This window comes from Lissotriton vulgaris, chromosome 5 (assembly GCF_964263255.1).
Source record: "Lissotriton vulgaris chromosome 5, aLisVul1.2, whole genome shotgun sequence".
NCBI classification, from domain to species: domain Eukaryota; kingdom Metazoa; phylum Chordata; class Amphibia; order Caudata; family Salamandridae; genus Lissotriton; species Lissotriton vulgaris.
Window position 1 is genome coordinate 1,268,400,641 of NC_141693.1, and position 144,179 is coordinate 1,268,544,819.

A 144,179-nucleotide genomic window follows, 5' to 3' on the forward strand; every position below is an offset into this window, starting at 1 on the left:
CAATCCAGTTTCGTACCCTTTGCCCCTTAAAATTGGGCCTCGTGAGCTCGAAGCTCCATTGATTTTGACCACTGGTTGTGGCGAAAATCTTTTGGGTCTGGATTTGCTTAAACGTTTGTATGCAACTTTGTATTGTTCTCCTGCGGGTGTAAAGCTTACGTTCGGAGAGAGAGTAGTCTCTCCCATGTATTTGTCTCTCGATAAGCTTCCACCGGAATTGGATTCTCTTCCTGCGTCTTTGTGGGCGACGGGTCCAAATGATGTGGGCCTACTTGATATCTCCCCTTATGTTGTTCAGTTGAAATCGAATGTGCGATTGCCACGTATTCCCCAATACCGTATCTCCCTTGATGGTGAACGAGCTTTGTTAGCGATCATCTATGATTTGATCGAGAAAGATGTCATTGAGGAGACTCGGGGAAACGTGTGCAATAGCCCTGTACTGCCCATTCTTAAACGTACTGATCCTACCAAACCGCCTGTTTATCGTTTTGTTATCGATTTACGGGAGGTGAATAAAATTGTGGTTCCTCAATTCCCTGTTGTGCCTGACATCACGGCGCTACTGACTCTGATTCCAGCTACTGCATCATGGTTTTCGGTGATTGATTTGAAAAATGCATTTTTCAGCATCCCGATTGCCGAAGAGAGCAGGGACCTTTTCGGTTTCTCTCTTGGTGGACGTAGCTTCCGGTTCAAACGCGCTCCTCAGGGCTACTGTGAAAGTCCATCGATTTACAGTCAAGCTTTGAAGGGTCAACTAGATGCGTTTAGGTTGCCGGTTGGTGCGGCTTTAATCCAATACGTCGACGACTTATTGGTGGCTGCTGATACTCAGGACATTTGCAAAATTGCTACGGTGTCGTTGCTGCAACATCTCTGTGAGTTGAATCACAAGGTGTCACCTTCTAAACTCCAATATTGTTGTCAAGAAGTAACCTATCTAGGTCACTTATTGTCAAAGGAGGGAAGGAGATTGACCCCAGAGAGAATTGCAGCGATTGCGCGCATGGCTGTGCCACAAACCCAAAGAGATGTGCGTGCCTTTCTAGGTATCACGTCGTACTGCAGGCAGTGGATTCCAAATTTTTCATTGCTAGCGAAACCATTGGTGGCTCTTACGTGTAAGGATGTTTCAACTCCTTTACCATGGACGGAAGAATGTCAGAAAAGTTTTTCTGCATTACGTGATTCATTGTGTTCGGCTCCTGTGTTAGGTACCCCTGATTACAGTAAGCCGTTCACTTTATATGTTCACGAGAGGGAAGGTTGTGCTTTAAGCGTCTTAACGCAACCTTTTGGTGGTAAGCAACGTCCATGTGCATATTTTTCCTCGACCTTAGACCCAGTAGCTAGAGCATTGCCGAGTTGTTTGAGAGCAACTGCGGCAGCTGCGGTCTCTATCCGACAATCAGCAGGATTGGTCATGGATAATATGCTTACGGTGATGGTTCCGCATGCAGTCGATACTCTGTTGAATCGTACGAAAACTCAGCACTTGACGAGTGCGAGGTTGTCTGGGTACGAATTGACGCTCTTGGCAAGCCATATTCAGATAAAACGTTGTAATGTCCTAAATCCGGCAACTTTGTTACCAATTAGTGCAGAGTCAGATGCAGTAACAGAACATGACTGTTACTTGCGGACAGAGGAGGAAACAAAAGGTCGAGTGGACCTTAAAAACACCCCATTGGAAGACCCGGATGGCATCCTGTATGTGGATGGGTCATGTTTTAAGTTACCGAATGGCGATGTGACTACTGCTTATGCTGTGGTGACATTGAATACTGTTGTTGAGACTGCGAGATTGAATCAGAATTCTGCCCAAGCTGCAGAGCTGATTGCTCTCACTAGAGCATGTGTATTAGCAAAAGGTAAACGTGTGAATGTGTACACCGATAGTCAGTATGCTTTCGGTGTAGCGCATAGTTTTGGACGATTGTGGCGAGAACGTGGTTTCTTGACGTCACATGGCACGAAAATACAGCATGGCCAGCTTGTGAACGATCTTTTGGATGCATTGACTTTGCCTGCACAGGTTGCAATTGTTAAGTGTAGTGCGCATCGTAAAGTGACGGATGATGTTGGTCGTGGTAATGCGTTTGCAGATGAGATTGCTAAGGAGACTGCCCGGAACCTTAGCACTCGAATGTATGTGACGAGTTCAGTTAGGTGGCCTGCAGAATCAAGTATGTGTGAAAATACCATAGAGAGCGTGAAAGCGATTCAGAATGAGGCCACCGACACTGAAAAAATGAAGTGGAAAGAAAGTACGGGAAGGTTGGATGTGAATGGTTGCTGGATTGATTTGTCAGATCAGAAAAGATGGATGTTGCCTGATGCGTATGTACTGGCCGTTGTGCAAATGGCACATGGGTTAGCACATATTAGCGCGAAAGGTATTTGCAAGTTGCTGGCTGATGTGTGGAAGAATGATGGCATTACGAAGTGCGCTGAACGTTTGGTGAAGAATTGTATGGTGTGTATAATGTACAATCCTGGCAAAGGAACCCCAACTCCTCCTGGCAGTTTTGCTCCTCCTTCGTATCCCTTTGAGGTGATCCAATTGGACTTCATCCATATGGAGCGATGCAATAACCTGAAATACGTTTTGGTTGTGGTTTGCGCATTCTCCCGATGGATCGAGGCCTATCCCCTCAAAGACAATACTGCTTTGTCTACTGCGAAAATCCTACTGAAGGAATACTTTCCTCGGTATGGAATGCCTAGAGTCGTGTGGTCAGATAACGGAAGTGAGTTTGTTGGAAGTGTGATGAAGAGTGTGTGTAAGGGCCTTGGAATTAATCAGAAATTCCATAGCGCCAATCATCCCCAGTCAGCTGGATTGGTTGAAGGGTACAATGGCACCCTTAAACTGAAGCTAGCGAAGATTCAAGCTACGACTGGACTTTCGTGGCCTGATGCTTTGCCTTTAGCATTACTGTCAACTAGGGCGACTGTACACTCCCGAATAGGGCTTAGTCCCTATGAAATAGTGTTCGGCCGTCCTGCGAATGTGTGGGGGGTTCCTAGGCCAGGTGTATTCTCTGATCTTGAGTTTCCGATGTTGATTGACTACTTACATGACTTGACTGCTAAACTGAGGTTAATTCATCAACAGGTTTACGACGCCTTGCCGACGCAGACGGAGGGTCCAGGCCACCAGCTCCAGCCCGGAGATTGGGTAGTTACCCGTGATTTTTCACGCAAGAAGAATCTGGACCCCCGTTTTACCGGACCTTACCAGGTGCTCCTGGCCACGAGGACTGCCGTTCGTCTTGAGGGGCGGAAGAATTGGGTATATGCTACCCATTGTAAGCGAGTCCCTATTTCTTTGTCGGCAGACCCGTGGGTGAGGAAAGGCATTGCGTCAACAGAAACAGAAACATTGCCGGCGTTTGTACCTTTTAGCGACGCACAGCTTGTTGAAGAACCCTCAGCGCAGCAGAAAGCCACTGTTGAACACTTGTCAGCAAACGACTCAAGACCAAATCAACGAACTGATCAGCAGGACGCTGTCTCTTCAACGGATCCTTTGTTTGAAGAGCAGACACGTCCCGGGAAACATCGATATTCTTTGCGTTCTCACACTAAGGACAAATAAAATTTCCTTGCTTTGCTGAAATTGATAACTGCAATATCCTCGTTTCCCATGATCAATTTTGAACACTCGTATCATTGAATTGTTTTGTATATATATCAAGCTTTTTCTTTGTATCTTTTTCCTTCCACAGCTGAGAAATATTGTGCTAATAAATACATATTGTGTATTGAGGGCCGTAGGGCCGCGCGCGTACTTCCTTCTGGACAGTAGGTCTTGACGCTAGGTTAAAGGCCGTCGGTTCCTAGGAACTCCTGGGGATTGACCATTGCTGCACAGAACGAAGTGCGTCAAGAAACGTTGCGGACGGTCGTAGGGAAATGGCATTTTTGAAGCTAAATGATTTGGAAGGAACTCAGGCGTATAGAGTCCAGCTGCAGAAACTTAGTCGTACTAAATGTTTTGTATTCCAATTGTTTGTGTTGTTTTTAACTGCTTCTGCATTTTTGGCGGGTGGGGTGTATTACGCTATGTCTTACCTTTTCCTTACTACTCCTACTCCTACTCCTTACCCTAACCTTACTTCTACTGCTTCTCCCCATTCCTTTCACATGTTACCGGAACACGAACAGGCTAGACGTGTAGAATTCCGCAATAATTCCTTTGTTCAGCTCCTCCATCAGCATCAGTTAGTGGTTAACACTACTAATTGTTGGGTGTGTGGGTTGATGCCACATACTACGGGTAAGGGAATTCCATATCTGGTGTTACCGTATAGTTCCCAAGGGTCAGCTCGAGCATTCCAAACAATGCTTCGAAGCGCACTGGGTTTCCACCCCACTCCAGAACAACGTTCCCCCAACTCTGGTCCTATCTCGTATCAGTGGGTGCTATCGATGGCAATAGAGGAGATGGAAGATGAGATCCATGATCCTTTTCTTATCCCTAAAGAAGAGGTACAAGCCTATAGGGTCCTAAGTAGAGGGGAATATAGTATGTTCAGTAATGAAAAGCTGCTTAAAAGCTCGCCTCCAATATGGGTCGTACCCCACACTGGTAATCTTTGTCTTGTGGGTCGTGGTTCGCAAGCCTCACTTGGAGCAAGTGCTTGCACTGAAAGTTACGTTCTGCCAATGTCCCCGACCCCTGTGTTTCTGGCTGCCAAGGGTACATACTTTATCTGTCATGATCGTGCATACACATGGTTGCCCGCAGACTTCATGGGCTCATGTTTCGTTGCAAATCTGTTGCCTCCGACGTTCACTGTAGATGCCGATTATCATAAGACTAGAGTAGTACGAGGCGTAATTAGCGAAGAGGATACTGCCGGTCAAGAGGCAGGAGACTTTTTCAAGGGTTTCCTCCCGTTTTGGGGACCTATGGTTAATAGTAGGAACCTGAGACATTTGACTCGAGTGGTAGAATCGACAGCTAACATTACTGCCAGTGCCCTTGGTAATATCACCACAGAACTTCAGGCGGAGAGACTTATGACATTACAAAACCGTATGGTTTTAGATGTTGTCTTAGCAGATCGCGGTGGGGTATGTAAGGTGATCCATTCGAGCTGCTGCATTTTCATCCCAGATAATGCTCCTACTGTCTATCAAGCCATTTCGAAGTTGCACAAGATCTCCGAATCCATACACGTGGATGTAGGGGATTGGACACTACTTGGATGGTTTTGGGGCCTGGTATCGACTTGGGGTTGGAAGATTCTGACGATCATCGGGGTTGTGGTAGTGTTCCTGTTCACGTGTTGCCTTTGTGTGCAGTGTGGTCCTGCCTTATGTGGCCTCTGTGCTACAACGTGTATGAGACAACCATCTGTTACCAAGGGGACTCGATCGGACAGAGCTATGCTGCAACGACATCTTGATGGTCTGATGAATATCGAATATGATTCCGACTAGTGCTTGCCTACATGAGGGCAAAAGGAGCGTCTGAGGTTCCGTGACAATTGTAAGTGGTGTTTTCGACTCGCACGAATATGGTCGAGTCTAGTATCTATGAACCGCAAATGACGAGTTTAGTAAGTGTGCGCAGTTTCGCTGTGCTGACTTAAACCGTTCGTTTGTTATGTGGGTTTTTCATCTGTACCCACGGGTTCCATCTTAGATACGGCATCCATTTTGTCTCTTGCCCTCAAGTAGCCAGCGAACGGACGCTGTCCGCTTCGCGACCCTGGGACTCCCAAGATATTTGCGGAAGAACACATGTCCTTTGTAAGTGTCTTTATGACGAGGGGGATGCTACTGTAAGGCAGATGGCGCCGCTCGAGGCACATCTTGCCGCACGGGCTTATTGTCTCAGCCGTGCATCTCATTAAGCACGTCCCTTTGATGCCTGTATCTCGTGCTTCTCGACACTCCCCTTTTTACACCCTTTCCGATTTCCCTACTGTCTCCGTCTTCCTCTGCACCTGTCTTCGTTCCTATTTCGATCTACTTTACTGCTGATTGGAATTTGCTAATGGTGGGAAGATGGGTTTTTACAGTTGGGAACCGCCAAATGTTTCCGCACTTATGTTCCAAACCTTGTGTGTTTCAAAGTGACCAAAGCGACCCCTCTGAGAGCGACTTGTGGGAACCAGGTTGTAAACTATTGTGTAACATGTTATCTTATGGGTAAAAACTGTATAAAAGGAGCGATCCACAAATACAATTTGAAGCAGTCTCCCCGAACTACACTCGATGTACTTCCTGTGACTTCTGTGTTCCCTGCAGTAAATAAACCTTGACTCTTTGACGCCGAAGGAAGTGTCCCGTGTCTCTGTGACTTGTACGCCGGAGCAGGTTACCCACGAAGGTTTCAGGTGTTGTGCCCTGGCACCGCTGGGTTCAAAAGAACCCAGTCCTTCAGATGGACAATGTCTGCAGGCTCGAATGTGAGAACTGGAGGGTGAGATGGTGCATCAACAAAATGCTCCTTAAATTTTTTCTTCTTTGGAGGAGGAGGAGCGGGTTCAGAAGACGAAGAGGACTGCTGATCATCACTTTTGTCATCCTCCACAATAGTAGAAGGCTTGGCGGAAGACAGAGACTGCGCCAACTTTCTGAAATCCGAAGCATGGGGATTACTTGGAGAAGAAGAAGAGGACTTTTTGGCCACAGGCACCCAACCCTGTTGTTGGGCATATTTGGTCAAATGCCGCTTCAAAGGCGTAATAGCGCGGACTAGCGCCTTATTCATGGAGTGTTGCACTCCTCTGTCAAGAGCTTCCACAAGATCCTGCTCCAGGGATTCAGGAGCCTCTTCCTCAAACTCACCTTCCTCCTCATAATAGTAATCACTCATAATGCACGGTAAACGTGAAATATGCCCACAGTATGAGGAAGGAGAATAATTGCCAAAGGCTAAAGTCACAGGGGAGTGAAAAACCCTCAAAGCAAGCCAAAGCAGTAGAAAAAATACTGACAAAGTTCAATAAAGAGTGGAGGGAGGGCTCGCTGCCACACAAAAAACGTCACTCTAGGCAAAGCCTATGCTTATTATTACAGCCGGGGACTTTTAGCCAGACTCCGGCGTCAAAGGGGTTGATTTCTGAGGCTGTGGGCGTTAACGCCGCAAGGACGTCCTTCAGAAGAGCTCCGGTGAAGAGAAAACACACGGAGCGCCGGAAATGAATGAGCGCGCATGCGGGAACACCGGCTGCCTTCCAGGAAATCGGACAGCTCGCGCAAGCAGCACGAGGCTGTCGAAAACCCCAAACTCCACTCCACAAAAGAGATAAGGGCACAGGCACAATGCGTCCAGCCCCCAGGAGGAGAACACTCGCTCCCAACCGCGTTACGCTGCCCGTGGAAAAGCAGAACCGGGAAAATGAAACGCAGCGAAAAGCGCAAGCAGAGCGCGAAATACAAGGCAATAAACAATGCGTCAGTAAAGCAAATCAAGCAATATAAAGAACAACAGTTAGGTAAGAGAAGTAGCACTTAACTGGCTGCGGAGCAGCAAAGAAAGAGGAAGTGGAATTGTCTACATAGCTATTTATAGTGCAGACTCTATGGTTATGACCCAAGTGTTTCTGGGTAATGTAGTTTTTTACATGGCTGCTGGGCATTTCTAAATAAAGAAATGAGACTAGCATAATCGGAGCCTCCTGTCCTGAAATAGAATTGCACTTACAACAACTAGACTGTGTCTGCTAGGACACAACAGGTGTCACAGATTATTTAGAGTAATATTAGTGAGCTGCTGCTGTTATAACAATATTGAAAACACAGCAATATCAAGGATTATTAGATGTTAACACTTAGAATTTGGACGAGTGTGCCTGTGCGTTGTCAGTGAACTGGTTTAAGAAGGCATGAAAGAGCTTAATCTGGATCGTAAATTGAAAGCTGTTCCGAACAGGGGCCCCACAAATCTTTAGAATGTCCCTGCCGCCTTAGTCAAAAACTTGATAAGACAGCAGACCGCTACTCTAAAATGTTGACATTATGAAGCCACGTTCTTTCTACCTGGAAATTCTATTGCAGGACAGGAGGCTCCGATTACGCTAGTCTCATTTCTTTATTGAAATGCCCAGCAGCCAAGTAAAAAACCACATTACCCAGAAACACTTGGGTGACAACCATAGAGTCTTGTAGTATAAATAAGCGTGTAGACAATCCCACTTCCTCTTTCTTTGCTGCTCCGCAGCCAGTTAAGTGCTCTTACCTTATTGTTGTTGTATTTGCGCTTTCTTGTGCTTTTCATGCTGCATTGTTTATGCCTTGTATGCGCTTTGCTTGCGCTCTTGGCTGCGTTGTATTTTGTTGCTCTGTTTTGAATTTCGGCGTCGCGCGGCTGGAAGCGAGAGTTCTCCTTCCTGGGACCGGGCGCTTTGTGCCTGTGCTCTCGTTTGTTATTGTGGAGTGGCTTTAAGGGTCCCTGGTGGCCTCGCGCTGCTCGCGCGAGCTGTCCTCTTTACTGGAAGGCAGCCGGTTTTCGCGCATGCGCGCATTGGCATTTCCGGCGCTCCGTGTTTACTTCTCACCGGAGCTTGTCTGACTGGCGTCTTTCACAACGTTCTCGCCCACAGCCTTCGCAATTGACCCTTTGGACGCCGGAGTCTGGCAAAAGTCTCCGGCTGAAATAATTTGCATAGGCTTTGCCTAGAGTGACTTTATTTTTGTGACAGTGAGCCATCCCTCCACTCTTTAGTTGTATTTTGTCTGTAGTTTTTTCTACAGTTTGGCTTACTGTGAGGGTTTTTTCACTCCCCTTTGAATTGGCCTTTGGCTTATATTTATTTTCCTTCCTCCTTTGTGGGCATAATTTTCACGAACCTCGTGACCATGAGTGAATACTATTATGAGGAGGAAGAGGAGTTTGATGAAGAGGCTCCTGACACCATGGAGCAACATCTTGTAGAGGCTTTGGACCGGGGAGTTCAGCACTCCATGAATAAGGCTCTTGTCCGTGCTATCACGCCGCTAAAGCGGCACTTGACTAAATATGCCCGACAGCAGGGTTGGGTCCCTGCGGCCAAGAAGGCTTCTGCCTCTTCACCTGCAAATCCACATGCTTCAGACTTCAAAAAGTTGGCACAATCCTTGTCCTCTGCCAAGCCAACCACTATTGTGGAGGACGACGAGAGTGATGACTTGCAGTCCTCTTCGTCCTCGGACTCTGCTCCTCCCCCTCCCAAAAAGAAGAACTGTAAAGAACATTTTGTCGATGCATCGGCACATCCCCCTGTGCTTACTTTTGAGCCGGCGGACATTGTCCATCCTCAGTCCACGGCTTGGCTTCCTTTCCCGGCTGTGACGGAGTACGTCCAGCAACACATACGTCAGCCCTTTGAAAAGGAAGTACGTGCCCGCCTCCGTTCTGAATGCCCACGACCGGATTTGGCTGACCACCTGGCGGAGACCCCTGAGGTGGATCCCACCATGACGACGTACCTGCGCAAATTTGCGAAAGATCCCAAAAAGGGTCTTGACAGGTCTTGGCGGGCTTGCCAAGACAAAGTTTTAGATCTCTTGGGGCCCCTCACCAAGATGTTGGACCTTGGCTTTCTGGCGAAGAGTACGAATAGGATGGTTGATCCTGATGAGCTCATTCAGTGGGCTCAACGCGCCATTTGCCAGTTGGGTAATGCCAACTGTACGCTCTCTAGCGAGGGGCGCCGTTCCATCTTACTTAAATTAGACCCTAAGCTGGCAGAATTGGCGACTTCAGAGTCGGGCCCTGCGGCTCAGGGTCTGCTTTTCGGACATCCATTTTTAAAAGAACTGACCAACTTCGTAAATACCTTCAGTGGCCTGGATAAGGCACAGGCATCTCTGCGCCGGACCTTTCGTCCGGTTTTCAACAGGGCCGGAAAAAGTAGGGGACGTTTCTCCGGCCGTGGTCAACAACAGCCCTCCGAGAAGGGGTACCAGTCCCAGCGAGGAGGCCAGCAGGATTCAGGATATACCCAGCGCTCAAACTCTATCCCTCAAGAAAAGGCTGTGGCCAGTTTAAAAAAGGACGAGCTGGTGGCTCCTCCGGCGGCTATCACGATTCCGCCACTTCAGGTGAGAATTCTTCCTGCATGCAGTGTTGTTCTGGGGGGCAGGATTCGCCTTTTCCTAGAGAACTGGCGATCAATCTCCAGCGATGCATGGGTGCTGGAGACAGTTCAGGGCTTCAAACTAGAGTTTTATCAGCCTGTTTGTCAGTCCCATCCTCCCTTTCCTCTCCATTTCTCAAAGCAAAGTCAAGAGTTCATCACAGAGGAACTCAAATCTCTGGAGCAGAAAGGGGCGATTGTGCCGACAGTGCGCCATCCTCGGGGCTTTGCCAGCTCAATCTTCCTGGTGGAAAAGAAGGGAGGGGGATCGAGGTTGGTCCTCAATCTGAAGGAGTTCAATGCGGGAGTGGTTTACCGCCACTTCAAGATGGAGGGCATCCATCTATTGAGGGATCTCCTGAGGGAACGAGATTGGATGGTCCGTCTGGACCTCAAGGATGCATACCTCTCTGTTCCGATTTTTCCGCCCCATTGCCGCTTTCTTCAGTTCCAGTGGCAGGGGATTTGGTATCAATATCAGGTTCTACCCTTCGGCCTTTCGTCAGCACCGTGGTGCTTCACGAAACTGTTGCGTCCGGTTGTGGAGTCTCTCCGCAGTCAAGGAATTCGCTTGATCATCTATTTGGACGACATCCTCCTGCTGGCGGACTGTCCAGTCAAGCTTATGACTCATCTGACGTGGACCGTCGACCTTCTCCAGTCTCTGGGATTTTTAGTGAACGTTCCCAAATCTGTACTTCATCCTACTCAGGTGATAGATTTCTTGGGGTTCCAAATCAATTCCCTCTCTTGTCAACTTCTGCTACCTCGTCAGAAGATTCGATACATCAAGCGGGAATTGAAGTCCGTTGTCTCGAGTCCGACAGTGTCATTGAGATCATTAGCACGAGTTGTCGGTCTTCTAGCGTCTTCTCTGCAAGCAATATTTCCGGCTCCACTGCATTACCGAGCGTTGCAGCGCCTGAAGATTCAACCTCTTCAGAGGGGCCTTCGCTATTCCGACCACATTCCTCTGTCGGAAGAGGCGAAGTCGGAAATGACGTGGTGGTTGAATCACATGGAGGCCTGGAATGGCAGAGCCCTCTTCGGATCTTCTCCGGAGATTGTGATCGAGTCGGATGCCAGTCAGTGGGGCTGGGGAGCCCGCTGCGGCTCGGTCACGACGGGGGGACGGTGGTCCCCCCAGGAACTTTCTCTCCACATCAATTGTTTGGAGTTACTGGCGGGATCGTTCGCGATCAAATGTCTGTCTCCGCTTCAGTCCCGCTGCTGTATACTTCTCCGGATGGACAATGTATCGGCAGTCCGTTATATCAACAAGCTCGGGGGGACTCGTTCGAGGTTGTTGGCGGAGATCGCCAAGGAGTTTTGGCATTACTGTCTGCACAACAAGATCACAGTTATTGCGGAATACCTTCCGGGTTGTCGCAATGTTGTGGTGGATTGGAACTCCAGGTACCTGAGGGATTTCAGCGACTGGAGACTCCATCCGCGGGTGTTTCGACAACTTCTACGGACTTGGGGCCCTTGTCAGATCGACCTCTTTGCGTCCCGGCTCAACGCCCAACTTCCCCGGTTCTTCAGTTGGAGGCCGGATCCGGAGGCTCTGGAAACGGATGCTTTCCTTCAACCATGGCCGACCTCCCTATGTTATGCGTTTCCCCCATTTATGATGATCCCCAGGGTTCTGGCCTATGTGACACGTTTCCAGGCGGAGCTGATTCTGATCACTCCTCTGTGGCGGGCTCAACCGTGGTTCCCTGTTCTCCTGGAAATGGCTTGCGCATTGCCATTTCTTCTGCCTCAGAAGCGGAATCTCCTGTTAGATCCGCTTCAGAATCCGCATCCCCTAGTTCAGTCAGGCTCTCTCCTTCTCGGGGAACGTTGGGCAGTGTCAGGCCTATCGACGGACGCTACCAGACTCCTCAGCAACGCCTGGGCCCCGGCTACTCACAAACGTTACAGAGGTTCCTGGAAACGTTGGAGTGATTGGTGTGCTCAACGGCAAGTTGATCGACATCAGCTGATGTCTCTTTAATTGTCAATTTTTTAGCTTCCCTGTATTCGGCTTCTGGTTTGGCGTACCGTACTATCAACAATTTCCGCTCTGCTATTTCAGCGGGCCATCTTCCTATTGATGGAAAACCTGTGGGGGAGCATCCTCTGGTGTCCAAAATCCTTAAAGGTGTTCGTATGGCTGTTCCTCCGCGTCCCAAATATGTTGCTTTATGGGACGTTTCGGTTGTTTTACGTTTTTTGGAAGCCTGGCCGATCAATTCCTTGCTATCACGCAAACAACTTTCGGCCAAGCTTACCATGTTACTATGTTTGCTTTCTTGCAAACAGATTTCGGATGTTCAGGCATTGGATCTTGCTGGACGGAGTTTTACTCCTGAAGGGGTTACATTTCGCCTTTCCAGGCGCACTACAACTAATACTGAGATTATCTCTTACCCTTCTTTTCCGGCTCGTCCCAACCTTTGTGTGGTCCAATGCCTTAAAGCTTATGAGGTGAGTACTTTGCTTCTTCATTCTGATATGCAAGGTCAGTTGTTGATTGCATTGCTGAAGCCTTTCCGCCCCGTTACTCCTGCTACATTGGCTCGCTGGGTATGGTGGCTTATGGGAGAGGCAGGAATTGATGTTTCTGTTTTTGGTGCTCATTCTGCTCGTGGGGCCATGGCCTCTAAGGCCTTTTCATTGGGAGTCACCTTGGGAGACATTATGAAAGCTGCTGATTGGTCGACAGATTCTGTGTTTAAGACTTTTTACTTTAAACCTGTACCTACGGTTGCTTCTGTGGTGTTGGATGAGCTTGGAACAAGCATAATCAGAGCCTCCTGTCCTGCAATAGAATTCAAAATTTGCAAACATTCGTGCCAAGAATTTTCAATTCTATTAAGGACTAGGAGGCGAGGATTATCCCACCCATGGATTGTACTTTGTGAAAACTGACAATTGTTTATGCATTATTCTGTTACAACAGTATCTATTGCTTTGTCTTCTTTCCCACCCTTATTTCGACATGTTCCTGTTTCTACTGGATGTGTATTACGGCTTTGTGTCTCTTTTCAGGCTCTGATCCCAAGTGATGTGTCTCCGGTTCGACGTAGGAGTGCCGGTTTTCTTCTCTGAAGATAGTTCCTGTTTTCTGCCTTCGGCTGTTTGGGTTATGCACCTTCCGTCATCTTCCATGGACTGAACTTTGCTGTTGCATTGACTGTTTTGAACTGTTTGCTGTTTCCTGGATTCTCCTCACCGAAGAAAGAGGAAGTGGGATTGTCTACACGCTTATTTATACTACAAGACTCTATGGTTATCACCCAAGTGTTTCTGGGTAATGTGGTTTTTTACTTGGCTGCTGGGCATTTCAATAAAGAAATGAGACTAGCATAATCCTCGCCTCCTAGTCCTTAATAGAATTGAAAATTCTTGTCACGAATGTTTGCAAATTTTGAATTGTATTGCTGTTTGAATCAACAACTGTGCTCGTCAAACACAAAGAGTACGAGTTAATCACTTGTCTTTACCACCTACTTCTTTGGAGAACTTTTCTAAGGGGCATGTGAAAAGCTGACCTCAAACATTGAGCCCTGTGCTTTGAAAGCAAAGGTCTTACTTAACCTGAGCCTATGACAGGCGCGCAACACCCATTGGGCTCACCGGGCTTCAGCCCCCCCCCCCCCGTCGCCTCCTCTGCCCGGGCTAAGATTACACGCACTGAAATGGTGCAAGAAGGCTGCGCATCCGATCGGAGAATGTGATTTTTTAAATGCTTTCTGAGAGGCAGCAGCCCGAGCCACAGCCAGCCTCTGAACAGTTTCAGCGAGTGAACCCCCCCTGCCCCCACCTCTTGTTTTCCTTTAGGGTGGCGCAGAGGCGAAATCCTTGCCTGAAGGCAGGGATTTCACCTAAGCACTTGATGGGTTGTGAGCATGGGGTGTGAAGATGTGCACAGCAGGGGGAAGGCATGGTCAGTTAAGGTGATGCTTTTCCTTTGTAAAGGAATTTGCTGGCATCTTAGCCCGGGGTGTGCTGTCTGTGCACTTGTATAGATGTGTATTCCATACAAGTGAACAGACAGCAAACCCTATGACACCAGCAGGAATTAATTTACAAAGGAAAAGCTTCACCTGCACTGGCCTTCCCTTTCCCCCTGCTGTCTGTGCATTTGACCCACATTGATCTACACAGTGAGACCTTCGGGAGGGGCTGGATGCCAGGACACAGTGCTGCTGATCAGCCATACTCCACAGTATAGTATCAGAAGAGCAGGCAGCAGTTTTTTGTGTAAGTTCCAGTAACTTTAATGCATTTTTCAGCACAGCATTACCTACTGCCTGCATATCTAGGTTACTGTGAATGTTGTTCTTGACTTACATACATAGAAACGCCAAAGAGGACAGTCCCCTCCAAATATGCAAATGTAGTGTAAGTTTGTAGTGTTCATTTTTTTTGGGGTGCTAGTGGGTAATTTTAGAGTTCAGGGTGGGTGTGGGTTTTATGGTGCCAGTGAGTAATTTTATGGTTCAGGGTGGGTTACGGGTGGGTTACGGATTGGGGTGCCAGGGGGTAATTTTAGGGTTCTGAGCGGGTATGGGTTTTGAGGTTCCAGGGGGCAATTTTAGGGTTCAGGGTAGGTATGGGTTTTCGGGTGCCAGGGGAGATTTTAGGGTTCAGCGTGGGTATGTGTTTTGGTGTGCCAGGGATAATTTTAGGGTTCAGGGCAGGTGTGGGTTTTGGGGTGTCAGGGGGCAATTTTAGGGTTCAGGGTGGTTATGGGTTATGGAGTGCCAGGGGGGAATTTATGGTTCAGGGTGGGTATGGGTTATGGGGTGCCGGGGGGAATTTATGGTTCAGCATGGGTATGGTTTTTGGGGTGCCAGGGGTAATTTTAGGGTTTAGGGCAGGTGTGGGTTTTGGGATGTCAGGGGGCTATTTTAGGGTTCAGGGTGGGTATGGGGTGCCAGGGGACATTTTCGGGTTCAGCGTGGGTATGTGTTTTGGTGTGCCAGGGGTAATTTTAGGGTTCAGGGCAGGTGTGGGTTTTGGGGTGTCAGGGGGCAATTTTAGGGTTCAGGGTGGGTATTGGGTGCCAGCGGGAAATTTATGATTCAGGGTGGGTATGGGTTATGGGGTGCCGGGGGGGAATTTATGGTTCAGCATGGGTATGCGGTTTGGGGTGCCAGGGGTAATTTGAAGGTACAGGGTGGGTGTGGGTTTTGGGGTGCCATGGGATTAATTTTAGGGTTCAGAATGGGTTTGTGTTTTATAGTGCCAGGGGTAATTTTAGGGTTTAGAGCAGGTGTGGGTTTTGGGATGTCAGGGGGCTACTTTAGGGTTCAGGGTGGGTATGGGTTATAGGGTGCCAGGGGACATTTTAGGGTTCAGCGTGGGTATGTGTTTTGGTGTGCCAGGGGTAATTTTAGGGTTCAGGGCAGGTGTGGGTTTTGGGGTGTCAGGGGGCAATTTTAGGGTTCAGGGTGGGTATGGGTTATGGGGTGCCAGTGGGGAATTTATGGTTCAGGGAGGGTGTGGGTTATGGGTTGCCGGGGGGGCATTTAAGGTTCAGCATGGGTATGGGGTTTGGGGTGCCAGGGGTAATTTTAAGGTTCAGGGTTGGTGTGGGTTTTGAGGTGCCATGGGGTTAATTTTAGGGTTCAGCGTGGGTATGTGTTTTATAGTGCCAGGGGTAATTTTAGGGTTTAGGGCAGGTGTGGGTTTGGGATGTCAGGGGGCTATTTTAGAGTTCATGGTGGGTATGGGTTATGGGATGCCAGATGGGAATTTATGGTTCAGCATGGGTATGGGTTTTGGGGTGCCTGGGGTAATTTTAAGGTTCAGGGTGGGTTTGGATTTTGGGGGGCAAGGGGGAATTTATGGTTCAGCATGGGTATGGTTTCTGGGGTGCCAGGAGTAATTTAAGGTTCAGGGCGGGTATAGGTTTTGGGGCTCCAGGGGGGTGATTTTAGGGTTCAGGGTGGTATTGGGTTTTGGGGTGCCAGGGGGTAATTTTAGAGTGTGGGGTGGGTATGGGTTTTGGGGTGCCAGGGAGGGATAATTTTAGGGATAGGGTGGGTATGGGTTTTGGGGTGCCAGGGGTAATTATAGATTTCAGGGCGGGTATGGGTTTTAGGGTGTGAGGGGGTTAATTTTAGGGTTCAGCGTGGGTATGTGTTTTGGTGTGCCAGGGGTAATTTTAAGATTCAGGGTGAGTATGGGTTTTGGGGGGCAATGCATCAAACTAACAAAAATGTGTGCTTTAATTGTTGTCCAGTTTCAAATGCAGAATTCACCACATTTTTTTTCTCAGCTTGACCTGAGCATTAACCGATCCTGATTATCTGCCATTTTAGCTCCGCCCCATTGATTTACATTAGCCACGCCCCTTCATCTGCCATGTTAGCCCCCCCCCCCCCCCCCCCGAAATTAAGACCTAGTTGCGCCCCTGGCCTATGATACTGGCAACAAATTATCCGTGGAGCCAGACCTCAGAAGTCCTTTACATTGCTTATAACCGAGCGAATACGATCCTGTATGTTTGACCTAGCCACGAAGTTCTAAAATACTTTCTTTGACAATTATTTGTTTTTGACTGCTACTGCTAAATTTAAAAATGTGTTATCGTTATTTAGCCTGACGGTGACACGAAACAAATGATACATGTGTTTTCGTTAACCTCCGTTAGACTGAAATTGCTTAGCAATGATCAATGTTTAGCGTGACGTCTAAGTTCAGATTCCTAGAGTTCAACGCACGAGCTGGCATTCCACCGGGCAACTTAATAGCAAGGTTGTGTGTCTCGCACATACAATTTTTACTTAAAAATGCGACCGCTTCTCTACCGCAGCATACATACAACCACTGCACTCAACACCCATTAAACTATTAATCATCAGTCCTTCCTCCCGTTCGAGCTTTTATGATAGCAGCCTTGCTAATAATCCCGCCTTGATTTAGATAGTAGCCAATCACAAAAGAACATGAACACGTGCTCCCTCCGCCTTGTAGCGGTGTCCGTTCTAGTGTAGAATCAACCATGCTCCGCCCCTGCCACCGACTCCTCCCTTTACTCAGTTTCTTTTCTTTACGTCACCTGTCCTGGTCGTTGCAAGATGGAGGAATACGCACGTGAACCCTGGTAGGTGATACAGAATTGCTAATTTTCAAAGGGCATTTTAACAGAGGGCGCGACGCATAAGGTCTGTTAGTGTTCGAGCAAGGACGTTCTTTCTCTACAGCGTAATGTCATATGCGCGACTCATGCTTCCTGTCTATGAGAACCAGAAACCCAGCGCCTGTATATACTAGTAATGAATTGACGAGGCTGGGGTGACCTTGTCACTGCCCAATCTTTTCGTTATCCCGGAGGGTGGCGCCGGTGCAGTCATAGCGAATAGTTTAGCTTCTTAAACCAGGTTATTTTCACGTTTACGCTGTAGAATAAACATGATCATGTCAGAATTGTACGATTGGTGTTTTTCTTGTGGTTCGCCATGAAGCTGCAAGACCCACAGTGCTTCTAAAACACTCGGAGTTGGGCTAAATACATTATTTGGGTCGTACCGATCTTGGGTGAGGGTCCTGGGAATAGTCGAATGTCTGTCTGTAAAGAAAGAAGGGGCGGGGTGGGGGCAGAGACCTGAGTGGAAATACATGAGACTGTTTGTGGTCAAGTGTTGTGTTTCCTTAGAAAAATGTCTACATTGTACCTTTTATTGAAAGGATAATTTAAAAAAATATCAAACCAGTGTTTTTGTTCAACATATATTTCACCCTTTAGTAGGGCAATTAATAAACACCAAATGATACGTTTGCTAGACGTGCTCAGATCAGTTGCCTGTAGAGGTAGTCGAGCCAAGGGTCTGGCTCGGGTCTTAGAGCCTGTGCACGAGCCGAGCCCTGAAAATGCTTGCAATGTTAATCATGCCTTACACATCATATACAATTTGATAAAGTTGGTCCAGAATTCCAAATTATGTTTCTATAACGTGTAGCTTTCACATTATTATGTTACATAACACTGCACTGAGAAGTACTTACTAAAAGAAATAGTTTTTAAACATAAACGATTAGGGCACTAAAAGTCAAGACAATTGTCATGTAAACACTACAGGACTATTATTATAGTACAACATTATAGTCTATTAAAGCACAAACTATTTTTGTACAACAGGTATTCTGTACGTGCATATTTAAAAGTATTTTTATAGACGATAATTAAGACACGTATTGGTGAAATGAAATATTTGCTCAAGAGCACACAGTTTAAGTGGTGAATCTGCTGTTTATCCTGTGTTTTTGATTGGAAATGAACACAGGGCTCTCCCGGAGGAGGGGGCGGGAAGCTATGATTTTATGGAGCGCTCAGAAGCAGCGCCTTTCATATTCATGTGCACTTTGACAACCGCAAGATCTGAGGAATCCCTTCGAGGGGGCTTCAGAGGGACTTTTGCAACCTTCTCAAAGCGGGCTGGGGCTGATCTCTGGAGGGGCTTGGCACAATAGTAACGTTTCCAAATTACCATCATGACTCTGGGCAATAGCTTGCTTAATCTTCCCGACGCCCCCCAGCGCCTAGAGACCCTTACAGGTGATTGTGCCACTTTACAAATGTGGATTATCATGTCATATGCTAGGATTCCCATATAACTGTTATAACTAATCAAAGGCCGGCTTAATATCCCACCCGCATTTTGCTAGCCCCGCACAGCTGGTCAGGGGGCATCCTCCGCAGAGGGGTCTGGACTGCTTCTGCCCTCACACTGCACTACAGCTAGTGCATACAGCGCCTCTCAAGAGACAACCGCGTGGGAGCTATGCAAATGTTCATAAGTTTGAATGCGGTGGCACTGGTGCCTCTCTGGTGCCTATTAGACTCACAAGTCCTTGGGGAAAAAAAAATGTGGTGTTTTGTAATCATTTTGGTGTATTTAAGACAGAGCTGCACGAAACTTCATCTTAAAAGGATGCCCTGCCACAGTCTAAGGTAGCTCTGTGCCACCATGGCTCACTGCTTTTCTCTGCCCGGCCACAGGCTCTGGTGACTTGAGAAATCTGTGGCTCACAGGGATCGGGTGGCTTCCTGACACTGTGGAACTGTTCCTTCTATGTTATCTCAGGGATACCCGTCTCTGTCGGAATCTGGCCTTCCCCTGGCACGGCTAGCATTGGGATGCTGTGGCTCACAGTACTCTGCGCCGGCACAGACGGGGACTCACTAGAGTCAAATCTGTAGTTGCACAGTTCATTAAAACAAGCATTTGCAATGAAGTAGGTCTTGCATTTGCGAGAGTTTGAGCTATTGGCATTGTAAATGGCAATGCCTTTTATTAAAAGTGTTTGAAAATGTGCAAGCTGTGCGTAAACAAGCACTTTATTATTGTAGTCCTTGCTTATGAGAAGCAAAGCTGGCAGTCTCTTTTACTGACAGCCTTGCTTCTCGTAAGCAAGGACTATACGTACAAAGTGCATGTTTATGCATGGCTTGTAGGTTTTCAAAACAAAAGAATACAAGGCATTGTCATTTACAATGCCAATAGCTCCAACTACTGCAAATGCGAGACCTATCTGAAAAGTACACTACATCATCATACTGTTTGTCACATGAATTCTTTACCTCCTATGTGCATTATATACTGACTCTTTTGCAACATTGTCAGCGAGACAGGCTTTTATGTTATAAATACCGTTTGTGCCTGCATCGCTTCTAAAAGACTTTTGTGCTTGAATGCATTGGCAGATTAACGGCAAAGCTATTGACTTTGCAAATTAATGTTTATTTTCTGATCTTGTGGTTTATATGGTGTTTCTGTTGTAAATGTGTGTATGTGTTCTGTTTAGCTTACTATAGAAGGAAACTGCACAATGTATGTCAAAAGGATTTACGATCCACCACCTGCATAGCAGCTGTTGATTCGCAGTGGCTAGTCACAACCCTACTTGGCTTGGCAGGACTTGCCTGCACTGTTTTTTTCATCCTAAAGACACACAATTGATGGACGGAAGGCAGAACAAATCAAAACATTCACCCCCAGTCAAGAGATCTGGAGTAAATCCACCATTCTTTTGCTCACTATGCCATTCCAGTTTGAACCCAGCCATATGCAAATCGGCCTTGACCCTGTGCCCCATTGGAACAGTCATGTCCGAACTGCTAAGCCAGGGCCTCCCTGCACTGAAAACAAGCATCCTAGGTCCGGGTTCGGGCTTGCACCCTGGGCTCACTGAGCTCAATGTGCCACTGGAATCAAGCTATCCTGGCTTTTGAGGGCTGAAAGCCCGAAACCGGTCCTAGGATGCTTGTTTCCACTCCAGTCCCAGGGAGGACCTGGCTTGGCAGTTCGAAATAGACTGTTCCCTTGGGGCACACGGTCAAGACTGATTTGCATATGGCTGGGTTCAAACTGAAATGGCATGGGGAGCACAAGCATTTGCAATGCAATAGGTCTCGCATATGAGAGAGTTTAAGCTATTGGCATTGTAAATGCCAATGCCTTTTATTTATCTGTTTTGATAATTAACCTATAAATAAAAGGCATTGCCATTTACAATGCCAAAAGCTCAAACTCTTGTAAATACGAGACAGCGGCCACCATTGTCGCGGGCTGCTTGGAAAGTGAAAGCATGCAAGGCACGCTGAAAGTTGCAGGGAAGTATGTCGTGCCTGTAGTAGGAAAAATGCATTGAAGAAAATAGTGCTTACAGACTAAATAAGACATACCGTGTAACAGCTGAAGTAACAGGGACAGTCCTCATGGAAGGTTACAAATGAAGACAAGGCGGTACTAAAGAGGGATTAACCCTTTCAATGCTGATGACGAGCACTGCTCGTCATCACCCACGGGTGGCGTGTGCTGATGACGAGCTGAGCTCGTCATGTAATGCGGTTATTTTAAAAAAGCCGCACAGCGCAAAAATCGCCGCAGCAGCGATGCGGTTAACAAGCCTGTTAAGGAATTCTAGCGAGATCACTGCTGCGATTCCCCCCTGTCCAGAGTCCATTCAAATTCTTCCTCCGCCTCCAGCAGAGCAGATTCGGTGCTATACTGAGGGCCAAAATTACACCGAGGCAGGAAGGCTATGAGACTGTACATAAGAGGAGAGGTAAAAACTGATGTGCTTTTAAAAATAGTGAGAATAAGTGTATTTATGTCAGTCCAGTGAGATTTACATACATATCGATGCCGATATGACATAAGGATTAAAAAGCGAGAAGACTTTTTGTTGCTGTTTAAATACACTTTTTAGGTCGAGCCTGGGAACACGCATCCGAAGGATGCGGTCCAGGTGGAGAACTATAGCGAGCTGACACGGGGGAATGACGGACAAGAAACTGTCACGCGCTTCTCCCCGGCTGGATTCAGCTGCTTGCACGCGCACCAACATTCACGCATGCGCACATCACAGCCACACGCATACACAGCACTCACGCATGCGCACATACACACGCATACACAGGCACACACCCCGTCGCCGCCGCCGCACCTACACGCATACACAGAGACCCCTCCACACACACCAGCCCCTCTCCTCCCGGCTCCACTCACCGGTGTCTGGCGGGCGCTCCCCGGTTCTCCAGGCTCTTTCCCTTCCTCTGCAGCTGCAGGCTCTCCCCACATCACGGGGGCCCGCTGCTGGACAGAAGGCTTCTCTGTGGCCGGGCGGTGGTAGCGCTCGGCGGGGCTCTCTCTCCACATGGGAGCCCCGCCTCCTCAGTGCGCCCGCTTCGCCCCGCGGGTCTTCACCCGGTCCCCCATCTCGGGACCGGGACTTTAAGGGAAACAGTATCCAGGGCTCCTTCCTGGTCACGGGAGCCCCGCGGCCGCAATGCTCACGCCACTTCCTGCTGCCGGCTCCTCTTCCTGGTTGCACGTCAGGTCCTGGGCCAGCAGCCAATCAGAGCGCGGCCCGGGAATGACGTCACAGAGGTGTCCCGCAGTACCGCCCCCGGCCTGCCTGACTTCCTGGTTGCAGGAGAATTCTACTGCTGAACTGGGTGTTATAACGCAGTCTCCACATGTAACTGTCTGCAAAGGTAATGCAACAGTTTTCAGTTCTCAATTACTTTATTCAGGTTATTTTTTTATTTTAACTAACTTTGGCCAAAGCTCTTGTCAGTGTAGGCGCCCACGCCTGCTGACTTTCACCTTCTGAATAGTTAAGGTTCCGCCCGACGCCTCTCACGGGTTCCCCGGAGATGAGTTACGGCAGGCCGCCGCCTGACGTAGAAGGCATGACGTCCTTGAAGGTGGACAAACTTACCTACAGGACGTCGCCCGAAACACTTCGAAGAGTTTTCGAGAAGTATGGACGAGTAGGCGACGCCTATATCCCCCGCGACCGATACACGAAGGAGAGCCGCGGTTTTGCCTTCGTAAGATTCCATGACAAACGTGATGCCGAGGATGCGATGGACGCCATGGACGGAGCCGTACTGGATGGGCGCGAACTTCGGGTGCAGATGGCTCGTTATGGAAGGCCACCAGACTCACACCATAGCCGCAGGGGACCACCACCCCGAAGATATGGAGGCAGTGGAGGAAGTTATGGACGCCGGAGTCGCAGTCCCAGGAGGCGTCGTCGGTCGAGGTCCCGCAGTCGGAGTCGCTCCAGATCCCGCAGCAGGAGCCGCTACAGCCGATCCAAGTCAAGATCCCGCACACGATCAAGGTCTCGTTCCACATCGAAGTCCCGCTCCGTCCGAAGATGCACGTAGGCCACTGGTATGAATCTCAGCATAGCCGATTCAACCATTCCCCCTTGTGAGGTTGATAAAAGTAGTATCATTCAGTTGAATAGTAATCACAGTGTAATTGTGAGAGAAAAGTATACTTGCACTCTGTAAGAATGATCAGGTCATCAAAATGTTAAGTAGCGTTCTATTTCCTGAGGAGGGTATTGGGGAGGTTTGTGTTGCTGAAGAGTTTCTACTTTTGCGATTGTTGGTTTGCGTTTGTCCCCTTCTGTGAGTGCAGAGTGACAGTGAGTGCAGAGTGCGTGCAGAGTGACAGTAAGTGCAGAGTGCGTGCAGAGTGACAGTGAGTGCAGAGTGCGTGCAGAGTGACAGTGAGTGCAGAGTGAGTGCAGAGTGACAGTGAGTGCGGAGTGACAGTGAGTGCGGAGTGACAGTGAGTGCGGAGTGACAGTGAGTGCGGAGTGACAGTGAGTGCAGAGTGAATGCAGAGTGACAGTGAGTGCAGAGTGACAGTGAGTGCAGAGTGACAGTGAGTGCAGAGTGACAGTGAGTGCAGAGTGCGTGCAGAGTGACAGTGAGTGCAGAGTGACAGTGAGTGCAGAGTGACAGTGAGTGCAGAGTGACAGTGAGTGCAGAGTGACAGTGAGTGCAGAGTGACAGTGAGTGCAGGGTGCGTGCAGAGTGACAGTGAGTGCAGGGTGAGTGCAGAGTGACAGTGAGTGCAGAGTGACAGTGAGTGCAGAGTGAGTGCAGTGACAGTGAGTGCAGAGTGAGTGCAGTGACAGTGAGTGCAGAGTGAGTGCAGAGTGACAGTGAGTGCAGAGTGACAGTGAGTGCAGAGTGACAGTGAGTGCAGAGTGACAGTGAGTGCAGAGTGACAGTGAGTGCAGAGTGACAGTGAGTGCAGAGTGACAGTGAGTGCAGAGTGACAGTGAGTGCAGAGTGACAGTGAGTGCAGAGTGACAGTGAGTGCAGAGTGCGTGCAGAGTGTCAGTGCACGCAGAGTGTCAGTGAGTGCAGAGTGACAGTGAGTGCAGAGTGCGTGCAGAGTGACAGTGAGTGCAGAGTGACAGTGAGTGCAGAGTGACAGTGAGTGCAGAGTGACAGTGAGTGCAGAGTGACAGTGAGTGCAGAGTGACAGTGAGTGCAGAGTGACAGTGAGTGCAGAGTGCGTGCAGAGTGACAGTGAGTGCAGAGTGCGTGCAGAGTGACAGTGAGTGCAGAGTGCATGCAGAGTGACAGTGAGTGCAGAGTGCGTGCAGAGTGACAGTGCGTGCAGAGTGACAGTGCGTGCAGAGTGACAGTGCGTGCAGAGTGACAGTGCGTGCAGAGTGACAGTGCGTGCAGAGTGACAGTGCGTGCAGAGTGACAGTGCGTGCAGAGTGACAGTGAGTGCAGAGTGACAGTGAGTACAGTCACTCAGCACCACCACATTATCACTCAGAACCACCACAGCATCACTCAGAACCACCACAGCACCACTCAGCACCACCACAGCATCACTCAGCATCACTCAGCACCACCACAGCACCACCACAGCACCACCATAGCACCACTCAGCACCACCACAGCATCACTCAGCATCACCCCAGCCCCATTCAGCACCACCACAGCATCACTCAGCACCACCACAGCACAAATATGTTCTCTCAATGTTTCAAGCTTTATTACAAATGTCACAAAAAGATGTTAATATTTCACTTCTGTTCTTGGATTTCGTTACAATAAAATACACTGAACATAATCTTCACAAAAGTTATTTACAAAAGTTTAAGCTATTGCCATTATAAATTACAATCACTTTTATTAAGTATTAAAAAAATTAAAAGCCATTGTTATTTGTAATATCAATACATCTAAGTCACGTAAATACAAATGTTGCATTACAAATGCTATAGGTGTCACATTTGCGAAAGTTATAACTATTGGCATTGTAAATGACAAAGCTATTAATTTAGCTATTTTCAAAACCAACACATAAATGAACATTTGGTGAATTACCATTAAAATATTTGACTTTTTTACTAAGATATTATTGTACTCTTTTATGCAAACAAAATTTAGATACTGCATAAATAACTTTAATAAAACATATTTTATATGTAGCTTTTTATGTAAAAAAATAACTATAGCACAAAGCAAAAAACAATTGCCATTTACAATGCTAATAGCTCAAACTTAAATAATGCGAGACCTATTGCATTGCAAATGCTTGTTTTCTCATGTATACACGAGGCACAAAGTGGACATTTTTAGTCAGAGACAACTATGTAAACAAAGTTGTTTTGGGACAAACGGCACACACGTTATGCAGCAGAGATTCCTTCAAATTAGACAGTCCATTATTTGGCTAGATTTTATAATTTTTTATTTGGAAATGTAATTCTAGCCACACCAATTGTGATTGCTTTGGAAAAGCCTTGCTTTCAGTTGGGTACAGAAGACAGGAGGCTGATTAAACCTAGTCATAGGCAGTAAATTATTACTGATAATGGTTGACTTTTTTTTATTTTTGCAAGTGAACTATAATATCAGAACTCACTTGTGAAGAGCAGATACTTCTTGTACCCTGGCACACAAGACTGAATTAAACTTTACTTTAGCTATATCGGATGGTTCACTAGTGTTCAGAGAAGGTAAGAGAGGAAACAAAAGAAACAAAAGAGCAAAACGATATGAATAGTAAATAGTTGTGTGGAACAAACACATCACAGTAAAAGTTGGAAAGGTCGGTGTGCAACTAACACTGGGGATCATCAGATTCACCACTGAATGCTGAGGTATCCCTTGCCTCAGAAATGTACTTAAATCGAAAGGTACCAAAGAGATCACACAGCAGCTCCAATGGCTGGTGGAACTCCAGTTGTAGACTGTTACACGGATCCTTGTCTAAAAATGCATCAAAATGTAATTTATACTAGGCAAACTATGCAAAGTTATTTTACTACCTACCCCATTCTATGGTACAAAATTCTATTGATGGACAGCCAGGTTTACATTATATCAATGCTGATACATAAGTGATTGTTCTGATAACAATTTAAAATCTTAGAGAATTTTGTTTATCTAGTGTATCACTACAAATCATGTTAATATAGTGCTAATGCCCTAGAGTACTCCTGTCACATGACCTCCTGTGGTTGCTGTGTGGTCCTCGACGTCAGTCACTGGTGACATGTTTGTTGAGAGAGGGCCTAAGATGTTAACCTCTTTCCATGTGAATTTGGTTCTGTTCACCAGCCATGGCCATGGCAAGCTTGGTCAAGAGGAGAGAAAGGCTCGGCCAGTTCTCCTGCCTCCATGTCATGACCAGGTGAAATTCTCTGATGTAAATCACCTCTTTCAGTGCATCTCCACTGATGATTGGGAAGTAGTTGGTATCACACATGTCGACCGGTATTTTCTACGCCAAGCAGCAGGAATGGAAAATGATGCTGAACAGAAATGGGAGGGCAGAAACCAGATGAGGCTCCTGATTTCAATAGTGAAGGTGTGGTGATAGCATGATCCAGGCATATGTGGGTACACACCCTGTTGAAAAGTAACAAAACCACCCACTCGACAAAACTAATAACCATATTGTGGTCCATGTAGGGCCAAGAGCTGAGCCACAGCAGCATTGAGCACCTAATGCCTGGTGCACACAGGTAAGCCAACATTGGAGCTAAACACTGTTACAAATCCCTGTAAACTCACAACTACTTCGGCACAGATAAATTGATATAATAATCATACCTTTGTGTATACGGTGCACATTCCACACTTTTGCCACTCTTAAGTGTTCTAAATTAATCCTAAACATCTCATTCAGTCTTATAGTAGCATATTCCTGGATCAGAGAAGGATGAAATGCTGACATGGTCTTGCTAGGATTCAAACCTAGTGACTGCATCTCACATCAGAAGACTTGACTAAGTCATATTGCTGGTTATCATACCCTGACCTTACTTGACTGTGTACCCAGGCTACTTCTTAAGCATGTAAACTGGAGATGGCGTAGAACTATTAAAGCCAAACACTAGGATGTGGGAATCATGGGAGTCTAAACAACAGCATCTCAAATGATGGAGAATTACTTGTGGATTAATGAATGCAACATGAAATGCTCTTCACCAAAGTTGGCAAGTACCTATTGTTCCTCCTGCCACATCTACTCCACACATTTTAAAAATCTTTTTCCGGATTACTGAGACGGCTCCTCCATCTTCATCATTTTATTTCTTATGCGAAGATGTTTGCTATGCCATTGAAGGTCCCTGCCTGTCTCGCACTCATGAGGCCGACTGTCATCTTGTCAAGAAAGTTAGCGACCCTAGGGACAGAAGGTTTGTGAGAGTTCATATTGATACAGGGCACAACTTCCTGTCCGCCAAAGCATTAAATACAAACTTGGTAAAAAAATACCTTGCACCGTTAATGAATTCATGGCACTACCTCTGGCTGCTGGACTGGACACGTCACCAAAATTCGGCCAGAGGGGAGGAGAGCGAAGGGAAGCAGGACTGCCAAATTAATTGAGAGAACACTGACGCCGGGGGCTTTCTTTAACAAGTTGTTGGGGTGCCATCTCCTGTCTCCCTTCGCTAGCAAAAGCGACGACTATAGGTCTCGCCAAGGTGGGCAGCGCTGCATCGCTAGGCGAGACCTAAAAAAACGGTGATGGTATGATGGATTTAGGCTCAGATTAATGTACTGGGGTGAATGTATGACATTGTTCTGCATTCTGTCCATCAACTGTTTTTGCATTTGTCACCTCGAGTGGGATGGCTATGCTCCGATGTGATTCCCGTGCTCTCCATGCCACTGCAATCAAGCTATCCTGGCTGATGAGGGCTGAAAGCTCGTAACCGGTCCTAGGCTGCTTGTTTCCAGTCCAGGGAGGACCTGGCTTGGCAGTTCGGGCTGGACTGTTCCCATGGGGCACAATGTCAAGACTGATTTGCATATGGTTGGATTCAAACTGGAATGGCATGGTGAGCAAAAAACGATGGATCTAGGCCCAGATCTCTGTACTGGGGTGAATGTATGTCATTGTTCTGCATTCTGTCCATCAACTGTTTTTTTTCATCCTAGCAATAAACTAAGCTCTTTCAGATAAATAAAAGCCTGCCTGCTGTGACAGTACTTACCATGGCTTTTCTCTTTATGCTTCCCAAATTGCTGTGCATTGTTGAAAAATACTCTTCTGCTGATTTGTTTCATGTGTCACACTATGGCATACACTGCTGCCATTGCTGTTTTCTCGTGTATGGGTGTCCACTTCCATCATCTGTTAACTGCTGTTTTCTCTTGACTTTCCTTGCAGTCCATGGAGGATAGTGGATGACTGTGGTGGGGCCTTTACCATGGGCACCATAGGAGGTGGAATCTTCCAGGCAGTTAAAGGGTTTCGCAATGCACCTGTGGTGAGTTGTAAAATAAATGGAGGAGCGTGTAATTGGATTTTGAGGGGAAAACATGCATTTATCTAAACTTTACTTTGTATAGTTTGAGTTTTGCCAGAAGGTTTGTTGATTGAAAAAATTACCCTTTTGGTCTAATGAATGCAGAGTGCCTTGAGATTACATAGTTTGTAAATGTCTTTTTCCACCTTTCATATCTTTGAAGCTATGTACCACAGAGGCCCCAATTCTGGGCTGCTTCTGGTGCAATAAGGAGAGAGAAGAAAGGGACAGTCGCAGAGCCATATATGCATGGCAGTAGTTTCTTGAACTGCAGATGTTGGTGCTGTCCCTTCATCTCCCACAGTGCAATGCAGACTTGATCTAAACATGGGATAATAACTGGGAGTACTCCCTCTGTGCAAGTTAATTTGCTCACTGTCTCACCTTAGCTTGGTCTGATGAGCCAGTTTTATACAAACAGGCAGGTGTAAGCAGTTGAGGATGAGATCTATAAAGATCCCGTAATTTAACCAGTCTTGCGCTTCTTTGTATCTTGCATGTGTTAAAATAATGCACACACAATTTAGTGCCCTACCGCAAGACTCCAGTAGCTAGGGGCATTTTACCAATGCTCAGGACAATGCAACACAGGCTTGGAAAAAAGTGTCACAGTCTCTCCTTTGCCTGTCTTTTTCACTCAAAATATAGACTAACGAATAAAACAGACTAAAATACAATTGTGGTGTAAAATGTATGATTAACCCCCAGCTGCTGTCCTCAAGCCTTTCTACAAACAGCGTCTTGCCCAGAATTGTGATTTGCAGAAGAGGAGGTAACCTTGGACTGCTTCACTAGAGAAAGTGATAGAGCGTGAGTTCACCTGCCCAGGATTTTTCCATCTCACCTGGGCCCATGAAACATACACACTCTGAACAGGTAAACCTACGCTTACATCAGTGATTTGATTTTAACCTATTAGGACCTATACCTTGACTTACCAATCCTTGTCACCGGTACCTAGAGTCTTAAGGGATCAAGGGAGTTAGCGAGAAAATAGGTAGTAAATAGACATTTGCACTCTTAAAATAACTACAGACTCTGGAAAGTTTTAAACGCTTTATCAAAATAATTTTTTTAAATGTCAATGGCCGTACTAGATTAATCAGAGCTTGATCAAATCAGAATAAAATAAAAGCAAGATAATGTGAAAGTATCATGAAACGTTCTGTAAGCATTTAAACATAGGAAGGGTAAGAAGAGGGAAACAGCACAACGACATATCTCACTCAACTTTAAATTTACCTAGAATGGTGTGAAGACCAACCCTGGCCACGGGCTGGGAAAAAGGATAGGACCCCGAAAGTGCAGGTGCCAACAGGATAGAACAGGTGCAGACCAGAATCGTGATAAGTACGGACCAAATTGGATCAGGACAGGACCACCGCAGGTCAGGACCGGCACCCACAGCTCAAGTGCAACGCCAGCGTCACACCCTTCTCTGCAGTTAACAGTCAGACATTGATTGGGTTAGCAAATCTTCTCCCTCACGAACCCCGATTGGGTTATCGAACTCCTTCCCAGAACCCCGATTGGGTTATCGAATCTTCTGACAAGAGTGCTCTGCCAGCACCTCTGCTCTCGATCACCTATTGGGTGCGTTGGGTCAGTGACAGGTCCGCTATTCGGGCAAGTCGGACAATCTAACTAGCTAAGCCTGCCTTAGAACGAATATGCTACTTACCAGTATGCATCTGTTCTCGGCATGTAGGGCTACTGACATTCATATCTGTGCATAGATCGCCGCCTAGTGTTGGGTCCGGATGATTGCACATTGTTGTCCTGGAAGAGTCTTCGAAGTATCACGAGATAGGTGGCCCCTCCCCTGGAATACAGTGCGCATGGGCATCGACTCCATCCCCAGATTGTTTTTAGCCATTGTGGACAAGATGGAGTGAAACTCATTGAATGATGACCATGCTATGAGTATATGTGAATACTGCAGCTGCTACAGGCGCCGGGGAGGAGGGCGGGCGATATGAATGTCAGCAGCCCTACATGCCAAGAACAGATGCATACTGGTAAGTAGCATATTCGGTTCGAGGCATGTGGGCTGCTGAATTCATATCTGTGCATAGAATACGTAGCAGTCCCTCCATTAGCGGTGGCCGCCCGTGCCAGCTGCAGCAGTTTGAAAAAGTGTTTTGAGAACAGCCTGCCCTACAGCTGCCTGCTGTTTGGAGTGCACATCAACACAGTAATGCTTAGTAAATGTGTGTGTGGTAGACCATGTGGCTGCTCTACATATGTCTTCCAAAGGAATGTTTCCAAGGAATGCCATAGAGGCCCCTAACTTCCTGGTGGAGTGGGCTCTTGGCGGAATGGTAAGAGTGCGGTTTGCTTTTAGATAGCAGATCTGGATACATTTAACGATCCACCTAGCAATACCAGCCTTGGAAATAGGGTTACCTTTGTGGTGCGGTGCAAAGGCGACAAAGAGTTGCTTAGTCTTCCTAAAATCCTTGGTCCTATCGATGTAATACATTAGGGCCCGTTTAACATCAAGGGTATGGAGCATTCGCTCCACCAGTGACTCAGGATTTTGAAAGAAAACAGGTAATTCGATTGTTTGGATGATGTGAAACTGAGACACAACCTTGGGTAGAAACTTAGGGTTAGTGCGAATCACTACCCTGTTGGAATGAATTTGAATAAATGGCTCTTGGATAGTGAGGGCTTGCAATTCACTAACCCTCCGTAGCGATGTAATTGCTAAGAGGAAAGCCACTTTCCATGTCAAGAACTGAATCTTGCAGGAATGCAGTGGTTCAAAGGGAGGACCCATCAGCCTGGTAAGGACCACATTGAGGTTCCACTCAGGAGCTGGTGGAGTCCGTGGCGGAATGACTCGTTTGAGCCCTTCCAGAAAAGCCTTAATGGCAGGCACCCTGAAGAGGGAGAGGTGCTGCCTATTTTGGAGATAAGCGGCCATTGCAGACAGATGAATGCAAATGGAAGCACAGGCCAGATTACACTTGTACAGATGGAAAAGGTAACAGATGATGTTCTGATTAGAAGCATCCAGCGGGTTAATGTTGTGGTCTGCACAATAAATGACAAACCGCTTCCATTTTGCCGCATAGCATGCTCTAGTGGTGGGCTTCCTTGCCTCCCGAATGATGTCCATACAGTCGGCAGGTAAGTGCAGGAAGCCAAACTCTAGGACTTCAGGAGCCAGATCGCCAGGTTGAGCTGTTGCGGATCTGGGTGCTGAATGTCGCCATGGCTCCTCGTCAGAAGGCTAGGTGTGAGGTGTAGCCTCTGATGCGGTACCACGGACAGTTCAAGAAACGTGGTGTACCATGGTTGGCGAGTCCACATTGGAGCAACCAGGATGAGAGTCATCGACTGCTGCCTGAGCTTGCGTGCCATCAGCAGTATCAGAGGTGCTGGGGGAAAAGCGTACGCAAATTTGCCTGACCAGTTCGTCCATATCGCATTGCCCTGCGACTGTGGGTGTGGGAACCTGGTGGCGAAGCTTTGGCATTTTGCGTTCTCCCTTGTGGCGAACAGGTCTATCTCTGGATGACCTCACCTTTGGAAGTACGGCTGGAGTACTGATGGATGTATCTCCCACTCGTGCATCTGATGGCTGTGCCTGCTGAGCAGGTCCGCCATCTGATTGTCCTTGCCCGGGAGGTGCTCTGCCATGAGGAAGATGTTCCTTTGAATGGCCCACTTCCACATGCTCTGAGCCAGATGAGACCGCTGCTGAGAGTGTGTTCCTCCCTGCTTTTGAATGTAGTACATTGCCGTCATGTTGTCCGTCCGGATCAACACGACCTTGTTGCACAGATGTACCTTGAATGCTTTTAATGCCATGAAGATTGCCATCAGTTCCAGAACATTGATGTGCATCTTCCCTTGTTGTTGCGTCCATAGTCCCTGCACAGTGTATTGGAGTACATGCGCTCCCCATCCCTGGAGAGAAGCGTCCGTCGTCCGGATAATCTGTGGCACAGGCTCCTGGAACGGTCGGCCCTTGCAAAGGTTTCGTGGATTCCACCAATGCAGAGAGTTGTATGCCCGACCGCTCACCAACACTAGATCTTTCAACTGGTTGTGAGCCTGAGTCCACTGACGTGCCAAGCACTCCTGAAGCGGACGCATATGTAATCTCGCGTGCGGGACAATGGAGATGCAGGAGGCCATCATGCCTATCAACTGCATGAACACTCTTGCTGGAAGCGAGTGTTGAGGTCTGAATTTTTGGATCAGCGATTGAATGCTGCTGACTCTCACTGAATTCGGCTGTGCTGTGGCCGCCAGAGTGTCTATGGTCTCACCCAGATACTGCCGTATGTGGGCGGGCTGGAGGTGGGATTTCGGGTAATTCAGTGAGAATCCCAGATCGTGCAGGAGGTGAATGGTGTGGGACACGTGGACGGCACACTGCTGGGCTGACGTCGCCTGGATGAGCCAGTCGTCCAGATAGGGGTAGACGTGGATGTTTCGTCGTCTCAGATGTGCCGCCACCGTGGCCAGGCACTTTGTGAACACCCTGGGTGCCGTGTTGACCCCAAAAGGCAAAACCCTGAATTGGTAGTGCTGGTTTTGGATGGTGAACCTGAGGTATTTCCTGTGTGAAGGATGTAGTGGAATGTGAAAGTACGCATCCTTTAGGTCTAAAGTTGCGAGAAAGTCCCCCTGTCGGAGCAGCAGGAGCACTTGCTGCAGTGTTAGCATGTGGAAGTGCTCCGACAGGATGTAGAAGTTGAGGGGCCTGAGATCCAGGATGGCCCTGAGGGACCCGTCCTTCTTTGGAATCAGGAAGTACAGGGAGTAAACTCCTGTGCCTCTTTCCTGCATGGACACTAGCTCTATTGCCCCTTTTTGCAGCATGACGTGGACCTCCTGCTTCAATAAGTGCAAGTGCTCGTCCGACATAGGACGGTGCCTTGGGGGTATGTTGGGGGGAGTGGATGTTAACTCCAGACAATAACAAAATTGGATAAGTTTTCTGACCCACCTGTCCGTGGTGATGGACTTCCACACGGGCAGGAACTGCTGGAGTCTCCCCCCGACCGGTGTTGTGTGGTCGGGGGGCAGTGTCAATGCGTCACTGTTTGTTGGTGGTAGAGGACCTGGAGCTGTTGTTGCCACGTCCTCTGCCTTTGGCGCTGTTGCCGCGGTATCCACCTCGACTCTTGTTGGCATAAGTAGTCTGGGTGTTGCCTTTATAAAACTGCGCGGACTGCGAAAGCTGACCCCTTGAGGTGCCTCTGGTATTGGAGCGACAAAAGGACCCACCCCGAAACTGCTGGGACTGCAAGGCACCCATGGATTTTGCAGTGTCAGTGTCCTTTTTCATTTTTTCTAGGGTGGTGTCAACCTCCGGGCCAAACAGGTGATCTGGGTTGACTGTTTGGTTCAAGATGGTGGTCTGGATGTCCGGCTTGAAACCAGAGATTCTTAGCCAGGCATGTCTCCGAAGCATAACACTGGTGTTAATGGCGCGCGCAGCGGTGTCAGCTGCGTCCAGAGCGCACTTTATGGAAGCGTTGGAGATCAGCTTCCCCTCCTGGATTAGCATCTCAGCCCCTTCCTTATATTGAACAGGCAGGTGTTGCAAAAGGGTCTCTAGGGTATGGTAGTGCGCCCTGTCATAACGCGCCAGGAGCGCTTGTGTGTTTGAGATGCGCCATATGTTAGCTGCCTGCCCTGCTACCCTCTTCCCTGAAGCCTCAAAGACCTTGGATTCTTTGTCTGGGGGAGGAGCATCACCCGTAGTCTGAGAATTGGCCCTCTTCCGGGCATTCGAGACGACCAGGGAGTCCAGAGGCAACTGTCCTTTGATATAAGTTGGATCATTAGGCGCCGCTTTGTATTTTTTGTCAATCCTCGGGTTGATGACTCTCGCCCTGGTGGGTTCTTTGAAGACCTCAGCAGCGTGCTTCAAAACGCCTTTCAGCATTGGCAGAGTTTTTATAGTCTTTTCAGACACAGAAAAGGTGTCAAAGAGGAAATCTACATCCACAGGGTCAGCATGCAGCTGGACATTGTGATTGGCTGCTGCCCGCTCAATGAGGGCATTGAAAGCAGCAGAGTCTTCAGTAGGTGAAGTTTTAGCAGAGAAGAGCTGAGGGTCTTGCCCCGAATGTGGATCTCCTGGGTCACCACCGGCAGACCAGGGCTCCGTTACATCCTCCGGGTCTGTGTAGACCGGATAGCTATATTCGTCCTCGTCATCGCCCTCACCAGCGTCCACGTCGGAGTAAGTGGGCGAGACCTCTGGAGCTTGTGGTGAAATGGGCTCCACCAAGGCTGGAGCACCAGCAGAGTCCATTTTCCTCTTTAGGGGGATTTTGTAAGACTCCAATTGGGGTTCTGTGGTGATTTTCCTCTTCAGAAGGGAAAGCCTGCCCGTTTCGGTGTCGATGAAATGTTCTTGACGCTCCTCCTCCGAGTGGTGTCGAGGCCGCGGGCCATGGACCACCAACGATGCCTTCGGCGCTGAAGATACCTTCTCGGGCACGCCGGCCCCCGGTTTGGCAGCGAAAGCCTTCGGCGCTGTCTTAGGCGGCAAGGTAAAGAGGATCGGCGTGGGCGCCTTTGCCGGTTTTTCCAGAGGCTTGGCAGGCGGAGGGTCCTTCGCCTCGACCGCCGCGGTGCCGTCCCTCATGCGCTGCAGGGACTCCGTGACCTTCTTCGTGAACGCGGCAGATGGACTTGCCGGTTCGACGGAGTCCTTCGAGGACGGTTTCGGAGTCGACACACTCGGCGCAGCCCCGTTGGCCCTGTCGTGTGGAAGCGGGGCAGAGAGGACCTTCGGGTCATCGGGCCGCTTCTTCTGGTCTCCAAGAGACTTCTTGGGGTCGTCGACAGCCTTCTTGTGGTCGACCCGACTCTTGCCGGCGTCGATCGCCTTTGGCGCCGATGCGCCCGGGTCTGACCCCTTCACCTTGGTCTTCGACGCCGTAGCCTTCGGCTCGGCCATCTTGACTTGGCCCTTCGGCTCGACGGCCATCTTAGGTTTCTTCGGCGCCGAGCCCTCCAAAGTCTTCGATCCGACCAATGCGATGTGCACTTTCGGTTTCGATATCTGCACCTGTGCGGTATCTGGGGTCGAGACCGCAGATTTCACTTTCGGTTTCATTTTCACCAGGAGTGACTCGGTACCAATGTTCGTGGCCGGGCCTGCAGGCGGGGCCGAGGAACTCACATCAAGGTCTTGGGTAAGGCCCGAAGGCGATCCCTCGACCTGGGCCTTATCGATTGGCACGGCCCCAGAGTCAGTCTGAGGAAGCTCCTCGTCCGAGCTATCCTCCATGGCCCCTAGGGCCCCGTCGTCGTCTCCTACCTCCTCGATGACTTCTTTGCTTTCGAAAGCTTCGGCCTCTGCGTCGTCTTCCTCGACATCCGACGCGGGATTTGATTCTGAGACGTCCTGGATATCTTCATCCTCGACCTCCCTGAAGTATTTCGGGGTTCCCAAGGCCTACACGCTCCAGAGATTACCCACTTACACAAGAACTGTTGGCACGGAAACTGTAAAATGCAAAGAACAAGTTTATTAAAACCCCATGGGGTGGTGGTACACTCAAACAGCACCCTTCGGTAATGCAAGAGGTATCACACCGAACACCGGTGTGACCCCGTTTATATACAAGTTTGGGGCAATAAAAGATAGGCGGCACAAGTTAAGACACAGTTTTAGAGACATATATGGTCATGTTTTGGAATACTGCCAGCTCATTGGAGAGTTTCAAACCCACTGGTCAGTTAGCGGCACATTCCTGAAGGTTTACGGGTCAGTGAGAACTGCGCATGTGTGGCTTGACCAGTACTAAAAATAGCCTGTTGCTGGGCAGATGAGAGTGGTCAGTGGAACGGACAAAGGACTAAAGGGCACGTCGGCCACGAGGCCGCTCATGGTCTAAGATGGCCGCTGCAACATTCAAAATGGCGTTTATCGTATATAGCCAAGTTAAGGAGGACAACGTGTAGGTTCAGCTAATCGCTAATCCGAACGGGCCAATTACGACAGACGACCCTTTTAGCGTTTAGCTGAATCTACCTCATAATGAACATAGTCTGGATGTTCGTCCTCGATGTCTATTAACATAATTTGTGTCACCTCTCTGTGTAGAATCATTTTGTCATGGGCAAGAGCTCGCCTCGATGGTAAGCAAGCTGATAGACACATTGAACATAAGGCAGGGCCACATTGGATACACAAACATATAAAGAACATTGCTCCCACAAGTATACAGAGAATTGTCAACAGTTTCCAGCCCCAAGTTATAATCATGGACCAAAACCATCCAGAAAGTGTCCAAGTTCCATTGTCCGGGTGTATTTCGGCAGCTATTTTATGCAGCTTGGAAATCGCATCATACACAGATGGAGAATTATCAGGGACATAAACACAACAGCTGCTTCCGATGATTCTACATGCCCCCCCACGATCAGCCAAAACAACGTCCAGCACCATCCGGTTTTGGAGGGTAACAATTCTGGAAATCTGCAGTTCTTCGGTAATATTCCCCAGGGCAATAGCAGTGTCATTCGCAACAGCCTCGACAACGCGAGTCAGCCGTCTGATTTTCCGGCTGTTCAATGCAGCCCCCACAAAGGAGAATAGTCCCAGATTGAAATCCACATACTGTTGTAATGCAGTGTCCGTTTGATCAATGTCCTCTAGAGCAACAGTTCGCTTAACTCTGTTCAAAACAAAATCGTGGTACAGAGTATAGTCGTTGTGGTACATCGGAGGGGCAATGAATACAGGAGGTAGCACAAACGATACATAACATGTGCCCAACCACCCCACTGGAAGCTGATGGTACCCCTTCGTTCCACAGATGAAGTAGGTGTTTCGAGATGCAACAAATGAAATGCCATTCGGGCTATCAAACGTGAGAGTAATATTACATTCGCTTTTCCCCACTGCAATCGTGCCCTTGTTTCGGATACATAAATCGGCTTTTGTGGCAATGACATTTATGACATGAGCACTGGATACATTCACATTCCGCTGATTGCTATATAGTCGTGGAGCAGATACATTATCAGGCCTGTATTCTTCCCACTCAAAACGTGTACCCTCAGCCCGGGGAAACCCATCCTTGTCATGGGAACATACTTTATTCAAACGGAAAAGCACCCCCCCTTTGGTTGGCCATCTCAAAGTAAAGAGGAGGGTGTACCAGGCATTGCATGACCCATTGTGCGAAAACGGGAGTGGAATAAGTGGGGTGCCCCCTCTCTTCTGGTGCCCAGGCAACATTCCACACACCCAGCAGTTAGAGGTATTGGTCATATTATGCGTGTGGTGAAGAATCTGAATGAAGCTGTTATTTAAGTACGTTTGGCGATGGCGTTCTTCATGGAATGGCAATGTAACATGGAAATGTTCAGATGGTGCCGGGGTAGTCGGCAGCAAATGTTCTCGTACAGGCACCACAAGTTCGACTACCCAGGCTATAACAGCTATCACCACAATAGTTAGAACAAAGAGAAAGGCACCCAATATTTTCTTGTCACGGGATGCCGTTGATGCCATAGTTCAAGAAAGTTTGTACAGAATCTCAAGTAGCACGAATTGTTCACAAACTGTTCACAAATTGTCCCAGATACACGTGCGTGTATACCTAAAAAAAGGAAAAATGCGGTGCTGAACTCCGAGGTAGCCGTTGTTTTTTTCTCCGGGCCAAGACGGGTGTCGCTACTCTGGCAGAACTGATCCCCCCCCCCTTGGAATTCCCGGTTTCCGTTTCACAAACCTGGAGCGGTAACCAACCAGTCATAAAAAAAAAGGAACAAAAATCTTCTTATCGCGGGCGTAGATTGTAGCGCTCTCTTCCGGTAGCAGATTGGTCCGGGAAGGCTCCCTCCACTTCGGCCGACGTCACAGCTGGGCTCTTTTCTTTCTCCAAGATCTCCTTATAGTCAGTCAGCACAGCAGGAGTCACCAGGTCCGGAGAGACACGGCGACAATGGGTCGAATGCACCCACCGCTTCCTGTTCGTTACTCGTACTGCGGTGCGGGTCGCCAAGAGGACCTGCTCGGGGCCTTTCCACCTGGGCTCCAAACTGCTTGCTCTCTCAAACGAGCGGATCATCACGTGGTCCCCAGGACGAAGATCGTGGCCTTCTCCAGTGGAGTTATCAGGGAGCGCTTCTCGAACCTGTTGATGAATAGAGAGCAAATCATTTGTTAATCGTGCCAAATAATCATTCATCATAACACAAGGCACATCATGTATTAATCGCGGCTTGGGCACCCCCCAGATATTCATAGGGCGGCCAAACACCACCTCGTAGGGCGTAAGGCCAGTTCGTGAGTGGGGTACTGATCTAAGAGAGAGCAGCGCTAGCGGCAAAGCGTCTGGCCACTTCAAAGATGTAGACGCCACAATTTTGGCCAGCTTAAGCTTCAACGTGGCATTGTACCGCTCGACCAAACCTGCTGACTGAGGTTGGAATACAGCGTGGAACTTTTGCTGAATCCCTAACCCCTTCAGTACATATTCCACAATCTTTCCAACAAAATGGGGCCCATTATCGCTCCACAAAAATTTACAAACTCCAAAGCGAGGAAAGAATTCCTTAAGCAACACCTTAGCTGTTGTCAAAGCCGTATTGTCTTTCGTGGGGTAGGCCTCAACCCATTTGCTAAAAGCACACACCACCACTAGGACATACTTCAGGTTATTGCAGCGCTCGAGTTGGATGTAATCCATTTGAAGCACTTCAAACGGTGCAGAAGGTGGAACGAACCCTCCTTTCGGAGTATAGGTCCCCTTCCCAGGATTGTGTTGCAAACATACCAGGCAGGTCTGCACTACTCTCTTTGCAGTATTCGCAATCTCAGGATGTTCTCAAACTCGTGTTAAAAGCCGAGTTATTGCAAGAGCCCCGACATGTGTCATCTGGACCATCGCCTGTAAGTAAGCCGCAGGCAATTTCCACTTCTCCATGTCTTTACTTCTCCAACAACCCTCGTCATCTAGTACCCCATCTGCTGCCCAAGCCGCAAGCTCAGATTCTGTAGCTGATTTTTGAATATCCCGTATCTCTGCTCTAGCATCACTCCATCTCTCAGCCTGTGATTGTACCACGTACATAGGGGAGCTAGTTCGGGACATAGCCGTCTGCCTTGCTATGCTGTCTGCAAAGGCATTTCCTTGACCCACTTTATCCGTGATCTTTTTATGGGCACTGCACTTCACTATCGCTACTTTCTTGGGGCAAAGCAACGCGTTTAGGAGATCACGCACTAACTCTCCGTGCATAATGTGCTCTCCGTGTGATGTCAGAAACCCACGTTCCCTCCAGAGAAGTCCGAAGTCATGGGCCACTCCAAAGGCATACCGGCTGTCTGTGTATATGTTCACACATAGGCCAGCACTCAATTCGCAGGCTCTTGTTAAAGCTATCAGCTCTGCTGCCTGAGCCGATTTTTGTGGTATTCTAGCTGTTTCAACCACCGTCTTAAGAGTCGTGATCGCATATGCTGCGGAAGTCGTACCATCTGGTAGCCTCAAACACGATCCATCAACCCACAGTTCCCCATCCACATCAGGAAGTGGCACATCCTGTAAGTCAACACGACCCTTTGTCTGTTCCTCAGTCAGGAAAACACAGTCATGATGTTTTTCTTCCTGACCCTCCTCGGCCGGATAGGGCAATAAAGTCGCGGGGTTCAAAGTAGCGCATCTTTTCAATGTTATGTGTGGCGCTAAAAGTGTCAGCTCATATCCTGTAAGTCGTGCGCTCGTGAGGTATTGGGTCTTTGTTTGGTTTAACAGGGCATCTACTGCGTGAGGAACTAACACCAACAGTTTGTGTGATAACACTATGCCCTCACTCTGTCGTATGGCTACTGCTGTTGCCGCTACCGCTCGAAAACACCCAGGCAACCCTCGTGCTACAGGATCCAAAATGGCAGAGAAGTATGCACATGGTCTCTGCTTATCCCCGTGTAACTGCACTAACACTGACAACGCGCACCTATCATTCTCGTGCACGTACAATGTGAAAAGTTTCGTGTAATCTGGTGTTCCTAGCACAGGTGCAGAACAAAGGGCCTGTCTCAACTGCTCAAAGGCTTTCTGACATTCGTCTGTCCACTCAAGAGGCATCGGTGTAGTTTTGGACAATAATGCTAGCAAAGGTTTTATGATATGTGAAAAACCCATGATCCATTGTCTACAAAAAGATGTCAACCCTATGAAGGCACGCACATCTCTCTGCGTGCGGGGGACTGGTGTGTCTAAAATTGCCTGAATTCGATCAGATGTTAATGCCCGCCCCTCCTTAGACAACAGATGACCGAGGTAGGTCACCTGGGGTCTACAGTATTGAAGCTTTTTCTTGGAAACCTTGTGATTGTTTTGTGCCAAAAAGGAAAGCAACGCAAGCGTACTCTGTTCACATTGTGCATAGGAGTCGGCGGCGAGCAGAAGGTCATCCACGTACTGGATGAGTGCCACACCAGACTGCAATTTAAAGGAATCTAGTTGACGTTTCAAAGCCTGGCTGTAGATGCTAGGGCTCTCAGTATAGCCTTGGGGAACACGACAAAATCTATACGATTTATTATTGAGCGTAAAACCAAACAGATATCTGCTATCTGGGTGAACAGGGATAGAAAAGAACGCATTCTTTAGATCAATAACGCTAAAAGTGGTGGCTGTCGGTGGAACCAAAGTAAGCAAAGTCGTGATATCAGACACCACTGGGTATTGGGGAATGACAATTTTATTTATTTCACGCAAATCAATAATAAATCGATAGATCTTGCCATCTGAGTCTCTTTTAAGAATCGGTAGAATAGGGCTGTTACAAACATTATAAGGGACCTCCTCCACCACCCCTGCAGAAATCAAATCCTGAACAATATGCGTCAGTGCAATTTCACCTTCCTTCGAGATCTTATACTGTGGCACTCGTGGTAGAGGGGCCCCCTCCTTAACAGTAATGTGTATTGGTGGAACGCGCATCTCTCCCACATCCGTATCTGATGTCGCCCACAACGTGTGCGGCAGAGAGGCCAAAGCGGGAATATCTAAAATGACACAAAATCTGTCAGGGTCAGGGCAATCATCAGGGTCAGGGTAGTTGTCATTCAGAATAACCCGCACTCCCTCTGGAGCGCAGCGTATTGTTGCTCGAAAATATTTAAGCAAGTCAATGCCCAAGATATTATCTGGGGTATGGGGCGATAACAAAAATTGGCCAAAACTAAAGTATTTGTCAATGCATAGTGCAAGGGGCTTGGACAATGGGCTGGGGGAGGGTGTGCCATCAAACCCTACACACGTAATCATTTCGCCAGACAGGGGAGCCCTCGGAACCAAGTTTTTCGACAGAGCGCTACGAGTAGCTCCTGTGTCGACTAGAAACTGATCAGTAGAACCCAAAATACCCGCTGTTACATATGGACCTTGCTGATCTACTGGCACTTCAACTGATTCCTTACCCCATCCTACGCAATCCTATGCATGCACATAATCCTGATGTTCCACATTCTCTCCTTCCAAAATCTGATATTGATTCCGTCTATCAAACGTATTTCGTTCGTCCTGGCCACGGCCCCTCTCCTCAACCTGTCTACGATCTCCTCCGCCACCTCTTGTTCCCGTATAACCTCCTCTTGACCTTCCACTGCCTCGACCACGCTGACTACGCTGTTCACGAAGTACCGGACAATCTTCGGCCCAATGCCCAAACTCCTTACAATAAGCACACTGATCCTCCGCAATGTCCGTACGACCATACGATGCGTTACCTCCACCTCGTCTACCTCTCTCATTCCCTCTACCCTGTGTTCCCCGAACCTGCGCCAACATCACCTTCGTTTTCAATTCCTTCGTCTTTTTCTCTACACTTTCTTTAGCCTCCACTTCCTGCCGCTCATAATACTGAGCCATAGTTAACAAGGACGCAGGAGTCGCCGTGGCCCAGGAACTCTCACTCGACTTCAATCGCTTTGCAATCTCTGGTAGGAGATTAGCCACATACTTATCTACAAACAAATGCCGACCCGTATCGTCAGTTAAAGATTGACCACTGTAATCATGAAATGCCTCCTCGAAGCGTGTAAAGAAATCTGAGACCGTTTCATCAAGTTTCTGCTTGCACGACGTTAACATGGTCCAATCAATCTTTTTGGAGGGAACAAGCGTTTTTAATTTATGCAAGATAGCTGCCGGGAGATCTAGAATTAGCTGACAAGGCTTACATGCTGGTTCTCTATCTAAATCTGCAGCATTTATCTCTTTCCATGTCCCCCCCAAAATCGTTTCGTCATTAGTCTTACGAATTTGCCTCCACATATCAGGTGGTAAAATCAGCCCAAAAAACAAATCTATATCTACAAGAGTCATCACACAAGACGATATAGCCCCCTCCACCCCTTCATAAAATGCCGCCGGATTCTTCCGAAGGTCAGGTAAAGAATTTTTCAAGGCCATCACATCTGCTCTATTCCACGGCGTATATACCCAATTATACACAAAATACCCTTTCGCATCCTTCAACAACTTATCATCATCCGTACCTTCCCCTTTTGGTGGAACATACAAAGGCGCGGCTTCACGCATAGGCATAACATGCAACGCAGAATTCTTATCTGAACCACGAAGAGAACACTCCTTAGCCTCCCCGCTATTTCCCGGCTCGGACTCCTTTTGCCTCCGTTTTCGTTCCTGTCGCAACTGGGTTGTCTCATCCCGCAGCTTGATCAATTGCTTGAACAGGTCGTCAACATCTGTAAGATCAAAATCACCTTTAGCTAAATTCTCACGATACACCGACAACACTTTAGGCTCAAGCGTATCAGAAAGTTCACGATATGCGTTTACAACTTCATCCGCCAAACTAGACAGAAAATACATTAATTCAAGATCCGACCACCCTTTCTTCTCTGTTAACAACTGCTCCTGAGTAACACAATGCTTATTCACTTTACGAGCCCAACTACGTAAATGAGCGGACCTATCCGCAGTAAACCTGAGAGCAGATACACCCTTTTGGTTCGACTTATCCTGTCCATCATCCTCGGAATCCGCAGCCGGAGCCGTCGGCAGAACGTACGGAGGCGGTGACCGATCTAACAAAGAAAAATCATCAATTTCATTATTAAGGACAGGATAGAGTGGTCGGCGAATAGGAAATTGACCAGTCGTTTGCAATTGACGCTCCCGTTCCTCCCTTTCTTTCTTCTCCTGAGCCTCCTTTTCCTCAAGCTGTAAAGCCTTATCCCGAGCAGCCTTCTTCTGCTCTTTGTCCGCCAAGGCAACCTCACGCTTCATTCGTTCACGCGCCGCTTTCTCCCACATTCGCACACAATCAAACATGTTTTGTCTAGACCTGCGCTGAAACATACATTGCTCCACAAATTGGATTTTACTCAAATCGTATGACCCGTGTAGGGGCCATTGCAATTCGGAATCGGCCTTAGTGTACTTATGCCACAATTTACTGTACATAATAGGGGGGAGGCCAAACTTAATATACATTTCCCTATTTGGAGTCCCCTCTGGGGGAGCCGGCTGTGATTCCGCTAACCTAATTGAGGTACCGTCTCCAAAACAACACATTCCTCGAAGTGTGCTAAAAACAGGCATGTTCGAAAAGTATCACGAAAGCGTGACACCAGAAAAAATGGCACTTACAGTTCTCCACACGATTGTGCCGCTCAAGGGGAAAAAACAAAGTTAGAGAAACATCTCTACATGCCTGCCTATGTGAAGTGCACTACACATATAAGTTCAAAGGTCACAAATTCACAATGTTAGCTAACTCAAATCAAAGTTCATAGAATTCGGCAAGCGTCCTCACCGATCACAAAGCACAGATTTTCAGTAAGCGTCCAAAGACTACCTTACCAAACACAATTCGTAGGACTTCAGTAAGCGTCCGAAGACTACCTTACCGAACACAAAGCTTACCAAATACTCAACTGTCCAGGTTCCAACTGCCAAGGTCTTGTAAGCCAAATCAGCCAAACGGCACTCTCTCAGTGATGCGGACACTTCGAAAACTCAGTCGGAGACCGGCGCCACCTGGAAGGTCAGATCGGAAGGAAAGGAAAAAACACTGTGGCAGCCAAGACTCGGGTCACTTGTGGCAGCGCGCGGCCATGGCGGATTTCCAAGCCTTCGTCACGACCTCTCCTTCGGGCATCCGAGTCGCCGATGAGTCCCTTCGTGGTCGCCAATTGAAGTATTTCGGGGTTCCCAAGGCCTACACGCTCCAGAGATTACCCACTTACACAAGAACTGTTGGCACGGAAACTGTAAAATGCAAAGAACAAGTTTATTAAAACCCCATGGGGTGGTGGTACACTCAAACAGCACCCTTCGGTAATGCAAGAGGTATCACACCGAACACCGGTGTGACCCCGTTTATATACAAGTTTGGGGCAATAAAAGATAGGCGGCACAAGTTAAGACACAGTTTTAGAGACATATATGGTCATGTTTTGGAATACTGCCAGCTCATTGGAGAGTTTCAAACCCACTGGTCAGTTAGCGGCACATTCCTGAAGGTTTACGGGTCAGTGAGAACTGCGCATGTGTGGCTTGACCAGTACTAAAAATAGCCTGTTGCTGGGCAGATGAGAGTGGTCAGTGGAACGGACAAAGGACTAAAGGGCACGTCGGCCACGAGGCCGCTCATGGTCTAAGATGGCCGCTGCAACATTCAAAATGGCGTTTATCGTATATAGCCAAGTTAAGGAGGACAACGTGTAGGTTCAGCTAATCGCTAATCCGAACGGGCCAATTACGACATCCCCAGCATCGAAAATGTCCGTAGGCGCCGGCGCAGATTGCTGGGCCTCCAGGCGCGCAGCTCGACGGAGCTTGAGTGTCTTCTTGGACCGGAATCTTGAACAGGCCATATATTTGGCCTCATCGTGGTCCGGCGACAGGCAGTTGTTGCACACCGGGTGGACGTCGATGTGTGGGTACTTCGAGTTACACACCGAACATCTTTTGAATGGACTTCGGTCCATGATGGATGGTTGATGAGTCTGGAGCGTCGACAAGGCCCTCCGCCCCGAAAGCACGCGGAAGTATAGAGCTCGGCTCGGAGCCGAGGAAAAGTGTTAAGCCGAACGCAAGACAATACCGGCGTAAGACTAAAGACCTTTTGGTCTCAAGGAAAGTTTTTTGTTTTTCTTTATCGATTCCGACAAGAGGGAACCAAAGACATCCGAACCCAATGGCGGAAAAAAACAATCTGGGGATGGAGTCGATGCCCATGCGCACTGTAGTCCAGGGGAGGAGCCACCTATCTTGTGATACTTCGAAGACTCTTCCAGGACAACAATGTGCAATCATCCGGACCCAACACTAGGCGGCGATCTATGCACAGATATGTATTCAGCAGCCCACATGCCTCGAACATACCATTTTCCAGGGCAGTGTACCACCCCCCTATGTTGCAAATGTGTGTATTCCCTCAATTTGATTGGTCAAAAGATGAGGAGAGGTCATCACACCATACTAGTTATGAGGTCACCTGCTTCAATATTGAAATTAGCATTCCCGCCCATAATTTTATTTTCCCATGCACTTTTATTCCACCCAACAGTGAATGTATCAATTTCAATAACATTGTATTAAAGTTTGTACTGTCCAGCTGCCTCTTGTGGGGTTGAGAGTTCATGCTCCCAGGCGCATCTTCTAGCGAGTCCGGACTTGGCCGGTTTTCAATTTCAATGATTCAGGGATTTGAGCTTCTCTGCACAGGCGCAGTTCCTCCAAAGATGGAATTCAGAAGTACATGTCAGGCCCAAAGTACGATACATGCAAAGTAGAAGAGAAACAGTTTTAGAACAAGAAATAAATGAATGCACTGTATACCACTTATCTCTACTCTATTCCCATTATTTTATTTTAACTATGGCATTAGTCATTAAGCAGAACGAACAACTTAGTAAAAGCAATAGCGCAAGTGTTCACACGTTAACACACAGATTAGCCATCTTAGTTCTAGTGCGCAGAAGCAAAGTTTTCCCTCCAAGCAGAAAGTACGTCATGTCACGTGAGTGTGACAGATGCATGCGCAGAAAAGTTCCCGCGTTGCGGTGGCCATTTTGGGTTCATCGAGTTACGGTTAGTAAAAGCACATATGCAAGCTTCCCCAGCTTACTATAAATGTCATTTTTTGCATTGTTAATAAGACTAAACATGTTGGTTAACACATTACTTATTATTTTGAGAGGGTTGAGTCCAAGGAAGGCGCTTTATATGAGAAACCTTGCTCCATCAAAATGGAACATCTAATCTTTTGTGCGTCTGTCTTTACTGAGCATCTCAACTATAAATGATTTACTGAGGTTGCATCGAACAGTTCATAGTAACAGTCTAATTACAAAGTGAATGCTTAAGAGAGAACAGTGATATCACAAAGCATTAGTTACAATACAGAAAGTGATCATTATGTACAACATAAAAGCAATCAGTGCACCACTATATATCAATTCCATGAAATACAAGATCTGTATCCAATGTCGTGTTCTTCAAATTCTCCTTTCATTTCGACTCACAAATGATTGTACTGTGACATGCAAAATGGACTTCTTCAGGGCATTCGCGGAGCCCAGTAATGCAATGGGTCGCTGTATCTAGGACAAGATCAAGTCAAGGTGCCTACAAGGGATTTTACTTAAAAAAGTGTGTTTAATAGTTATTTGTAAAGGAATTATTTGATGGTTAAGTCTAATAAGATCACAAACCAGAGTTTCACCAATGTAAACATTCAACGAATGGATAGAGAAACAGCACAAACACAGGAATATCTTTTTGTAAATATACTAATGTATAAATCAAGTTTAAGAAGGGTACGTACAATCAAAAATGTATTCAGCAATAAATCATGAAGGAGGTATAGTACAACTTGTCCTACAATTCATGAATAAAAACATCTATTCCAAAAAGTGACATCTCTCCTGATACAAATAATAGTCACTTAAATACATTGACTATTTTGGAAGTAGATGGTAAAGTCGACGTTTTGGTCTTTGGTGGCGTCAAACCATCTTCAGGACGATGGACATTACATATAGCAAGGACCCCTATATAAACATAATGCATACAATTATATTTATGTAAATTAAGCTGAACTGTGATCATTAGATATAACAGTTAGTCAAGATAACCCGTGTGTAAACAAAGAGAAAACAATCACAAAGTGGTATCCCAATTAAACCAATATTCTGAACAATATCACAATCTATATTCAATTTATGTGGAGAGTAACAACAAACATGGTGTCTCCCACCAAACCAGCATCAAAGGTATATTCTTTGGTAATATTCCTATGCTTACTTTTCCTAGAGATCCAGTGTACTAAAAAATGGACCTTGCACAGTTGATTCAGTTTCCGTAGGAATTAGTTTCACTCCGCAGCTTCAGTAACGGAGCTATCACTATAGAATTAAAATCTGGAGATATAGTTGGACTAAGTGGTACATTTTTAGTGTAGATTACGACTGCTCACAGATTGTATACCAAACATACCTGGTCTGATAATAAAGATCAGTCCAGCACGATGGCAACAATGTGTGCCTTTTCACACCCTTTCGTATGATTTAAGAAAGGTACGGTAAGGTAAGAAGGTAGGCCAAACCTGTGCAGTCGCCTTGTCCCCTCCTCGGACTTGCCCAGCCTTTACTGTTTTTTACAAGCCATGGATCAGATAATTAGCCCATTTTTTTTTTTACTTCGGTTTGTTTTTGAATTGCATGTGCAGGGTATTTGGTCCTCCATGCCGCATTATTGTAGGAACCCAGGTAACGGAAACCTCTGTTAAGTGGTTTGAGGCCCTTCGTTCATCGAAGAAGAGCATATTTTTCAGGGAACTGTGACCTATTACCATACTTCACGGTTCACTGTGCAATACAAGTTTTACAACATTGCATTTTGCAAATGTGATGTGCAATGTATTACATTTGTATGTGGGGTGCAAGGGGCATTATTTCAGTATTATAGATCACTGGCCCAACATACACTGCTAAGAAATGTGTCCAGCAGCATACTTACTCCTCCTGTTTAGACAGTGCCTATGTTTTTGCATTTTATCTGGGGTTTCAGGGCACACTATATTTATTCTATGCCACAAGGCCTTTGCTGCTCCAGTCCCTGACTTTCCTTTTACAACTCATTGCATTGCATGTGTGAAGCTCTAATAGCTTTGAATGAACAACACTAAAACTACTAGTCCGAGAATACATCGATGTGGCAAATAAAAGCAGAGGTCAGGAAACAAACGTTTCTCTGACACGAAGCCACAAAGTAGCCCTGATTATTGTGAAGCTGTTGAGAGGTTTCTTGACCGCCCTCTCCTTCGGCCTGGTTTCCATCCTTCCTGCTGCATGATGGAGGCAGGGAGGATATGACAATGCCTTAGATTTATGTTTTAAAAACCAACACCCAAATAAAAGGCATTGTCATTTACAATACCAATCGCTGAAACTTGTATAAATGATTTTTGTTCAGTCTGATCTATGAAAGACTACAGTGGACAGGCGCCTGAAACTGCGTCAGTTAATAGACCAGCTGAAGGCAGTAGGGGGCGAAGGTGTTTATACAGGAACCAGCGCAACTCAAGGGTATTAAGAATGGTTGATCACAATTTTTGTAGTCTGAACTGGAGGTCTCCCAGGCCTCGAGTCAGTGGGGATAAGAACCATTGTACTTTGTGTATTGGTCAAAACGTGGTTCTTTGTTTCATGAACAACTTTTAGGGGAGTATATGCTGGACACTAGGCTATGAGTTCCTTGTGTAGCAGAAGCAGGGGACTGTTTATTATATTCAACTGTGTGGGTGGATGTGGGGGCGAGGGCGGTTCTTGGTTGTGCCCCCAGAGGGATGTCAATCCAGCTAACAGCAAAGGAGGTGGATGATTCCTTTTCCAGACACAGGGTGGGGGGGGGGGGGTGAGGGGTCCTGGGGGTCTAGAAGGGTCATGGGAGGGGTGGAAGTTTTCTTTGCTATCTGTATCATATTGGGGTAGTGGGGTTGGGGTGGTCTCGAGAGTCAGAACAATTAGAATTGGGATCTTGAATACAATATAAGATTTTCTCTCAAATGTTAGCAACACTTCTTGCCCCACTAATGCACAACAGCATGGTTTTGTTCCCGGCAGAGATACTGCCAAAAGAAAGGCTGCAATACGAGATCAGTCACTGATCTCGGTTTGCCTTAATTTACAGCAATTTAAACAATTTGGATGCTTTACCATACACCTGATTGTAGTGCTACATGGGCATCATCTGGAACCTCTGAGAACTCATACTGCCCCAAATGCCACCTTTATTTAGCCCATATAGTTTGTATGTTTGTTGAATGTTCCAAGCTCAAAAATTTTGGGGTAGTCTATTTCAATTGTGATCAGCACATCTGGGGTTCGAATTCCATCTGAGCAGTATGGAAATCTTGTTGGGTCATAAGCCAAGGCAGATGTCAGCCTTAGCTCACTGACTTCGATTATAATTGTCAGTGCTTGCTTATGTATTTCTAGGGTATGGATCGACCCTTTACCACTGAAAGTAATGGAATGCTGTGTAATGCTACTCCAAACTTATGAATGTGAAGTAGCAGTTGCTAAGGCAAAGGGTCCTCAATCAAAAAGGTGGAAAGGACCTCGTCTGGCCAGCACTAAACTTTCTTGATCATTTCCCTTTCTTTCTATGTATTATTTTTCTGGTCCTTTTTTTTCTTTTTTTCTCCCCTTCTTTGTGTATCTGTATGGTGATACCGTAGAAAAGTCTAGATATAAGGACAATGTAAAGTATCGTTTGTTCTGACTCTAGGCAAAATTAAATAAAACATATTTTTTTAAAAAAGGGAACAAGTGTTCTGCTTTTTTCTAATTCTTCTAAGCGACCTGTGTTCTTGATGTGCATAGATCCCTAAACCACTACAACTGCTTTCCCTGTTAATATCACTTGTCTTCATTGGATACAAAAGAATGCTCCCACTCAAAGTATTTACAGTACTTGGAATTCATAATTTTGTATTCTCCAGTATTCCATCTTTCATAGATTCACATGCTTGTATCTTCCCCGTCGTCATGGTGGGAGTCTCACGGTAACAGAATGACCAAAGCAGTATCATAGAGAAGAAAACTGCATAGAAAAGCCCATATGGACTTTACTATTTGGTAACCAGACCTTCTCATTGTTTGGTCCAAAAGTCAGCCAATCAGCATTGCTGCCCTGCCCTCACACTCCCCAGCAGAATCTTCCTGCCTCAGATTTCCTTGGTGTGAGAAAGGAGTCTCCCTGAGCTCTGCTCAGTTTGCTGTTCCTGTGTGAACTATTGACCTTTTATTTTCAACTGTCTTATCATCTGGATTAAGGTATTGTGAGTACCTATTTCTTTCATTATGGCTGAAAGCTCTAAAAAGAGGCTTTTCAGGCATTGCAGATCCTGTGGAAAGGCCAGGCTTTTCTCTGAAGACCCTCACAAGGACTGCTTATATTGTCTTCACCCAAAGCATGTGGCCAAGGATTGTAAATATTGTAGAACCTTCTCTGATAAAACTCTGAGGGACAGAGAGGCTTGTTTGCTGTTGTGGCTTCATAAGAAGAAGGCCGCATCAGATTCAGATTCTGGTGAGGAGTCTACTAACTTAACACCTAAAAAGAGAAAGGCCTCACATTCTGAGGAAAAGGTGGAGCCTAAGAAGGTTTAAATCAAAGAGGAAGGAGGTGTCATCTCTCCCTCATACTCCCCTCAAGAAGCCGTCAGGTCAGAAAGGAGAAGCGTCTGCTCCGTCGACCAGCTCCCTGGTTTCTACTGTATAATCTGTGGCAAAGACTTCAGCTCCATCGACGACTTCACCGTCGACGAAGACTGTTTCGACGACGGCAGGCGCGTCGACGACAGGAACTAAGGCAGTGTCGACTACGTCGACGAGTTTGATCATCCCGCCGACGAGGAAACCGTCGACGACTACGTCGACGACAGGATCAGTGACGAAGTCGTCGACGACCCCGTTGACGATGGCTTTTGGTGACGACGGCTCGGTCGACGATGGCTATGTCGACGACGACTCCGTCGAGGAAGAGTGTAATTTCAACGGCAAAGGCATTTAAATCACCACAGTCGAAGACTTTGATCTCCATTCACTCATTTTAGTCGTCGAGGGGTTCGGCCACCATAAGCAAATCTGCAGAATTCACGTTGTGGACGCAGATTTCGCCTCTACCCCCATCTTCTTTGCTGGAGCAGGATTCATAAGGGGAGGAGCCGTCCGGAGTGGCCTATAGCCCTTCACAACTTAGGATAAAAAGCCAGGACACAGATGAAGAGGAAATGTTTTCCTTTAAGGAGAGGGCTCATTCTCAATCTTCAAGGTATGAATCTTTCCAGGAGACTTGTGAATATGGTGAGGAAGATGAGCAACAAGAAGAATCGCGAGAGGAGTCGCAAGAAGTCTCCATACCTGTATCTCTGGTTTCTGACCCGAGGTTCATGATTAACTACTATTATCGTCGTTTTCCAGAGGCGAATACGCCTCCGTCATCTACGCCGGCGCCTACAACACAGCCTCCGAGGATCCAAACTATTCCTCACATGCAGTCTGTGAGATCACCACCAGTGGTAACAATCAGGGACGATCTGACGGAAACCGATGATGATGAGCAACCTGATGACGCTAGGAAATCTTCTCGCTCAATTCCGATTATTCCTCACATTTGGGATGAGGGCTCAAAAATGTTGAAGACACCGGCTTCCATCGCGGTTTTGGTTCCTAGAATGGAAAAAAAATATAGAGCACCAGAGTCTTCCCTGGCCTGTCTGGTTCCTAGAATCGAAAAGAAATATAGAGCACCAGAGTCTTCTCCGGCCTGTCTGATAGGACACCCAAGACCGGAGTCGGTGGTGACACAAGCGGCAAAAAGGAATTCAAAGAATCCGGTTTCTACTTCGATGGTTCCACCAGACAAAGAAGGACGGAGGATGGATGGAGCCGGGAAGAGGTTTGCGGTCATGGCAGCCTCTACTATTAAAGCAACCAATGCTATGGCCGTATCAACAGGCAAATGTGGTCGGATTTGGCACCCATTCTGGCTGCACTACTGGAGGATAAGAAAGAGGAGGCAGCTGCTATCCTCCGCGATGGGGCAAAGTCTGTCTCGGAATCCATTGACGTTGCCATGGATGTTTCCTCTATGGCCTTCAGGCAGATGGCAGGAGCAGTTTCACTTCAGAGACAGGGTTGGCTGAAGGCAACATCCTTTCGTCCGGAGGTGCAGGTGAAGATTGTTGACATGGCATTCGACGGCAAAAATCTTTTTGGCAAACATGTAGACGAGGCGCTGCAGGGTATCAAGTCAGATACAGATACGGCTAGGGCGCTGGGATCCCTTCAGCAAGGAAGGTTCCAGTCTTTTCGTAAAAGAGGTGCAAGGGGTCAATTTTATCCGAGATCTTCATATCCATCCAACAGATATCAGCCCTATAACCAGCAAGGATATAGGCAATACAATACAGGCAATCAATATAGGCCTTCCAACACCTCTTTGTAGCAGCAATATAGGGGCAAGTCCACCAATAGAGGAAAGAATCAACAATCTAACAGACGACATTGATCTCATGCCGGCACTCCCCACACAGCAGATCCCGGAAAACGACCACTATCTGTCTCTCTTCTTTGACAATTGGATGTTCATAACATCGGACAAATGGTTTTTGGACGTAATAAGCAGAGCCCATACCCTAGAGTTTGTGTAAATGCCACCAGATCATCCCCCGGTGCTCAGACACCATCAACATCGTCAGGAGCTGCAAAAGGAAGTCCATTCACTCTTGCAGAAGGGGCTATAGAGGAAGTACCTCAACAACACAGAGGGAAAGGCTTCTATTCGCATTTCTTCCTCCTCAAGAAGAAACAAACTACGAAGTGGAGACAGGTATTGGATTTGAGGGATCTGAATCAATACATAAAGAAAATTCTCTTCCGAATGCTCTCGTTACAAGAGATCCTCCTAATGTTAAAGAGGAAAGACTTCATGGCTTTGTTGGATCTCATGGATGCATACTTCCATATCCCAATTCATCGGAAGCACAGAAAATATTTAAGATTTGCTGTGGAGAGTCGCCATTTTCAATTCAAGGTGTTGCCATTTGGCCTCAAATCGGCCCGAGGGTGTTTACCAAGTGCATGGACCCGGTGGCGGCACACTTAAAGTTAAGAGGGCATTGCATTTACCCATATCTAGACGATTAGCTGGTGACAGGTCCATCATTCACAAGAGCCAGGAGGTCCCTTCAGCGCTGCATCCGCCTGTTCCATAGGTTAGGCCTAAGAACCAACTTCGAAAAGTCTTCACTGATTCCAGCTCATGGCATTCAATTCCTAGGGGCATGGATATGCACCAAGGATACGAAAACATACCCGTCCGAAGAAAGGATGAGGAAAATAATGGGCCTCGCAACATCCCTTCAGACAAAAAGTTTAACTTCTGTGCGGATGTACAAATCCTTGTTGGGGGATGATGTCCTTTTGCATCCCACTGGTTCCAAACTGCCGTCTTCGAATGATACCCTTGCAGGAAAATCTAGACGAGCAGTGGGTTCAGTCCAAAGGATCCTTCGAAGATCGGATTACCATCACTCACCGTATGAAGGTGGCCATGTCATGGTGGAAGGTTCAGAAGAACTTGAATCAGGGTCTGAATTTTGTACCTCAGAATCACAAATATGTGATGACGACGGACGCTTCGTTGCAAGGATGGGGCGCGCACCTTCAGGAGCTGGAGATCCAGGGCTACTGGTCAGAGTGCGAAGCACAGCTTCACATAAATATGTTGGAGCTCAAAGCGGTGTTTCTGGGACTACAAGCTTTCCTGCCCAGAATCCAGAGCTCTTCGGTGCTCAGTCAGACAGACAGCACCACAACTATGTTTTATCTTCTAAAGCAAGGAGGAACAAGATCCAAACAACTTTCTGCGCTGGAGCAAAGTATTTGGAAATGTCTGATAAACCACGACATTTCTATTCAGGAAATACCTATATCCCCCTGCGTCAGCAACGTTCGGAAAATTCTTTGTAGCACGCCGGCGTAGACGACGTCATAGGAGCACGGCATCGCGCGCGACTCCGTCTGACGTCACCGACTCCTTATTAGGCCTACGTCGGCGTGATGACATCAGTTCAGCTCTTTATTCCGTGCCTTCGAGGCACCGGGACGGACCAATGACAAAAGATATATACATATACACTGTACACAGTACATAAAATCCTAAAAACTGCACACACGCAGTGTGTAGCTAAGGTTTGTAAACCAAATATAAATTTCAATCATAAACATGCATATGAATACATAAATACAAGTACAGCAGAGTGGACAACGGGTAGGCGGGTGGGTCAGTGAGGAATCCACAGGCAGATACTGTATCTACCAGATAAAGCATTACCGAAGGTAAGTAACTTGTTCTTCTGATAGATACATCTGCCTTGTGGATTCCTCACCTTGTGAATAGAGTCCCACAGCAGTCCCCACTTACGGAGGAGGGTGTCCACTCCGCTATACCAGAAAATCTTGGAGGACAGATCGCACAAAGTGGCCGTCCCTCCTCACCTCGGTATCTAAGCAGTAGTGCTTCGTGAAAGTGTGGACGGAGACCCAAGTCGCGGCTCTGCAAATGTCCTCAACAGGAACACCTCTAGACAAAGCAGATGTTGCAGACTTTGCTCTAGTTGAATGAGCTCTGGTACCCTCAGGAGGGTCCTTACCCGCCAGAGAGTAGCAAATCTTGATGCCCAGGATTATCCATCTGGAAAGTGTGCGCTTGTGCACTGCTCTGCCCTTTTTGCAACCAGCAAAACCCACGAAGAGCTGATCATCCATAAGATAGTCTTTAGTCCTATCGAGATAGAAACTGACTGCTGATAGATACATCTGCCTTGTGGACTCCTCACCATGTGAAAATCCCCCTGAGTCAGCAACGTTCCCTTTTGACATCTGAAAGTTTTTTTCTCAAATATAAACATGCGGGGGTTGACACACCCCATTGGAAAGTGTTTACAGTACTTGGAATTCTTAATTTTGTATTTCCATAAAATGATTACTCTGGGCTTGGATTTTTATTGTTGGTTGATTGAGTGTGTAATAACCTTTTGTGATAAATATGAAATGTTAGACTTTCTATTGAAAACAGATTGTTTGTTTGTTGATTCTATATTTCATTTATATATGTGATCTAAGGAGGCTCTATAATCGCATTGAGTACTTTTTGGCATGTATTAAAAAATTGAGGCTTTTAATGATAAGATAATTCAATGATCTAGTGGTGTTGTCAGTAGTCTCCTTTTCTGTCAAAATTGAACATTAGTACAACTGATCACATTTAAGATGAATTGAGTTCTTGCATGCACTGTGAGCAGTTTTAACATGTATTCCCATCCAGTTTTTTTTCTGTGTGGTTGTGACATTTACTTGTTTTAATTTTAGGGAGTCAATCATCGCCTGAGAGGGAGCATGTTGGCAATTAAAACAAGAGCACCGCAGCTAGGAGGTAATCATATTTTTCTATCCCTATTATGCAGTGTACTTTGATTTTAGGTATCCGTGTGTAGCTGGCATGCCAAAGGTCCCAACTATATAAATACATATTTGTGATGGTTTAAAGTATGACTGTGGAGGTTTTGGGTTCCTTACCTACTAGTAGTATGCCCAGAACCTCGTGCTGCAGTTTATTTCTCCTTATGAACAGCGAGGCAGTACAAATTCCAGATGTGCTGGAATAACATTCAGTATAAATAGAGCATCAAACTTGAACTACACCATGCAGTCACTTTTGATAAATTCATGCTTAGGGGGCTCGGACATAATGTTGAGGACATAACATGTTGACCCAACACCTCACTGATACCGCACCTTCATTTCCCATGTCCCTGCTCACCAGTAATTATCTCACACTCTCCATTACATTTTTTCAGCCTTGCCTCTCTTGTCCCGTTTTCTTTCTCTACCTCTCTTACACTTTTGCTCCCACATTTTACTCACTGTGTGCATTTGCCCCCACCCTCAGAGCAGGGATTCCTACAATAACCACTTCCTTGTCCCCTCTTACTTTCAGCTTCTCTAAGGCATATAACGGAGTGGAACATCAGTAGTCTGTACTGAGGAAAAACACCTGACAGTTTTTTCTCAAATATAAACATGCGGGGGTTGACACACCCCACTGGAAAGAGCCCACACGTTTTGCTGACTTAGGAGGCAAAGTAGAAATGGTTAATCCCACTTTGATATACGTGGGGAATAGAAAATCCACAAGATAACATTTCTTATCCATGATAGGGATTGCAACCGAGTGCCAGGCTTGCTCACGCCTCATCTACCTCCACCCACGTTTCAGCATATCACTGGTAGAGCTCTAGGGAGCAGTGGCCTCTGGTTTTTTTCCGGAAAGCTGAAAACTCCCCAAGATTTGTAAGGTAAACACTAAATGAATGTCAAACTATGATGGAAGGCAGCTTATGTCCTATGATGGAATAAACTAAATTCAACTTTGACCGTTGGTCAAAACTGCAACTTCCTCTGTGGGGCATAGTTCAAATGTTTGTAGCCCCTTGCTTTAGCAGTGTTTTTGGAATGCTTCCTATTCTGTTTCCATATATCCTCCTTAGGAGAGTGTTAAAACATTGTAACCTTTCTAAAGCATCGGAAATTCATGCTGCAGCTCCCTCAAGGTGCATATGAAGGTTTCCTCCGAAATCCCCCAATCAAATTATCCATACTGCTTGAGACAATAGGCCTCTCTAATTGAAAACTGAAAATATGTATATTTATACATACGACCACTCCTATCTTGAATAATACTGCTTGCTGATCAGATGGCGTTAGTTTCACTGGTATTCTTGGCTAAATGGGCATTCAGTACCTAGAAGACCTACTACTTTGATCATATGAAGTAATTTCACCCCCTGCAGGTAGAATCCTGCCCTGAAGTATCACAAGGTGCTGCTCTTGCACACAATTGACCGATTGTAAGAGGCGTGTAATGGGGCGAACCCCTTATGCCTTCAAGGTCTCTCAGATTCTTGGTTAGCTGAATACCTGTCGCTGCAGAAGGGATGAGTTGTCCTCTCCCTATCTAGTCCTGATTTCTGAAATCTGTATTGGACTAAGAAAGAAATCGCCAGTTAACTGTGGCAGAATTGCTTATCTTTAAAAAATGATTAAACATGTTTCTGTTCTTTCCTACCCACGCATTACAAGGGATTAAGAGGAGCCAAGTTGGATTTTGTTTTCTACCCATTTTATGGCTGTTATCTGAACGTTGTCAGACCTACACCCTGGGGGCCAAGAACACGGCACCTTTCACTAAAAAAACAAACATTTGCCACCAATATTCCAGAGAGATGCTTTTGAAACTAGCAAAAGCACAACCAGAAATCCTAGAACATCTAGCGGATGTAAAAACTGACCTAGCATATATCACAGAAACTTGGTTGGATGATAACAACTCTCTTGCAATTGCTACCGCCCTACTGGGAGGCTATAAGCTATTAAAACAGGGCAGGAAGTGAAGAAAGGAAGGGGGTATTGCTGTCTTATTTAAAGATTGCTTTAGCTGTGTTCCTGATTCAATGACCCAACTGGGTGAACATGAGATCTTGGCTTTCTCAGTGACCAAGGTGAGCAAAAACTTCTCGGAGGGGCAGTGATTTATAACCCTCCTTGATACAAGTTAAAATTTAGCTCTAACCTGTTGTCCCAATTGTTCCCTGCTTGCCTAAAACATAAACACTTTCTAGCTATTGGTGACTTCAATGTTCACCTCGAAAACTCTATGGACCCAATGGTGAAACACTTAGAAAGTGACATGCAGATACTGCAATTAAAACAATGGATTAAGGGACAAATCCATACGGCTGGGCATACATTGGACCTTCTAACTTGGATGAATGTTGCGCTTAACAAATACAAATTGTTACCATTCTGTTCTTGGTGGCACTGTAAGCATGTAAACTGATTTGACGTCCTCTGGCCCTCAATCCATATTGACTTATAGGGGCAGATTGAGTTGGGTGGAGCTATACCTCCATTAGGTCCAGCCCCTGCCAAAATAAGAGTACATTTGGTGCAAAGAAGCACCTGGTTTCTCGTCCTGTATTACCACAAAGTAAATTGTCCTGCTCTGGGTGTGCATTCTGACACAGTATGTGAAAAATTGGCCTAGGCATGTTAGTCTCCATTGTAGAGCAAAAGAACTGAGAATAGCATAGTGGAGGGGAGCAAAACTGGCCAGATTAAAAAACACAATCTTAAATTGCTTAAAAAATAAATGAAAAAGGCGCCTGCCCTCCCTAACACTAGGCAATAGCCCATCACTGCACATAAATGTGGTATACTTGTAAAGCGCACAGCTACCCACACCGGGGTGTCCCGGCGCTGTATACCGCTGGGGAACCCGTCCTGGCTTTCCCTGTGAGATGGTCCCTCCTGGGTACCCCCAAGGTGAGACCAGGCATCCCTGGCGTTGAAGGGGCTGTTGTGAAGATTAAGCAAGCTATTGCCCAGAGTTGCAGAGTGGAGCCCAAGTTTAGAGTAGGCGCCGAGTCGAGAATTATCGAGTCCGCGGACATTGACCCAAGGCCCTGCCGCGTTGGGAATTGAACCCTGGTCCCCCCGCGATCTCAGCTTCCGGGTCTGCCGCCTCTAACCACTGAACACCCCACCATTTCTTCTATATGGAGCAAAATAGGAGGTGATTTAAAGACCTACACCTCAAGTGCCAATTCCTCTTTTCACCTCTCCCTATTTTGCCACACAGCCTCTTCATGCCTTCCAGCCCCCTGTTTACCTGAAATGCCCTCTATACAACAGGGATCATTGGTCTCAAGTTGAAAAAGAAACTGAATGAAGGCAATTGACGCTACCAGAAGGGATGCTTCTCTATGACTATCAATCACCTCTTATAAGACTGATAAAGTGTGTTGCTTTCCAGACTGGTACCCTCCTAATCCTTCCTCCTTCTTTAATGCTTATAAAGAAAGTTCATATACAGGCTGGAGTACTTGCTGGCTCCCTCTGTGTGTATTTTCTGTATGCAGCTGTGGATGCATCAATGGTTTCTTTTGCTTCATATGTGCTTTTATAGATGTTTCTACTCAGTACAGGGAAAGTAAAAACTGTGAAATGTAAACCCATCCTTCTGCATCTTTTGATAATCATAGATAATTGTAAATGTTAGAATAATTCCAAACTGTATGTGGATACCAAACAGACAGGGTGAGGAGTCCAGCATGTGGTATACAGAGCAGCACACTCCAAATCAAACACAAAGGTCTTTGACTATTAAATAAAAAAAGACAAAAAATAAAAATGCCCCAAAAAAGTAAGGAAAAATGAAGCCTGATGGGCATTAATATCTCATTATACCTAGCACTGGCAGTTGCCAAAGAGTCAGTTCTTCAAACTGAATGCGATCTCTAAACACACTGGCTGGTATTTCCCTACTTTTCAGAGGAATTTCTCTCCGGGTTTCTGATATTATACTCAATTTGACATCCTTAACATCTAAGAATCCTTGTGAGATTAATTTTGTTTGTAGCTTTTCATCCTGTTTTTTCCTGTCATAATGTTATCACTCTTTGTGAAGTGTCCCTCTTGTGGGAGAAAAGAAAGCGACGAAATACCGTCACCACATCTGTTTGCGATCTGCCTTCCAGGTATGTAAGAGTGAATTTGTTCTAAAATGTAAACAAAGGACCTTACAGGATAGAGAATGCATCAGTCTGTAAAGGAATTTGGGGGACCCTATGACAAAGGTTAAGCAAAGGAGCAACAAAGTCCCCCACGGCACAATCTGGTACCACTGTAACTGCACCTTGTATTCGTGGCAGTACTAGTAGGTGGTTCACATTTATAAAAAACTTCGAGTCAGGTGGCAGAAGCCCAAACACTACACAGGGGTTACTATACATTACATTTTTAGTTCACTCGTGTGAAGGGAGTCCTCCTGAGGTCTTCTTCAGATAAGTGTTCTACTTACACATTGTCATCAAGTCTTCTCATAGAAACATATTTCTGTCTTCATATATCCATGATTTTTGATGGTGGAAAATGGTGTCTGATTCCTCACAAAAAGCGTCTTTTGAGGCCTGGTGGATTCTACCTGTGGTAATCTGAGGATTAATTTAGAAGACCTCCACAAGGAGTGTATCTATTTTAGTCATCCTTCTCACAAGGCAAAGCACTGCGAGATTCATCAGACTTTTTCAACTTAAACAGAGCGGCTAGACTATTAATATGGTTTCAGAAATCAAAAGCAGATAACTCTGAATGAAGGCTCTTTAGAAATTACAAAGGTAGATGGGTTATCGAACAGCACAGGATGCCAAAACACTTAGTGTGTCCCGGGACTGGAGTTGCTGGAGACAAGGGGGAAATAAAGTCCTTTGAACTTCTCCAGTAAGAGTCTGAAGCAGAATGTTCAGAAAAGTCCGACTGCTATTGGGTCCCGGGACACAACTAACACTTGTTCAGTAACCGATATATCAAGCAACCCTTCTGATTTGACCACTGTGCTCTGTCTCCGATTCCCCCCTTGTCCATTAGACTTTTCTGGTTCTTCATTTATTGTAACTTCCCCCAACCCATGCTTCTTTGGATCCAGCGCTGTGTGTCAGAGGTGGGATTTCTTACGTACTCCCCTTCTATGTCACTATTTCTAGCTCTTGGAGATATCTAGCCAATTGACCTCACTTATAAAAGCGTAGGTGGACCACACTCCGATTAGTTCCACTGCCCCCCCATCCCCCCGAAGTTTCAATTCTTTGTCTTTACGCTGGAAGCCTTGGATCTTCTCTGTGCTTTGGATACTCCTTTTTTTTCCTCCTGATGATAAACTTGGAGTCTTTAACGGATCGCAACGTCGTTGACAATATATGGCTTAAAGACATTTTTTCTTTTAAATTCTTCGGGTCCAGAAGGAAATTCATATTTGGCAAAATTGATTAGGTAATAGTCACTCCTTGTGATTAATTGATGTAAATGACATTGCCTTTTATTTATGTGCTTTGTGTTTTCACACCACTTGCAGGTTTTCAAAACGCATAAATAAAAGGCTTTGGCATTTACAATGCCAATAGCTCAAACTCTTGCAAATACGAAACCAATTACATTGCAAATGCTTGTTTAGGACTTGTGCCCTGGTTTGCACTTATTTCAGGAAGGCATTTCAAGACTAGAGAAGTGATGTCCCCTGTAGACTTCTCTGTCTCCGTCATGTATCCCGCAGGTGAACCTTAGGCTTATCTCACTGCTTCATGGCCAGGTAGGAATAAAACCACTAAATATGTATTGTTTATTAGGGGTAAGAATCATTTCATATCCAAATCGAAGTGCAAGATTTCCCGAAGTGCACACACTTTTGGAGATGAAACTTCTTTTGAAATACATTCATTTCCAGCAAGGAACCAATCCAGTCCGTTACCTGGACTGGGCAGGAGGCGCCTCAGTTTATGCTGATTTACAGGAGAAAGCAGCCCACAAAGGCTGATCAGAGGTCTCTTCGGAAACAATCGGAGGAGCAAGAAGTGCTGTGATGAGGTACTTCGCGGACGGTGACCCCTGTGCTATCACAGATGCCTGCCTGGAAGAACCCACCGGAGGGCCTGCCTTCTGCACTTGCCACTAACAGGGAATATCTGGGACGAACCATCTGCTGTCAGAGTGGCAGTGGTGAATTTACTCAGTTTAGAAAGCATTGTGGCGTTTGTCAGCATTCCCAGAATTCAACATTGGACTTGGATCACAGTCAAGGGGGTGGGTTATTGGTGAGAATTTATTTTAGCCCTAATCAAGCTTGTTCCACAAGAAGATCTGCTCACCCACTTGCTGAAGTTCGCCTTTGTCGCAGAAGGATCGCCAAGATTCTCTGATTAGATCTCGCGCCTGAAGTATTAGTTTGGAAATTACTTGTGCTTGGACAGACCTGGGCCAGCGTCCTCAAATCCAGACACAAACATATCAAGCTGTCTTTGAGAGTTTTTGTCAGTGTCCCCGGGATGTGGCGCTTGGGAATGAAAGCCTGGAATCGGGGCTGTGTCGGTGGAGCCTCTGACCTCTGCTGGATGTCCAGTTACCAGCAAGTACTGGGATGCTGCAGTGGACTGTACCCTGTTATGTGCAATGATCTGGTCCTTTTGGGACTGGGGAAAAGTGTGGACACTACAACCTGCGACTATGCAGAATCTCTTGAAATGATTCCTAAAATAAAACAATTTGGAATATCAACATATCACCACAGAGGTACCTAGCATTAGCCTTTCCAGCTACTGAGTTTCGCTTCTCAGGTTTACTTTGCCGCTTGGGGAAAGCTACAAACCAGTGTCTGTGGAACAGTCTGAGGATTATTGACAACAGGCCTGTTACTCACAGATTCCTATATAGGTTTAAGAGTGGCAGATTTTTGCACTTCTCGTGTCGGAGTGAACCTTCTGTGTGTGATGGAAGCTTGCACTACTGTTCTCTGTGCTTAACCTGTCCTGATGCCGAGGCTAGTCTGCGCTGCTGGCCCTTTCACAGATCACTCTGCCATGGCATGAGCTTTTCGGCAGATGGTGCACTTTCGACCTTCGTGGACTCAGACTGGGTTAGTGATGTAGGGGCGTTGTGCATGGACAGTACAAGGTAAGTGGGCAGATTCCCTAGACTTTTTTAGCCTCTCCTTGCCTCTGGAGGAAACTGATGCAGAGTTGTAGGAAGCTGGCTCTGTATATACTATACCAAAATGAGGTATAGTGTGTACAGAGTCCAGTGGAACCCCAAAGGTATGCAGAGGTAAAACTAGATAAAACTTTACTCTCTAATTGTGGTAGTGTGGGCGAGCAGTAAGGCTTTATCAGAGGGTCGTGTTAAGCATTTGTTGTAGACACTCAGGCAGTAAATGATGCCGCACACTCAAAGACTGAACTTAGATCAATTTTTTGCTTGTATAAAAAAAGTAAGTTATTTTATTTTGAGAACCAAGTCAAGCTGTTTGCTGGTAAGTGGTTATTAAGCTTTGAAGTAAACAGTACAGTTGAATGCAGTTATATATACTTTGTTTTGGTTACAGATAAGTCACTTGTAATGCAATACTTGGAAAAACTGTACATATACATATATTGTTATATTGCTTTGCAGAATACTTTTCTTACACAGGGTAGTAAACCTGGATATTACACTGGGACATCTGAATAAAGGTAAGTAAATGCAATTTTGTTATTAGAACACAATAGTATCGGTTTTCATAGATTTTCCAACTCTGCAGTTTGACCTTTTTTCTTGTGAAAAAGTTTCTAAGATATCCTATGGCCGGAAATGAAGTTATCTGTCAACAGGTAAGTACTTTGTTGTGGGAGTTGGTTTTCTCAGGTAAGAATCAGGGTTCCCACAGGGTGAGGGATGCACTCTCAAAACATGCTCAGAGGAACTAGGGCCACGGAGTGCTGAGGCCCAATATTATCCAATGGGTGATGCGAGGCCTCCGGTTGGTGGCTGCTCACGAGAAGGCCACTAGTTTGTGGGAGCAAAGTTCCTGGTGTTAGGCTCAGGGCAAAGGGGGGTTCCAGTTTAGCACACAAAGTATACCCGCAGCGGCAACGTGAGCGACTGGGTGCAGGGTGCTGGTTTGGATTTGGTAACCCTGTTGTTTGCAGTGGGGATTTGCAGGTTTCAACAAAGACTACAGGTTCGGGGTTGAAGATCCTCTGGAGGTGACCACCAGTTGGAGAGGTAATTTGGGATGCCTTGGGATGCTGGGACACTGTCAGTTGGGCCACCCAAGGCTGTGGGGCTTTGGTGCAGGCATCCGGTTTTCCTACCAGTTCCTGTTGCGGTCCTCTAGAAAGAGACTGCAGGCGTCGTTGGGAGTGTCGAGGCAGGTCAGAGATCACCAGATCTCTGGTCCGAATCACTGTGGAGACCACCTCGTGGTGTTGTGCCTCTCTAACTTGCGCCAGGGGCGTCTGGTGCAGAGTGGTGTAGCCTCAAGGTATTGGCTTAGGCCAGATTCTGTGGGGAGCAAATCTTAGGGGTGGAAGGCAAGGTAGGACCTCCTAGTTCTCTAGTTCGCTGGTTGCAGGACAAACCGGGATTGCACTGGAGCGGGTTCGAGGTGGGGACAGGCCAGTAGGGCTAGGGCCAAGTCATTGGGGGTCCTCCTCTCCTTCGATTCTGCATGGACATTTGGTCCTTCTTCTTCTTCTCTTCTTCCTGGTCAGGAGGCAAGGTTCGGGGTAGCCCCTAAAACCTAGATTTTGGGGTGTTTACTGGCAGCTAAAGGTTGGGACCAATGGGTCCCTTCCCTGGGGTGGGTACATTCCCTATTATGCCACCCTCCAGTGGGAGGGGGCATATGCCTCACTCTGGTTGGCTGGGCTCCCCCATCTGCAGATGGCGGGGACTTAAAGTTGTGCTCCACCTCGCCTCCCCCACCTGTGGGGTGGGGTAGGCAAAGGTGGGCACACCTCCCTTCTTCACTTGGTTTTCCCGCTGGTTCTCCCGCCCGAAGTGGGGGACAGAACTGGTGGAGGCAAGTTACTGGAAGCACGAAAAGGCCTGGGGAAGCTAACAAACGTGGCAAGCATTTGAAGCTTTCCCTTCGTGGACCTGCCCAGCCTGGGGGAGGAGGCTTGGTACCTCGTCCTAGGATGTGCATTGGTTTAGACCCCTGTGAGCAGCAGGCTCTCGACCCAGGGGTCCAGAAGCATGTCTGGTGGTGGCAGCTGGTGAACAGCGTCTCATCCTGGACAGAAATATTAGGTTGTTTTTCAGGGGTGCCCTCTGAGTGCATTTTTCATTAAATCCCACACTGATGAGTAGGATTAATTTGCTGAGAACTTTGATACCAAACCTTTCAGCCATCATGGTGCTGTGGAGTTCGTAATGACAAACTCTCAGCACCATATACTCCTAATGGCGTACTGCACATACAATACCTAAAAATTGGCTTAGACACTGTAGGGGTACAGGGCTCATGCTTCTGTACCTTCAACCCTGGTAAAGTGCGCCCAGCTACAGGGGTGTCTTACCTATGCATCAGCCCTGGGCACCTGTTTGGCAGAAACCTGAGTGACACTCAGTCGAAGTAAATGAGCAATGTGGAAAAAAGTGAGGGCAACCATGCAAAAAGAGAGCACTTACTTACACAAACCCTGCCCCCTGCCCCCTCCTCCCCCCACTCCAGCAAAAAAGGGTGAGACTAACCTATCCCTGAGAGAATCTTCAATGTCTTAAGTGGAAGAACCGGGAAAGTCCATCTGCATTGGCATGGGCAGTCGCAGGTCTGTGTTCCACTATAAAGTCCCTGTAGGGAGATGGACCACCTCAAGAGCTTGGGATTTTCACCTATCATTTGCATTAGCCATTTGAGAGGTTTGTGGTCAGTTTGCACTAGAACGTGAATACCAAACCAGTATGGTTTCAACTTCATCAGGGACCAAACCACAGCAAAGGCCTCCCTCTCAATGGCACTCCAACGCGGCTCCCAGGGGAGAAGCCTCCGCTTATAAATGCAAAGACAACAGTTGATGGACAGAATGCAGAACAATGTCATACATTCACCCCAGTACATTGATCTGAGCCTATATCCATCATATTTTTGCTCACCATGCCATTCCAGTTTGAACCTAGCCATATGCAAACCAGTCTTCACCCAGTGCCCCATGGGAACTGTCAAGCCCGATCTGCAGATATGGGGTGGTTATTTCAACTGTGTACTGAACCCAGCCATTGACCGATCTGGGGGCCCTGTCCGGCGTCAATCATTAGAGGCTAAGGTGATTGAAGATGCGATTGTTGAGCTGGGCATGATGGTAGTCACAGTTTAGGGGCGAGGGGGGGGGGGGGATACACACACTTCTCTGCCCCACATGAGCTACACACTAGAATAGATTAGTGGTTTACTGCTGGCTCGCTGAGACACGCATTACGTGGCACTGAGGCACTCCCTCGCACGTAATCCGACCACTCACCAATTTGTAGACTTGGAGTGTCCACCGAAAAGGCTTGCCCCATTTAGGTAGAGGTTGCCTTCCTATGCACTCTTAGATAACACCTTCAGGGTTGAGTTGTCAGAAGCCTTTGAGACCTTTTTTAGGTTAGGTTCGGTACCTCAATTCGCTACTATTTGGGAACTCTTTAAGGTTTATATTAGATGAATAGCAATCGCCAAACACTCAGGAGTCCTACACTCTATAAGAGGGTGCTTAGAATCCCTTGAAAAGAAACAAGCTACTTTGGAGCGAGAAGCCCTCTGGGGAGACAATGACCAAGTCTAGGATGAGCTCAAAGACACACTAAAAGAGTACCATGACGAAGCTGACAGGGAGGTTAAACTCTTGGGAAAGTACACCCACCCGAGAACATACAGAGAGGGGGAGCGTCCCGCTGGACCTTGGCAGCCGTAATGAAGGGTAGGTTTGAGGCAACAGTCCCATAGAGATTAGTTCAGTAACTGGTGAACCAACAAGTGCCCCTAACTCTATCGCTGACCATTTTAAGAACTACTATACAGAATTATATCAAACCAAATTGCACATTCAAACGCTGCTATGCTGGATTACCTGGATCACATTTGTGAGAAGTTGGCCTGGTATATGATGTTCACTATTCTAGTGAGCACATTGCACCAGTCCAAACAACCATTATGGTGATGGTTGTAAAGTCAATCTTATAGACCAGCTATCCTAGTGGTAGCGTGGACAAAGCAGTCTTAGGCTAAACTCAAGAGGGCATGTGAAGCCAGCTGTTTTACCATATGTAACCCCCTTTAATACCAAATGAAAGGACACCACACAGGATATATTTAAAATATATGTTATTTATTTCTAGACAAACCCTCTGAACTCTTTGAGGTCGGAGGCACAAGCACAATACAAGATATTCAATTAAAATACAATAAGTTACACAAAATAAAGTAGGGCCCTAGGGGCACGCTGAACCATATACTACAATAGTGGTACAAGGACCACTACACGGAAAGTGAATAGGCCTAGGGAATCACTGGGGCTACGCTGAGCTACCAAGATTTGGGAAGCAGGAGGCCCACAGGATGCGTGTGCAGTGCCTAAACACACACGCGAGTTACCATAGAGAAAGAATGGGAACGTAAAAGATGTGTTCGAGGCATGTGGGCTGCTGAATTCATATCTGTGCATAGATCGCCGCCTAGTGTTGGGCCCGGATGATTGCACATTGTTGTCCTGGAAGAGTCTTCGAAGTATCACGAGATAGGTGGCTCCTCCCCTGGACTACAGTGCGCATGGGCATCCTCTCCATCCCCAGATTGTTTTTTTTCCGCCATTGGGTTCGGATGTACTTTCTCGACTCCAGTTCGGAAACTTTGTTATAACTCTTTACTAAGGCCAAAAGGCCTTCGGGGCGTCGGTATTGTCTCGTTCGGTGCTTGTTTTTCTCCAGTTCTTCGAACCGGACGTCGAAGGCAGTTTTTGACTTTCGACACCAAAGGCCCAAACTACAACGACGATGGAACAGAGCCCGTTCAAACGGTGCCCCGTGCAATTCGAAATACCCTCACATTGATGTGCACCCAGTGTGCAATAAATGTTTAACCAGCATTCTCCATATGGGCAACAAACTCCATTTGGAATAAGGTATGCATGCATGAGACGATATGCCATGCTTTTTTAGTGTTAATGCCATGGGGTTGACAGCATTGGACTAAGTTCCAAGGGAGAGGCAAACAAGCTTTTTAAATAATGTGTGTACAGAGATGTTAGAAAAAATAATGTAAAAGAAAACGATATTGTGGAACATGACCTCAACCTGGTGCCCAATCTGAATATGTGTAAAAAAACGGGTATTACCACATCAAGTTGTAGAACATTAGTGTGACAATCTGAGAAAGGGAGATGTGTCTTTACAAAGATGAAAAATTTGTTTAAGCGTAAAAATGGATGGTAACTCTGTGTTTTTAATGTTTTTTAATTGTTTAGAATCAGTCCTGAGGAAGGTTTACTAAAAGAAAGCCGAAACGCTGCGTCAACCTTTTTGATTCTTCTTGTTTTTATCATGTATTTCATGTATTTTTGTATTATTAAAATATCTATTGTGATATGTTTTTAACAATGTTTTGATATGAATTATGAACTGTACACTGATTAAGTGAATACATCTGAAACATAGTTTTACCAAACATACATCGTGACCAGTCTCAATAATTAAATTCCTAGCCTTTTGACAGTATTACAAATAGTTATATAGAATCTGTTATAACCCATGATGATTGTCCTGAATGCTATAGTGCGAAACTGATGTGTTTCGATAATTAAAACACATCTCATTGTACCTTTTGCCTTTCCCGCCGATTTCACGGCATGCCTGTTTAATCACTATACCCCTACTATTAACACTAAAATAGGACAATCCTCTATTGTCCACCTAGTTGGGACATTGTTGTTTTTCGACTACTGTCTTCCCCCCAGTCCCTTATAACTCTGTGAGGGGTCCTCCTTTATTTTTCTTCGACTCCAGTGATGAGCCAGGCCCAACCGCAGTAGCTGGGCCTACTACTGACAATTCGCTCCCTACGGCTTAGGTCGAGGCATCGCCGGAAGGCCTTAGCCAAGATCTTACTCCACATTCTATAGCCCCGCGTCCAGGCCCGGCTAAGAATACTTCAAAGTAGCCATCGGTCGATCTTTCAAAATCGAAACCGAAACCTATGGAGCCAAAACCGAAACTACTAAAAGTGGTCGTCGGATCGACGTCGACGCCAGTCAAGTCAAAGACTGTCAGCAACCCTTCGGGGTCGAAAGGGGGCGCCGCCTCGAAGACCGGGGCGCCGAAGCCAGGTTCTACAGTCAAGCACGTCACCTCGACGCAGTCGGCGTCGACGCCCAAGCATGGCGACAAGACCAAAGGTCTCCAGACCAAAAAGGCTGTCAAGCCAAAGATTTCAGCGTTCAAACCACTACTGGGCAAAGCTCTCGAGTCGAAGACAAAAGCCGACCCGAAGCAGCAGGTTGCATCGACGCCCAAGGTCGTGCATGCTACGCACCGTGAGCTCGAGTCGACGCAAGGAATCAAGCATGCTAGTGAGTCGCCGAAGCAGCTCGGATCGAACACTACGGCAAGCTTTAAGAAGGTCGGCCCGTCCACAGGCCACCCTCCAATTAAATACGGTCTGCCACCGACGGCTCGAGCCAAGCATCTCGAGCACCACAAAGGCACCGACCCATCCAAGACAGTGTCCGCGCCTTCAAAGTCCACCCCTGAGGGGGTTGTGTTCCAAGAACCCTCGTACGACAACCAGTCGAAACTCTTCATCGACTCTGAATCGGGCAGGCTCACCATCCTTTAAACAGAAGATCGCACCTGAACATCCCTTGGAGGCATATAAAATCCCTCTTAAATGGAAAAAAGACTCGACCACCTCACCAGTTATCTTTGAACATGTTGAGAGCTATTCACAACAAATGGCATATTCTCCAGCGCAAAGCGAGGAGGACGTGGGTGATGAATACGGTCAGGCGGCCTTCACTTATCAGACTGACACTGATCAGGAAGAACCTCAGCAATGGACTGATGCTGTAGACCCTGATGATCCACAAGCTGCACCGGACACTCAGTCTTACAATGTCAAAACCTCGCCTACTGAAGACACGGCGGCGTTTAACGCTTTGATAGAAAGGGCAGCCCTCAACCATGACGTGGAAATGCACACAGAACCTGTGGAAGAAGATTTCTTATTTGATACTTTCTCCACCTCTGAAAGATCGACAAAGACATTGCCTATGCTAAAAGGCGTCCTCAAACATACTGCGGACATTTTCAAAGAGCCCACAAAGGCAAGGGTTATCAACCCTAGGATTGAAAAAAAGTATAGGCCTGCTCCAGTGACCCCACCTACATCAAAGGCCAGCTTCCATTGGACTCCCTCGTAGTGGCCAATGCTCTTAAAAGGGCAAGCTCGCAAACTTGTGGTGATGCTCCTCCTCTGGACAAAGAATCAAAGATCTTGGAAGCGTCCAGAAAGCGGGTGGCAGCACAGGCTGCTAATATTTGGAGGATTTCAAATACACCGGCCCTATTGGCTAGATACGATAGGGCTCACTTCGACACGTTAGAACAGCTGTTGCAACATCTGCCTTATGTTTACAAAGAGGGCGCAGAAATGATCATACAGGAGGGGAAGTTAATTTTTAATGCATCCATCAAATGTGCACTGGATGCAGCAGACACGGCAGCTAGGGCCATTAACACTAGTGTAATGTTGAGACGTCACGCATGGCTCCGCATCTCTGGGTTTAAACCAGAGATTTAAACAACTTTGCTCAACCAGCCAGTTAACCCAGACTTCCTTTTTGGTCCCGTGGTAGACACAACCCTCGAAAAAATTAAAAAGGACACAGAGACGGCAAAATCCATGGGAGCTCTGCAGTCACAGCAGTTTCGGGGCAGTTCCTTTCGTCGCTCCGGTAATAGGGGAGCCTCTAGAGGACAAGCCTTACAGCAAGCCTTTACAGCAAAGGGAGCACGCAAACCACCTATACAAAGAATAACCGGGGTGGATATTGTGGGAACAGCGCCAAGGGCAGAGGATGTGGAAATAACAATGCCAGATCCTCCGCTCCCAACAAACCGTGACGCCTTGTCACTGCCCCCCGACCATTTAACACCTGTCGGGGGAAGACTCCAGCAGTTCCTGCCAGTCTGGGAAGGCATTACCACAGACAGGTGGGTAAGACAACTTATCCAATACGGCTATTGTCTAGAACTAACCTCCACTCCCCCAACCTACTCCCAAGGCACCGTCCTATGTCCGCAGAGCACATGCACTTATTGCAGCAAGAAGTACTCTCCATGCTGCAAAAAGGGGCAATAGAGCTCGTGCCTGCAAAAGAGCAAGGTACAGGAGTGTACTCTCTGTACTTCTTAATCCCAAAAAAGGACGGTTCCCTGCGGCCCATTCTAGACCTCAGACCCCTCAACCAATACATACTGTCAGAACACTTTCATATGTTAACCTTACAGCAGGTCCTACCATTGCTCGGTCAGGGCGACGTCCTAGCAACCCTGGAACTCAAGGATGCATATTTCCACATTCCCATTCACCCAAGTCACAGGAAATATCTCAGATTCACCATCAACAATCAGCATTACCAATTCAAGGTCCTGCCTTTTGGGGTCACCACTGCCCCCAGAGTGTTCACCAAGTGCTTAGCAACTGTGGCTGCGCACCTTCGGAGACAACACATCCATGTCTATCCCTACCTGGACGACTGGCTTGTTCAAGCAAAGTCAGCCCAGCAGTGTGCCAGCCACATGTCACGCACAATTCACCTACTTTACAGTCTAGGATTCTCACTAAACTACACAAAGTCGCACCTTCAGCCCGCCCATGTGCAACAGTACCTAGGGTCAACATTAAACACTCTGACGGCAACAGCGCAGCCAAATTCTGCCAGAGTCAACAGCATGCAGCTGCTAATTCAGAAGTTCAGGCCTCAACAATCACTCCCAGCGCAGGTATTCATACAGCTGATCGGTATGATGGCCTCCTGCATATTCATAGTCCCGCACGCGAGGCTGCACATGCGTCCCCTTCAAGAATGCTTAGCACGACAGTGGAACCAGGCTCATGGGCATCTAAGAGACCTAGTGTTGGTGACCGGTCGTGCATACAACTCTCTGCATTGGTGTAATCCACAAAATCTTTGCAGGGGACGACCGTTCCAAGAGCCTGTCTCACAGATAGTGCTGACGACGGACGCATCTCTCCAGGGCTGGGGAGTGCATGTCCTCCATTACACTGTGCAAGGACTATGGACGGCGCAGCAGCAAAAGATTCATATCAATCTTTTGGAGCTGATGGCAATCTTCATGGCACTAAAAGCGTTCAAGTTGCACCTGTGCAACAAGGTCGTGTTGATTCGGACGGACAACATGACTGCCATGTATTACATCCAGATCAGGGAGGCACACACTCCCCGCAGCTATCTCACCTAGCCCAGAGCATGTGGAAGTGGGCCATCCAGAGGAACATCTTCCTCATGGCGGAACATCTCCCGGGCAAAGACAACCAGATGGCGGACCTGCTCAGCAGGCACATTCATCAGATGGACGAGTGGGAGATTCACCCCTCAGTGCTCCAACCATATTTCCAGCAGTGGGGTCATCCAGAGATCGACCTCTTTGCCACAAAAGAGAACGCAAAATGCCAAAACTTCGCCGCCAGGTTCCCACACCCGCAGTCTCAGGGCAATGCGATATGGATGAACTGGTCAGGCAGATTTGCGTACGCTTTTCCCCCAGCCCCACTCATACCGCTGGTGGCGCGCAAACTGCGGCAGCACTCCATGACGCTCATCCTGGTTGCTCCAACGTGGGCATGGCAGGCTTGGTATACCACGTTCCTGGAACTTTCAGTGGTGCCTCACCAACGGCTGCGCCTCATGCCCAGTTTCCTCACTCAGAGCCATGGAGACATTCAGCACCCAGATCCGCAACAGTTGAGCCTGGCGATTTGGCTCCTGAGGTCATAGAGTTTGGCTACCTCAACTTGCCCCCTGACTGTATGAAAGTCATCAAGGAGGCAAGGCTACCTACAACTAGGGCGTGCTATGCAGCCAAATGGAAACGTTTTGCCATCTACTGTTCCAACAATGACATTAATCCGCTAGATGCGTCCACGCAAAACATCATATGTTACTTGCTGCATCTATATCGATGCAATCTAGCGTATAGTTCCATTAGGATACATTTGGCCGCCATGGCAGCTTATCTTCAAAACAGACAGCTTCTTTCCCTCTTCAAAGTGCCTGCCATTAAAGCCTTCTTGGAAGGCCTCAAAAGAGTGATCCCTCCCAGACACCCTCCTTCGCCTTTCTGGAATCTAAACATCGTTCTCACCAGGCTCATGGGGCCACCCTTTGAGCCTCTTCATTCTTGTGAGATACAGTTCCTTACATGGAAAGTGGCTTTTCTGATAGCCATCACATCGCTACAAATAGTCAGTGAGCTTCAAGCCCTGACAATTCAAGAGCCCTTCCAACAAATTCATGCTAATAGGGTAGTGCTGCGCACCAACCCCAAATTCATACCTAAGGTAATCTTGCAGTTCCACGTTAATCAAACCATAGAACTGCCAGTTTTCTTTCCAAACCCAGATTCAGTGGCAGACAGAGCACTGCACACCTTAGATGTCAAAAGAGCTCTCCTGTATTACATCGACAGGACAAAAGACTTTAGAAAGACTAAACAACTGTTTGTTGCCTTCTCTCCACAACACAAAGGCAACCCTATTTCCAAATCGGGTATAGCCAGATGGATTGTTAAATGCATACAAATCTGTTATCAAAAGGCTAAACGCACTTTAACAGTTCCCCCAAGAGCGCATTCCACAAGCAAGCTAGGGGCATCCATGGCTTTCCTAGGTAACATTCCTCTAGAGGATATATGTAGAGCAGCCACATGGACCACCATACATACATTTACCAAACACTACTGCGTAGATGTACACTCCAAACAGCAAGCTGCTGTAGGGCAGGCTGTTCTCAGAACTCTCTTTCAGACTGCTGCAGCTGGCACGGGCAACCGCCGCTTAGGAGGTAACTGCTATTTATTCTATGCACAGATATGAATTCAGCAGCCCACATGCCTCAAACGGAATATGCTACTTACCAGTATGCATCTGTTCTTGGCATGTAGGGCTGCTGACATTCATATCGCCCGCCCTCCTCCCCGGTGCCTTTCGCAGCTGTAGCACTCAGAATCATTTTCAGGCATGGTCATCACTTTCAGTATTACACTCCATCTCTGCCACAATGGCGAAAAACAATCTGGAGATGGAGAGGATGCCCATGCACACTGTAGTCCAGGGGAGGAGCCACCTATCTCGTGATACTTTTCCAGGACAACAATGTGCAATCATCCGGACCCAACACTAGGCGGCGATCTATGCACAGATATGAATGTCAGCAGCCCTACATGCCAAGAATAGATGCATACTGGTTGGTAGCATATTCCAAACTAGTTCTTTTAGGGCACTTCTGGCTGGACTCGGTGAGAGTTACTTGAAACCTAGACAGTTGGATAGTTGATACCCACAGGAGCACCGGAGTACTCGCGTTACCTCACCCACAGGAAACGGGTGCATATGTGTTAAAGTGTGTCGGGTTTCTTCGTCGAATCCTATGGAGCTTGGAAGAAATATACTGCAGGCGACCAGGAGAGAAGTGTCCGGATGGATCCAAGGGTGGATCGAAGATGAAGAGGACCTGAAAGCAGAGAGGACAGAGTCTGGGTCACTAGCCAGTGACCAGGAAGGAACCAGGAAGAAACCAGGCGATGTCGTGAAGCAATCAGGTGCTGTCGTGAAGCTTGTCTCTGCAGCCACGTGGACCAGGAGGCGTCTACGACGACCAGGAGTAAGGCACGGACTGTCCCACAAAGGCTCTCGCTGTCGGCGGTGTCGGCTTCAGGATTGGCAAAGGCAACCCACGCAGGAAACTAAGTTGGCTTCTTACTCAGACCAGCAAGGTCTGAGGGGCTGCTTCTTTTGAGGGAAGCAAGGGCCAGTCTGGAGCAACCAGACCAGCGGTGTAAATTCAAAGGTTAATCACCAAGATGGCCATTAGCCAACGGGCAAGTGACCGGGCAGGCGCGTTGAGCAGGAAAATGCAGAAGGGCCCCACGCAGAACTCGTGGATTGTGCAGGGCTGATCTTCGGTGCAGATGATGCTCGGGCCTGGGGATCCTCAATCCCCAATGCACAGCTTCGAGGGTGCCTCGGGTGCTGCACAATGAGCAAGTCGCAGACTTTTCAAGATGGCCGGTCCCACGTCTCTCGTCGCCTCCATGGGTCTCAGCTCAGCTGGGACTGTGGATCGGGCTGTTGGATGTCTGGAAGTCCGGTTCTCGTCAGGCTCTGTGCTGGGGCTTCCGCGGGAGCGTCGACAAAGCAAGCAGTTGATCGCTGGATGGTGCCTGCTTGTTCACGGTGGTCACTCCTTGACCACAAGAAAGATTCTTCAGTCATCTTCTTCCAAAGTAGATCGTCGAAAGTCCAGAGTTTCGTTTCAGAGTTTCAGTCAGGATTAATCTAAAGTCTTGGGACTCAGCTCCTACCTATATACCAAATCTAGGGGCTGGATTACCTGCTAGGTCCCTCCTATGGGTGGGACCAGGGAAGGTGGTGGTTACACCCCTTTTCCTTTGTGCAGTTACGTGCCAGAACTGGAGCTGAAGTGCCCCAGCACCGGTTTGAACTGGACCATGCATGGGACACCTTGTGTGCCCCATGCAGTGTCTCATTTGTTTCAGCCCTCCCTGCCCCAATACACAAGGTCCTGTCTGGGGTGGTGCTAGCCCCTCCCAAGACAGGAAACCTATTGTCCAAGCCTCTCTCGCTGGAAGGACTCCCAGCAGTAGGAGGTCAGACTTGTGTCTGAGGCAGCAGCATCCATTTTGTGATGCTGAGGCTCTGGTTAACTTTAACCGGGAATAATAAGAACAACCTGTCTTCTCCCTCTAGAAGGGTGGAATGCTACCTCCATCGCCAGAACTGGCGAGGGGTTAGTATTCCAAATCGTATGACACCTCACTTGACATGTTTTGATAAAGCCAAACCAGAGTTAGCATTTAACCGCGAGGTTCATAATGCACTTAAGAGTATATGGTATGGCAATATCCTAGAACAGCTATAAGAACATGGTTCCGAAAGCTGCAGACAGGCTCAGCTCATGCTAGAGCACCATCTCACATAAAACCAAGCACTCTGCCTCCAGGATTGTTAAGGCCTGCCATAGGAGTGACTTATAGGTGTATATGTGTCTAGATATAACGTTAGATATAGGTATACTATATCTAAGCAACGGGTGATTACACAACCTTGCCCCAGCTGAGTGATCAGCCAGTTGTGTCAATGTGAGTGGCCAGCCAGGGGTGGCATAATACATGCTGCAGCCCCTGGTAGGTCGTGGATGCGCCTATGCCCTGGGTACCTATAGTACACTGTACAGGGGCTCATAAGGTGACCCAGTATCCACCTAAAGTACATTGTAGTGAATTTAGAGAGAGAGCAGCTGGGCTGTGGGTCTGATTAGCAGGCCCACAGCCACATTAAGTCGAAAACCAGTGAAGCAAAAAGTGGGGTGACCATAGGAAAGCAGACCCTACTCTCCTACAACATTAAACTGCCCTGGCTGGCAGACTAGCATAGAGAGTGTCTTATGAGGCCTCTAGAGGCCTGGGAAGTCCTTGACGGGTCAAAAACCATGCGAGCAAACCGTACACCAGGCCAGGACTATCCAACGGTGGCTTTCTATAAAGAGTTCAGGGAGAAGCTAGTTCCTCATTTGATTATCCTGTTCGAAGAGATGGGGGAGAGTGGAATCCTGCCTCCTTTGATGCGGGAAGCCTTCGCACGAATGCTCATCATACAGGCCGTTGTCCCATTTAAATGTCGGTCCTGAACAGGTATGGTTTGTCCCCGCGCGTACATTAACAGTATTTGGAGCTATCCAACACATTAAGCCAGAGATTAAAGCAGCTGCTATTTCTTTTTTTTTTAAACGTCGAAAAGGCTTTTGATTCAGTTGAATGGGACTAGATGATGCTGGTACTAAGCCGTATGGGTTTAAGTGACCTCTTCATCCGGCTGTTGGAAATCCTCAACAATTCCCCTACGGCCAGGGTGAGAGTGGGAAACATCGTAACTTCTCCTATCACACTCTCCATAGGCACCCGTCACGGATGCACGCTATCCGCACTCCTCTATGCGCTGGTGGCGGAGCCATTGTCTGTGCCCTAAGGGAATACCATAGCCACAGAGCGCTTCGTTTCCCTAGCTATAATTTAATAATCTCCATTTACGCGGATGACACACTTCTACACATTAGAAGCCCAGGGACTAACCTCTCCCCAGTGTTAAGGGAGGTAGTAAGATTTGGTCAATTCCCAAGGCTTAAAATCAATTGGTCAAAGTCTACTATTTTTCCCCTCACCTCAGCCATGGAACCAATGGATCTAGAGTTCCTATCGAACTGGTCTACAGACCCTGTACGATACCTGGGGATCCAAGTGCACACAAGATCAGAGACGGTCTTTACAGAGAATTACGGCAGAACGATTGTCAAACTAGAAGAAGATATAAATAGATGGGTACGGATGCCATTGTCGCTTCTGGGACGTATATCCCTTATGAAGATGGTGATGTTACCCAGATTCCTCTTTTAAAAAATATACGTATGGTTCTCCCTGCCCAATTTTTAAACACTGACACTGGATGATGTCATCAGTGATGTCATCAGTGATGTCATTTGAGATGTCATCAGTGATGTCACTGACCATGTCATGAATGATGTAATATCATCAGCAGTGGATTGCGGGCGCGCGAGTTATAGTGAGTCCAACTAACTATAACGTGGGAATTTCAATGGTTTTGTATGAGTAAACTGTTCTGCTAACTATAACTGGTGTGAAACCTCTGTTTTTTTCCACTGAATTTCAAAGGTTTTTTAAAAGCTAATCCCTTTCTGTATCAAGTTTGTAACCTACGATTTTTTTTTATTATTTGCTGTTTTGTGTAAGTATTAATTATTAATTTTTTTTATAATATTTTTTAAATGTTTTTTTTAAATAATTTTTTCCTGGGGCGCTCTGGGTGCGTTCGTGTAAAAAAATAAGAATGAAAAGTAAATAATAACGCAAGATATTTAGTACCATACATATAAAAGCAGTATTTTTGATTTACGAAATGAAAATAATTTTGCATTTCCGTAAAACGATTGAAACGTCACTTAGGCGCGCCGTGGAAGCACCCCCGGAAGCACCTACGTTCGCGCCGCTTTTGCGCCCCAGAAGCGCCTACGTTCGCGCCTCGTAAGTGCCCCCGGAAGTGGTTCGTTGCACGCAGCGTAAGCGCGTCAAGTCATGTGACCTTAAAATAACACTTTTCATTGGTTGCTAACAGTTTTTTTACAAAGAATGAAATCCACACCCATTCCCTTCACTACTTCTTTCACTTTTGTGACTGCAAGACCTGCCTTTTTGCTCTCGGTTCTTTGTTGGATATCTTGTATTATCATTTTTGCCAGACCATCCAGCAGTGAAGATGACACCAATGAATTCATCAAAGAAAAGCCTCCTCAGCCGAAGGTGAAAGAACATTTCATCTGGAAGTTTTTTTCAATTCCTGAGGACCCGAAAAAAGTAAATGCTCCGAAAGTGGAGTGCAGGATCTGCCACACAGTCCTGTCACGGGGTGACCCCACTAAAAAATATTCTTTTGGGAACTCCACAATGATTCGTCACGTGGAGCGGAGACACCCCCAGAATTCTGCCCGGGAAAGTGTCAGGGCTCTGGCACAAGAGGTTCCCAGTGATGGGGCCTTTACATCAACTGGAGGACCAATAACATCGGTGAGGGGGAGATCGCAAGAGCTGGTTCCGAACATTCAGCCTGCATTTAACAAAGGCGTCCTTAAATGCAGAGACTGTGATCAGCTACTTTGCTATGTGTTCTGCTCATGGTTCGAGCATTGGAGAACCATTGCTGCCGTTCCCAGCCCGAATTTTTTTTTTTTGTTGCTCCTGTTGAGCAGTTTCCATTCCCTGTTTTTGTTTTTGTTCTAAAAAAAGAAAAAAGAAAAAAAATATATTTTCAGAACTACCTCCAATTCTCATCAAAGCGCTATATTCTTAAAAAAATGAAAAAGAGTAAGTGAAGTGGAGTACATTAATAAAGGAGAGGACAATGAGTAAGAAAGAACAGAAAGCTATGAGTGGAGAAAGGAAGTGAAGTAGGGGGACTGAAAGAAGGTGAATGAGGGGAAGGAAAATAAGGAGAAGGAGAGTGAACATGGGGAATGTGGATATTCAAAGAAAATGTAGAAAAGGAACGGGGGTGTGGAAGGGTAAGAAAAGATGCATTACTGGAGTTGTATCATTTTTGTGACACACTCTAGCAATGCATCACTTTTGCGCTTACAGATACGTCTGAAATACTGACGTATCTGTAAGTACTTGCGTCATATATTTAATATGACGCATTAGTAGAAGACTGAAGGCCTCCTTTATGAGGCCATGCGTCACTTTTACGCCACCGGTACTTCACTTTTTGTGACGCACCAGATTTGCAAAAGGGTCCTGTCAAGAGGTGACCCCACGAAAAAGTACTCTTGCGGGACCTAAAGTATGCTAAAACATCTGAAGACGCAGCACCCAGTGAACTTGGGGAGGGAGGAATGCAGAAGACTCAGAGAAAACCCTCCCACTGCTGTTCAAAGCACCTCTGCTACTGCTTCGTCCTCACAACATCTGGACATATGTCCACAGTTTGCGCATGTTAATATACACTGTAGTAAGTGCAACAGGTTGCTCTGTTACGGAGAGCAGTCAGTGGACTTGATTTGCAGAGCACAAGAGAACCATCGGTGCTAGAGTTTTGTTTTTTGTTTTTTTCCTTGAAGTTCATTGTTTTGTTCCTCAAGTTCTCTTTTTTTCCTTTTGGAAAAAAATCAAAAAAATGTTCACAAAAGCACAAAAAATATTTAAAGAATATGTATATGTCTTTTCAGAACTAACTTCTCTGGTTAAAAAAAGAGCTATATTTGTATGATCATGTGTGAAAGTTTAGATGAATGTATGCGTACTGCATAATTGACTGAAAGAATGCAGTAGTGTATGGTGAATGTATGAGTGCAGAACTATAAGGAAGTGCTGCAGCATGACACTGTAAGCTCTTTACCTGCAGTGTGCTGTGGTACTTCCGAAGCACAGGGATGTAACATATGTTCATAAATATGTTGCAAGTCTATGCTTCCCTCTTCTATGCTGCTTAAACTGCAGCCATGTGGTGAAACAGGCACCCTTGCACCATGATGCAAGGATATCTGTGTCGTGTGGAGTTTGTTTTTGTGCAGGAAGACTCACCTTCCTGCACAAAAGCAATCAGTGAAGTCATTTTTCTCCTTCAATGTATGCTGTGCATTGTAGCATATATTGAAAGAAAAAAACTGAGGAGAAATGAAAACCATTCTCCTTGTTGTGCCTTGCTACACCAATTGGAGGATGTTGCAGCATTCACACGTCCAGATTTATGATTTATGATACATCTGAGATGTGCCTTGTTCTATGAGTCTTGTGTGCAAACCAGCACAGCAACACCTATAGAACACCCTTTCAACGCAAAGTGGTTTGTATGATGAGACCGTATTTACATGGAGAAGAAAAGGTACACAGAGTACCTTTTCCTCTCTTTGTAAATATGGGAGAGTGTCTTGCGCTATAACTATGTTACAAAAAGTGACATGGTTGCACAGGAGTCTTCTAAATATGGCCTATAAGTGCTTAGGTATTAGCAGACTGTTACAATAGGAACATATTGCTAGTTAATTGTAAAACGAATTGCATGAGAGCGACATGAGGTTAGCACAGAGTTATGTCTCCAAAAATGCTCAAAGAAGAATGATTGAAATGATTGCTGTCCTTCAATAGGTAAAATGGGGAATATTATGAACCAATCACCTTTTTTTTTTTCAGGTCACACGATATCCTATGACAGGGAGATTCCAAAACTACATAGGTATAAACTGGGTGTTTTGAAGACTGTATTAATACTGTGTAGATTTTTGCAGATCTGCTTGCATAGTATATAAAGAAATTAACTTGTACTAGGGTTAATGGCTAGGCCAATCCTTAACTACATGAGTAACAAGAAGAGTAATTTTAATACTGCAAAGAGAGAACAAGATAAATGTATAAGTACTTAGGTTTTGGCAAAGTAATAGGACATGTTTATAGAGTGGTGAAGGGAAAGGATGGGACCTCATGTGACATGTGCAAACACACTCTGTGACTTGTTTTACGTTAAGAAATGTAGTCTCTTTTAATCCTGAAAGTCCCTGGGTCCTACTAACCCACCATGTCTCTCTATTGAACACCATAAATCTTCATTGCAGAGAGGTGGTCCGAAGCCATGTGCCATTTAACACCACTCGATTCAGAAAAGGGGGTGGTGATGGACAGAGCATTCGAACTAAGCAGAATACTCCTACCCAGTCAACAGATCAGGGCTCAATTCTTTGAATCGTTTTGTCCACCATAAGCGTGGAAGGGTATGCTCAGACATGAGTCCCTTGCTCACTGCACCATCAGGATTCAAGCAAGCCGGGCCGAAGACGGCTGTAATGCCAGAAACCGGTCCCCGGAAGCTTGTTTCCTTTCCAGTAAAAGAATTGGCTTGGTAGTTTGGTCTGCCCTGTTACCATGATGCACTGGGCCAGGGACAGACTAATTTGCATGTAGCCAGGTTCTGAGCTGGGATGGTGCAGTGAGCTAAAAAACGGTGATGGATCAAGCCCTGATCTGTTGACTGGGTACGAGTGTTCTGCTTAATTCAGATACTCTGTCCATCACCACACCCTTTTCTGAATCCTTTAACACCACTCTGCAATGCAACTCTCTGGCACTTTCTGCACATATCTGGTGGGTTAGTTGGACCCCAGCGACACTCTAGATTCAAGGCAACTTTATCCCGTAACTTAAAACGCCCACAGAGCATCTTTCCACACATATCTACTCTGTCCATCCCCCTTTTCTTCACCAGTGTGCAAACACAGCCCATTGCTTATGAATATGAATACTTAGTTAATCTTACCTTCACAGTAATAGAAATAAAAAACGCTACCCATGTTTTTCAGTTTTTTATAATTTACATTTATGAAAATTTCATATTTTAGAATTAGGATCTGTGAAAGAGAAAGAAGAAAACATACAGTTATATAATATATTTTTTTACAACAAAGCATAATTTAAACATTTTGTAAATAATTTTTTTTTGCCTTTTTTGTTCTCAGAATATATTGAATTTCACTAGAAACAGTGATTTCAATTGTACTCATGACATAACATTGGGCAAAAAAAACAATCAATAAGATTGTTTAAAAGAAAAACTACATCTAACATATTTATCCTATACCCAACTATTTCTGAACATTCCACAAAAACTACATCCTCCATAACAAACCATATAATACAAATCACACAAATGTAAAAGGCTTTCTTCTAAGAGATATTTCTTACTTGCATATGAAATAATTCAAATAATAATATGATGAACAATTATTTAAAATGTTCATACACTATATGCTGACAGAATGTGGAAAAAGTCCTTAATTCAAATATATACTTTTCCTCTAGGCCAAATAGTTTTCTTGAAATCCTTCATATTGAAATTGTCCAATAGTAATCGTTTTAATACATATTAATAAAGTCCTCAGAGGCCGAATTATGTTCCTAAAGCTTTGGCTTTAAAAATATTTGGTAGGAATTTGGTTTTTCGCTAGGCAAACGTTGTTTAAAAACCAATTGAGCATCATTACAATATGTCCATCCTTTATCACATTTTAAATAGGCAGTGTAATCTCCAGATGTTGTAGAAGGACCATCATGGAAAATAATTGCTACTGCTACAAAAGTTCTTCCTGATATATATAGATAGTTGACTTTCTACAAAATGTTTTATTAAAATTTCCAATTTTCTTGCATCAGCTGTACAACGTTGCATCATTAAAATTATATATTGTCCATATCTTTCTATAAATAATGTTGATAACCTTTCTGATTTGCATTGGCTACACTCCATGTTTTGATTTGCTGCTTTAATTATTTTGTTGAAAGACACTGATTTACAGTCTGTTAATGTCAGATATATAAATCTTTCAGTTTCTATGTTAGTGCTGCATGTAAACATACAATTTTCACATTGATGTTCCCATTTAGAACAAAGGCCAAAAAGATTTTCAATTTCTATGCCTTCATTTTCCAATACAGCAAGCATACACATTAGAAATTCCTGAGCATCTTGTTGGATATTCTGTGTAAATTGTGTAGAACCAGTACATATATCCAGAAGATTACGAATATCAGAAATGCTTTGCATTTTACTTTTATCAGTTCTCAATTTTTCATAAACGGAATGCAACAAGAAACAAAATATTTTTTCCTAATTCTTCATAATTTGCTGTTGCAAACGTTCAAGATAAAAAAACATTAACCACTACATAAGCATAGCAGTTCATACCTGAACTATTTTCAAAGTGATAACCAACAATCTGTTCAACAGTGTCCTTTTTCTTTTTGCTTGCAATCACAAAATTATCTTGTTTTTTTCCTTCTCTATACCTTCACTACAGATATTCTCATATCTCCTTTTTGGACCTTCCACATGCTTTTTAAATACAGGATATTGACCTAAACTGGGAGCATACGCTCTTCTTAACCTTTTATACTCTTTTACACAGTATGCTTCTGCAGTAACCTTTGTGTCATCAAAATCAATCAAAAACAAACCAGATAAAGTTGACTCGGGACAAAGCAACATATGCCATACCCTCTTTAAACACGGTACTTCCAATGTTCACCAAAGCACTGTCTACACTTGAACCTTGAGATTTATGAATAGTCACTGCATATGCCAGAGAAATTGGAAACTGTTTTCTACGGACATATAAATGTTTAACAAGCAAAAAACGAACTGCACAACGACCAATTTGTTTTACTACTTCAATCTGCTCAAATGTAATTTTTAAAAATTCAATTCCATCTTTATTCTGATAATTAACAAAATCCACAACTTTGCACATTGCTCCATTAACTAAACCATTTTCTACATCCAAATGACGCCTTAAAATGACCCGACAGTTTATACATGCTTATAGATTCTTTTCTAAACCAGCAGTTTTAGATACTGATTTTTTTTCTAAAGAATCAATTTTGTTTTCAAATTTTCTGTCAAAACAATAGTGATTCCTTCATGCTCTATTTTATCATTGGCTTCCATTTTTATTATTTCTTTATTTTCTAGCTTCAAAAGTTGTTCATTGAATATAGAACACTCATGCAGTATTGGCATTTAGCAGATTACAGTTTTGTTTTCTGAAATGTTCATATATATTTTCTCAGGAACTATATTTTCATTTGGAAACAAATTGGAAAGTAATCAACTCTGCAAAGCTTATTTGCCATGTTCTGTCAGTACTCCAATTCTTATATCTTGAAGAATAGTTCCATAATCAACATCATTTGCCTGTGGCATATTTGTAATGAGTTCTTAGTATTCAAAATATGACCAAATGTTGTTTCCAACACTACCCAAAGACTTTCTGGTGTCTTCATGCACAAGTGTTTTAAATACTGGTTTTCTTTTCGCGGGAGTAAGTTGCAGTAGATCTCCAAAAACGATGACATATTTTCCTCCAAATAAGACATCGTACTCTGTTTTAAGAATTTGCTGCATTCTTAAATGCACAAAAGCAAGCATTAAGTTTGAGACCATGCTTACCTCATCAATAATCAGAAGTTTCATTTTCTTTAGCACTCTTAAAAACTTGATAACAAGCTTCTCCATACAGCTTTTGATATTCCAATTTGTTTTCATGCTCTACAGGTAGCATAAGTAAACCATTCAATGTAATTCCTTTAATGATGTGTGCTGCTAACCCAGTTGGAGCAGTTACAACACAAGACAAATGTGAGTCAGTTGTTTTCTGTAGATGTGATAACTTTAATTAAGAAACTTTTTCCTGTTCCAGCGTGTCCACTCACATACATTCAGATAGGTTGAAATGATGTGCATGTGCCTTCTTTCTTTTCATGAAGAAATCCATGGTCAATCTGTTGTCTCACTTGCTGACATATTTCTTTCTGTTCAACATTCAGTTGTTCTTTCAAGTTTGCTAAGTCCATAATATCTTCTTGAGCTAGTTGCATTGCTGTTTCCACCTCATTCATGGCGATTGCTGCTTCATTTTCAACAATTGGTTGTCCTAGTGGATCTTGACTCAGTGGAGCAGAACTTTGACTGTCTCTAGCAATCTCAGCTGCAATAGTAGCTTCTTGATCAATTTCATCGTACATTTTCACATAATTTGCAAAAACAGTACATTCTATGGTATCTTTACAAGCATTGAAGGAATCTTCATAGCTCTGAAAATCTGCAAGTAATTTCAATTCTGAACGCCACGGTTAGAACAGTTGCAAAAGTGCTAAATAGTAAAATTCCCTTTTATCAGGAATGTCGCACCTCAGTTTCCTGTGATTAATTGATTACATTTCCTTTCCTTTGTTTCAGCAAACCTCCTTCGGAACCAATCACTGCATATTTTCCATCATTGATATTTTCTGTTCGATTCTGTTTAAAAGTGTAGTTTTGCAGCACTTCATAGAGACATATGTTCTCAAGATGATGACTTCTATTCGGATAATATGTGTCCAACATATTTGTTTTCACAATATCTGTAGTTTCCGGAAGTTTTTCTGTTAAATATTCGATTTCTTGTACAGATTTAGGTACTCGATTATGCGTTGCAGAAAGATCTAGACTCACCTAAATGATTATTCTAGATTTGGAGTATAGACTTGCAGATGATAATCGATCTGAGCATTCATACGCTACGGTTTCTCGAGGGGATAACATCTTGAAACTCAAACTGTATAATTCCTTAATTAGACTTTTCTCGTGATAAATCTCTTCCCACATTTCTTTCAATTCTGTCTTTTCTGATTTTGTAATGTAGGACGTTACATATCGAGCAACCGCAATGGAACTGTCGGCAACATACTGAATATCCATATTAGCATTCCACATTGACAGAATAACCGGATTGTAATCATTTATGTATTTTGATTCTTCGCTTCTTCTCAGATAGTAGGTATTTTTTGGAGACTTTCTTGTGGTGGTATGTCGCATAGCTGACATTAAACTGTTTACTCTTCGTTTGGATATTACAGGACGTGGAAATCCAAAACGACATTTGGTATAAAACTTTTCCTTAGACTTGTACTTTAGTCTACAGTATTTTCCACATCGATGGCTTTGGAATCGTAAGACTTGTTGTTTTCTTCTGTGCTTTTGGGTATAGCACATGTGGCATATTCTTCAATAAAAGACAAAACTGTGTCATCCGAATCTGTTCTGAATTTAGGGGCATCCTTGATCCATATAAGCGTATGTATATGAAGAGCTCCTCTTGCTTGGTACTCCTTTCTCCAAATGAAATCCACAACTTCTCCAAGAGAATGATTTTTTTATTGCAGATAAAAGACATCATAGCTTTAAATCTTTGATTGCAATACCTGCATACATTAACAGGAGCCAAAGAGCATAATTTTCCAGGTGTCTTGTATTCAATATTTTTTATATTCAAATTTGCCTCTCGCAGAAATTCAAGTAAATTATCCCAAGCGTATTCAGCACAGCTTAGGGTATGGAACCACGTACGTGTTCCTAAGTTCCTTAGCATACATTTAAGTTCTTCATGACGACGGTACCAATGAATGACATGCCATCAGATTAATCAGCTCAGATTCTAAATGATCATCTCTCTGGTGTACTTTATCCATAAATTCCTTTGCAGAAACATTTTGCAGATGTACTCCTGTTTTCAAAATGTGATTGACTGCATATGAAAGTCCAGACAAGTCACTCTCAAACAAAAGATGAAATATATATGGGATACATTGTCGAAATCTTGGATCTTCTGCATACAATCTTGTTGTCCAATATTCAGATGCAGGAATCTGCACCGGTAGTTCATCATATCGTCCTCTTTTTCCTGTTGCGAACAACTGCGGAAAACAACGAGCTTCCAAGCTTTCTTCCTATACACTCATGGGACTTCCCTTTGCCTTTTTTCATTTGGAATAACTCACTAGTATTCCCCATCACTTCTTTTGAATGAAGTAGATGTACACTGTAATGTTCATAAATTTCTTCACTTCCGGACATGTCCACTTTATCAAAACAATTCTCTACCAACAAATAAGTTGCAAATTCCTTCCACTTTTCATTAATTTCTCTTTCACTTTTTAAATACAGATCAACTGTGCTAGTCTGATTTTTATGGTTTGTTCGCCAAAAACAAATACAAGAATAATTTGGCCTTTCACCTGAAATCACCTTAAACTTTGTAATTTCTTCATCAACATTTTTTGTACTACTATGTTGCACATTCTCTTCAACATTTTCTTCTATTAATGTATCAGTTTCTGCACTCTCTTGTTCAGGACCAAAGTAACAAAACTCAATTTCATCACAATTCTTCTTCACATCTGATAGTGATCCATGTAAAAGAGCACTGTTCAACTCATTTAACATTAATGCTGGACTTTTTGCATAATATAATCTTCTAATTTCCGCATTTGAGAATGATGTACTGCTAACATCCTGAAATGGTGAAAAACACTTTGACATACTTTTCTAGAAAGACGAGCCAGAGAATGACCTTGCAAATCAGTATTTTTTCTCACTCTGCAATGGTCTACTCCTTGCAATATCTTAATCTTTTGTTTAACACTTTGTTTTACTATATTCTCGTATGAAATTGCGTAAAATATCAATAGATTCTTCTCGTACACTACAAATACTACTGTACTCCCAAGTGTACACTGGGGCTATAGGACGTCTTCCTAGAACTTCTTCTGCATTTCTGGAACCATTTTCTCTTTCTCAATTGGACAACTATTTCTCACCTCATAAGCTCGACCACTGGTATCAACTGCATGCAAAAAATCATTGGTCTGAAAATAATTCTCTTCATTAAAGAAAGGCTCTGAACTTGAACTGTTTCCATTCACCCAAAAACAAATTACAAAAATTAGTTCTGTTAATTACTCTTTTCCTATTACTTTTGGCCTTCATTAAATGGATTGGTTTATCTAGTGATCGAATTCTGTTTAAAACTAAAATGAATAGTTTCCTTTTTTCTTCAAAAGCCTTTTAAACAATGCATTAAATATGCTTCTTCTTTTTATAAAGTAGTGCTCTTTTTCTATATTTTTTTTACATCTTTGAGCAAATTAAGAACCACTCTATTATAAAAAATGTTTGTATGGATTTCTTTATACTGATTTTGCATTCTTTTAACATACATCGAATCTTTAGAATGTAAATTTTGTTTTTTTCCTTTCCTGTTATTCATATTCTTTTTTTCTGTTCGAACCATTCTCAGTAGTTTGCACATTCTGCACACTGTTTCTAGGCTTTGAAAGTTTTTTAATGAATTCCTTTGTTGTCTTACCAGAAGATTTTTTCTGTTTATCCACATGATGTTGGCCATCCAATACTTGTTGAATTTTCTTCAAATAATTGTCCTTTAGCTGTCCCCTTCCCTTTCTTGATTTTTCAGGCATAATAACTTTATTTTAATGATGATAAACAATATCTGTAAAAAATAAACATAAATAAATGTATTTTAATACATTTATAAATTATACTTTTCTATTACTATACAAACACATTCTATATAAAAACCATTTAACCACTTTCTTTTGTCTTCACTTATTGAAATTGTAATTCAAGGTTTTAACATAATAACTGTATAGGAATGCTAGGGGAGTAACAAAGTGTTTGCAGCAGTTTATGGATACTGACTGGGGAATTGTAGGCCTGAAACACTAGTGTGTAGGTGGTTAGGTGAATACATGCACAGTGCATAGGAGTTTGAAGCAGTCCATGTGCTAAGGCCTGGCTCGCTATAGGAGTACTTGGATACTGACTGAATGATTAGAGTAGTATAAGGAGAGACACTGGGCAAATTTATAATATTTTGTGTTTTACTGCAGTGAATGGATTAGTACGTGGTACTGAATAGGTCATTATAGGATTACAAGAACAGTGACAGGGTGTTTGCTGGAGTGTTTGGATACTGACTGGGGCATTGTAGGCCTGAAACACAAGTGTGTAGGTGGTTAGAGGACTACATGCATAGAGCTTAGGAGTTTCAAGCTGTCCATGTCCTAAAGCCTGGCTCGCTACATGACTACTTGGATGCTGACTGAATGATTAGAGTACTACAAGGAGAGACACTGGGAGAATTTATAATTGGTTGTGTTTTACTGCAGTGAATAGATTGGTACATGGTGCTAAAATGGTCACTAAAGTAGTGCAAGGGGAGTAACAGGGTGTTTGCAGCAGTGTATGTATACTGACTGGGGAATTGTAGGCCTGAAACACAAGTGTGTAGCTGATTAGTGGACTACATGCATAGTGCATAGGAGTTTGTACCAGTCCAAGAGCTAAGGCCCTCGATCACTGCATGAGTACTTGCGTACTGATTGAAAGATTAGAGTACCACAAGGAGAGACACTGGGTGAATTTATAATTGGTTGATTTTACTGCAGTGAATGGATTAGTACATGGTGCTGAAAGGGTCACTAAAGAGTGCAAGAGGAGTAACAGTGTTTGCAGGAGTGTATGTATACTGACTGGGGAATTGTAGGACTGAAACACAAGTGTGTAGGTGGTTAGAGCACTACATGCATAGTGATTAGGAGTTTTAAGCAGCCCATGTCTTAAGGCCTAGCTTGCTGCATGAGAGGATACTGACTGAATGATTAGAGTAGTCCAAGGAGAGACAATGGGTGCATTTATAATTTTTTGAGTTTTACTTCAGTAAGTGGATTAGTACATGGTGCTTAAAGGGTATCTAAAGGAGTGCAAGAGCAGAAACAGGGTGTATGGATAATGACTGGGGAATTGCATACGAGTTTGTAGCAGTCCATGTGCTAATGCTCTGAATCGCTGCATGAGTGCTTGGATACTGACTGAATGATTAGAGTAGTAAAAGGAGAGACACTGGGTGAAGTTACCAAATGCTTCTCTCACAATGGTTGCCCGAATGCACACAGACTCGCAGTGTGATTCTAGACAAGCAACACTATCCCTTGGACTTTACCAAAACACATTTACTACTCTGGAAGGGGTAAGGTGACTACACACATTCCACATATTTTAGTACTGCACTTTAGTGCGGAAGCCTGACTCATTTTGCAAATACATAAGCAATGACTGGTTTCTAATTCTACCAAAACTTGATGAAAGGATAGGTTTTTAAGTAGTTATGTGCCTGCAAAGACATGAACTAACCAAATGCTTCTCTGACAATGGTTGCCCAAAAGCAGACAGCCTCACAATGTGATTCTAGACAAGCAAGACTACTCCCTGCACTTTAACAGGAGAAACACATTACTCTTATTAAAAACAAAGGCAACACATACAACCCCTCACAAAGTAATAACTCACCTTTCAAATTGATTTGTAGATTAAGAAGTATGTCTGCCACACACCAGATTTTCTTATTCAGTATTCAGAATCTCTGTACTGCACTGCTCAAAACCAAAACATGGCAAACTTTCCCTCTCATTCTGCCGACATATACATGTAAATATCAAATCACATTGCTTCCCACATTATTTCAAAAGCGAACACACATTTCTATTGGTTACACATTTCAATCATTTCCGATTGACATAAGTTTGAACCCTACCCCTAATCTGCTTACTGCCTGTTACCATAGTAACAGTCCATGGAACACTCAACTGAGCACACAGGTCACAAGCTCAGCATACAATGCTGCTAATCCAAACAGCAAGTGTGCTTGACCTTTCAAAATATCACCTTATCCTATGTAATGTTCGTTTCAAACAGTTTTTGTTAACCAATAGGAAACATGCTTTTAAAAATCAGAAACATGCAACCTACTTTTCAGTCTAGAATGTTCTCAAACATCCAATCATTTCTTTTCTTTTTTCAAAACTGCATCTTATCCACCATTTTAGAAAGTGTATCCAGACTTGCAAATGCTTGGGTAAAATTTTGGATAATTACACTGGCTCTGGCAATACCTGTTAGCATCCGATGGTACCCATGGTCGGCTGGCTTATAGGGCAATTGGGCAGCCCCTGAGTAGCTGTTCTGACAGATCTGTGTGTGGGCTGGATTTTTGGCAATTTGTCGGCCTGTTATTTGGCCAAATGTATTGGTTTTCACTTTTGATTTCCGTAATGTTACCAAAAACAATGCATGCAATTTTCTTCACCTTACAAGGTACCCATATAGTGTCTCCTTACAATGTCAAAACTGACCTGCTTTGCTAATGGGCTCCACATTTATTTTTAGTGCCCGGGACAATTTTTTTATCCCAGTCTGACCATGTCTGGTGCTTTGAAGTTGCAAGATCATACCACTAATCGCTATTTAGAACCAAGTTAATGTTACCATTTTTATTTATTACAATAGGGCTATTGCCACACAGGGAGCAGGACTTTTCTTTTTAAATTAAAAAAGACATCTACGCATCAAAATAACCCTTATTCTTTTGTAATACTGCGAGGCATTTGCCTGCAGGGCCTCACTACTTTTGAAATTTACATATCCAAATGCTTGAAACTGTAGCCACTGAACACATCCTGTTTAAACTGATGTGTCGCCCACATGGGCGCCTTGATTTCGTTTCAAGAAACGGTAAAAACAACACCTATTTTCATGAACAAATAACTGTACAGGTGCATAAGTGCAGGTGTGCCACTCTTTTTGTGGCCAGCTCTGGCTCCATACGCCTGTATATCCAGCAGGCATTGTGTGTAGCCTGCACCTCACCAATTGCAGAAAGCGATAGTGTGACTGGCTGTAACCTGGAAATAGATTTAACAGCCCCAGCCAAAACTACACTGGGATGACAGTACAACACATTGTCCAAGCGGTTAAACGCAATGCTGGTCATTACAATATTCTTTGTTGCACTTAAAAAGGTGCAATCTGAGCAGCCCGCACAGTGAGGACATGGTGGATGGAAACTGTCTTCTCTGCCGGAACCTGTAAAGCTGCCAAATAGCAGCAGACTGTCTCCAGGGGGAAACAACACAGACAGCAGCAGACTGGTGAGTAAATACACACCTGCCTGCTGACTCTCTTTATTTGCCTGTGGGTAACGCTGGACCAGAAAAAGGGGAGGGGCCGAATTCTCTGCTTTCCACTGGCACTTTGTAAAAAGCTGTTGTTTTTTGCAAACCTGCCAGCTTAACAATTTTTTTATTTTTTTTGGTGCGAATCAGTAAATCACAAAATCCTGGAGAGTCTGCTACCAGTTCTAGGCATCATGGGATATGGTAGACCCTTTTTTCATTAGGCGAATAGGATGCTGTTTTGTGCTATTAATATTAAAGTCCATTTGGCTGCATTTTTCCTAATTTATCAGACATGAAGGTACCAATTTGAGTTATAGTTTTTGCAGTGCAGAAAAAACTTAAAATTAGCGTAGACTTTCCTTTGACAGGGTTTGTAAAGTGCTGCTCTTTATTAGAGATGCTTAAAACGTCACCCTTTATGAGTTATGTTTGGTTATAAAATGTTCTAGGGTCCCCACAAGCTGTGGGGAATTACTCTAACATTTATTACTTCATAGAAGATTCGTAAGATGCTGAATCAGGAGTACAAATGAGCAACCTTTTTTTTTGAGACCCAAGAACCCCCTCCACACTTCTCCCCGCATATGTAAAGGCTGAGCAAATCACCTGAGATGCACACCATAAGGATAATGATACATTAATGCCTTTATTAACTCTGCTTTTACTCCATATTTATCAAGCTGTATTGAGTGTTTCAAAATGTTTGCAACATACCAGAGTTTTTGTGATTTTAGTTGTTTTGTGCCTAAAAGGTTTTTTGTGTGTATTTTTCATTGCCTAGGTAGTTTTGCCATCTGGGGTGGTTTGTTCTCCATGATTGACTGCAGTATGGTGAAATTAAGGGGCAAAGAAGACCCCTGGAACTCCATCACAAGTGGGGCTTTAACAGGAGCTATATTAGCTACAAGAAGTAAGACAACAGTTTTTCTGCTAATGATGTGAAACTCAATTGCATGACTGCATTTAGATGTCCATACACATTGGCCAATAACTCACTGGCCGTTGTTATCCTAAGCTGTTGTGTATGATGTGTATAGTTTGTGTGCTGCAACTATTTACCAGGTGTCTTGAAAACGTACTTGCAATCAAATAGCTAGATTCTGAAGTTATTTATGCCAGTGTCCATATCACGAGTGCCAATTTAGCTGACTCCTACTCTCAAGAGGAAAAACAGTGTTTAGAAAATAACATCTGCTGGCTTGCATTCTTTAGATTTCAGGACACAATTGCTTAATATGGTAATGTAAATATTTATTTCTGCTAACCATTTTTCTTAGATGGACCACTTGCAATGGCTGGCTCTGCTGCTGTGGGTGGTGTTCTTTTAGCATTGATTGAAGGAGCTGGAATTCTGTTAACACGGTTTGCCTCCACGCAGTTTCCAAACGGTAAGGACTTAGTGATCTCTACTGTATATCAGTGTCAATGTTCGAATTATTGGACGTCCTCTGCAAAACTGAAAGTTGTCTTTGGCAAACTGGTAACTTGCCTCTAGCCTCATTCTTACACAGAAACTGTAGGTCTATACTGCTTTGAAAATAAATATAGTGACTCTTCGATTATTTAAAGATAAACCATTTATTTGCCAGTAGGTGGTTTGGCAATATTAATTGGAATTTTAATAATTTAAATTCCGGCCTTTCCTTGGTATCAGTAGTCTGAGTGAGAATCAGATCACATTAATAATGTGTTTAAATATTCCTGTTTCCTAATGCTGTAATGTTTTGAAAAAAACACTTAACCTAATAGTATTTGTGATGTTAATTGAAGATGAAGTAAGTGAAGGTTAACCAGCAGTAACTCTCCAATAGCAACAAGTGGCACCCAGAGGCTTCAGACTTGGTCTCAGAAATCTGTTGGGTATGACACAGTGCCATAGCAAGCACAAACCAATGATCTTCTTTCCAGCACAGTACAGACACTGGTTAAGAGCGCCTTTATTTGGGTTCTTAAAATGTATTTGTGTATCTTTTTTTCCCATTTTTTTGATTTCAAACTGTGTTCCTCAAGAAGAAAAACAAAAGTTCATCTCTGATCCATTCATGACTGGTTAAGTCAGGACGCGTGCAAAGTGTGTGCTTGGGCACACTATGGCTTTGAATGAACTCAATGCTCTTGCTTTTTGGAGAAAGCAATTGTGAAGGATCCTTAATGTTCTACTATATTTAAGTCTCCTCAAGAGCAGGAGAGGGCAGATGTATCTCAAAACCACAGTAGACTATCTCAGCCCGTCATAAGAAGCATCACAAAAATACCTCTAGGAGTATGACCTTTCTGTAGCAAGCACTCTCCCGCAAGAGAAATGTCATGGAGTGAGCTGTGTACCCCCTGCCTCCCCACTCTGGCATTGCCTTGGCCCTCTTTGGAAGCAATGTCTGTGCTCCAAAAGCTCCAGCTGGAGTTTCTGACACCTTCTCTCCGTGCTTCGCATCTGACGGTGTTAGCAGACTGGACAAATTGCTGAATATGTTATTCCAGAGTTTGCTACCTTGTCTTTGTATATAGAAATATGCATCCATGTTTTAAAGTAATCCTGCTGTTTGCAGAGGTGAAATTTAGTTTGACTGAAATTCTAAGCTGATGGTATCTTTTGCAGAAGATTTGCTTCCATTTAACTAGGCCCTTATGGGTCTGATTTTGGCGGCATGTGTTTTTATTGAATCCTCAACCTGAGTGGTTGTGGCATGTAAGCTGTATGTGGATGTGTTGAACATAAGAATACAGAATTATTGTTCCATGTCCTAGAGTTAGTAAGATTATTTTTCAAATTAATATTTCACAAGGAATCACTGTATTATGTTGAGCAGTTTTTAGGGCGAGGCCTCCGCCCACGTAAGTGGGAGGAGTTTCGAGATCCTAATGTTAAAGAAGAGAAAAAAAAGTATCTCCTAGGGCTTTGGCGAGAGAAATTCCACACATTCCTTAGAGTGTTCTGTCATCTGGCCAGTGATTCGTCTTCCTTGTGTTGTCGTTTTAATAGGCTTGAAGTGATAGGGTAAATGTAGTTTTCGGACGCCATTTTGGGCATTTTTCGTGCGTGCTCGCGCAAAGAAGTACATTAATTATAATTAGGAGCTGTCAGGGTGCCTCCGTAAGTGAATCCAGATGGCCGGGCGCGTTCACCATTCAGCAGCGCTCCGCGCGCTGCTGCTGCTGCATGCCAGGCCGGGAAAGGGCTTCATTAGCCTCACTCATCCGGCGCTGAGACAGCAAGACACGGGGGCCCACGCCCCCCTCCCTCATCGGTATCGGCGAAGCTCGGCCCACCCTGCCTACCACTTGCCATGCAAACGAGAAGCACCAGTATCGAACGACAGCCCTCCTGCTTCTGGGCGCTATCGAAATACAGACGTTACTTTGGTGCAGTTGATGGCGACAGAACAGCGCAGCTGCCTCCTCGTGAGCTGGGTACTAGTGAGACTGCGCCCTCGTGAACTGTGCAATAGTGAAACTTTGCTACAGCTGTGGCGACCAGCGCAGCTGCCCCCTCGTGTGCTCCGTGGCGTACAATCACCTGGTGGTTAGTTGGCATGGTTTGTTCATTCGTTCTGTCGCTTGTGACTGGAGCTGACCACGCCGCTGGTGAACAGCGCAGCTGCGCTCCCTACTGGCAGATATTAGTGAAACTGTGAGTAGCTGATGACGCGTGGTGCACGTTCACCAATTTCCATCTACACTGTGTCAGCGCGTAGAAATCCTCACCGGTGAGTGGTGCCACTACAAATCTTTGACTGAATGTCTGCCAGGAATGTAGTGACTGCGGGTCGTGTAGATTCGAGGAGGGCAAAGGTCACGTACTCAATGAGAGGTGGCAGCGGCTGAAGGCACGGAGTACAGCGGCTCCACTGTGTGGTCTGAGGCGCACTGAGGCCACAAGCACCTACCTCTTTTCCAATGGGTGAGAGTTTTGACTGACTGGTGTGAAACAGAGCAGCTGCACCTCAGCCTTCGGGCACAATTAAAGTTTTCTCGTCGTGTATGAAGCCAAAAACAAACACAAAGCGCCTAATTTGGGCTGGGTGCGTTTAAACTCAAAGGGCACCGGCGAACACAAAGCACGGCTGCGTGACAATGTGAAAGCGACGACATTTTGTCAAGTTGTGGCCCGAGTTTGCATCCTGGGGGGTTTTAAAGCTCTCTCCGCACCTTTACAAATTGAAATAAACGGACGGGGGTTTGCCCAAGATCACAACGTGTGGCCGAGGCTACCAGAGGCTCGCCATGCGTCCTTGACGCCACGAAGTAGGAGCCCCGTTGATGGTGGGATGCGCGAGTGACTAAGTTTAAGCGCCTCGAAGCCCCTCGCCATCCTCATATAGGAGCTTCCAGGGCCCAGTACATATGTCTATAGGATAAGGCTGCCGAGGGGCCCTAGACCTCCCCCCCCTGAGGGTGAGTATAGCGCCCTCGCTTGAGCCTCTCCCGCCAAAAGTTGGTCGCTGCCCTCCACCGACCACCCGCCCCCTGTCCACCCGCTGTCACACCCGCAGATGAGAGCAACCGCCGCCGCGAGACTCCCCACCCTCCCTCCAGGCAGCGGCATTTTATTGTAGCGCCTTGAAGCAGGCCGGTATTCTGTATACATTCCCCATTTACTGCACGCGCAGTCCAGCTTCACTTTGAAAAGGGCGCCTCAGGTCACTCTCGAAAGACAGAACCACCAGTTTCTGCGTACCATCAAAGAGAAAATACCAAGTGCCCCGCCCCTACCCCCCCCATACCCAAGTTGGAAGCCATCCACACCATGGTGTTATTGGAAGGGAGGAGCATTAATAACTTTCAGCTGCCTTTGAAATACAGAACTGTCTTATTCTGGGCGCAATCCAGGCAGTTTGAGGGTTAAATTCAGCTGTTCTTTTTCAACACGTTCTGGCAGGCACCCAGCTCTGTATTTATAATACCTACACGAACAACTCCTGCTCTCATACAATGTACTTAAAACCAACATAATTCCACAGCATTTTAGACGTATTTATTTGTGAAGGCTGGGAAAGGATTAGTAATGTTGAAGAAAAAAACAAATTTACATAAACGCAGCATTTACATTCTTAAGTTTATGCCTTGCAAGGAGGCAAAGATGGCCATGTGTGCCAAACCGAGAAGTTGATTTAACTAGAGTAGTGGGCATGGCTTCTGGGCTTATTATTCTATGTTCCTAATTTTAATTTCGAGCCGTGCACGACGAGTGCGAGTTGTGCAGCACGTTCTAAACATGGGTGTCCAAAGTAGGCCCAAGAGGCAAAACCGCGCCAGATTTTAAGGCAACAAAGGTAAAATGATTTTATATGCAATTGATCAGAATCGAACTCTTTTACCTGGTTAGCAGTTAAACTAACAAACTTCCATGAATCCGGCTTATGGACAAATGCTGAACGCCACTGCTGCACATATTTGACCCACTGTTAAAATCAGTTTTTGATCTTTATTTGGGATAGGAGGGCTTTTGACAGTGAGTGCAGAGTGACAGCAAGTGACAATGAATGCAAAGTGACAGCAAGTGACAGTGAATGCAGAGTGACAGCAAGTGACAGTGAATGCAGAGTGACAGCAAGTGACAGTGAGTGCAGAGTGACAGCAATTGACAGTGAGAGCAGAGTGACAGTGACTGCAAACTGAGTGCAGAGTGACAGTGACTGCAGACTGAGTGCAGAGTGACAGTGAGGGCTGAGTGACAGTGAGGGCTGAGTGACAGTGAGGGCTGAGTGACAGTGAGGGCTGAGTGACGAGTGACAGTGAGGGCTGAGTGACAGTGAGGGCTGAGTGACAGTGAGGGCTGAGTGACAGTGAGGGCTGAGTGACAGTGAGGGCAGAGTGACAGTGAGTGCAGAGTGACAGTGAGTGCAGAGTGACAGTGAGTGCAGAGTGACAGTGAGTGCAGAGTGACAGCAGAGTGACAGTGAGTGCAGAGTGACACTGATTGCAGAGTGACAGCAGAGTGACAGTGAGTGCAGAGTGACACTGATTGCAGAGTGACAGCAGAGTGACAGTGAGTGCAGAGTGACAGTGAGTGCAGAGTGACAGTGAGTGCAGAGTGACGGTGAGTGCAGAGTGACGGTGATTGCAGAGTGACGGTGAGTGCAGAGTGACGGTGAGTGCAGAGTGACAGTGATTGCAGAGTGACAGTGATTGCAGAGTGACAGTGATTGCAGAGTGACAGTGAGTGCAGAGTGACGGTGAGTGCAGAGTGACAGTGAGTGCAGAGTGAGTGCAGAGTGACAGTGATTGCAGAGTGACAGTGATTGCAGAGTGACACTGATTGCAGAGTGACACTGATTGCAGAGTGACACTGATTGCAGAGTGACAGCAGAGTGACACTGATTGCAGAGTGACACTGATTGCAGAGTGACACTGATTGCAGAGTGACACTAGAGTGACACTGATTGCAGAGTGACACTGATTGCAGAGTGACACTAGAGTGACACTTATTGCAGAGTGACACTGATTGCAGAGTGACACTAGAGTGACACTGATTGCAGAGTGACACTAGAGTGACACTGATTGCAGAGTGACACTAGAGTGACACTGATTGCAGAGTGACACTAGAGTGACACTGATTGCAGAGTGACACTGATTGCAGAGTGACACTGATTGCAGAGTGACACTAGAGTGACACTGATTGCAGAGTGACACTGATTGCAGAGTGACACTAGAGTGACACTGATTGCAGAGTGACACTAGAGTGACACTGATTGCAGAGTGACACTAGAGTGACACTGATTGCAGAGTGACACTAGAGTGACACTTATTGCAGAGTGACACTAGAGTGACACTTATTGCAGAGTGACACTAGAGTGACACTGATTGCAGAGTGACACTAGAGTGACACTGATTGCAGAGTGACAGCAGAGTGACACTGATTGCAGAGTGACAGCAGAGTGACACTTATTGCAGAGTGTGAGTAGTGTGAACAGTGTGTAAGTGTGCAGGGTGCACATTGTGTGAGTGTGCAAGATGAGTCTGCAGGATGAACATTGTGTGACTATGCAGGGTGAACAGTGTGAGTGTGCAGTGTCAGCAGTGTGTGAATGTGTAGGGGCAGTGTGTGAGTGTGCAGGAAACAAACACTCAAAGTAAGTCCACCACACACATACATACCACCACACACAAGAAGACACACACACCATACACACACATACACCACACACACACATACCACACACACACACACCACACACACACCATATACACACCACACACACATACACGACACACACATACCACACATACTCACCACACTCATCACCACTCATACACACCACACTCATCACCACTCACCCCCACAGACTCACCCCCACAGACTCACCACTACAAACACAACCACACACACAACAACACCAGCCGTCAGTACATGCTTTCACCAGGGCCAAACACCACCAGGCATCAATGCACTTTTTCACCAAACACAAACACCATCAGGCGTACAACACCAGGCAGCCGTCAGTGCATGCTTTTACAAGGCGCACTCAGCAGCAACCGTCGGTGCACGCTTTCACCAAACACACACCATCAGCCATCTCTGCACGCTTTTACCAAACACACACCCACCAGCCGTCAGTGCACCCTTCCACCAGGCACACACACCTCAAGGCGCCAGTGCACTCTTCCACCAAACACACACACCAACAGCCATCAGTCCACGCATCAATTGTTAACGCATCCACAATTAACTATTGTAGCAATCGCTGTATGATACACTTTACTTTTAAACATATTCATCTAAAGCACAGCATGCAACCATTGGTAAAATTACAATCTAACCCACATAATTCCACTACACACCACATGCACACACTCCATAACACATGGCAAAAAGACATTGGCATTTACAATGCCATTAGCTCAAACTCAAATAAATCCGAGCCCGATTGCATTTCTAATGCTTGTTTTTATTACCCAGGTTCCTAGGGCCTTTAGCTGCCTCTTATCCCATGCATACAGAGCTCTGGTCATGGCAACACACTAAATGTTAGTCCACTCAATAATCCAAGGTGTCTTTCCTTAGTTGTAGTGCACACACAAGAGGGAGATGAAACAACATTTTTAATATTCTGTATTATTGTAATATATATATATTTTTTTATAAATGTATAGAGGCATTTTTGGCACCCTCTTTCATCAACCTCAATGTGTTTTCAGATGTATGCTCTTCTTGAGGAGAATCTTTTTGTAAATAATCTAGAAATTAATTATTAAACCTCATTATCCTCTGGAACCTAAGCAAACTAAAAGATCATTAACTGGTTCAGTGTCCACAACTGTTCCGGCAACAAAGACTTTTTTTCTTTTCTGTGAAATGATGGTTGGCGCCCATTGGCCACCACCGTCATTATACAGAAAGTGAAAGTAAAATTAGCTGATTGGACTGTTTGTTTTCACTTGCATCAATGCTGAGAGCATATCTCCGCAAAGATTCACCCTTTTTCTATGGTACCATTCCCCGGTGGATGCCTATTGAACATCACCGTAGGATGGCGATCCCCAAGCAAGGATACTCCCACTAGACCACAGGAACTATTTTTGGATCCAGCAGGAAGCCCTCTTGCAATGGTCAGATTCTCCAAGACACCCCCCCTTCCCCAGGAACAAAGTATTTCTGTTATGACCAGTGGGAGAATGCTGGCTGGTATGAATTTGGTGGATTCTTGCTGATTCCAAAAGTTTACGTTGCAGAAATGCAATACAAATGTGCAATTTTAGGTAAAGTTTGAGGATTTTAGGGCATTGTGAGTAAGAAAGCGTTGTTAGATGCACAAAAGGCATACCAACCTGGGCTCCGCAGATTGTCTTGCCTTCAGAACTGTTTGAGTTGGCAGGTTTCCTTAGGTGGCCATCCAAAAGCAGCCCCAAAAAATTATGCTACCCCAATTGTCAATCAGGTCATTTTTGTGATGGGCTTTTTGATTTCTCTACATTCTATTTTGGGGCCTTTCCTGTTGCAGGCACTAGCCTACCCACACAAGCTAGGTACTTTTTTATCAGACGATATAGGGGAATGCTAGGTGGAAGGAAGTGTGTGACTCCCTGCAGATTCCCGAACTTTCCATCACAAAAACGCACGGAAAATGTTGGTTTAGTCAAAGTTTGAGGCTTTCAAGGGATTCTGGGTAAAACTGCTGCTGCTGAGGGCCACGCAAGTCGTTCCACCATAGATTCCTCTAGGTGTCTAGTTTTCAAAAATGTACAAGTGTGGTAGGTTTCCCTAGGTAGCAACTGAGCTGGGGCCCAAATGCCACACCTACCCGCTTAGGGGAAAAAAGGGTCACTTTTGAGTGGGAGAAATGTGATGTATCCATGTTGCATTTTGTGTTGCAGCCACTAGGCCTACCCGCACAAGGGAGGTACCATTGTTATCACAAACCATGTGGAAGCCTAGAGTAGCAGGATATTAATTATTACATATTGGATTTCACTGCATTAGTGCCTTCCAAATGTAAGCCAATGTGTAAGAAGGAATACATTTTGAAAAAAACCTCATTCATATGCTTGTAAAGGTACACTAATTCATAAATGTAATAATAATAACCACTGCTCTTCAACTGCATATCTTGGTCTAATTTCGGAAATCCATAGGTTACTGTGACACCTATTTTTCACTCCTCGTGTTTCACCATATTAATTAAATATAGTCTCAGTACACAATGAAAAACCATTGTTTGGTCCAGCTCAGTTGTTGGCTCTGGGTACCTAGGGATCTTTGAGAACCTACAAACCCTATATATCCACACAGCCCAAAACATTTAGCAAACATAATAGTACCTTGCTCTTGTAAATCATCATCGTGACAATAAATTACTGATTAAAACCTTGTCACAAATGGCTGTTTTAATCCCTACTCTTTTTCAATATTTATTTCAAGTTAGTTTCTTTGGGAAGACCATGAGGAATTTACACATATGACCCCTTGCTAAATTACGAATGTTGTCTACTTTTCAGAAATATATAATTTCCTGGATCACGTTGGGTTTTACACTGGTTTGCACCACAAACTGGAAGTAGGTTAAAACCACAAATATGCAAAATGTACTGCTTCTTTGAAAAATGCCCAAAATGGGGTTAAAAAATAGGGGGTTTGATTCAGCTCTCCATGTTTGTTAAAGCTGGGAAGATGGTGACTTTAGCACATCAAACTGTTAGTTGATGCCATTTTTATGCAATGAAACTGACCGTTTTAGCCAGAGGACCTTTTCCTATTTTTCCCTCAAGTCCTAAAAGTTAGATATATTTTGGCTATTTTCTTGGTCCTCTCCAGGAGAATACTCAAACCCTGGATATCTTTAGAATCCCTAGGATGTTTGAAAAAAAGGACTCGAATTTGGAATGGGTAGCTTATGTGGGCAAAATGCTAAGGAGGCCTAAGCACGCACTACCCGAATAGCTTGGCATTGAGGGGGCACCCAGTAGCAAAAGGGTTAAACGGATCATCCAGCACACATTTCAGTTTTCATAACATGGGGTTACGCATTAACCCCTCTTGTAGAAATTCATGTTCATTGTAAAGCAGGGTTTCCAACCTTATCTGTAATAAGAGCTTTTTATAAAAAATCCTAAAATACTTTATTTCCAAGAAATACATTCTTACTGAAATATTGCACCTTACCCAATTTATTAGTAAACAGTCAAAAATGTCATATGATTAGTAGTGCTCTGCACACATTTAGATCATTTTAACCAAAACATGACTTCGACGAATGATCATATAAACACTTAAAATGTCTGACACTAAAACACAATGATTGGTCAAGAACCCAAAATCCCACATATATATTAAGAGAATATTAAAAAGACAAAAGGTGCCAATTAGCATGCTACTCGTTTTGCTCATGAACAACATTATAAATTGCAGCAGGCATAGCAGCTTTTCACAATCACATGGGCTCTCTTAGTCAACCCTATTAACAGATCAAATTTCCCATCTCTCACATGGCCTTGCCTGATCATCCTCTTAATGCGATTAGCACTTGAAAAGGTCAGCGGCATTTGTACTGCATGAGTTAAACATTTTTTTTTTTAAAGGCTAACAAATAACTAACAGCATACAACTCATTTTCCTCACTAGAGCGTAATAAAGTGCAATGTGCATAGTTGCTTATCTCAATCATGAGGAACTCTCTTAATAGTCCTTGCTAACTGGGTCAACTTTCCCAATTTCCAACCCATCGAGGCATCCTCTTGATGTAACTACATTTGCTTTTCAGTTCAAGAAGCCAAACTATCAACTTAAGGGCATGCCAGCCTTTGTTCCTAAAACACTAAGATTAAAAAAGCTGAGCCTGGGATGTTACAATTTTTTATAGGTATTGACCGGTGACAATGGCTAAGTCCTGGTATCTAAGGTGATATAACAATTTTAAACCCCTTTCTCTCAACTATTACTGTCCTTTTTTTAATAAAGGCCGAAGATTAATATTCTTTTCCTCGAGGAAGATTGCACAATCAATAGATCACAGAATATTTCCTATTCCACTTTCAGGGGCATTGGCCATGGCACTTAGCAACATTGGTTTTCAACCACAATATACGCCAACTTGGGTCCGGTCCCACCATCAGCTACAGAATTTATTGGGTAGAGACTTATCTGGAATTGTATATAGGTATGGGAAGAAATCTATCCTCTCCTGCAAAGCTAAAAAGGGGATAAATAAACTCTCAACTTTGAAATACTGAAGGTGCTCTCTCCAAACGGTTTCAATAACGAATTGTTTTAGGATGCTCTTTATTTGACTAACTTGAGCTACTATACTTCCCTCTGAAATGTTGACGAGCCTGGAAGTTCTTTACTTGCTCTCTATCACAGGGTTCCTCCTAGTGTGGAAGGTTGCCAACATCTCAGGTAAAATTAACACTGAAGGTTTATCACCACGGGCCCCATTTTAAATTGAGAAATAGAAACGTAAAGCAATGGCATCCGCCAGCGCACTCCAGGCTGCTGTTAGCAACTCCCTTCTTACAACTTGTATCATAGCATTTTTTGGTAAATCAAGAGCAGTTTCTAGGAATGACCTTCTAAACCTTCCCAAGCAACCCTCCGATCCATTTCCAGCACCTCTGCATCGTAAAGAGCCTGGGGTATTATTTTGCCTTTTATCACTTTACTAGTGAATCAAAGGTCTAACTACCAAATCTGCAGTCAAACTTCTTTAGGCCTAGACCTGAACAGGAACATGAAACAATATAGCTGAATGAGTGGGAGGTGGGGTGATCCGAGAGATGTCAACTACTATATGTGGAATGTTTATATATGTGTGTGTATTGTGATGGGAGTCCTGCAGCATGGGTGGCTTGTTGTTTTCATAAAAAGATTTATAAAAATTAAAAAAAACTTCTTTAGGCCATTCACTTTGGTTGATAGTACAAGTGTCTGGGAATCCACACGTCTATCCCACCTCCGATCATGTAAAAGGTTGGTGCCCCTGTTCTTATACTATATAACTTTCTCCAACCCCACATTACCTAAGAACCAAGCAAAATTTTCTTTCTAGTGAAAAACATGGTTTTTGTTTCATCAACTTTTATCGTCAATTTGTTTTCAAGACCATACGTGTTAAGGCATTTAATTTTCTTTTGAGCCCTATAGGGATTAGATCCATCGCCACCAGGTCGTCTGCGTACATGAGGCAGCTGGTATGCCTGTCCTCAATCTTAGGAGAGTAACTGTGCATATCGTGTAACATCTGGTGAGAGCTCCTCAATATACTGACTAAATATCAAGGGTGCTAAAACACACCTGCCGTAAACCATTCTCAACTGGAATTTTCCTTGACAGGCTTCCTTGGGCTTCCAAACCTATTTGGACCCAGTTGTCACTATGCATTTTCATCAGAAGGCTTAACAGTGCACCAGATATAGTCCGTTGCTGAAGTTTACGCCAGAGCGCAACTCTGTCCACCTTGTTGAAACCCGCTTGGAAGTCAGCAAAGCAGCAGCAGCAAAGGCCACCTTCTGACTTTTTTTCATTTCCTTTAAACCTCCTCAGCATGAGACAGTGAAACATCATAGATTGCTTTGGCTTGAAGCCTCATTGCTCCACAGGGATAAGTCAAACACCCAACCAGTGAAGTGTTTTAACAAAGTTTGAACTTAAAGTTTAGAAAGAATATAGAGGACATTAAATGATGGTTAACAAGCTCATCTAGTTCACCATTTTTGTTAATGTGCTTCACTATGACTCCTTTCCAGGGATCTGGGAAAATGTATGTTAGCGTTACCCATTGGAAGAACCCACTCAACATTAATCCCCATTTCTTTCCTAAATATTACAGACGGAAGCTATGCCGGGGACAACCGCCCTGGAGGCTTTCATATAACTGAATATTTTGGACACCATTACCGCCGTCTGAGTACTTGCAATCACATGTGCCTCCACCTCAGAGCCGACCTGGAATACAAATGTATAAAAGTGAACGAATCTTCCTCACTCATCTATGCCTAAAGTGAGGACCGTGATGAAAGAGTTGTAGAAATCACAAGCCGCCAAACGTGCTTACTATTTTCTTTAACAATGGCAGCTAGCACTAGCTCCCAATTTAACCTTTAAAACTCCATCTTTTTATGGGACCCTAGGTTTTGATAGGCGATTTTCACAGCCTCCATTGCTGTTTTTAAGCTGACGTCACTAGGTTTTGACTTGAAGTGACGACAACTCCTATTTGCACTCTTCTACCCTCCTGACAATACTCATAAAGCCAGCTGTTTCTTTTACCTCTTGTACTAAGGACCCCCTTTGCCCGTTTGAAGTGTGCTAAAAATTGCTTTCTTAACCTGTAATGGCAATCCAACATGACCAGCTTCCAGGTCCTGATGCTCATTCTATTGAGGAAAGACCCTGCAATGAATCTTCGGTAATTAAAACTCACGTTCTTTTTTGGCAAACTACTTCAAGAGACGAGATGGCAGTTAAACAGGGCAAAACAATCTTCTTTGAACTCCAAACTAATGGCAAAATGATGACTAGGCCCCATATCTAAGACTCTAAATTGTGTTTACCCAATAGAACTGCTGTACTGGAACCAGCACGTAGTCAATGTGCAAATTACTAGTACCATGATTGAGGGTTCTCACAGCAGGAATATCGTCAATACACCGACCATTAACATTGCTTAAGTTCAGTTAGACTAAACGAGACGGAACCTTCACATCTCCTTCCTTGGGATTTTCAGAAAAGGTAACCATACCGGTTTCATAGTCACATCACAGGCTTAGACTGCTGATTTTTCAATATCCCCTCCCTCCCCCACGATTTCACCCACCAGTGAAGAATCTGTATAATCATATATCAGTTTTTCCACATCCTTAACCTGGGTAAGGGGCAAACAGGAGGAACATAAACATTTAGACTTATCATTTGTTTTAACCCCTTGTTATTAGTGAGCAAATCAATTAGACCAGCAAGAGCCCATTAGTAGTTTGGAGCTTCGTTACCTTGTTCTCATAGCGGACAGATACAAATATAAGTAGTCCACCCGCGGCTCTCCCTCCCGGCGAGGTCTTGGCATTAAGAGCTATGGCAACAAACCACTCCACTGCAGGGCACTCAAACAACCAGGTCTCCTGGAGGAACAGTATAGGTTAATTCGTTAAGACCTCTCTGTTTTTCTATTTCAAAAAAGAATTTAAACCCATGAAAGTTCCAACTAGGACACAACCTGGCAGCGGTGCCTGGTCTCCTACCAGTCAATTTCATCAGCCCCTCCCCCATGCCCCTTACTGCTTCAAGCAGAAGTGAAGTGATCCTCTGTGTTGTTGAAGGGGTGCATCTCTGTTCTCTGAGGGATATACCCCAGGCCACCTTGCATCTTTCCCTCCTATGCTTTTCTAACTGAGAATGGTGAGGGCGATGGGACAAATATTGGCATTTCATGTCAAGGGCTCTATCATTGTGAATGGTTAGTAATAATTCTTTCATGTGAACTGCTAAATTCCACCAAATCCTTCTAGCATCTGTTGTCTGCCCTACACCCAGGGGTATGTAACCCTGGTTACATTTTAACCCACCATGCTCATTCAGTATTAGAGCCTTCCTCGGATTTGCCAGCGGGTGCGCATATTGCCTCACTTGCATCACAAAAATTAATACCATTTGCTGCCAAGGCTGATCCAGAAGACTCCACTAAGTTCCTTGTCTGCTCTGAAACCAACAGTACACTGGTTAGCTCTTCCACTGCAACCTTCCTGAAACGAACCAGAGCCAAGTCCTTTGAAATCCTCCCTAATTTTTTAACATTGGCAAATGCACTTAGCAGTTTAGACCTACTAAGGGGTTGACTGGCTGTGTTTTTCATTTTGATTGCAAATCTATGAATAACAGCAGATGTGCTGATTGCTTTCAATCACCCCCTGCATGGAATAGGGAGAAATTGTACCAACATAGGATTTTCTTTTGTCATACTCATCCTATGTATGGGGTTATGTGGAGAGCTCACCTTACAATTTTTAATACTTTTAGTATTATCTTTTTTTTAATTATTGTCCCCAGAGATCTCTTTTGCTGCTTTACTTGGTTTTCCTTCTCCTTTTCTCTGGAAGTTTCTCTAACCTCACTGTGTATCTTTCTATCCCGCCTTCCCCTTATTGGTTGATTTCTTATGCAACGTAGGGGCTGCCCTTGGAGCTGGATACTTGGGAGGCCTTGGGTCTGGTTTTTGGATTCCACACCACATGGCCTCAAACTGTTCTTATGCTTTCTGCCCCCTCTCCCTTCCTGAGCTCTTTCTCATCCCTGAACTCAACAATATAGGGAGGCTTCACAGACAGAACCCTTTGTTTCCCAAATGTGCTCCCCCTTTTTAGGTCGAGGACCGTAGGCTGCGCTTGCGCAGTTTGGTCCGAAGACTTAATGTTTCTTAGTTAGGGGGCTTGAACCCGCCCCTCTTCTGCATTGGCTGGCCTTGTAAATGCTGGCCAGCCATTGGAGGAGAGGGGCGTCCCTCCCTTTAAGCCCCGTCCTTTTCGGATTGGGAGGCGTGTTTTTGTGTTCTTTCTCTCCCTAATGTCCTCCGTCCAAAACACGCCCCCCAGTCTGCAAAGGACGGGGGCCTCCTTTCCCCCCACCGGTTCTGCGTTAATAATGAAACAGTGTCTGCTCTTTCCAGCTCTCTCCGTCCTCATCTTAGTCTCCCTGGCCCTCAACGGGTTCGGCGGGATGTGCACGACCTTCACGTCACACATCGGAAGTGCAAACTCGCTTACTCGTTACTCAGTCTGTGTGAAGTGTTTACTGACAGTGACTGATCGGAGCGGACAACGTCACGGCAGTGTGTTAAATACAGAGACAAGGCTCACTGGAGCCTTCCAACTCTTGAGCACATGGGAAATGGGCGTGGGATTTAAGGAGACCAGTACAGCTCCTTCCAAGCGCCTTTCGAGGGCAGAGGACACCGAGCCAGGCAGTACAATGCAGTGCGCAGGCGGGAAAGACACTCAGACGCTCCTAAGATGCACTTCAGCAAGGGGGGAGATCATGGATTCTGGTATAGTGCCATACATTTTCTTAAACGTGCTGTGGGACTGAATGCTTGTTCTCAATGCTTCTCTGGTTGTTGAACTGTTTGACACATTTTCGCAAAAGTGAATCTGAGCATTGATTTTCCCTTTTTGTGTTTTCAGAAAATGGGTTATGTAACAACTGTTTCTGCCAAAAATCTATTAATGGCGCATTTCAAATCTAATTTGTAAACCGCATCATGGGTCATTTGGAAGCGCTGCTAAAAGCACAACATTGTTCTCTGTCCCTTGTAGTGGGTAAGACTTGTGCCGACTAAAGTCGTTCATGTTTTAATTTGCATTACTATAAGCCATGCTGTTGTGCTAGAATCGCCGGTCTGGTGTTTTGGTATGCGGTGAACTTGGTGATGTTACCTCAAGTGTAAAAGCTGCTAGAACCATACCACCGCCACCAAAAAAGAAACAATGCAGTGTGAAGCGTTGGAGCAGGCACCTGCTATTCCAAAACAAAAAGCCCATGGGCAGTGGAAAAGAAGACCAGTCCACTCACTGCTTCATTTTTCGGTCACAACTTGCCTAACTGACTTTTCTGCTCACTCCTGCTTCTCCCGCATGCATCTACTGCAAACAAGCAAGAGTGGGCCAGGGGAAAGGCTACAGACAGAGGGAAAATACATAGGACCATAGGGAAGAAGGGTGGTGAAGATGGGTGTGGTGGATCCTGGGATAAACCCCACACTCCAACCCCATTACCAAGAAGAAAATGAATGAGCTACAGGGAATTCACTTGCATTGTGTTCTCGAATATGAGCTTTCTTGCGGTCAAAGCACATAGGGCCGATGTCTTGAGAAGAGTGACAAGACTTTTGCCATTGGATGAGCACGTGCTATGGTTTAATTTTCTTTCAGCCAGTCTGATAACGTAGATATCGATGTCTCGTTGTTTCCCCTTCTTATCCAGACTTTGACCCTACTGTCTACTTACAAACCACAGCAGGTCAGCATGCCAGTGCATCAGTCAGTGGCTGAATTGTGCCTTAACTGAGAGAATGCAGCCATCGTACGTTCAGTACCAGAGAACAAGGTAGCAAATCTTATTGTATTAAAATCAGTGAACAATGTTATGCAGAAATCATTACTCAGGGAATTAATCGCTGGTATGTAGCAGAGCCCCTCCAAATGAAAGAATTTCGAAAGGAAAAGCATTCGTGGACTAAGAAGGATTAAACCCTCCAATAAATGTAAGGTACATGTGCATTGTGTCGAGCTGCAGTGATTGTGATATTAAGCTATACGTTTTTCATAGGACACTGTTAATTTATCCCATTTTACATGTCTTCTGTGGGGTCTGGATGTCTGGATTTCGCTGGCTTTTGTAAAAATCACGGCATTTTTACAAAAGTGCCGATTTCGCAGGCACTTTTGTAAAAATCGAGGCATTTTTACAAAAGTGCCAATTTGCGGCAAACCGCGAAATCCTGGAGGGTCTGCCTAAGGTGGGAGTCCCAGATTACCACTTGAGCCAAAATGACTACATTGAATAAAAACAACTTGCAACGTCCAAGCCCAACAAGATTGTAGGAGTATGCAGAGCATGTGAATTTATAGCACTACAAGGTGTGAACAGATGATTACAGGGTAAGTAACATCTTCTTTTTGGTAGATACTTTCAGTCTACAGATTCCTCACTGATCCCACCCACCTCCCTTTTCTGGAGGATAGCTAAAAGAAAAGAATTAAAACGCAAGTATTACTGAAATTAAGAATTGGCCAGGTTGGGCGGGTATGAAAAGGGAGCACAGTGTTAAAACTGTCAATTTATATTTATACAAATATTAAACAGGTGAATGAAACTCTCCCAATTTTACTTTATCAACGTTATGATTTCCTTTTTTTTAATTCTATACATCTTGTTATATTACTGAGTCTGATAAAGCTACAAAGTATGTTTGCAAAGTGTTTGTTCAATATCAGCAAGCCAATGGTCTGGTCGGTAAATGTACTTTTCTCCTTATTTTGAGGAGATGTTAAATCAGTGTTCATTTGGCCATAATGGACCTGTACACTTGAGTCTGGTAATTTGCAAACACTTTGTTTTCAAGACACTAGTACTTTCCTGTTGTTAAGGGAAGTCAGCATATTAAGATTGCTCTTTCAGAAGTGTAAAAGAAACAATCACAGGGAGGTTACACGCGTCTCCATCAAAAAAGAATACAATCCTTTTGAAATATCTCCGTAAGTGGAAAGGTTTCTAAAGCCCAGTCTAAACGTACAAAAACTATGCTGCGAACCCAGTGTTATGTGGAAATAACAGCTATGTGGTCCTGGTCATTGTAGGTTGTGACAATCTTTTGCCAGTATTGTAATCTTCCTTTGTTTCCCCCTTATTCATATTTAGGTCCACAGTTTGCAGAAGATCCTTCCCAGCTGCAGCCTCCCACTGCATTTGGAGATTACAGGCCGCAGTACCAGTAAAGAATGCCAGACTGTACTCCTGGAAAAAGAAAAGATGACAAGCTGATCGCCGGCCCCTTAACAAGTCAGTTGATGGCAGGAACAAAGCTAATTACCTAGGATCTCACGGGTGGATCCTTATTCGAGAAGCACTTTTTAGCTTCAGGCACTGCTTGAGGCAACTAATCTTATGAGTTATTTATTTCTGAAATGGCGATTCAGTTCTCATCACGCTTCTTTGCAATTTGTTAGATTTGCCGAAGTCGACTGTTAAAGATGCGTTGATGATGCTGTTTCCTGTCGGGGTTCTCATGAACCACAAATCATGTCGTTTGTGTCCTGACCATGACCAAAGTATAAGATAATTTATCACAAGAGGTCTCTTCTATGCAGAGTAGTTATGTCACACCAGAAGCACGGAACAGAGTGCCATTGCTTGTGCTTTTTAAAGCAAAGCCAAAGTTATTTGGTTTGCTTGGAAAAACGTGGGGCCAACGGATTGACTGAAGCTTTCTTTGGAACTGATCATGGTGTAATATTCAGAAGATAGGACCAAAAGAGAAGGCGTTCATTGTACCATTTAAAATAATTTACAGAATGAATGTCCACAGTGTAAAAAAGTTACTGATGTTGCTAATTAATGGACATTTTAGACATGATTGAAGAAAATGGGAGAGCTGTGCATATTATTTTGGTTAATACCTAGGCATGCTGTAGAACGTTCTCCATGTGAGCAAACTCCTATTTGGCTGCTTACCATGTGCCTTCATTGGTTTACGCAAGCACCCATAGCAGTTCTAAAAGTTCACAGAGCAGCCGTAATAATGGTCCAGTCATTGGTCACCCAGTTTTTTTGTTTTGGCTCTTCCTACCTTTCCTTCCAGCGTGTCTTCATTTCTTAGTTTCCACTTCAAGGATTTTAATCTTGAAGCCAATTCTAAGATCAGCTACGATATTGTGCAAGAGAATTAAATTCGTTCAGGGTAGTTTCACTACTGCATTTGGATACCCCTCAATCTAGCAAGAATCGGATATCTACATCTCACTTAAAGCTACAACACCCGCATATGGGAATCTTTTGGCCCATTGTATGAGTCTGGATATGTTGATATTTGAAGTTTCTTACAGGCTTGGATGTCAAATTTTGTGAATTCCAGTAAACCCTCCTAACTCTCAAACAGCCACAAGAGGGCAGTGCATATGCTACTATATTTATTGACTGAATTTCCAATTGAGAAACATGCTTGTTATTTTTTTCTCCGTTTAATGTACTACACGCAAGTTTGAAATGAGATACACCAAGAAATACCAAGGCAGATAATGCCTTCATAAATGTCTGCTCATTCGAAACTAAACATAAAGTAAATTATGAAAAAAACTGATTTGTGATTTTTTTATTTCCTCCATATTATAGTTTAGATTTATTTCACAAATTATTCAGTCTGCCAGAGGTCTTCAAACTTGTTTGCTCTGAGGCCCCTAAACTAAATGTTCCAAATCCCTGCCCCCCCCCCCCCTTTTAAACCATCGTGGCCAAGATTGGGGAAGCAGAAGGGACGGGGCTAAGTGCAGGACTGAGTTTTTTTAGATTTTCTAAGGTACCTCCCATGTAGCTTATTGCCCATACTAAATATGAGACGTGTATAAAGAGCAAATGCATCAAATAAAAACATACATTGACCAAACATCACTGCTTCCCGTAATTGAGATTGTGAGCCCCCAGAGTCTCAGACCCCAATATAACTGCATCTTCTGCACTTACGACAGCTTTGGCCATGATTCCTCTGCCTTTTTCATCTTCTACCCTCCATACCTGCCCATCACTCCAATCTTAGAACCATTTCTCTGTCCCTTTCAGAAAAAAAGATGCTCTGACATGTTCCTTCCTCTTTGCATAAAGGTTGACCTCAGCCCTAATGCTAGCATGGAAAATGAGCCCCCATGCACCTTTTGCATAGTAGGAAAGTTCTCATTGTAACGCTGCGCGCCCTTACCCACCTGGGACACAGTGCCAATGCACCTGCTTTAGTAATCATAACTACTACTCCCTCTGCCCTTAGTTAAATTGTAAAAAAATCTTATTGCCCTACCCTCTCCTCACCATCCTTCGGAGGCCCAAGCTAAGGTGTCTCCTATACTTGCATTTTCTCCTTACTGGGGCTGTTGATCCACAGCCTAAAGCTACACTATCACAGCAAAAATGCACTAGGCCCTAATACAAACGAGGAAGGGATGGTAAAACAGCCAAAATGAGTTTAACTGTCCCTGTCGCACCTGGGCCCAGTGCCACTTCTCCTGCAGCATCTGTGATAGCTCATTATAACATCTCCATACACGACCCTACTCTTCATTACGCCCAAAGCCAACGACAACACGTTCTACATTCTCCTCCACCAAAAAGGCTGCCTCTCCCCCTTCTCATCCTATGAACAGAACAACCCACCTAACCCCTACTTATCCTCTCTCGTACTCCACAGATACTCTTTGAATACCCGTTCCAATACCTTTAACATCCACATGTTCCTAGTTCTTCACAGTCAAATCCTACACTTCGTCATTTCGCTAATATCGGATATTGCACCCAGTCTTTTTCAAAATAAATTCTCACACTATTGAAACTATCCTACATCCCAGAATACTAATATACATCCACTGTGCTCTTCATGCCAACACAACACACCATTTAAACCAACTTTACCTCACACTTAAAAAAACAAAAGATACTAACTGCTCATGCCACAAACATACCACGCTCTCCACTAATCATCCATTGAGATTTCAGAGCAATAAAACCTGACTCTTATGCTCGACCACTACCCCTCAGTCATATGTCTTACACATTCAACATACTCAAAAGAGCAAGTCCACACCACTCTTAATAACCTCTCATTCCCTTGTCTATCACACAAGGCTACCTTTAAAATCTCCACAGCCTTACCTCAATCTCAACCAGTCTCCCCACCACGACCACACACACACATCTTTTAAGAATGTTGGATGAGGATAATAACATCCACAAAAACATATGTTCTGACCCACTACATTAACCCCATCACCAATAGCACACTCCCTCCAATTTCAAAGGACAACACTCACTCTCCCACAGCACACAATAACACCAACTAAAAACCACATTCTTTAACCCCTTGTGTGCGTCGGCCGGCCGTCCGACGTCACGGTAGGCGTGTGCGGAGGACCGCCGGTGGCCGTCGGAGCAACGCCCATGCCATAAATCACCAGCGCCGCGATCAAGGGGTTAAACTGCCTGCTCAAACAACTTACAAGAACAAGTATCTCATCTTTGTCTTATTGACAGATACAGAACATTAGTTACACTTTTTTTTTGTTTGTTTAAAGAACAAGTTACTTACCTTCGGTAACGATATATCTGTAAGAAACATTAGTTAGTGTTAGATTCCTTACCTTAGAATATCCCCAGGCGTCAGTCTGGATCCGGAAACTTTTGCGTAGCAGTACCCCTGCGCGTCGGTAGGCGTCGTCTGCAGGCGTCCCCTGCGGCTCCGCGTCCGTCGTCGCCGTCGTGCGCCGTGATGACGTCGCTGGAGTATATAGACGCCGCCTCCGCGCGCTGACGTCAGTTCTTTGTACACAGCTTTTCCGCGCCAGAAAACGCAGAGCCATGAGAGAACCAACACTGGTGCCATTTGAAACTAGGGCCCTGAAAGGGATGTCCTTAACCCTAGGTATCAGTTCGCAGAACGGGGAGGATTATTATTATTATTATTATTGCATTTATTGAGCGCACAGCTACCCGGAGGTTTCCCGGCGCTTGCCTTGGGAACCCGTCCTGGCTTTTCCCTGTGAGATAGCCCCTACAGGGCATCCCCAAGGTGAAAGCCAGGCCTCCCGCCGCAGGGGGGCCGTTGTGGAGATTAAGCAAGCTTAATGCCCAGAGTTGCAGAGTGAGAACCCATGATTAGAGCAGGCACCGAAGCGAGAATTATCGAGTCCGTGGACATTTGAGCTCAAGACCCTGCCACGTCGGGAATCGAACCCTGGTCCCGGGTCTGACCTCAGCTTCCGGGTCTGCCTGCTCTACACCGTGAGCCACACTTCTCGTGGGTGGGTTCGGTAAGGAATCTAACACTAACTAATGTTTCTTACAGATATATCGTTACCGAAGGTAAGTAACTTGTTCATCTGAAAGAAACACGTTAGTGTTAGATTCCTTACCTTAGAATAGATACCCCAGCAATACCAACCCCGGTGGTGGGTCTGCGAACCAATACATTCCTACACCAGAAAGTCCTGGAGGACAGAACGGCCAAAGAAGCCATCCCTCCGGACTTGACTGTCCAGGCAGTAGTGCCTCGCGAAGGTGTGCAGCGAGGCCCACATAGCCGCCTGGCAAATGTCCTGCAAAGGGACTCCCCGGCCCAGGGCAGTAGTAGCCGCCGTGGCCCGAGTGGAATGGGCCCTCAGCCCAACAGGAGGCTCCTTCCGAGCCAAAGAGTAGCACGCTTTGATGCACAGAACGACCCACCGAGAGATGGTTCGTTTACACACCGCCCGGCCCTTCTTCGCACCCACGTAGCCAACAAACAGTTGGTCATCCACCCAGAACTGGCGTGTGCAATCCATATAAAATGAAAGCGCACGTTTTGGGTCCAGACGATGGAGCCGCTCTTCATCCTTTGAAGGATGCGGAGGCGGGAAGAAGGAAGGGAGGGTGATGGACTGCCCGATGTGAAAAGCAGAAACTACTTTGGGCAGGAAAGAAGGTCTAGTCCTAAGAACCACCTTGTCAGGATGAATGGACAGGAAAGGGGGTTGGACAGAAAGAGCCTGGAGCTCACTCACTCTCCTGGCAGAGGTGATGGCAACCAGGAAAGCCGTCTTTAAAGTCAGGAGACGGAGAGGACAAGAATGAAGGGGCTCAAAGGGAGCACACATCAAAAAGGTTAGAACCAGGTTCAAGTCCCACTGAGGCATCACAAACGGAACAGGTGGATATATGTGTGTGATGGCCTTCAAGAATCTCGTTACAATCGGGGACTTGAACAAAGAAGGCTGATCAGGAAGCCTTAGAAAGGCGGAAAGGGCCGAAAGGTAGCCCTTGATAGTGCCCAGAGCAGAGCCCTGCTGGGCAAGAGAAAGAAGAAACAGAAGAACCTCTGAAAGAGGGGCAGAAAGAGGATCCACAGCCTTTGCTGTGCACCATGCCACAAATCTGTTCCACCGACAGGCGTATACCGACTTTGTGGAGGGACGCCTGGCTGCCAGAATCACATCACAGACTTCAGGAGGCAAGTCAAATGGCCTCAACTGCCGCCGCTCAATCTCCAAGCATGGAGGTGGAGACTGGACAGGTTCGGGTGGAGGACCGTCCCCTGCTGCTGCGACAGAAGGTCCTCCTGAAGGGGCAGGCGGATCGGGGGACCGACTGACATGCTGAGTAGCTCGGGATACCAGTACCTTCGAGCCCAGTCCGGAGCCACAAGGATAACTTGGGCCCGGTCGCGCCTGATCTTCTTCAGCACTCTGGGCAGAAGTGGTATAGGCGGAAAGGCGTATAACAGACCGCAACTCCACTCGCGCCGAAAGGCGTCGCCGTGCGAGTGCCGTCTTGGAAACTCCAACGCGCAGAACTGATGACATTGCGCGTTCTCTTCTGTGGCGAATAGATCTAACCAAGGCTCTCCCCATCGCAGAAAGAGGCCTTGCGCCACGTCCGAGTTCAGACGCCATTTGTGATCCATCGAGCACCGACGGCTGAGTTCGTCCGCCCTGGCGTTCAGAGAACCTGCCAGGTGTTGAACCGTCAAAGTCACGCCCTGACGTTCCAGCCACTGCCAGAGGCGCAGAGCCTCCTGGCAAAGGGTCCACGACCCCACTCCGCCCTGTTTGTTGCAGTACCACATGGCGGTGGTGTTGTCGGTGAACACCTGCACTACGCTCCCGTTGACAAAGGGGAGGAATGCCTTCAGTGCTAGACGAATCGCAAGTGGCCACCCCAGCCCTGGAGGGACGCGTCCGTCACGACAACGTGCTCCGGTTGGGGAAGGGAGAGTGATCTGCCTCTGACCCAATCGCGGTCCGTAAGCCACCACTGCAGTTGTCTCGCAGTGCCCTCCGAGATCAAGACGTGGTCGGACAAGTTGCCCTGATGCTGGGCCCACTGAAACTTCAGGTCCCACTGCAGAGCCCGCATCCGCCACCGGGCGTGATGCACCAGAAGGATGCAGGAGGCCATCAGCCCCAGCAGCCGCAGCGTCAACCTGACCGAAACCCGGGATAGCGGCTGAAAGATGGGAATCAAAGCCTGTATATCCCGGACCCGCCGTTCCGGAGGATAAACCCGAAACTGCGCCGAGTCCAGAACTGCTCCGATGAAAAGGAGCTTATGAGAGGGACACAGGTGTGATTTCGGCACATTGATGGAGAACCCCAGGTCATGTAAGAGGTCTGCCGTCATCTGAAGGTGGTTGACGACTGTCTGGGGCGAGCCCGCCTTCAACAACCAGTCGTCTAGGTAGGGGAAGACTGAAACCCCTAACCTGCGCAGATGGGCTGCGACCACCGCCATCACCTTTGTGAACACCCGTGGGGCGCTGGTAAGGCCGAAGGGGAGCACGATAAACTGAAAGTGCTCCTGGCCTACCGTGAACCGCAGGTAACGCCAGTGGGCCGGCAGGACGGGGATGTGAAAATACGCATCCTGCAAGTCCAACGCTACCATCCAGTCTTGCGGGTCGAGAGCAGCCAAGACCTGAGCCAATGTCAACATCTTGAACTTCTCCTTCCGGAGGAAGCCGTTGACGTTCCTTAGATCCAAGATAGGACGTAGGCCCCCCTTGTCCTTCTTGGGTACCAGAAAGTAGTGGGAATAGCAACCACGTCCTACTTCTGGCCCAGAAACGCGCTCGATGGCCCCCTTGGCCAAGAGGGCCGTAACTTCCTCCTGCAGAAGCGTCAAGTGGTCCCCCGACACACGGTGGTTCTGCGGTGGCATGGATGGAGGAGTGGTCTCGAAGGGGAGAGAGTAGCCACTTCGGACGATTTGCAGCACCCACCTGTCCGATGTAATTGTGCGCCAGTGAGCGTGGTGATGGCGAACCCTGCCACCCACTGGCGTCACATGGGGCCGAAAGCACGGACTAGGAGGACTTTGAGGCAGATGCTGCGGGGGGAGGTGTGGCCTGACCCCGCCGTTGTCCCCGACCGCCGCCTCGGCGGTTTCCACGGCCGCCACCGCGTTGAAAGGATTGTTGCGGCCCGTGGCTGGCAGCACGTGTGGGGGCGCCCCTTCCTTGGCCACGAAAGGAGCGAAACGAACCCGTTTGCTGGCGCTGGGTCGAGAGACCCAAGGACTTGGCCGTGACCCTGGAGTCCTTGAAGCGTTCCAGCGCGTGGTCCGCCTTGTCGCCAACCAGGCGACAGCCATCGAACGGCATGTCCATCAAGGCAGACTGGACATCTGCCGAGAAGTTGGCGGATCTCAGCCAGGCGTGGCGACGAATCGCCACCGTCGTTGACATAGCTCTGCCCAGCGAGTCGGTCGTATCAAGACCACACCGTATAGAATATTTAGCTGCGTCTCGGCCCTCAGCCACAGCCTTGCCGAGTTTTGCCCTCACCTCCATGGGGCATTCTGGCAGCAGGTCCGCGACCGTATCCCACACAGAGTGGGTATAGCGGCCCAAGAGGCAAGCGGTGTTGCAGGACCGCAGACCCAAACTCAGGGACGAGAAGACCTTCTTGCCATACTGGTCATACCTCTTGGATTCCCGATCGGGCGGGGCCGACGGGAATGCGGTCTGGGAGGTAGAGGCCTGGATCACCAGACTCTCGGGGGTGGGATGGGTGGACAGGAATTTGGGGTCGTCCGGACAAGGACGGTGGCGTCTGGCCACGTTCCGATCAACAGGCGAACCTGAAGCGGGCCTGGACCACGTGCCCAACAGAACGTCTGACAAGGCTTCGTTAAACGGCAGCAGTGGCTCCTGTGGGCATGACTGCGGTTTGAAGACCTCAGTGAGGATGTTAGGCCTCACGGCCGCGACGGGGAGCTCAGGTGTAAGGCCTTGGCAGCCCTCATCAGCACCACTGAATATGCAGCTCCCTCCTCCGATGCCACGGAAGGAGGAGAGACAAAGCCAGGGTTAGGAGAGTCGTCCAGACCACTGGCGTCCCCCAAATCACCTGTCCAGTCCGGGTCATACTGGCACTCACGTGACAGAGGGTCCTCAGACCCCTCCCAACCTTCCCCATAATCTTCATCATCTCCATACTCTGAGTCAACGATGTAGACCGGCTCCTCGGGGTTCACAGGCCCCATCGGCGTCGAGCGACGTCGGTTCGTCTCCGCGTCCGGAGTCGGGGAAGGAATGGGGACGGCGCCGCCCGGAGCCGGCCCCGGAGCCCCGGCCGGAGCCGGCGCAGGAGAACCGGCGCCGCGCGGGGGCGGCGTCGGGGGTAACCCCGATTGAATCGGCGCCGGAGCGGCCGGCAGACCACCCGGCGTCGACCCCGAAGGCCCTTGCGCGCCGGGGTCGGAGCCGTCGGCGGCACCAAGGCCGGAGCACCCAATGGCGTCGAGTCAGGGACACCCGAGCCGCCAGGGCCCCCAGACGGGTTCACTGGGCCCGAAGGCGCCGGAAGCCGTGAGCTCCCTCATGGCCATGAGGAACACCTCAATCTCCTCAGGCGTCGCACCTTGCACAGGGACCGTAGGGTATGGAGCAGGCCGCGCCGGCGACTCTCGCGGAGCCGGGGTCACCCGAACCCCCGGCCGCGTCGCGCGAGCGTCGGGGGGAGTCGGGGGTACGATGACGACGCCCCGACTTCTTGTGTTTCTTACCTGAAGAGCCCGACGAATGGTGACGACTTCCGGAGCGCTCGGCGCGGCTCCGCGACCGCTCCCTCGAATGCTCCCTGGACCTCCTGCCGGACCGGGACCGCTCCCGACGCAGGGCCGACACCCGGAGCTCAAGCAGCTTGCGGGACCGCTCCCGTCTAGCCTTGTTAGTAAGAGCCCGGCAGTCGACGCAGGCGTCCACGTCGTGGTCGGGGCCCAGGCACCGGAGACAGTCGGTGATGGTCCATGACCGACATCGTGCGGTCACAACCGTCACAATTCTTGAAACCGGGCATCCTACCAGGCACCAAAAAGAGATTAGAAGTCAAACAAAGTTGGTCAAAAGACCGGAGTACTGCTCTTCGGATCTGCGCTTACTGGCGCGGAAAAAAGAAGAACTGACGTCAGCGCGCGGAGGCGGCGTCTATATACTCCAGCGACGTCATCACGGCGCACAACGCCGACGACGGACGCGGAGCCGCAGGGGACGCCTGCAGACGACGCCTACCGACGCGCAGGGGTACTGCTACGCAAAAGTTTCCGGATCTAGACTGACGCCTGGGGATATTCTGAGGTAAGGAATCTAACACTAACGTGTTTCTTTCAGATTATCTTTATTGGTATTTTCTGTTTTTTAACATGACTGTCATCATGGTTACGTACAAAATATCCAAACGTATACATCATACATACAGAACACATATATAAAATAATATAACACATTGCTCCAGGTTGTTGTTGTTGTTGTTGTTACTGACAAACTGTTCTCGAGTGTAGTGGTTTGCATCTTATCTGAGTATGTGTTCTGGGGTCCCTGTGTGCCATTGCTCTCACATTTACTACATCATGGTATAGAAATTATAATCCTTTCTATGCACATCTTCCTAATGACACATCTGGCCTGACTTGTTATGACAGGATCCTATGTGTATATATACGTCATGAACATAAAAAAATCTGTCCTTTGGGTCCAATCAGCTCTTCTCTGCAGGAGAAAAGGAATTATATGGTGACAGAATGGAAAAAGAAGTAACATTAACATATCTGTCACGGATCAGCAGTTAGGGTATTATCTGCATCTATTGTGTTGCCTATGCGTAGTGCAGTGAGTAGTGTGTCCCAACCTTGCGCAATAGGATATTTGCGGAGCCCTGCTGTCTCCTTTCTGTGGAGTGCCATACTTTTCGCTTGAGCCCATATTAGAAATGAACGCTTCCAGCTAATTATCTCTGGAGGATCTGTGTTTTTCCATTCCTTGGTTATTAGACTTTTTGCAGTAATTAGACCTACATCTCGGAATCTCGAGGTGACCTTGTTTTTTTTAGATCCAGCATAGAGCCCTAGAAAGCAGACTTCCAATGACAATAACAATGGCAGTGTTGTGTCTGTGCATAAAGCTAGGGCCGTCACTAGCTCTTGCCTGTAATGTTGAAGGGATGCATAAGCCCACGTCATATGAAACAAGTCTGCATCTGAATGTTGACAGTGCGGACACGCAGAGGTGGCGGTGCGGAAATAGCGGTTTATCATGTCAGGCGAGTGGTATGCCCTCTGAAGGATGTATGTATGCATGTATGAGCTTGAACCTAGAGTTTCTTGGTATGTTTCTAGCACCTGCCAGTATGGCGTCCCATTCCTGATCAGTCCAGGGTCGGCCTCTATCTGTTTCCCATCTAATTTGGCGACATTGCATCGGCTTCAACGTATGTGCAAGCAGCACCTCTACCAGCCAATGCACCACGTGTGATCCCGCCCCCATGACATACAGGTCTTGTAATACTAAGTGTGTTGGTGGCTCAGCTGTTAGATCCCCCCAGGTAGACCGAGCCTTCAGAAGGGAAGTGTGTAGAAGGAGTTGTCCAGCCGGCAATTCAGTCTCTTTGACTAATGTCTCAAATGTGAGTAACGCACCGTCTCTATATAGGTCACCCAATGTGTTCAATTTCGCCGCATACCAGGCCGTCAAGGTTGCCTCCGATGTACCCAGTCTACCCCTTGGCGTCCCTAACAGTAGTAAAATCGGGGAGTATGTAAGTGTCATGCAGGTAAGATATAAACATCTTTTGTAGCATTTATGAGCCAATGCTAAATGTAGTTGCAGTGGTCGCTGGAGTTTTGCAACTGGATGGAACAGACGGCAGATTTGAGCATGGATCCAAGGCTGTTGCATGGTTGCTGTGTCTTCCAGACACCTACCGTCGAGCCATTTCGTCATCCATTGAAGCTGGGCAGCTAAATACTACAGTTCCATGTTGGGGACGGCAAGTCCACCCTGGCTAGTGGGAGCATACTTCTTCCACAGAGCGACTCGCGGTCTCCCCTTGTTCCATACTGAGTCCCGAAATCACTGCTCCAGCTCTTGGAAGATCCTAGGTTGAACATAAAGTGGGAGGTTTGAGAAATTTGGGAAGTACGATAATTTTAAGCAAAGTGATATGGCTCATGGCGATCAGTGGAAGGGTTTTCCAAAAGTATGCTTGAGCCCGTATGGCTGAAATTGCTCTCTACAGATTGCCCTCTAGTAAGTAGTCAGGCGACCGGCACACAAAAAAGCCAAGATATCTGAAGGTGGTGGGATACCACGTGAGGAGTGAGCCATTCAGGAATACATCTTCCTCTATTGTGTCTGTGTTAAATGAATAGATCCCTGACTTGGCCCAATTGACCCAGAGTCCTGATTGCTCCTAAAATGTTTTGAATATATCTGCAATGGACGTCGGGATTACAGTAACATCCCGGAGATATAAAAACAAATCATCTGCATATAGGGAAACGTCGTGCAGCCCATCCCCCATCCGCATACCCCACTCTTCGACATCGCTCCGGAGCAGTACTGCCAAAGGCTCCATAGCAAGTGAAAACAGCAATGGAGACAATGAGCAGCCCTGGCGTGTCCCACGCCTCACTCCAATGCAGTCCGAGACTAGATTACTGGTGCGAACCCGGACAGTGGGCCATTGATACAATAAACAAATCCTATTTAAATAATGTTCCCCTAGTTCGTATTTACCTAACAGCTGCCAGATAAGGCCATTCCAAAGATTTGAAGGCCTTCTCTTGGTCCAGTACCAGGCAGCCCGAGCGGGGCCATCTGTGGGCTGCTTACTGTTGAACTGTAAAAAACCTTTGCATATTAAGAGAGGTGCACCGTGCTGGAACAAAACCGTTCTGATCTGGGTGTACCAACTTTTTCACTAAGGGTGAAAGACGCCTGGCTAATAGCGAGGCAAACATCTTGTAGTCCGTGTTGAGGAAGTGCACACAGACTGTAGGAGCCAAGGATGTTGGGATTTTTATCAGGTTTAAAAAAGGACACCAGCAGGGCTTCATTCTGTGTGGTGGTAAGAGTGGAGTCAAGTGGAGTTTTGTAAATTATCAACAACTGTGGTACTAAGATGTGTGTATATGACTTGTAAAATTCAGTCTGTAGACCATCTGGTCCCGGTGACTTCCCATTGGAAAGTGAGAAAACACTGTCTCTGATTTCCTCTGAGTGAAGAGGGGTATTTAATTCTTCACTTTGGGTGCATGTAGGCATTGGCAAATCTAAGTCCTCCAGGTCAATCTGTAACTCTAAAGGCATAACTTGCACGCTCGATTTGTACAAGTCTCGGTTGTGCCTTACAAACGCACCATGAATGCCCCACTGTGTATATGCGATTTCCCCGTTCGCCATTTTAACCTAAGCTGTCGGCGTTGATGACTCATTTTGCCGGATGAGCCATGTAAGCAGTTTGCCCGCTTTATCACCCATGTGATGAGTTCTCGCTGAGTGAGCGGCGTATTTGAGGCATCTCAGCCGTTCTAGCAAGTGCGCATGCTCATCCCTGTGTTGGTCCAGCCCCCCCTGGGTGCCTTCTGTGGCTGTCTGTTCACTAGGGGCCAGTCTCCGTTCTAAGATAGTGAGTTCTCTTTCCAGTTGCATGTGCATGTGCATGCCTGCCTGTGTCCCCAAGCAATGCCCCCTAACAACCACTTTGAGGGTGTCCCACTCCACCAGTTGCGACGTGGTCGTACCCTCTTTTTCTGCAAAATATGGTGCCACTGCGGTGGCCACTGAGTCCCGAAATGGCACATCAAGGAGAACATCCAGTTTGAGGCACCATATCTGGATTGGTGGCAGGTCGACCTCCCACTGTAGCTCCATGACATGCGGGTTATGATCAGTGTGTGTGCGTCCCATATATGAGGATTTGGGAATGTATGGTAGAAGGTCATCTGACACCAAGAAGCGGTCTATGGGCCCGTAGTAATAGGAGTACACCCTGTCTTGTGGGTTTCAGTGCCGCCACACGTCCGTGAGCCGCCGAATTTGCCAACTCCTTCGCAGCTGTGTATGTGGCAGTGCCAGGCAAGGAGGGGAAGGATCAGTCCAGGGAAACGTCCAGCACACAGTTGTAATCACCACCTGAGATCATAGGGGTGTCATGCCACGTGGCAATTTTTGCGGCATCGGATCTTAAAAGGCTTCCTGCTCAATGTTGGGTGCATAGAGTGATGCTAATAATATCGGCTTACCGTCAAGTACCCCTTAACTAAAACACACCTGCCCTCCCCATCAACCGAAATGGAGTACCCGGTCTTATTAAAACTAGGACCCCCGTGCGCATGCGAAGTAGCCAGTCGCATATAGTTGCCCTCTCCAGTGTCTGTGGAGGCGTGTAACTTCTTCTTGAGTCCAATGTGTTTCCTGGAGGAGTGCTATTTGTTTGTGATGACGTTTGAGATAGGAGTATACAAGATAACGGCGTGCCGGGCTATGGATACCTTGCACGTTCCATGTACCTATCTTAGTGGGTGCCATAACCGATGAGTCAGGGGTACAAGTGGTCCCATCCGGACAGAGGGTGGAGGAGGTGGGCAGCAGGCGTGTAGAGGTTATTCTAGAGTGTGAGTCCCTGCACAGAACAACTGTACAACAATCGTACCCTTTTGAGAAAGATGGCATAATAAACATATACAAAGGAAAAATACAGGTATTTCGTTTGGTAATACCCAGATGATGACACTGGGCACACTTATAAATGTGCAGTGATGGGATACCAAATATCCAATAGTGGTTCTGGTTTATGTTCTATATTTGTAAATTTAGTTTTCACCAATGCGCCCTTTAAGATTAAGGGGCGACCCTCTGGGCGCTGCTTCAAATTGAGATCGCCACTGCGATATTGGTCTGGGGTTGTAAATTGCAATCCAAAGTTTGTTTTCAATAAAACATCACCCTTAGGTTTCTATTGAAAATTTTCTATATTTATTTCATATCATTCAGTTTCAAATTGTAATGTTGTATGTCACATTCAATTTGTCCGTTATTCAAAAATCACAAGGTCCCAATGCATTTCGTGCCATGAGGCACTTCATAAGGGGAATCTGAAAATCAATAGGTATAATGAGGACCCACACTCGTATAGTCAATATAGCAACTTTTGCTATATTAAACTTTTCACTTTATCAAAGCTACTTTAAATGGAAGGACGATTTTTACCTTCAACTCACTGGAACATCAATGGGTAATTGTGTAGCTCCCAGCTACGCAAATATCTTCATGACTAACTTTGAAACAAATCACATCTTGATTGGAAAACAGTGGAAACAACATGCACGCATTTATTTACGATTCATTGATGACATTTTTGTGTTATGGCAGGGCCCGCATGATATTCTAATACAAGAATTAAACAACCTCAACAATATCAATGACCGGATACAATTCACTTACCAGGTGGATAAAACAACTATAGCATATTTGGATGTTTTACTGAAGATTGAACATAACAAAATCAGTACCACACTATTCAAGAAACCAACCGATCGCAACAACCTGTTACATTACAACAGTTTCCACCAACTATCCCTGAAAAACAATCTTCCAATCTCTCAACTGTACAGGACCAAAAGGATAGTCTCAGACCCTGGCTAATCCGAAAAACAAGTGAAGGTGATGTTGGAAAGATTCCAAGAACAGGGATACCCTCCTGAGATCCTGAAAAAAGCAGAGGCAAAATGCTCAGCAAAAACACGGTCTGATTTACTACAAACAGTTCAGAAAATGGAAACTAAACGTATGGTAGTTGTCTCAAAGTACTCTACAAAGAGCCATATTTTCAAACGCACAATACTCAAAAACTGGCAGATTCTGGCGTTGGAACCAGATTTCAAAGGTATTTTTCAAGAGAATCCAAGATTTGCTTTCACCAGGAGCCGGAACATTTTGGATATACTAAAAACCACAAACAAAACGTCTGCCACCCAATACAAAGGAACACAGCCTTGTCACAATTGTAATAATTGTAATGCCATTATAAAAGGAACCAAGATCAATCGCCCACGCAGTGGGAGAACCATTGAGCTGAAAGTAACGGCCACCTGCGATTCGAAGAACTTAGTGTACTTATTGAAATACCCTTGTGGCCTCGTTTATGTTGGAAAAACTATCAGAATAATAAAAAAAACGAGGCTAGTTGAACATAAGAGTAGCATCAGCAGGAATGATGAAAAATCTACTGTGGCATCACACTTTAATGAATGCAGACACCACATTTCACAACTACAATTCATGGTGTTAGAGACACTTGAGAACATTGAGCACATTTATTTGAACCGCAAATTATTACAGAAAGAATATAAATGGATTTTTAAGCTTGATGCTCTAAAGCCTTATGGGCTCGATGACCGCAGGGAATTCTCGTGTTACCTGTAATGATGATGCAATTACTGTAGAATGTACTTGTATTAGGAGGGACCTTTCTTAAGGTCTCTCAATTCATGATTAAGCATATGTGATGCATTTTCATTTAGTTTTCTTTAACCACGTTTTTCCAGTTGGATTATGAATTTTACACTTGTTGTTTTCCTCACCTTGTATTTATTTATTGAGTATAAGATCATCAGAAGTATAGATCATTCAAACACTTTAAGTTGATTCACATATTTCAAAATGGCCGCCGCTTTCACAGAGGTGTATCACTCTTTCAAGCGTGACATCATTTGTTTCTAGACTCGCGTAAACCACGTATTTTTAAATGGAAGATAACCGACAACACGGTTAGTGTGTAACTGAGTGGTTATTCACATTACGAGACAGCCTCGCTGCTAGTCCGGTAAGTAGGGGCATATTTCAATGTCTACTAGTTTTTTGTATAAACGTGGCAGCACAACGCAAAGCAAGAGCATCGCTTTGATACAAATGGCACGCGTAACAGACACGCTTTGATTAAACAGCGTTTCTACTGGTCGGCACTCAGATCACTCTTTAATAATTTCTCGAGCACTTCATACTCACCACAAACTGTAGTAAGACCTTAGGGGGTCTTAACCGTTTAGCAGCATGCTATTTTTGATGATGATGAATATGCACATTATGGTTTCTTCACTGTTACCACAGTTTAAATTACTGATGCTTAATATATGTTATTTGTTGGTTACTGCATATACTAAAGAGTGGTACTGTCTTTCACCTTTAGAGATGTATTATTGTTAGATTGTTGCTATATTAACTATACGAGTGTGGGTCCTCATTATACCTATTGATTTTCAGATTCCCCTGATGAAGTGCCTCATGGCACGAAATGCATTGGGACCTTGTGATTTTTGAATAATGGACAAGCTGAATGTGACATACAATATTACAATTGGAAACGGAATGATATGAAATAAATATAGAACATTTTCAATGAAAACCTAATGTTGATGTTTTATTGAAAACAAACTTTGGATTGCAATTTACAACACCAGACCAATATCGCAGTAGCGATCTCAATTTGAAGCAGCGCCCAGAGGGTCGCCCCTTAATCGTAAAGAGCGCATTGGTGATTATTTTACTTGAACACCTCTAGGACGACGAGGTGATACCTTTGTGGCACGCTACATCCAGTTTAATTGATACACACGCCTGTGCACAGTCTAAAACACTTTTTAAATTTAGTTTTCTGCATCATGGTGTATACATATTTTTCCACTTCCTAAACATAAGCAGGGAGTGGGAAGATAAGTGCATATACTAAGAGTGCATTTCTCCAGCACGTAGACCGTCATTTTGGTTGTTTTGCAAATAATAAACATATAAACGATAGTTCCCGAAGAAGATTCAGACGATCTCCAAATCGTATCAGAGGCAGACGACTCAGATGGTTCCATATCATCGGGTCAGCGCCTGAGTATTACTGCCCCTGCCCCATACCCACCACCCAAATTGAAGGACAAGGTAAACACTCCGCCTCCGGGGCCCAGCCGCGACCGAAAAAAACACTTCGAAAGCCTCGCCATCGAGCCCTGCTCCGAAGAAAATACTCAAGCCTTCCGGTAGCTCTTTACCGAGCAAGCTGCACATGCTGATCCCACCAGCTCCCTCAGCACCGAAACAGAAAGAAGTCTCGGCTCCGAAGCCGTCAACTTCTAAACACAAAACTATAAAGCCAGCGTCTGACGCCTCGAGGCCGACGAGACCAGCTTCCACTCCAGAGATAATACCTTTGGTACTGAAACCTACAAGGCCTGATTCTGATGCGCTCAAGCCTTCGAAACAGCCTACCACTCCGAAAACAACACCTTCAGTGCCAAAATCAATGCCAAAGGACACAGTAACAACTCCTAAGGCTAAAGACGAGCAGCAACCACGCCCGGAACCGAAAAAATCAGCGCCGGCAAAGGTTCCGCAAGGAGAAGACCTTTTCCAACCAGATCCTCTACAAAAGAAGATCTACATTGACCAAAACACAGGTCATGTATCCACTACACCCTACAGGAAGAGGAAATCAGACACAGCACCTACACCTGCAACGCCTGTCAAGAAGAAGGACTCTGCCACATCTCCTATGCACCCTTCTCCTATACCTCTTTCTCCTTCATTTCCTGTTCCTCTTAGCAATTCACCTCAAAATTCTCCTCAAATCTCTCCTTCTCATTCTTCACACACACCTCCATATGATGAGTAGTATAGGATAGGGGGAGGGGTTGACCCAGATGAGCCCTTTCCCTACCCTGTGGATGAACCAGATTGGGAGTACCCAAACCCACAACATGTGCCAGATATTCCTGACCCACATTCATATCCATCAAAACCTTCTCCCCCAGAAGACCATATTGGTTTTGGGCACTTACTGAATAGGGCTGCCATTTATCATGGGGCCACCATGCATTCAGATGAGGCAGAGGAAGGCTTTTTATTAGATACGTTTGAACAATCACAAAGATCTGTTCAAATTCTTCCTATAATTAAAGGGGTCATAAAACATGCTCCAGAAATATTTAAAGATCCTGTACGTGCTAGGATTTTAAACCCTAGAATTGAGAAAAGGTACAGGCCTGCTCCTTGGGATCCTGACTACATTAAAGTACAGCTACCCTTCGATTTCATAGTCATGTCAAATGCTAGGAAAAGAGTAAACTTACACACATCAGGTGAAGCACCACCACCTGACAAAGAATCTAATGTGATAGATTCTTCAGGCAAAAGAATAGCTGCACAAGCTACCAATACATGGCGTATAGCTAACACAAAAGCCCTCCTAGCAAGATATGACAGGGCTCACTATGATCAGGTAGAGAATTTAATGCAACATCTTCCTGACCAATATAAGGCGCAGGCAAACTACCTTATACAAGAAGGCAAGTTAATTTCAAATGCCTCAATCAAGTGCGCACTTGATGTAGCAGACACTGCATCTAGAGCTGTAAACACTAGTGTCCTACTTAGACGTCATGTGTGGCTACGCATCTCCGGATTTAAGCAGGAAGTGCAAATTACCATCTTAAATCAGACATTCAACCAACATCAATTATTTGGACCCAAGGTACACACAGCACTTAAGAAAATAAAGAAAGATACCGATACATCCAAATCTATGGGAGCTTTGCAATCCACACAAGCAAAAGGCTCCTTTTGTTGCTCTTTCTATAGATGTGGCTCTAAACAGACTGGAGCAGACAATACATCCTTCTTCAAATCTAATACACAGACATCCTCCAATAAAGGATATTTTAGAGGAGGATATAGAGGCAACAACAATAGAGGAAGAGGTCAAGGTAACAACAATAATCAAACCTCTTCCACCACAAAACAGTGACTTCCCTCTGCTCCCCTAACAGCATTCCACTCCTGTGGGGGGCAGACTAACACAGTTCCTACCTGTCTGGAATTCCATCACAACAGACAGGTGGGTAAGACAGATTATCCAGTATGGCTACTGCCTCAAACTTACAGCTACCCCTCCACATATACCACCCAGGCAGCGTCCAATGTCTGCACAACATCTTATACTGCTCAAACAAGAAGTGCTATCACTTCTTCAAAAGAACGCAATAGAAATAGTTATTTTACAACATCAAGGAACAGGGGTTTACTCGCTGTATTTTCTAATAATATTTTCTAAGCGCCGGGACGCCCCTTTGCTGAGGCAGCCGTGCGCTATATAAATCACTATAGCATAGCATAGCATAGCATAGCATAGCATAATAACCAAAAAGGACAGGACACTAAGACCAATTCTCAGCCTCAGACTCCTCAATCAATATATTCACTCAGATCATTTTCATATGATCACTTTACAACAAGTGCTCCCATTGCTGCAACAAGGCGACTTCCTTTCAACACTAGATCTGAAGGACGCTTACTTCCACATTCCCATACATCCTTCTCACAGGAAGTATCTGAGGTTTGTACTGGAAGGACAGCATTATCAATTCAAAGTCCTTCCATTCGGAGTAACAACTGCACCAAGAGTGTTCACAAAGTGCCTAGCAGTATTAGTAGCACATCTCAGAAGACAACACATACATGTCTTCCCATATCTGGACGAATGGCTCATAAAAGCCAAGCCATTCAATCAGTGTGTCCAAAACACACATCGGACAATTCAAACATTGCACGACTTAGGGTTCAAAATCAGCTACACAAAGTTGCACCTACAGCCCTCTCATGTACAGCATTATTTAGGGGCTACAATAAACACGTCTACAGCTCTAGCGTATCCCAGTCCAGCAAGGATACAGAGCATTCAAAACCTTAGTCACAACGTTTCAACATCAACAATCTCTCCCAGCCAGAGTGTTCATGACACTAATAGGCATGATGGCATCTTGCATCTTTATTGTATCATATGCAAGACTGCTAATGCGCCCATACAGGAATGTCTAGCACAACAGTGGAATCAGGTTCAAGGACAACTAACAGACCTAGTGTTGATAGACAGCTGCACACATCGCTCTCTGCAATGGTGAAACACCAAAAACTTGACAAAAGGGCGGCCGTTCCTCGAACCTGTTCCACAATTAGTACTTACAGCAGACACATCTCTCACAGGATAGGGAGCCCATCTCCTACACAATTACAACTCAAGGGCAATGGACCATTCAACAAAGATCGTTCCATATCAATCACTTAGGGCTGCTAGCAATATTCTTAGCGCTCAAAACTTTCCAAGTACAAAACAAAGCTGTCTTAATCTGGACGGACAACATGGCAGCCATGTACTATATACAAAAACAGGGGGGGGGCACACTCTCTACAGCTGTCCCAGTTTACACAGAACATCTGGAGATGGGCCATTTCATAAAACATATATCTGTTAGCAGAACACCTTCCAGGAGTTCACAATCAGATAGCAGATCTGTTAAGTCGACAGACAGAACAGATACACGAATGGGAACTACATCCGCAAGTTCTTCAACCATTCTTTCACAAGTGGGGTCATCCAGACATAGATCTGTTAGCCACACATGAAAACGCAAAAGAGCAATGCGATATGGATGAACTGGCCAGGCTACTACCACTAATAGTGTGCAAGCTACGACAACAGTCGCTCGAACTGATTTTAGTAGCTCCCACATGGGCAAGCCAACCGTGGTATACAACTCTGCTAGAACTATCCCTAGTTTCACACCAAAAGCTACGTCTGACACCATCTCTGTTAATGCAGAACCATGGGAAAATCAGACATCTGATCCAAGCTAACAGAATCTGGCAATCTGGCTCCTGAGGTCTTAGAGTTTGGTTATCTTAACCTACCACCAGACTGTATAAATATTAAAGAAGCCAGAAGACCTACTACCAGAGCTTGCTTGCTGCTAAATGGAAAAGATTTACCATTTACTGAAACAATAACCACATTGATCCCCTAGATGCTTCCATCCAAAATATCATTTGCTACCTCCTACATTTACAAAGATGTAACTTGGCATATTCATCTACACGTCTAAATCTGGCAGCAATTGCAGCATATTTACAAAATGGACAACACCTGTCTTTATTTAGAGTGCCTGCTATTAAAGCATTTTTGGAAGGGTTAAAAATAATTCCTCCTAGGTTACCACCCTCTCCAGGGTGGAACCTAAACATTGTTCTTACAAGGCTTATAGGACCACCTTTTGAACCTTTACACAAATGTGAACTGCAATTGCTCACATGGAAAACAGCTTCTCTAGTAGCTTTTACCTCTCTTAGGAGAGTTAGTGAGATTCAAGCTTTCACTATACAAGAACCATTTTTACAATTACACCGCAATAAAGTGGTTCTCAGAACAAATCCTAAATTCCTTCTAAAAGTCATTACTCCGTTTCATTTAAACCAATCTGTAGAGCTACCAGTGTCTTTCCAAAACCCTGACTCTGCAGCAGAAAGAGCTCTACACACACTTGACGTTAAAAGAGTTCTTCTCTATTATATAGATAGAACCATATCCTTTTGTAAAACAAAGCAATTGTTTGTATCTTTCTCTCCACCACATAAAGGCAACCCCAACCCCAACTCTAAAGCTGGAATTGCAAGTTGGATTGTAATATGTATACAAATATGCTATCATAAAGCAAAACGTACATTAACAGTTCCTCCTACAGCGCACTCCACACGCAAACTAGGAGCTTCTATGGCTTTCTTAGGGAACATTTCCCTAGAAGACATCTGCAAGGCAGCAATATGGTCTACCACACACCCCTTCACTAAACACTACTGTGTTGATGTGCAAGCCAAGCAGCAAGCTGCAGTAGGCCAAGCTGTTCTAAAAACTCTCTTTCAAACTACTGCAACAGATACAGGTGGACCACCGCTAGGGTAGACACTGCTGCACAATCTTTGCAAAGTGTACAATCTGCAGCTCATATGCCTCAAACATAAAATGCTACTTACCAGTATGGATCTGTCCTTGGCATGTAGAGCTGCAAAGTTGTACACGCCCTCCCCGGGACCTGTATCTGTTCCAGTTTCATCTTAATTAGATATACACATGGACATCCTTTCTTTATTTCTACTAACTCCATCATTTCCCATCCTGGCGAAAAACAATCTAAGGATGGAGCCGATGGCAATGCGCACTATTGTCCAAGGGAGGCGTCTCCTATCTCGTGACTACAAAGGACTTCTTCCAATACAACAACAACATGCAATCATCCGAGCCCCACACCAGGTGGCGATCTAATACAAAGTGTACAATTCTGCTGCTCTACATGCCAGGAACAGATGCATACTGGTAAGTAGCATTTTCCTTTTCTACATCATGGTGTATACATATTTTTCCACTTCCTAGACATATAGCAGGGAGTGGGAAGAGAAGTGCATATACTAAGAGTGCATTTCTCCAGCACGTAGACCGCCATTTTTGTTGTTTTGGAAATAATAAACATATAAACAATACACAATCAAAAATACCATGAGAGCGATGTTGCAACAGGCAATCGCCCAAACTTGTAATGCAATGGCACACAGCTAACGTCTGGGGGAGACTATTATGCACAGCAATCTAAAGCTAATTAAAGAAAAGGAAGGGACCGTTTCTGGCCAGACACATGTAGGACAGGGCCGCTGCCTGCTTGTTATTTATAAAATTCCCATACATTGAAAACTAATAGGGAGAGCATGTTAGTGGTTATAGGATTAACCCTGTAGAAACAATATCAGCATGACTACTAAATGTAACTGTTCTAGTTCAGACTGCATACAGAGTCTTTTATTCTAGCGTAACCAGTGATGACGTATGCCGCTCGGCCCATGTAGGAGAGGAGAGATGGACACAAGACATACGTATGCTCAAGCAACATTGTGAGAGGTCTGCGGGGTGACATGTGGTAGCACGCAGGAGCCTTGGGAAACAGGGAGATTGTCCAAAAGTTCCTTATCACTTTGTGGCCCGTGTCGGTTAGAGTCTGAATCAGATTCTCTGTCCGGCGATCCGCTGATATTCGCCACTGCTTGTACCACCTCAAGTTGATCGCTCAATATAAACTCTGGCATTAGGCCAGAGGCTTGAGGTCGAGGATTGCGATTTCCTTAGTCTTAGGCAGCGCCGCAAAGCAGTCTCTGGCAGCGCCTCTCTTCGCCCGGTTTGTGGTGAGTTATAGGACTCGAGCCATTCCTCTGCTCTGTCCGGGGTATTGAAGAAGTGAGTATTACCATTGACCCTCAGTTTCGCAGGAAACAGGGTATTTAAGATCACATTGTTGCAAGCGCCTCTTCACCGATAGATATGAGTGCCTCTGTTTCTGGACTTGGAACGTGTAGTCCAGGAAGTTCATGACTTTGAATGTCAACTTGTATGTCTTGTAGCTTTCGAGTCTCTTGGAGAATGGCGTCTCTGTAGTTTATTAAGTGGATTAAAAGCGGCCTTGGGTTTGAGCCTGGGGGTTGGGGCTTGGCAGGCACCCTGTATGCTGTTTTAACCACTTGGATGCTAATGACAAGGGTAGCTTGTCATGCACTGCCCATTCATTTCAATGGAAATCTCATTATATGAGTCTAAGTCCCTTAGCGTCCAAGTGGTTAACAACAAATTGTGGAGATAGGGCCTCCCCTGACAGCAGCGATCGGATCCAGTCTTCTGCATAGTTTACTGCATTGCTTCCTTCCACTCCCTCCGGTAGGCCCACAACACGTACCTTGTTGCAGCAGGCCCTGCCTTCGGCATCCTCAGCCCTGTCTTCCACTCGATTTAATAAATTGCGAATGTTCTTCTCAGCCGTGGACACTCGCAGTGAAATCTCCGCAATGTCCCCTTCAGTGGCAGCAGTACGATCTGCAAGTTTCTGATGGTCTGCATGCAACAGCGTGAGATCAAATGCCACTATCTATTTTGCCTTCTAAAGAAGTGCGGATTTGATTCATCGTCTCTCCAAGTTTCACAACTGCTGCCAACACCACGTCAAGTTTGTGCGCCTTGGGGGTCCACTGTTTCTGCCCAGCCATCTTGTTTGTGTGTGCATAAGTCTGCGGGTGAGGGGCCTTCGTTCAGCCCCCTTGTGACATGGAGTGGCAATAAGCGAACGTCCGGCACCTCTGGAGCAGTCCTTGGAGTTCACACTCCGTAGCAAGCAAATCTGGAGATTGACTAGACTGAGCAGATGGGACTCACCAGTGTCACTCGTAACTGCACCACAACAACCGTGATGTGAAAGGGGTCAGGTGGGTCCTGCTGCCTCTGAACTCGGCGCTATGACCTCTGGGAACAGGGTATGTCTTGTGTGAGGATGTCTGTTTACGGCCAGTCGTGGGACCGTGGCATCCCAATTGAAGAGGACTCAGGAAGAAAAAAGCACATGCTGCGGCAGATCATGACATAGCAGGGTGTCACCAGCATGACTCACCCCGAGCCGCTATGGGTAGTCCCGTACTCTCTTCTGTTCTCAGTGGGCAATGTCTGGTAGTCTGCTCCAGTAGACCTGACTCTTACTGGGCAGTCAGCGCCTGGCTAGGCATCTGGTTCACGGCGCCTCAGGCCACGCGCACCATTGCGAGCGGGTCATATGTTGCCGCCCCGCACCCTGCATAGGTGTCTCCTCACGTCCCCAATCAGGGCAGGATAATCGCAGCAAGTAGCTCTAATGCTGCTGCCCAATTCCTGGGGTGGGGCCGTCACTGGTCTGGATCGATCCAAGGGTCCCAGCACCCTCCTCACCTCACGCGGTGTCCAGACAGGTGAATGGGCCGGCTCCTGAGCACAAGCGCCTCCATCCCCCGTGTCCGCTGCAGGGTCTCACTGTCCGGCTCAAGGTCTCAACAGCAGGCAGCAGCCTCCATTCCCGGACAGCTTCTCTCCCCTTGGCCAGGCCTAGTGGGCAGGGCCAATCCCCGGCCTTGTTTGGAAACTTGCAGCCGGCGTCACCACCCCTCATCCGACGGTCTTATGGGCAGCGGTGTTTATCACCGGGTAGTTCGAGGCTGACTCGTCTTGCTGCTCGGTGCTGACTGGCCTGGTCTTGGCAGTAAGTCCGGAACATTACTTACTCTTCATAAGTGAAATATTGCTGGAGGAAAACATGGCACTGGAATTGTATTGAACTTTGACACAAAATCGTAAATGCCAGTAGGCAAAAGAGGAGGCAGCTTTGCAGTCGTATTTAAGGAATTGGCCAATCTCACCAAAGCTGAGGTTGGGAAGTCCTCCTTATCTAATTTAGCCCCACTCCAACCTTCTTTACATACCACCACCTAGCAATGGGACATACCCAGACACCTTTCAAGACCGTATCAGATGTTCTTACACAATAGGCAAACCTTTGCATCCTCAGTGACCTAAACATACGGATTGACAAGCATAATGTCATGCCCCAGAATAATCCTCAGTGACTAGACACAGGTCAATAAAAAAAATACTATTCAAGCAGAATCCACAATGCAAAATGTGCCAAACATTTTGTCAAATACTTAATCAATTTTTTTGAGTCTTCAGGAAGTTTTCCTGAAGACTTAAAAACAGCATACCTACTCCCATTATTAAAGAAAAACTGACCCTCAACATTACCGACCGATAGCAAACTGACCATTCCTGGATGAACTTATAGAAAGAGCAGCCTTTGACAAGATGACACAATTCATTGAAAATAACTACCTACTTTCTGACTTCCAAAAAGGATTCCATACCGGAAGAGGCACTGAGTATGCTGTAATCAGTACCTGGAGTGACCTTAAAAAACATCTACATGAAATAATTCAGGAATAAACAGTGAAATTCAGTTCATCTGCTACAACTACGCAGATAATTTTTAAATTGGAACGCTCCAAGGACATTGGAAACTCCAAAATCTTAATTTGCCTTTGGGCTGTTCATCAGTGGATGGCTTGGAGCCACCAGAAATTGAATGCTCTCAGAACTGAAATTCCCAATTGTGCGGGCTGGAAAACATAAGACCCTCTCTGTGCCTGGCCTGATGATCAGGGACCACTACCAAAAATATCCAAGGAGGTAAAAAACCTTGGAATTACCATGGAAGCCTAGCTGTCAGTGAATGCCTAAGTGGATATGGTAGCCAAATCAAGCTTTCCTACCATAAATATTATGCAATACATCTTCTCACACCTAGAATTTCCCCACAAGGTCCAAAAAAGATCTCTCGTCCTAATCAAAAGTTAACTACACTAATGGTCTATATCACAGATCACCTTTATCAACTTTGAAAAGACTACTCAGAACTGTGCTGCCAGACTACTTTTACATGTCAAACCACAAACGTATGTCTCCCATGCCTTGAGGGCTCTACCATGGTTGCCTGTTGGTAGGAGATCCAGCTTAAAGCTGATTTGCATCACCCATAGAACAACACATGTCAAAGAACCCCTTTTCATCCAGAAAGAAATTGCAAGATAGTTCAGCAGAGGAGCCCACGCTTTAGAATAGCACCCACCTCAAAATCTCATCATACAAGAAAATAAACCATAGGCAGTGCGTTTTTTCAGAACGGGCTAGATGGATTGAAGTGAATTAGTAACTCAAATATGTAAGGTGTTACTGGGATAATTGACATGCATACCTGTTAGTTGGATGATAAAAGAAGGGGGAGTTAGTAGAGAATGTTTTGAAGTTCATAGTGTCAAAAAGGTATGGGCCGTGCGTATGGCATGATTACGTTTGTTAATCAAAGATTACTTTCCATTAAGAACACCCTATAATTAACTGAAAAAAACACAAAGGTTCAAGAAACATTATAGTTAAATATGGTAATGTTTCACTGTACATTATTAAAACCTCAGAAATGCACTGAAAAAAAACATGTGAACGTTGTGTTCTAGTTAGGGTACAAGTCACAATTACTCCAATTAAACTATAACTGGGGAATTTATTTTCTTTTTAGTTTAAAATGTTGTATTTTAACAGACATTGTCATCTAACTTTAACCTTGGTTTTTCACTGAATATATGTAACTTAACTAATATATATATATATATATATATATATATATATATATATATATATATATATTTATATCCATCAGCTGCAGTCTCCCACCACGCCGGCGACGCGACAGAGAAACCACGCAAATCCAGCGTTTCTTTTGGGCACATGTATTTATTTACGGTCGAGTTTCCAAAATCTGGCGCGTTTCGGGCATCCGCCCTTGCTCACAGATAGTCAGTAAATGAACTATTCACCATTTAAATAGTAACTGTTCGATAGTTTTTTCAGACACATTTTTTTCTTTCTCACCACGTGATAATGAAAAGTGAGAACATACTACTCAGTACAAAACATGTAAAGTATGTCTTCCAAACATTTCAAAAATTTCACAGGTTGATGCTTAATGTAAAATGGATAAAAAAACATAATAGTTAAATCCATATTAACATTAGTCTGAGCAATATATATACATTGAAAATAAATAAAGCAATGTATATTAAAAATATGTAAAAGCATGAATGCAATGACCAAAGAGTTGTTGTTTCAATACTGTGTTAGTCCATACTACTTGTTATTAGTGCAAATACCGCATAAAGATCGAATGTGCAAATAACGCAATGAGCTTAAATGTGCAAAATTTCGCATTAAAGTGCCACAGAGTTTTGTGCAAAATGCCAAGAAATTGAAGTGCAAAAATTGCAATATGTAAACAACAATCAGATTTAAAAAGTCTTTGTTTTAGTATAAATACCGAAACAGAGTCCAAATCTTGTTGTGCAAAATACGCAATGTTGTATGGACATAGGAATACATATATAAATATATAAATAACTAAATTTCTATTAGTCAAATTAGACTATAACTCAGTATAATACAAAGTATCTGCATGAATGCAGTAATGGTCAAATGTAATGCTTACTGCTCAGAGTATAAATAGCTAGTTAGCACAGGTAAGTGGAAAGTATCAAATGTTGGAAGAAAACCAAATGTACACACTGTTGTCTATGTTCTCTTATCAAAGTGTAAAAAGGAAGTGCTTCCCAATAAAGAGAAAATGGGATACATAGAAGAAAACACCTACAACCATGAAACTAAATAAAGTAATAGAGGTTCAAACTTCTAGAAGAGATTCAACAGTTGTACAAAACAGAAAGGCATAGCACTCCACCAAACCTACATAATTAGAAAGTGAATATCATGATTTTAAACGAACACATATAAGTCATCAGTGGTATTCAACCCATTAGGGAATTTACTGTCCCGTTCTAAAATGAAGTGTGATTCCAGCCACCTGAGAATCTTGTCTCTGTCACCTCCCCTACGAGGCTTGGGAACTGAGGCGATAACATAGTAAGACAGGCATTGTAGATTATTATTATGTATGGCCTTAAAATCTCTGGCCACTGGATACGTACCATCATTATTAACGATGGCACGTAGATTCTGGAGAATCCTGACATGCACCTGTAGTCTGGTACTTCCAACATGTCTAAGACCACAGGTGCATATCAGGACGTAGACCGCAAATTCCGTCTTACAGTTGAACAAACCTACTATGTTAGTCATAGTTGGACTGAAAGGTGTTGAATATTGGGTGGTGTTTATTCCAAATTTACATGTTCTGCAAGTGGAGCAGCATTTAAATCCTGGACGGGATTTCAACCAGTCTTCCTTCTTACCAAGTTCTGGAAATTCATGGCAAATTTGGGTCCTAAGAGAAGGTCCATTATGATATGTTATAGTGGGACCGTCAGGCAGCTTCGGTGCTAAAACCAAATCTGTTTTCAGAATTGGCCACCTTTGCATGACAATGGACCTGATTTGCCTGGCCTGTTTACTGTAGGCTGTTATCAGTCTAGGGGCCTGTTCAATTTCTACAGGCTCATCATTAGGAGGGGTAATGGTAGTGGGAGCCAGTAGTGACTCACGACTTCTAGCTTTCATTTTCTGTACTGCTAGTTTCAAAAGGGACTCCCTGTAGCCCCTACGTATAAATCTATCCAGAGCTTCATTAGAGCAGTTAGTGAGGTCCGTATCGGTACTACAGATTCTCTTACGTCTGAGTAACTCCCCAAACGGAATATTATCTATCACATGTTTTGGATGTGCACTGCTGGCATGTAGGATGTTATTGCCAGCAGTGTCCTTCCTGTGAAGTTTGGTTGCCAAGTGTCCCTCATGAATAAATACTTTTACATCAAGGAATTAAACCTCACATTTGTTAATGACAGAGGTGAATTTAAGGTTTATCAGATTCTCATTGATAGACCTGATAAAATTGTTGGCGCTGTCAGAGTCACCCTTCCATAAAACAAAGACATCATCTATATATCGCACCCATAGTGCAACATGTCTGTTAAAAAGTGTCCCAAGCGTTCCTTTGAGGACCTGCTCCTCCCACCAGCCTATGTGTAGACACGCATAGCTGGGGGAGAAGCAGGCCCCCATCTCAACACCGCGTTTTTGAACATAGATATCACTGCCAAACAAAAAGAAATTGTTATTTAGACACCATGTTGTAAGTTCTACTAACATTTTGTTATGGTTGTAACAATTAATAGGTATTTTTCCTAGAAAATATTCTAGAGCTTTTAGTCCAGAGGTATGTATAATGCTCATATAGAGCGATTCGATATCTAGGGTCATAAATAGCATATCATCGCTCCATGGAATACCTTGAATTTTCCTGATAAAATCCCCGGTGTCTCTGATATAGGTGGGCAAGTCCTTCACCAAGTCTTGCAGGAAATAGTCCATGTATTCTGTGACATGTTCTGCCATCCCTGCAATTGCCGAGATGATGGGTCGGCCGGGAACTGGGACAACTTGTTTGTGGACCTTTGGCAGAAGGTATAATTTGGGCAACACTGGACACTCGACATGTAAAAATTCAAATTCTTGTTTGGAAATCATGCCTTCTCTTTTCCACTCATGTAGCAGTTTTTTTAGCATTTCTCTAGCATCCGTGTATTGTCTCATACTAGTTCGAGAATAGCAAGATGAGTCACTAAGTTGCTTTGTAGCCTCCTCAATGTAAGCATCCTGTGGCCAAATTACCATGTTGCCCCCCTTGTCCGCGGTAGTGACAATGATTTTATAGTCTTTGCCCAGTCTTTTAGTCAGTGAAAGGTATTCTAGTTCTTTCTTACTCTTATATCTTTTCTTGTGTTTTATTTTATGATGTAATTGTTTCAGGTCCTCAACCACTACATCCTGGATAATATGAACTGAGTCCCTGGACATAGTGGGAATACATTTGGATTTAGGTTTGAATAGGCTGATGTTGGCCCCCACTTGTTCCATTGATGCTGCCCTTAATTCATCTTGGGTTGTAGCCTGGTCCATATCAGATGTGTCATTTGTCACTAGATGATGCATCGTTAGAAAGGTTTTGGTATCCTTGGCTGGTAATGTCAAAGGTTTATGAGCAACTGTAGTATTCCCAGATGGTTCCTTGTCATTCAAACCTTCCTTAATACTAAAGAATTTTTTAAGTTTGAGCTTTCTGATGTAACAATAGACATCTACTCGGGTTTTAAGATAGTTAAAATCCGAAACCGGGCAAAGGTTTAAACCGAGGCTCAGCAATTGTTTTTCTGCCTCGGTAAGGGTAATTGATGATAGATTAATAATAGCATTGTCATCTATTTCTTTTTGCGCCAGTATTGCTTCTTTTGCTTTTTTGGCGTTCCCACCTCCTTTTGTTGCATCTTGCTCTTTTTGTTGCTGTTGATCCTATTATTGTTGTCGGATCCGGGGCCTTAGTGTTTGAAGTCGATCTGACACTAAAAAATCAACCTCCTCTCCCAAATCCAGAATCTGTAAACTGGGGTCCCAAGTACTGCAGCCCTCCTCATCGAATGACTGGCCACTGGTCAGTGTTTCATTATCACTTAATTCAACATTTGAATCCGATGCCATAGCCATTGTGGTGGAGGTGGAGGCCCCTCCTTAATTTGCCACTTTTGTCTGCTTCGCTTGTTGCGCAAACTTCGTTTTTTTGGCATGATCAAACTTGCGGGCGAAAGTGTAAATGCGTCCTTGTGCATAGTCTTCCTTGTCTCGGGTGAATTTATTCACTTTTCACGCCTTTATTTTTTCCTCCTGTTTGGCCAGTTTGTCTTCAATTTCCTTCCGTGTCTTCGTGATGATATCACTTGGTTAAAATTTTGCCAGTAACTCATTAATTTCATCAATTTCTTTAATTAATAATTCTCTGTCAATGTTAGCATATTTGACAAGAATTTGTATTCGTTTCGCCGAAGATTCCAGGTTGGTATGGCCCCATTCCTTCAGCATGCCAGTTGTCGTAGCTGGGTGCTAATAAAATGCGGAGCCCCCGCGGGACACGATTTTCCTCCAAGCACATGGTGAGTGATTTGTGTTCCCACCATTTAGACATTTCCTGGTGCATGCATTTTTCTAGGCGCTTCAGGGCAATTTTTATTTGGTTATCATTGGAATTGTCTTTTTCACTGGGTTTATTTTTGTTGCTCGCTCCCGAGCTAGAAATCACTTTCTGTAGGTTTGAGTAGAGTGCAGCAACCGCCGCTTCTCTCCCACGTAGAATCTCAGCTGACATGGTGGTAAACTCGAAATACCATAGAAAATCACAGTCGCGGTAAAAGACCCGAGCTAAGTTGTGCTCCCAGAGTCTTGCCGCTGGTGCCGTTAACTCCTCTCCACCGTATACAATGTCAGCGGGGTTTTTTGCCGAACATAAGACGCCGCACTCAGCAACTCTTGTTCATAGATTTATTCAGTGCCCAGTCTAACACCAACGCGTTTCAGCCTAGCGGCTTTGCTCACGGTAGGTGTAATTACTATCCTGCAACTGTTTATACTCTTTTCCATTTCTACTACTCCCATAGACTTCTGGGACATGTAGTACTTCATGCTATACAGGAATTCCCCTTTGTTAGACATTGTTCTATTTATATGTGAGATCCATTTTAAATATTTTTCTTGGGTCTGCACACTTCCAAAAACAATGCTTGTAATATACATGTGTATTTTAAAGTCTTGGTCATTTTTCATTATGACAAAGTAGTGCACTTGTAATTTCATATAGACATTTTTAAGTATAGTACTTAGATTATTCAAATGGTTCCCGGAGTGTGTGTGTCCTTACACAAATTGAATGGTATGGTACCCATTTTCTCTCCAGCTTTTTGTACTAAAGTTTCATGCATTGTTTCAGTGTCCTCATTCAGATTGCTTGTTATTGGGGCCCATCACTTGTTTTTATTCTAAATGCACATAAAGCTCTTCATCGAAGTTCATGCCTCTTGGGTTTTTTGTCCGTAGCCTGATTATGTATCCAGATTCCGGTTGTCGGAGTTTCTTTTTCTGATCTCCCATTCTCTCATGATCTTCCACAGTATCAATTGCAAAATAGGTCATTTTGCGCCAATCTCCATTTTGACATGATAGAAGATGTTTCGCTGTAGCATATGATAAATCCTTATTTTTGACTGCCCTTATGTGCTCTAATTTTCGCTTTTTCAAATTGCAGATGGTGCTGCCTATGTAAAGCATTCTGCAATTGCATTGAATGGCATATACCACGAATTTTGTTGAGCATGTAATTTTCTTATGAATTTCAATTAGCCTTCCTTCTGGGTCTCTTATATTCCTCTTATTTACACCAATCTTACATGCTTTACAGACATGACATTTTGTAAAGCCACTTAGTTGTTTATCCAACCAATTCGGAGTCTTGTTTTTTTGGCTGAAATGGCTCTGAATTACTGTATCCTTTATTGATGGCGCTTTCCTGAATGTGATCTGAGGATTTGGGCCTAATAGGCTTGCCATATCTGCATCTTGTTTTAGAATTGGCCAATATTTTTGCACAGTTTGGCGTATTTTGTGAGACTCCTTACTATATGACCGGGTCTGTCTTGGAGTTTGTTGAGTTTGTTCTTCTTCTTTTGACTTCTTGGGGTTTTTGATAATGATCTCTGTACGTGAAAGGTTTTCAATTTTGTTGGTGCATATTTTTAACTCTCGTTCTCGGTACCCTCTTCCTCTTAACCTTTTGGTACTTTTCACAATTTCCTTTTTGGCATTTTTGTCTTCAGAGCAATTGCGTTTCATCCTTACAAATTCTCCATATGGAATACTTTGAATTACTGACTGAGGATGAAAACTTTCTGCATGTAGAATGCTGTTTGTCGCGGTTTTCTTCCTGTATAAAGTTGTATGAATGTGGTCTTGGTCTATATAGACACTAATATCCAGAAAGTCAATCTTATGGCGGCTCATATTGTAGGTGAAGGACAGCCCGATGTTGTTTTTGTTTAATAGATTGAAATGTTTTACAAAGTCCTCCTTGGTTCCATTCCATATTAGGAAAAGATCGTGTATATATCTGGTCCATAGTACGATCTTGTCCAAAGTTTCGCCATATTCCGAGCTCCATGCCACCAACCCATTGTTAAATTCGCATAGTTGGGGGAGAAGGCCATGCCCATGGCACAGCCACACAGTTGATGGTAAATTTCATGGTT

At 45.3% G+C, this 144,179-nt stretch overlaps 1 protein-coding gene and 1 pseudogene across 1 annotated transcript; both read left to right on the plus strand.

The window, feature by feature from the left end:
- The first annotated feature begins 17,053 nt into the window (after positions 1-17,053).
- On the plus strand, positions 17,054-113,473 carry TIMM17A (translocase of inner mitochondrial membrane 17A). The gene is made up of 6 exons (XM_086923113.1): positions 17,054-17,184; positions 28,046-28,145; positions 55,606-55,669; positions 92,642-92,770; positions 93,138-93,248; positions 110,699-113,473. The coding sequence occupies exons 1-6, from the start codon at positions 17,159-17,161 to the stop codon at positions 110,773-110,775; spliced, it is 507 nt and encodes a 168-aa protein (XP_086779239.1). The 5' UTR covers positions 17,054-17,158; the 3' UTR covers positions 110,776-113,473.
- Positions 22,138-22,761, plus strand: LOC147712437 (serine/arginine-rich splicing factor 2 pseudogene; annotated as a pseudogene).
- Positions 113,474-144,179: the final 30,706 nt, after the last annotated feature.

Bases quoted from the DNA above. Each gene is read 5' to 3' on its own strand.
- TIMM17A (XM_086923113.1), top strand. From the start codon at position 17,159: ATGGAGGAATACGCACGTGAACCCTG. The intron at 17,185-28,045 runs GTAGGTGATACA...CTTTCCTTGCAG, and splicing joins GAATACGCACGTGAACCCTG to TCCATGGAGGATAGTGGATG. The intron at 28,146-55,605 runs GTGAGTTGTAAA...TTTTAATTTTAG, and splicing joins GGTTTCGCAATGCACCTGTG to GGAGTCAATCATCGCCTGAG.